The following is a 132,524-nucleotide window of genomic DNA, read 5'->3' as shown; positions in this document are numbered from 1 at the left end:
TTCTTGGCATAAGCAGACCATCAACACATCAGGAAATTTCTTGCAAACAGCATCCTTTGTGGGTGCGGAGGCCGCCTATGCTCAGACTGGTTCACTGGCTTTGGAGCCCTGACCAGTTGGCTGTTGATAGCTGCTGCCCCCTAGTGTAGAATTATTGGCTACTGCGGGCACTGCGTTTTTGTTTTTTTAACATTTTTTTAATTAATTTATTCATATTACATCTCGATTGTTAGCCCTTCCCCTGCTTCCTCCCATTCTTCCCTCCCTCCCACTTCCCCCCTTCTCCCCTCCCCTATGTCTGTGATTGAGGGAGACCTCCTCCCCCTATATATGCTCTTAACAGTATCGAGTCTCTTCTTGGTAACTAGCTATCCTTCCTCTGAGTGCCGCCAGGCTTCCCCATTCAGGGGACGTGGTCAGAAAAGGGGCACCAGAGTTCGTGTGAGAGTCAGATCTCACTCTCTACTCAACGGTGGAGAATATCATGTTCGTCGGCTAGGTCTTGGTAGGGGTTTGAAGTTTAATGCCTATATTCTCCTTGGCTGGTGCCTTAGTTTGAGGAGGACCCCAGGACCCAGATCTGCCTGTCATAAAGTTCTTCATGTATGTTTCCAGGACCCTGTGGGTCCTACTATTTCACTATTCTTCCATGCTACTCTCGCCTAAAGTCTCAATAGGATGTCCTCTCCTCTGACCCACTTTCTTGGAAAGTAAAGTTTTTCATGGTACGTATCCCTTGGACTAGTGTTTTGATATAAGTGAGTATATACCGTTTGTCTCTTTTTGCTTCTGGGTGAACTCACTCATTATGATAATTTCTAGATCAATCCATTTGTCAACAAATTTCGGGAATTCCTTGTTTTTAATAGCTGAGTAGTATTCCATAGTGTAAATGTACCACAGTTTCTTTATCCATTCTTCTACTGAGGGACACTTAGGCTGTTTCCATGTTCTGGCTATTATGTATGTCAACAATTAATAAATGGGACCCCATGAGGCTGAGAAACTTCTGTAAGGCAGGAGACACTGTCAGTAGAACTAAGCGACAGCCTACAGGCTGGGAAAAGATCTTCACCAACCCTTCATCTGACAAAGGTTTAATATCCAAAATATATAAAGAACTCAAGAAATTAAACACCACAAAACCAAACAACCCGATTGTGAAATGGGGCTTGGAACTTAACAGAATTCTCAACAGCGGAATATCAAATGGCTGAGAAACACTTAAAGAAATGCTTGTCTTCGTTAGTCATCAGAGAAATGCAAATCAAAACGACACTGAGATTCCATCTTACACCCATCAGAATGGCTAAGATCAAAAACTCAAATGACACCACATGTTGGCAAGGATGTGGAGAGAGAGGAACACTCTTTCATTGCTGGTGGAAATGCAAACTAGTACAACCACTTTGGAAAGCTATCTGGCGCTTTTTCAGAAAAATGGGAATAGGGCTTCCTCAAGACCCAGCTATCCCACTCCTTGGAACATACCCAGAAAATGCCCTACCATACAACAGGGACATATGCTCAACCATGTTCATAGCTGCTTTATACATAATAGCCAGGGTACTGCGTTCTTGAGCCGCCTAGGGAGCCTTACTGAGGAAAGAAAATAAGGAAAATAATAAAAATAATCGAGGCATTTGCAATGCATTAGTCTTTCTGAATGAGTGCTTAGATTTCCAGGAGGAATGGCTGTTAAGTGCTTTTCTATAATTTAAGTCTGCCTGTCTCTGTCTCATCCCAGCTTTTTTTTTTTTTTTTTTTTTGGTTTTGGTTTTTTGAGACAGGGTTTCTCTGTGTAGCCTTGGCCATCCTGGACTCACTTTGTAGACCAGGCTGGCCTCGAACTCACAGCGATCCGCCTGCCTCTGCCTCCCGAGTGCTGGGATTAAAGGCGTGCGCCACCACACCCGGCTCGTCCCAGCTTTTTGTTTTTGTTTTTGTTTTTAAGCTAAGCCAGCCGTGAATTTTGCAGAACCCAGTGCTGATGGAAGAGGAAATGGTGCCACTGACAGTGTAAAACACCCTGGCTTCTCTCTGCACTCTCGGCATAGTGTTTTTAAATTAGTGTTTTAAAATTCAAATGTGAATCTAGAAAAAATTTAAAATATTGAATCAATCTACTCACCTTACATAGTGCCAGTCCGTGTGAACAGAAGAGCAAGTGACCTCTCATGACGAGCGGGAAGGGCCATAGGAAGCCCTATCCACTTCTGCCATGAGAGTGAGGGGGCCGTGACAGGGCCCCTCATCTTTGTGTCTCTTGGGCTAGAGTGTTGTGTCATGTGCAAGTTCTGGTTCTACAGGAGCTGGTGGCTTTCCCACAGTGACCTCGTGCCTGAAGCCTACTGTCTGTGATACTGGGACATCAAGAATTCAATATGTTGACAAGAGGTAAGGGGTGGCAGATGCGTGGGTCACGTAGGTCACCTCTTGTTGGTGTCCCTCTGCCCCAAGAGGCTTCCCTTATACAGCACAGATGATGGTGACAGGCAAATGGCGAAGCAATCGCAGGGTCCTTCTGAGGGCCTTGGATGTGTGTAGAGGTTGTGTGGCTGCAAACCTGACCTCAGGTGACTGAGTCAGCTCCGTAAAATACAACCGGAATCTGACGTGAGTGCTGACTGTGGTTGGCTAGAACAATGCGGGGAGTGCTTTATTTCTGACCAGCTGGTGGTCACAGGCCTGGGCAGGGATGGGGACCCACTCCATGGCCAGAGCCACAGGATTGTGTCCTGACCTCCGTGACGCCCTGCCTGTGTTCGGGCTCAAGTACAGCACCCACCATTTTGAGGTGGGACTAGAGAAGGCAAAGTGGAGGAATAGCCCCACCAGCCGGGAGCCACTTACTCAAACACATGAGCCCGTGGGGGACATTTTACAGTCAAACTGCAACATGTACACAGACCATCATCCTCTGCAGGGGGTGTTGGGAGGGTAAGCTTTAAAGGAAATCAGGAATGAGGCAAAGAGGACAGAGAAGGAAACAGGGTTTTTAAAGTGTGATCGTAACACTGTCGTCTTTCACGGAGACCTGTGTGTACAGTAACCGACCTCCATGGAGATGTGGGGAGGAAGTTCATCACAGATGTGACCAGGAAGCTCAGCCAGTCCCACACCTTTAAAACAACAGCACATGTTAACAGGGACAGGTGCCTTGGGGTGAGGACAGGACTACTTTTCAGACCTGGGAGATTCTTAACTCGATGACTATGCCAAATCCGTCCCAGGTTCTGTCAGCAGCAGGTGTCATCCTAGACCTTGGTACTGTTCGTACCCCAGCTTTATTCATCTTATTTTCTTTTGCCATCTTCATGGGTAAGCATGTGTGTGTGGTGCACATGTGTGCATGTATATGTGTGTGAGCCCTTGTGTATGCTCATGTGTGTGTGGTGCACATGTGTGCATGTGTACCTGTGTGTGTGAGCACATGTTGTGTATGTGCATGTGTGTGAGCACTTGTGTATGTGCATGTGTGTGGTACACATGTTTGTGAGTATGTGTGTGTGTGTGTGTGTGTGTGTGTGTGTGAGAGAGAGAGAGAGAGAGAGAGAGAGAGAGAGAGTGTACATGTATGCACAGATATGTTCCTGTGGCAGTCCAGGTCCAATGATTCTGTCAAAAGTCTTAACTGAAAATGAAGACTTGCCGAGCGTGGTGGCGCACGCCTTTAATCCCAGCACTCGGGAGGCAGAGGCAGGCGGATTGCTGTGAGTTCAAGGCCAGCCTGGTCTACAAAGTGAGTCCAGGATGGCCAAGGCTACACAGAGAAACCCTGTCTCGAAAAAACCAAACCAAACCAAAACCAAAACCAAAACAAAAACAAAAACAAACAAACAAAAAAAAACAACAACAAAAAAAGAAGACTTGAGGTACCAATTCACAATAAAGAAAAAGGAAGAAGGCAACATGTTGGATACAGTGAAGGTTTTTAAAGATATATAAGTTAAAATCAGAATACTTACATTCATAGCATAACTTCTCCCAATATGATTCTTGATGTAAATTAAAAATAAGAAAGCTTTTAAGTGAATTTCAGAATCTGAAGACAAATCCTGCTCTTTAAGATAGTGGGAATCTGTGGGTGATTTGTGTCTCTGGACTCAGCAAGACAGCCTGAGCCCTGACAAGCCAGGTCAGCTATTGGTCCTGTGGCCACATTGGGAAGAGGCATCCGGTGGCTCCCACCCCAAGCCCATCTCCGGAGTCTTAATTTTAACGTTAGGTTTTGACTAGAGGAGCAGGCTTGCACACATATAGGCAGCCCTGGCCCAGGTGCGCGCTGCCTTTACTCTCTTCTCTGTAAGGCACTCTAAACAACCGTCACTCTTTTTTTCAGAAGAAAAGCTTACTGCTCCCAGCCCCTGCTGGCCCAGGCTCCAGGCTTTCTCTCCTTCCAGCCTGAGATTCCTAGGGGAGTTCTAATTTCTTGGGGTCCCCTGCTTCAATAGTCCCATAGCCAAAGCAAGGGGCACAAGTGTGTCTTTAGAACATTTCTACCGGGCCAGGAGGGTTGAGCCACAAGATAGAGCATTGGTCCCATGTAAAACCCAGGGGACTTCTAGGTCCAAACATAGTCAGTCTCCCTGCAGAGGGCACCAGATGACCAGACATCAGAACCTGCTGCCTTGCGGCGGGAAGTCCTGGGAGGGCGCCTCTGTGAACAGACTCCTGGAGGACAGTGGCAGCTGGGGATCTGGGGGACACTGACTCAGTGCCTGCCTTTCCCTGTGAGGTCCATGCAAAGTCCTAGCTCTCTCTGTACACAATCTCCATGCGTCAGCAACCGAGAGCTTCCAGATAGAGGGCTGATGACAGAGTTTGAGGAGAGTATCAGGAGCATGGGTGGCAGACAGAAAAGAAAGGCGTGACGACACTAAGCTACCACGGAAGAGGAACTTAGACATTTATTTGGACAAGCGTATCTATTCTTACTTTATGACACTGCCCTCAGGTTGCAGCTCCAAGTATCTGGGCCAAAGGCAGAAGCCCATATTAGGAATGAGAGCCGATCCTGAAGTGAGTCTACCGAGAAATGCAAACTCACCCATCTCCAACTTGAGCGTCTGCGCCTGAGAGTCACAGCAGACAAGTAGGTAAAAGCAGAGAGGACCGTCTTCGAGTACGCTGTGAGGCAAGGCCACAGCGTCATAGGCAGAGCAGGACCTTCTGTAGTCAGGCAGACTGCTTGCAAGTAGGTGGGGTGAGCACCAGAAAACATGTAACAGGAGTTAAAGGGCCCGGGCCTCAGTCGGCCATTGTCCTCTGTGTGCCTCGCCTCCTTGCGTCCTCCACCACCGGGCTATTGCCAGGACACTAAAGACGGGGGGTCGGGGGCCAGGTGGAGTGTGCCGTGGGACCAGTGAGAGCAAAAACCTGTTGTCTCATGTCAAGGGATGTGACGGGCGAGGACGCATTTCCTCATCTGCAGCCAACAGGACCCACTCATCCATGTTAGTTAGTACATTTACATCTTTTTAAGGCACATGTATACACCAGTGCCTGGGACAGGAATGAGGGAAATAGCCTGAAGTCCACCCTGGTGTTTCCCTGGCAACTCCCAACCAGCTGTAACTACAGTTCCAGGGTATCTAGCACCGTCTCTGGCCCCTTTGGGCACCAGGTACACACTTGGTGCATATACATATATGCAGGCACAACACTCATACACGTAATATTTTTTTTTAAGTTTTTTCTTTTCTTTTTTTTTTTTTTTAAAGGCTGTCTGATTTCACTTGGTACCAAGTGCCTTTACATGCAACCTCGCCAGCACTGACACAGGTTCTCAAGAGCTCGTGCTGAAGCCCTCACAGGGAGAGGCGCCCAGAGCCCTTGCTGAGGACGGCTGTCTGTCTGTTGCCTCCTGCTGACTCCATGTTTCCTGGTACTGAGTAGGCACGTGCTCTGTGCAGCCTTTTTAATGCACAAGCTCCTTAACTCATTCACCACTGGCTAGCTCTAGGCTCCTGACATGGCACCTTGTCACATGACTCTCCTGCGTCTCCACGCTGGCAGCCAGAAGTACCTTCCGTAGATATTAATCTGAGCATGCCATCTCTGTGCCTGACGTGTCCATGACAGTCAGGATATAGCCTGAAGGGTTTACTTGGGCCCAAGCTCACAGTGTGGGAGGGGCATCATGGTACGTGAGTGGCCCTACAGCAGTGGGAGCTGACTGCTCAAATCCCTGGGGACCAGGAAACAAAAACACATAGTGACAAGTGTGCTATACTGTACCTTGCAGGCCCAGCCCCCAGTGGCCATGCCTCCCAGCTAGGCCCCCATGTCCCTAAGTTCTACAGTCTTCTAAAACAAATGTTCACACATAAGAACCTGTGGGCACATTTTATATCCCAGCTCCTTATATGACAACCAAGGCCTTTGTGACCAGGTTGCCTGTCTACCCTGTCCCGTCCTGCCTATCACCATGTAGCCACAGCCGCTTGGTCCCTCAGAGTTCTATCCCACCCCCACACAGGCCCCACCCCACCCCACCCCACCCAGTTTCAGAGGCCTGCCTGGTTCCTATCACTGTCCCCAGCGTCCTCTTGGGCTGATGGGGCAGCTCTTCGGGCCGTGGCTCCATGGCACTCTAGCCTCACCCTTTGGAACTTAACGTGTGGTTCACCTTCCTCATGAGAGGGTAGACTCCTGGAGGTGGGTACGCCGTGCCAGGTGCAGTCCAGTCTGGCTGTAAGTGGGACTCACTACACCAACACTCCACGGCATCTCTAGGGCACCCTGCCTGAAGACTGTAAGCAGCCAGGGAGGAGCCGTGTGAACAGCGGCCACTCTTACACGTGTTCTAGAGGGGAACATGGGTCATCAAAAGTCTGAAGTCTCCCAACTGGGAGTCAGAGCTCCTCCAAGCTGTTCATTTCTCTTTGCTTTAATATCACGCTGTGACTCAGGCATATTTTCTTAGCCTAGGCGTAGCCTCCGCTGAACAAAGCATTCCTACGAAGACGGACACACTCGCACATCAGAGGTGGGCGACATACAGGTGCTGTTCCCTGAGAACCCCAGAGCTTCACCAGGGACACAGGGAAGCACTGTCTGGAAGATCTGAATCCCAAGGTGGCCAGCTCCTCATCCACTGTGGCTTCTATGTAGTTCTTGAGGTGACTTTACTCATGAGACACCCCTCTCCTCCCTCCCCCAGTAAGCACTGTAGGGCTCCTGTCTTAAAGCCTTCTCACATGGGCTGGAGAGATGGCTCAGAGGTTAAGAGCGCTGGCTGCTCTACCAAAGGTCCTGAGTTCAATTCCCAGCAACCACATGGTGGCTCATAACCATCTATAATGTGATCTGGTGCCCTCTTCTGGCCTGAAGGTATACATGCAGGCAGAACATTGTTTACATAATAAATAATTTTAAAAAAGCCTTCTCACAGCTAGGGATACAAACCAACAGAATTTTGTTTGCATGTTGGAGATAAGGGGTGGGGTATTAGTTTCTTGTAAGTTTAATGAAGCAGCTACATTTTTTTCTTACTTTTTGTGTGTATAGTGTGTACCCATGTGCACATCCATGTTTGGAGGCCAGAGGTCAATGCGGGGACCGTTCTCCATCACTCTCCATCTCCCACTGAACTTGGAACTTGTTTTGGCCCAGCTGGTTGCCCAGTAAGCCAAAGGGGTCCGCTTGTCTCTGACCTGAGGCCACTGGTGTGTGCGGTGTTTGTTTCACAGAGGCGCTGAGGACCTGACGCCAACTGCAGTATTTTACCCACCAAGCATTCCTGGGCCGACCTGCTATCTTCTGAGCAATAGATAATCCCTCAGGTTAATGCTTCATTTAGAGAAATGGCACTTTACAAAAAAATCACTGATATATAAACCTACTTCATTTGACATCTTCGAAAGGAAACAAAGTTATATCTGAAAGCATGAAGTATATAAGAAAGCAACAATTGCACTGCCCCAATGACTCTTGAAAATTTATTATTTGGGAGAATATCAGATATTGATCTTTTGCTTTATAACTCATAATAACCAGAAAATATACATTTTGAAACAAAGTCAAAAGAAAATAATTACATATAGTACATATTACAGATTTTTTATTTATACATCAGCAAAGCAGTACTAAAAGCATCTTTATGGCCCACAATCAGCAAATGTGGACATTTTTCTGTCTAAAGCTGAAGCAGCTCAAATCCTTCTAGGTCAGTGAGAAGACACTGAGCAACACCCTGAAGGGCTATCACCATGCCTGGCTGTAAACCTGCATTTTTCATTCTTTCCCCTCCCCCCTGATATATGCACATATTTATTGCCTTTAGAGCTCTGCTGGTTTAATAGTATACTAAATAGCCATCTGCAGCCATTTGGTTTCTAAAATATATATATATAAAACGCATGGGAAGGCACTCCCACAGCTGTGACGCAGCCACTGTCCTGGCATTGAAGGAGTGCTGGGGAAGGGTGGAGCAGCAACACTGAGTAAATACTGATGGCTGTGCTGTGCCTCGACACGGCTGACAGCCTCCTCCTGGGACTTAACACCATGGCAGACAGTACGAACATGAGACTTAAAAACACTGATTTGGTACAGAAGGAACACTCATGAGCTAGCTTCACCTCAGCATCCGCTAGTCAAGACAGGCTTGTGCCGGAGGAGGATATAAATTAAGGCCTAATCCGTCGAAGGCAATGTCCAGTGCTAACTGTGTTTCCCCGTGTGTCCCTGAAAACGGCCGTTGGTCATTTCCTCAATGACTAAGGTCCTAACTTGGAAGGGTGTTCTCAGACACCATCGTAAGTCTGAGCTGTGTTGTCACAGGACTGTGGAGCAGTGCTTGCCTGCTGTCTACGCTGCTACACCCCACATCTCATACCACGGGCGTTACCACGTTACCCTATGAACCATGCTGGGTGGGGCTCTTGCTTACGACTGACTCTGACTATAGGAGCTGCTGAGCTGCCCACCAATACCTGTGCATTCAGAGGGCAGCTTCTACCAACACCAGCTGAAGCCACATATATAAAAACGTCCCTGTTCACTGAGACAAAAGGGAACGTTAACATCCAAAATATAAAGGAAATGAAAAAACAAAACACACAAAAAACTGAGGTAACCCACTGTGGGTGATTCTCTGAGCGTGAAGAGGCTCCAGAGGTTAAATAGACCAATGATATTCAAATGATTCATTGGTAAGAAAAAAGCTTGTAATATATTTTATCTGTAGAAAAACCACATAATATAGTCTGCAGTACTAATTTAAAAGACATAAAAATTTGTCATCTAATTTATTATTTAGAACCTGGATATTTTACATTTGGTATTTATTTTTTAATACCATTGCCTGCACCCCTCTGAGATGTAACCAAAGATAGAGTTAGAAGCCAATTGATTTGTAGTCACAATAGGTAAAAATGGTCATAGTCGACTAAAATATTTTCAGATGTTCCTACAGAAATTAGTTGTTTTCTCTAGCTAAAAATAGACTTAGAAAACATTTGACAGTGGTGTGCTTGCAGAAGTCCTGTAACTGGTGACACGTCACAGCTGCTCAGCCTGTTTGTGAATTTGCACGGCTGCGCCCTGCCCTCCCGCCCAGCCTCTAGGGAGGCAGTGGTTCTGTGTATGAGCAGGCCTAGATAGCAGCCCGTAGCTTCAAAGTTCTGACGTTGTCAGAGAAGTTAACTGTGACGTGGTGGAAAGCCAGGACTGCTGGGAGGCAGTTCACAACCGAGCGAGCTGCGCACCGTGTGCTGGCAGAGCCTCACACTAGACCCATGCTATCCTGGAATTCCCCATGCAACTTAGGGTAGCATGGGTCTTGTGGCAAGTGTCCTGCCTCAGCCTCCTGAGGGATGAGCTACAGGCATGAGCCGCCATGTCCAGCTTCATCTTTCATTTCTCGTACAGCTGAACCCACCTACAGCTAACATTTTGGTTTACATGGAAGACAATCCATCGTGCATTGTTTATGGTTAAGGTCTCAAATTAGCTAAACAACAAAATGACTCGGTATAGGAAAGAGTCTTTGATAAGGCATGTATGGGCGCGTGGAGTCACCACAGTCACAAAGAGCTACAAGTTACTTTGACTTTGAATTGTTAGTTTTAAATATATAGATAGGTATGAAATACATGTTACAAATCTTGAGCAAATGTGTACAGGCGGCGGTTATTTCAGTAAGAATAATTTACTCCTTAAGTCATCTGCAGAGCAGTGAGGGCAAGATCGACTGGCTAAGTCTGAGGACCCAAGGGCAGCATTGCAGTTGAGGTGTGTTGTTTAGATGGGTGAGAAGGCAGCGCTGCATGGCTTTCGGCTCTTTAGAGGTGTCTGTTATGTCACAGCCATTCCTAAATCTTTTCCCTGGATGCCAGCTTCATCAAATATTCATTAAACCCAAAGTAAGTTGGACGTGTTCACACACCCAGAGCTATCTTTAGTGTTATCACGCGTTGCTATATTAACCTGCTTTTGTTTTATTGCATGTAAATACTACAGAGGGCGCTTTCTCTTTAGAATTAAAAGCTACTTTAAGTTTCAGATGAAGCCTTAGTTACATTGTACCAAATTTACTCAGAGAGAAGGGAAGGGCTGCAAGGCATCTGACAACCCCTGCCTAAATGTTATTGGTGAGTGTAGCTAGGTCACTGCTCAGGAGAAAAGTACGGACTCGTTTTTTTGGCTTTACGCACAAATGATACAAATATAAAGGGAGACTAATATCCTATAGAGTCAAATTTACAAATAAAAAAATACTCTGACTTTAGCTTTACCTTCTTGGTAAAAACTACCCGGCTGCAGTGTCCTCTGCCTTCGCCTCCGTGACCAGAGACAACACGCAGTCCATGTTTTGAATCAGGGCTAGAGGCAGTTACCCCAGCTGTGCGTGGCACGGGCTACACGGAGGAAGTGGGTTGTTCTGAAATGCATCACCTGGTGTGTGATCCCAAGTACACCAACCCAGTCCCCAGGGAACTCTCCTCCTCACACTATGTTGCTCATGAGGGAGGACCCGCGGGAGGAGCCGGCAAGGCAGGAGGACCTCACAGAGCACACCAGGAAACCCACGGGCAGCATCAACTCCACCGCTGACAGTCTCGGATCACAAACCTCATTACAGGTATTTCTGTGACACCACGCGGCAGTGTATGTTTGGAAATACTGTAAAGGAATGATTAACTTCCAGACTAGAAAGCAGGCTGACTTATCTATGTAAGCGAGGGCGAGGAGATGCTCCCGCCTGCAGCGGAGTCCGCTGAAGTCAGTCTGGATGGTGGAGGGCCCCATGAGGCTTGCGTAGCTGTCCATGAGCAAAGCTCGGATGGAGTCTGCCAACATGCACACAGCCAGAATCCCACACTACTGAACATAATTAAGTCACTGGGTAAATATTAACAAAATATTAAACAGTAACATTCATACTTTAATCAATTACATGGAATAAATTAAACTAAGCGGTCACATAACTACTCTTAATTCAGGGTTTATTCATGTATAAACATAGATTAATACTTTCTTAATGCTCTCAAAATGCTACAAATAAAAAACAAAGGCTTTGCATTCCAGCTGCTGGACGACATGTCAATACTGCAAAGTGTGAACAGGCTCCATGATCAGCATCAGTGCACAGGGCATGGCTCCGGGTGGTTTGGGACTGGGAGACAGGACACGCGGCTTGTGAACAGACCCTCTGTTCGGCTGGCACAAACTGAAGGATTTTCCCGTCCACAGTACCTTTGCGGATCCTTCCCCCAAGACAGAGTTATACATAGATGCCTTCAGGATTAAAGCCGGAGGAGACGGGGTTCTGCAGAATACGGAGATTACTGGGGAGCTGCCGTGATGAACCAGGTCGCTTCAGGGACCCAGACTGAAATGGCGCCTCTAAACAGGAAACAGACAGTCATCTGGTGAACTGGCTAACCAGAAAATGTGTCAGCTTCCTGCCCCAAAGAACTAGAGAGATCAGACTGCACTAGTAAGTGCAACTGGAGGCCCGCCTGGGAAGGAGACTGCAACCTCGGGGTGGGGGTGGGGTGGGGAGGGTGGGAGAGGTGGGGGGAGGTGGCGGGGTTCGGCTACAGAACAGATGAGAAAGGAGACTCGGAGAGGAGGGGAAATCAGGAGAAGGGAAGATGCAAACTAACATAGCCCACATTTATATATTCACGCTCATGCCTGGGTAAACAGGTCCATGAAGAAGCCGTTTAGAGTGAACAACGGGACCATGCGAGGGCGAACGAAGGCAGGCCTTACCTGGCTCTATGTCTGCCTGGGAGGCTTCTACTTCAGTGGGCTCGGCCGGCAGCACGGTGACCTTTGTCCCTGTCTGCTGGATGAACTGCTGGAGGTTGACTTGACGCAACTCTTTGGTCAACTGCTCCAATTCCTGTTCCTTGTCCTGGTTGGAAACAGCGGTTACCGTGTGTGTAACTGGGGCTGGGTAGGTAGGGCCGTCTCAGGGGAGGGAGATGACGGGGCCTGCTTCCAGGACTCGTTAGACACACCTGGCTTACATGGCTATAGTTGCCAAAGCCGGCACTGCGCCCTCCTCTGAGGCATGAGGCTTCCCTCTGATAGTGCCACAGACTCGTATATGTAAATGTATGTTCTTTTTGTTTGTTTGCTTATTTTGAGACAGGGTTTCTGTGTGTAGCCTTGGCTGTCCTGGACTCGCTTTGTAGTCCAGGGTGGCCTCAGATTCACAGGGATCCGCCTGCCTTTGCCTCCCGAGTGCTGGGATTAAAGGTGTGTGCCACCACCGCCCAGCTAAATGTAATCTGTCATAAAGAAATACCGGTTTCCCTGCACACTGCTGCTGCAACAATCTTGCTGATCTGGTCACATGTTTCCCTCTTAGACACTTTATAACTGACTGCAAATTAATAGCGACTTGGCTCACAAGAGTTAGAGTTCTTAAGTTTTGAGAAGATGTTGGAGTTTCGTCTACTACCATTTATTTTATAGCACGCGGGAAGCCAGACTCTCATGGACTTCTCAGCTGCCTAAGGTCCTTAAGCCTGTGACAGACAGGCCTGGGCCACAGAGCATCCCTGGGTCCTTTCCCGAAAGCTGCCTTTACACAGACGGTGCCCTTACCTGTAGCCGCCTGGTGGCCTGCCCCAGAGACCGCTCTACGGCTCGGATGCCGTTCTCCAGCCTCAGGCTCTGCTGCCCCTGAAGGTCCATCTCCCCCTTGACCTTGTCAATCTTCCCTTTCACCTCGTCCTCGCTGACCTGCGCCTCCTGCACTTGGCGCTGCAGCCTCTCCGCCTGGAGGCCGCCCTCCATGGCGCGGATCCGCAGCAGGTGCTCCTTCAGCTGCTGCTCGCAGTCTGCCACTTTCTGCCGCATCTCCTCAAGCTGGTCCTGCAGCTGCTTCTCGTTCTCCTGTTCGATCTGCAGCTCGTTCTCCCAAAACTCTTCCTCCTCGATCTCCACATCGTTTCTTTTGATCCTCTGCTCCAGGCGGACGATCTCCTCCTCCAGGCTGGAGCTGTACTTTTGCTCCCAGAACCGTATCTCTGCTTCGCTGGACTCGAGCTGCCTCTCGATGGCCTGCAGCTTCCCTGTCTGCAGCCGGACCAGCCTCTTGAGCTCCTCCGAGGACGTCCTGCAGCCTCCCAGCACCTTCTGCCTAACCTCAGTCTCTTTACCTTTCCCGAAAATGTCCACCAAGCCCTTGGCACCCCCCGTGAAGGTGAGGGACTTCCTTTTAGGCTCCCTCCGTTTGATTGACTTGTCCACCTGAGGCCGCAGCTTGGCTAACGGGGGCAGGCTTTGCCGGTACAACGTTCTTTCAGGAATCCGGGCCACACTGTCCGAGGTGGGTCTCTCACTGAGAGATGGCCCAGTCCGACGCAAGATGAGCTGTACATCGCTGGCGTACTGCCCCCACTTGTTTAAGGATATGATGGGGTTTTCCTGAGGTGCCAGGTGCCTTTCAGTATCTCTCCATTTTTCTATAAGGGTGTACCTTCCAGTTCGACCTAGACAGGAAATATGAGTGTACACTGTCACCGTGGAACATATAATGACATATAATGTAACAAGCGTAGGTCTGGCGGATGCTGTCAGTACCAGAAGGTCCAGTCCAGCCTGCCTGTGGCAGCTTTAGACAGCACCAAACCCCCCAAAGCTGTGGCAGCACACTTATAGATCTGAACCGTAAGCATCCTTCAGGCTTGCTCAGAAACTCTACTCTCTAGTTTCCTTGACTGCGATAACTTATATTCTGGTCAAGTGTCTAAGTGTTCAGAACTTCTGAGATATTGAACAAAGAAAACCATAGTGAAGGCTTTCTCTCACAGCAAAGATGGGCGGGTCCCAGGAGCTAACCAAAGCTTCTAAACTTGCAGATTTTCATTGTGTCAGCTTCCTCAAGAGAGAGCCAGAGTCAGGGGAGAACAGCTCCTGCTCCCTGCAGGGTCAGGCCTCAGTGCTCCTGGAGGGCTCTGCAGGCTTATAGCTTCACACTGCTGGGAGCTGCCCAGTGAAGCCGGCTCTTTGAAATAACTTTCTGTGAAAAGGGTCTGAAGACTGTTGGTAATAATAATTTTTAAAGTTCTTTTTTTTTTAAAAAGCAGATTTTTGTTTTGTTTTGTTTTGTTTTTCTAGATAGGGTTTCTCTGTGTGTAGTCCTGGCTGTTCTGGAACTCACTTTGCAGACCAGGCTGGCTTGAATTCAGAGATCCTGCCTGCCTCTGGCTCTCAAGAAGGCATGTGTCACCATGGCCTGGCTTAGATTTTATTATTAAAGACAAACCACAAAAATTATTTAAATAAAAATATGCTATACCTTCTAATTACAGAATTGAAATAAACTTTTCAAAGACAATATAGGGACAGTAAGATGGCTCAGTGGGTAAAGATGCTGGCCACCAAGCCTGGTGACCTCTGGGACCCACATGGTAGAAACAAAAAACTGATTCCTGCACAGTATTTCTCTAGCTTTGGCATATTTATTGCCCACATAAATAAATAAATAAACATATAAATAAATAAATGTAATGTAAAAAAAAAAAAAAGAAAAGAAAAAAGGCAATATAACATTATAGGCATGAACACATTTCCTAGGCATTTTAATTTAGGGTAGGTGCTATTTTGTTTGTTAGACGTGTGCATTAGGGGCTGAGGAGAGATGTGAGTTGGTGAAATAGCCGCCCATAAATGGAAGTGCGTGAGCTTGGGGCCCAGAACCGACAATGAAGTCAGGGACAACACAGGACGCCTGTGGTCCCTGTGGGATTTGGTGCAAACAGGTGGCAAGTGTGTGAGAAACGGCATGCGAGGCTGTCCTCTGACCTCTGTTTGTAGAGGTAATATGTGTGTGCACATTTGGATCATCCACTGCTCTTCTGCCTGGCCCTGCCATCAGCAACTAGAGCGGCACGCAGAGCAACATCGGCAGTGTTTTCTCCATCGCTGGCTGGAGTAGTGCTCGGGCATCTGAGGGTGTGGCGATCAGAGGCAGAACATGAAGACTGCAGAGGGCCTAAACTAACGTGGCTTCATGCCTCTCGGTCAGTGTCTACCCATCCAGTTATCTAGCTCAGAACAACCAGTTTGTGCTGGTTGTTAAACCAGTGTCATGTAAGTGATGGCAGATGAAGCACTGGTCATAGCTCTGAGTAGGGGGCGCTGCTAGAGCAGCCAGGAGGAGCGCAGCTGCAGGACAGCCACAGCTCGGACGCTTCTCAGATGAGCGCTGCATTCAATTAAGTATTTATGGTACAGAGTGACTTTTTAGGTCACACGTGACATCATACAACGTTTATATTCAAGTTTTCAGCTTTTCAAAGCAGGCCTTGAAATGAGTTACTGGGAAAGGAAAGACAAGCCGGGCGTGGTGGTGCACGCCTGTAATCCCAGCACTCGGGCGGCAGAGGCAGGTGGATCTCTGTGAGTTTGAGGCCAGCCTAGTCTACAAAGTGAGTTCCAGGACAGACAAGGCTACACACACACACACACACACACACACACACACACACACACACACAGAGAGACAGACAGATAGACAGACAGACAAACAGAGAGACAGAGACAGAGAGACAGACAGAGACAGAGACAGAGAGAGAATAGAGTGGTTGGTTCAGTTAAAACATGCATTCACAGGTTAAGTACATTCTTCATGGAAATGAAGAAATACACCTGGTGAATAGAACATGTTTTCTCCATGGAATTCCCTGAAGAAAACATGGTTACCATATGAGATGAGGCTGTCTGCAGTGCCTGCTCAGCAAGTCTGACCTATCACACACCTATCTTGGGTGACCAAGTCAGGAGGACTATCACCTGTCAAGGCCACCAACCTGGTTCATATAGTGAGACTTTGTCTTTAAAAACAACCCCCCCCCAAATCCATTAAAAGATAGAAGAAAGTAAATTACTTAAAAAATATTCAAGAGAAATTTTGAGTTAATCTCTTAATTTTCACTGAATCCTGGTTTGTTTCAATCCAACAGACAAGGGAGAATACTGAGTGTATTGGGAGAAAAGAAAATGCCTCAAGTTCCCCTTCCACAGTTAAGCTCAAGTCTACAATAACAGTCTTGAATGGAAGGTGTTTCATTGGACTGGGAGGCTTAGCATTTCCAGCATTGCTTTAATACAGTGCAGTGCTACAGGATCGATGGAAAAAAAAAAGATGTCAGTATGAAAACAAAGGACCCTGGTCAACATTTAGCAGCTCTGTCACAGTGCTGCAGTGTGCGGGCAACAAGGGACCTATTTCAATCTTGAGCTGACTTGACGTGCTTGCAGTATAAACCAGCAAGACATAAAGTAAACTAGTGACTAGGGGTCCAAGACAAAGAGGAGCGAACACCCAGGACGGAGCCGGCTGCAGGTATTTACTAAACAGATAACAGTTTACGATGCAGACCGAAACCCTGAACACATTGCATGGTTTCGTGGAGACAGAGGGTTTGCCCTTATGCTCCACTCTCTGATGGAGACAGCCTTAGCCAGGGCCTGGTAGCACAGGCCGATAATCCCAGTAACTCAGGAGGCTGAGGCAGGAGAACTGCAAGTTCACAACTCATCTGAGGTACAAAGTGAGTCCGCAGAGAGTCTGGGTAAGCTGGGGTCCCTGTCTCAGAACAGGAGTTACAAGCAGGTTGGGGACAGAGGGCACTCAGTGCTAAAACATTTGCTTGGCATCCCTGAGTCCTTAGGTTCAACCCCTACTACCACAGAAAAGCTTTTACATGGAGGTATGTATACATGCAAACACACAGATACTTTCAAAAAAAGCTTGAAATAAACTAGAAGGAAAGTTCAACAAAACAGGAGGGAAGGCAGACCCAGGAAATGCGGCTAGAAGCGTGGACTTGGCAGCTTCATTCTTCACTGTATTAAAACAATTTTTAAAAGTATACATTTCTGTTTAATGACGAACCATAGTATTTAATTTACTTTATTCTTTTTAAAAAAGATTTATTTATTTACTATTATGTATACAGTGCTCTGCCTGCATGTATACCCACAGGCCAGAATAGGGCACCAGGTATCATTATAGATGATTGTAAGCCACCATGTGAGTGCTGGGAATTGAACTCAGGACCTCTGGAAGAGCAATCAGTGCCCTTAACCTTTGAGCCATCTCTCCAGCCTCTAGTTTACTTTATTCTTCAACTTTAAATGTATTCAGAACTTGACAGTAAGAGTTTAACTTATGAGGGATTCTGGGAACTAGGAGTCTGCTCTGGCCTGAGCAAACATCTGGAATTAAACAAACAAGAATCATTATTCAGGATAAACATAAGGGGAAGACAGTGCAGACTGCAGGGTCAAGATCAGTAACCCAGGGTACAGCATGGTGTACCACAGGCACAGAGACAAACAAGAGTGCACTGAGAGCTATGGTGCCAGCCACTGGGAAGGAATGTCTGTGCCCACACACACTGGTTAAAGGTCCACCTGATGGACGAGGAAGACTGAGATGAGCAGAGCATGCTTCTGTGGAGTCCATGATGGTGATGGTATTTCTAGAGGTGATAATTAGGGCCCTGACCAAATAGAAGATTAACCCTGTGGAGGACTTATAATGTGACAGACAGGGAGGAGGCAGGAAGTGGAGCCTAATTGGAGGAAGTTGGTCTATAAGGTCATGTCCTTTGGGATGACTTCTTGCTCTGGTTTTTCCCTGTAAACCCTTTTCCCCTTTGTCCTTGAGATGGTTTCAATAAGAATGGCCCCATAGCCGGGCGTGGTGGTGCACGCCTGTAATCCAGCATTCAGGAGACAGAGGCAGGCAGATCGCTGTGAGTTTGAGGCCAGCCTGGTCTACAGAGTGAGTCCAGAACAGCCAAGGCTGCACAGAGGAACCCTGTCTTGGAAAGAAAAAAAAAGAAAAAAGAAAAGGGGATTGGCCCCATAGCCTCACATATTTGAATGCTTAGTGACCAGGGAGTGGCACTATTTAGGAAGGATTAGGAGGTGTGGCCTTGCTGGAGGAAGTGTGCCACTGGGCGTGTGCTCTGAGGTTTCCAAGACCCATGCCATGCCCAGTGTCTCTCTCTGCCTGTGGACCCTGATGTAGAACTCTTTAGCACCATGCCTGCCTGCATGCCACCATGCTCCCTGCCATGAGGACAATAGACTGAACTTCTGAAACTGTAAGCAGGCCCCAGTTGTTTATAAGAGTGTCTCTTAAAGCCAGGTGGTAATGGCACATGCCTGTAATCCCAGCACTCGGGAGGCAGAGGCAGGCGGATCGCTGTGAGTTCGAGGCCAGCCTGGTCTACAAAGTGAGTCCAGGATAGTCAAGGCTACACAGAGAAACCCTGTCTCAAAAAACCAAAAAAAAAAAAAAAAAAAAAATATATATATATATAAAAGACTCTCTCTTAGAAGAGTTGCCTTGCTTACAGTGTCTTCTCAGCAACAGAACAGTGACCAAGACAGCCACAAGAGCGAGCTCTGTCACCTCCTTCCCCACCACGACAGGCTGACACCTGGAACCCTCAGACAAATCAGTGTACTCACATGACGTTGTCTGTGTCAGGTGTGTGGCAACAACTAGGGAAAGGAAATTGACACAGAGAACTGGTGCCAATTTACCCAGATATCTTAGGCCAAGAAACCATAGCTGAACCCTCTGAAGCTATGAGCTAAAATATGCCTCCCCTTATGTCATCTTTCAGGCGCTTTCATCAGGACACTGGGAAAGTAGGAAAGCCGGCGCCGCCGTGCCAGAGAAGTATCAAGCGCTATTTTTTGTTTGCTTGTTTTTGTTTCTTTGGCTTGCCAATTTTTACTTACCTATAGCTTGGGCTAAGGCTATTACAACCTCCTGGCAAGTTGTGACTTCAGTGACACCACACACAATCCTCTGGACTCCGTCCACCCATACTTTAAGCTCCATGGTGCACTTGCCAGTCGCCCGGAGGCCCCGACAGCGGTCATCAGGGTTTCAGGTCATGACTTTGGCTTCGAAAACACAGCTAAAAAAGGTAAAACAGTGTTTTTTTTTAAAATAAAGTAAACTTTCCCCTATATCCTGTGAACTATAAAATGACACCAAATATCTCACTGTGGCTAAAGTCCACGCCTACTTTATGGAGCAGAACTCAGCAGGGTAGGTGGCTCCTACTACACACCCCAACCCTGACTTGCACTTTCTTACTCTCAGAATAATGTTTTTGTTTTGTTTTGTTGGTTTTCCAAGACAGGGTTTCTCTGTGTAGCCTTGGCTGTCCTGGATTCACTTTGTAGACCATGCTGGCCTTGAACTCACAGAGGTCTGCCTGTCTCTGTCTCCTGAGTGCTGGGATTAAAGGGATTAAAATCGCTCATAACAACTTTTTTTTTTTTAAAGATTTATTTGTTTTATTTATTGTATGTGAGTGCTTTATCTGCAGAAGAGGGCATCAGATGGTTGTGAGCCATCATATGGTTGCTGGGAATTGAACTCAGGACCTCTGGAAGAGCAAGTGGCACCCTTAGCCTCTGAGCCATCTCTCCAGCCCCCATAACAACTTTTAAATTGCATCCCAGGTTTAAAGATTCTTATCTACTTCTTCAACACACATGCTTACGTTCTGTCTCTTTCTCCTGATTGTTTTGTTTGTTTGTTTTTGAGTGCCTATCATTTCGGAAACCATAAACAATTGAACCCTTTTTAAAATTTAAATAATTTATTCAGATTACATCCCAATTGTTATCCCCTCACCTGTATCGTCCTGTTCCCTCTTTCACCCTATTCCCCTCCCCTGGACCAATTGAACCTTTTTTGCTTGTTTGTTTTGGTGTTTTGAGACAGGGTTTCCCTGTGTAGTCCTGGCTGTCCTGGACTCGCTTTGTAGACCAGGCTGGCCTCGAACTCACAGCGATCCACCTGTCTCTGCCTCCCGAGTGCTGGGATTAAAGGCGTGTGTCACCATCACCTGGCCCAATTTTTTAAAAAAACATACATGCTGTGCTATCCTGCTGACCACAGTCCATCCCTGTGTCACACCCATGCCCTCCCCAGGACCCCCGCTGACCAGGGCTATGAGAACCAGCTGAAGGATTCTATTCCCTCATGTCTTTCTGTCTTTTTCTCACTGCTGGTTTGCTGTCAAAAAAGTCACCCCAGCATATAAGATGCAGCCCTCAGCTGTTTGCTGCTTACCACTCCCTTAGAAATGATATTACGCACCAACCATAGGTCTTTACTTAGTTAATCCATCCAAACGCACTGCACTTTTCTATTATAGGCTGGGTGCCACCAGGTTGCTCAAAGTAAAAAACACAAAGGCCCTAGGAGGAGGCTTCTGCTAAAGTGTCTGCTAACAGCTGTGCGTGCCTCCGTGTTCACTTGCATGCAGTTAATGACTAAAAGGTCAAAGTGAGACAATTCTTACTCAGACAGGAAAATATGTGGTGGTGTACCAAAAAAGTCTGAGCTGCTGCCAGAGCTGGGAGCCACGCGCTCTCCTCAAGTCCCAGCTGGCAGTGAGGACCCTTCTCCCAGCACCTGCTGCACTGCTGGTCTGTGCCTTGTGGAGCTGCCCCAGGCACAGCAGTGACGGGCCGTCCAGTGTCCGCTGTGACTGAAAGATGCAGGGAATGGATAATGTTTCAACTACAGCATCTAAAACGAGCTACAAACTGTTGTGACAGAGGCTCACAGGACACTGAGCATAGAAGAGTGGTCACACGGACTTTACAGAGGGCAGGTGCTGCCAATAATGACAACTAGCTGTGCACTTACAAAGGCAGCATCTTTGTGAAGACTGTTGAGCAAATTTCACCTTGGGGCACAAGAAGCGAGCACACAAAGAGCTTGTGGCCAAGTGTGGGGTGTGATAAACGACAACAGAGAAACAGGGAGAACCTGTGTTGGGTGTAAATCAGCAATGTGGGGGGTTGGGGGGGGGGGGAGGGCTGAGGGATGGGAGGAGGGGAGGAAGAGAGTCTGTTACTACTGTTTCCACTCCCACCACAGAAGACCTGCAGCCAACATCTTAGGAGTTGAGAGATTCCTCTGGTTCAGTTTAAGTCCGTCATGGCAGCTCCACGGTAGCTCACAGTGAAGCAGCCTGCCCACATCTCTGTGGATCATGACCTTCACCACTGGGGCTGGCACACAATCCTTACACCCTGCCCCCAGGGCCCCACAGCCCCACAGCTGCCTGCCAGGCCTCATGTACCAGTGCTACCAGCTAAGGACCGAGTGTTCAGACACGGGCCTGTGGGCAACACAGCACATTGGACCTGCAGAAACGCCTCTGAACCACCCCGCTGAGACAAGGGCACAAGCAGCGGAGATGTGCAAGCGATGCCTGCATGTACAGTGGAAATGTGCATCGGCCCTGTGAGGCATGGAGGCCCTAGTGAGGGCGACAAACGCTCTACAGTTCTTCGTGGAAGGAGTCCAGCTTCCTCTGACTGACTTCACTGTCACAACCTGTCTTCTAAACACAGGCTTTAAGGTTCAGAATGACTTTGTATTGGCAAATATGACAAGCTCCAGTGATTTCTGAACTATGCGTTCAAGTTATTTCTATACATGGAAGTGAAAAGTCTTTCAAAAATTAGAAACTTCTGCTATATAGAAAGTCAATAGCAAAAAAAGGCCATTGAAATTAGGGAACATTCTAGGTTACTAGATCCTGTATCGAAAGACAGCAACAATCTTAAATTTTTTAAAGGATTCAAAATTAAAATTTCTATCACACTTAGTATAAAACATTCTGAGTCCAAATAAAGTTATTGGCATACTAATAGCAACCCTTCTATGAAGAAAGCCCCTTTTTCTTAAACTTTAACAAAGTTCCTATTACATTTAGTGTGTGTGTGTGTGTGTGTGTGTGTGTGTGTGTGTGTGTCTGTCTGTCTCTGTCTGTCTGTCTGCCTGCCTGAGCACTTATGTGTGGTCCTTTTTTACCACAAGTCCCAGACTCAGGGTGGAAGCTGCCAGCAAGCTCCTTTACAATGACTCCTTCCTTCAAGTTTTCTGACAAATGTAACTACAAACTTGTTTCTTACTTTAGCACTGCGAAGGTCATTCATGTCTCTTTTTTCCAAAGCTCATTCCAGATAGTGTACTTGACACGTCCATTTTCCTAAGCCGCACATGATGCTAACTTCACACCTACACTGAGATCAATTCCACACCTAGTGGTGTTAACAGCAGCCCCTCAACCAGCATCAGAAGTCTCTGGGAGCCCAGTGCATCAGCCTGTGTTCGGAGCCCAGTGCATCAGCCTGTGTTGGGAGCCCAGTGCATCAGCCTGTGTTGGGAGCCCAGTGCATCAGCTGTGTTGGGAGCCCAGTGTATCAGCCTGTGTTGAGAGCCCAGTGCATCAGCCTGTGTTGGGAGCCCAGTGCATCAGCCTGTGTTGGGAGCCCAGTGCATCAGCCTGTGTTGAGAGCCCAGTGCATCAGCCTGTGTTGGGAGCCCAGTGCATCAGCCTGTGTTGGGAGCCCAGTGCACCAGCCTGTGTTGGGAGCCCACTGCACCAGCCTGTGTTGGGAGCCCACTGCACCAGCCTGTGTTGGGAGCCCACTGCACCAGCCTGTGTTGGGAGCCCAATGCATCAGCCTGTGTTGGGAGCCCAGTGTATCAGCCTGTGTTGGGAGCCCAGTGCATCATCAGCCTGTGTTGGGAGCCCAGTGCATCATCAGCCTGTGTTGAGAGCCCAGTGCATCAGCCTGTGTTGGGAGCCCAGTGCATCAGCCTGTGTTGGGGAGCCACTGCACCAGCCTGTGTTGGGAGCCCACTGCAACCAGCCTGTGTTGGGAGCCCAATGCATCAGCCTGTGTTGGGAGCCCAGTGTATCAGCCTGTGTTGGGAGCCCAGTGCATCATCAGCCTGTGTTGGGAGCCCAGTGCATCATCAGCCTGTGTTGAGAGCCCAGTGCATCAGCCTGTGTTGGGAGCCCAGTGCATCAGCCTGTGTTGGGAGCCCACTGCACCAGCCTGTGTTGGGAGCCCACTGCACCAGCCTGTGTTGGGAGCCCAGTGCATCATCAGCCTGTGTTGGGAGCCCAGTGCATCATCAGCCTGTGTTGGGAGCCCAGTGCATCATCAGCCTGTGTTGGGAGCCCAGTGCACCAGCTGTGTTGGGAGCCCAGTGCATCATCAGCCTGTGTTGGGAGCCCAGTGCACCAGCCTGTGTTGGGAGCCCAGTGCATCATCAGCCTGTGTTGGGAGCCCAGTGCACCAGCTGTGTTGGGAGCCCAGTGCATCACCATCCTGTGTTGGGAGCCCAGTGCTCAGCCTGTGTTGGGAGCCCAGTGCACCAGCTGTGTTGGGAGCGCAGTGCATCAGCTGTGTTAGGAGCCCAGTGCATCACCATCCTGTGTTGGGCTGGAGACAGATGGCCCAGGGGTTACGCTGCTCCACCCTGAAGGCTGGAGTTTGGGTCCTTGCACCATGTCACACAGCTTGCAAACACCTGTAATCCAACGCCTTGGTCTGGCCCATGGGCAATCATATACATATGTGTGCATATATTCACTGTGACACACACACACACACACACACACACACACACACACACACGACAGACAGACACACACATTTTTTAAATGGGTAAGCTTTGCTTCTTGATTAGGGTCTAAGTACAAAGGATTTTCATGTAATAACTATAATTCAAGAATGAGAAAAATATATTTATCTATTTTTAGGAGACAGAAGATTCTAGTAACTGAAGCATGCCCCCAAGTACCTCTGCTTCAAAGTCGCTCTAGCTCCCAGCCTCTTTCTATATACAACTGACTTACATACTAAGTTCATTACTTCTAACTGGCCCAGGTTACTTTTTGGAAGTCGTTCTAATAACCTAAAGAAAGGCAAGAACCACCATCAGATTAGACTCTTGACTCGTGGCTGACAGAGAGCACCGTCAGAGCACCATCTTCTGGGGACCACGAGTCTGGCATCAAACCCTGAAGAAGGCAGCGGGAGAAGAGAGTAGCACAGTGGGTGCTGTGAGACAGGGCCATATCCCACCAAGCAATAAAAGCAGTGTAAGCCACGCTCAGAAACACACAATAGTCCCAGCCCACAGCCGGTTCTCGACGGTCCCCTTTCTCTAGGGGCCAGCGCTAACAGGAGAGCCACTGTTCCACAGAGTGCCACTGTTCTCAGCATCATCCCCCCTTTTCTCTCCACATCCCCCAACCCATGACATCACTATCTATCAATGACTACCCCAGTTGGCTCTAGCTAGTGAGGGCCTAGGCTTGGGGGAAGCTAGAGGTCGTCACAGGGTTTTTCCTCTAGGCACGTGGAGAATACTACACGGTAGCCTGATTTGTGATTCCGTGACACACCAGACACAGGCCAACCTCCTACGTAAAAGAAGTTTATTTAGTACAAGGTCTGCCCTCTGGGGTGGGGTGACTATGCAAGGTGCCACCTCGTGACAAGAGCCAAGCAGAAGGAAGTGATCACATGTCCAACCAGATGTGAAGCAAGGATTTGAGGGTGTTCTGGGCCCTGGTGAGAGTGCTTTAAACGATCCTTGTTCCAGAAATAACTAGGGTCCTTGGAGGAGGGTCTTGATTCCTTTGGAGGGCATCTCCCCTGGGCCCCACCTCTTAAAGGTGCATGGCCTCCCATCATGGCAACCCAGGAGACAGGCTGCCAACACACAAACCTTTGGGGAACACGCAAACCACATCCAAACCCATGGTGGCTTGGCGTTCACTGAGACCAAGCAGCTAAGAACCGCAGCAACACATGGCATCAAGCGGCAGCGCTCTGTACACTTACGGAACAGTGCCCAGCACAGAGATGTCAAGCGAGGCGTTTCTGTGAGGAGTCAGCGATGGAGAGTGAGTACGAGCAAGAGAGCGACACATGGCCGCTGCTCACGTCCCTGTTTGCTTTTATTGGCACAAAAACTCTTAAATAAAAACTAATGCGCTCTTGGGCCCTGTGTTCTGCGGCAGTATTACGGGAGGCCAGCTGTCGTGCGGGCATTCTGTCAGGGCCAGGACTCTCAGCCCTTGGAGACGGTGGAGCAGGCAGCCTCTCCCAGCACTGCTTCAGAAATGAGATCCCCCGTGAGAAACCCGGAACTCAAGCATCAGTTGACCAGGGTTAGCACTGCACGTGCCACTGCGGGCTCTCTTTTACTACTTACTGCGACCTGCCATGCGCAAATGTTATGACACACTTCTGTAAACTCTGCTGGGAAGGTGGCTACGGAATAAAGGTGGACTGAAGGACAAAGTGAACGCAGGACCGATCTGAACACTGCTGTCTTTGAGTGATGTCTAAAATCCCAATGCACTCAGGAAGTAGTTCTCACCAGTCTAGAGTTTTGAGGAAGGAACTCAGCTCATGGCAAAGAATGAACTTCCCAGACAGAGACTGAAAGACCCGGCTTCTGGCAGTGCCCGAGAGCATCTCCACCCTGCCTCGGTGATTTGCAAACTGGCCGGGGTAAGGGCAGCGGGGTAGCAGCGACTGTTTAGATGGGAGAAAGCTGGAAACAGTTTACTAACAGTATACACACAGTTGATAATACCGAATTAAAAAAAAAAACTACTTTATTGATGTATAACACAATAGAGAAACCCCAAGAATATTAAGCGTGAATTTTGGCCTGTGTGTCACCTCCAAGACCAGGAAGTGTCTTTCTTCTAGACCTGACTGTCTGTGAAGACGACTGCATGACCCCAGTGAGCACACAGTCTGTTGCTGAGCATAGCTCACTCTGGCTGCAGTAGGGCAGTGCACGGTAAATGGACCACAGTGTGCAGGCTTTTCTTGCCACCGATGTGCACTCGGGCTTCTAGAGCAACACTGCCACACACGTGCTGCTGTGGGTGCCCGCCGGCCCTGCTCTGCCCGCTCTGCTTCTACCGCTACAGGGAACCCTTTTTCAAATGCAAGGACATGTCAGGCCTGCTCAACTCGTGACTCTGCTGCGTCTCCAAACTGCATTTACTGTTTTCCTCCCCCAGGGTATGTTCCTGGCTCTTTGCCTCCTAATTTCACAATCTGAGTCCCTCACCACAGTGACTGACACAAGGTGCACACACCATGCACGTGTGTGGAACCTGGACACTAAGTGTAAGACATCGGGAGGAGGAGAACACACACTGAGAATTCAGTGTGAGCTCTGGGTAAAGCCAGCGCGCGGGCAGTTGGCATGTTTAGCACCAGAGTCCTTCCTTTGTCTCAAACCCCTGGAACGGATGTTAAGCCATGGATGTGAACAGAAAACACCGTGGTGTAAAACTCAGAGTTAGATCCAAGGCAGCATCTAAGGAGCACAGGTCCACCATAGCTTCCCCTGGAGCTTAAACAGAACAGTTCACTGACGCAGGCCACAGGCGCTGCTTTGCTTCTTAAATATTTAGGGAAACGTACAAGCAAATCATGTTTACGGAAGGAATTAAAAAACAATGACAGGATGGCCAAGGCTACACAGAGAAACCCGGTCTCGAAAAACCAAAAAAAACAAAAACAAAAACAAAAAACAATGACAAAAGCTATGTCTTTCACGTCACTTAGACGTGAAAACAAACATTAACCAGTATTGTAACTACGGAGCTTGTCCCGGCAGAGTGCTTCAGATTGTAAACACCAAGCTGCTTCTCCCCCAAGAGTCAGCGAGTCAGAGCTGACGTCAGCAGTGAAGGAGAGCAAGACACACTCGGCCTTAGGTACAGATGCTCCCCCGACCAGCGGAGTCCTCAGCCACATGAGTAACTCACCTGCCCGAGGCTCTGCCCTGCTGCTCCTGAGGGGACACAGACCTCACAAGCAAATCTCCTCTCAGTTTCCAGTTGACAAATGATTGTCTGGAATGTTCACATTATATGTGTACTGTGGTGTGTGTGTGTGTGTGTGCGCGCGCGCGCGCGCGTGCGTGTTTGCATGTGTGGCCACACCTTACACAGGCAGCTACCATGGTCATGGAGCACTCAGAGGACAATTGGCGGGAAGCAGTTTTCCCTGGACTGCGTGCGCTGTGGGAACTGACCTCAGGCTCTCAGTCTTGGTGGGAGGCGTGTTTACCTGCTAAGCTGTCATACCAGCCTTGACAGATTCTTACGTTTCCATCTGGCTCTTCTTTAACTAGAGAAAAGATGAATTAACATTCTTTGATTGATATTTATACTTTTCCAGAATAAAGGGAATACTCGCAGCATAGTCGCGGGGAAAGAAAACACATTCTTATATTTTGGATGATAAACACTGTACACAGTGAGGTGCAAATCGTGGCCCAGTAGGGGCTGAAATGGTCATGCTAGTTGCCATAAAATATTCATTGCTCAGAAAACAATACAAACTCACAGTGCATAAAAAAGCAGCCAGCATTGATTTTGTTTTTAAGATCAGTCACTAAAAATTTCAAAAGCTTTACAGTAGCCAGCAACTTACTTTCTCAGTAAGATTCTGCACTAAATAAAAATAGTAAATTAAATTTTGGACATTTTCAACTTCACAGGTATTTCTGTGGAGCCACGCAGCAAACTTAAGAAAGTACTTAAAGGAGAAAAACTGGACACCAAGCATCCAAGTTTCCCTGAGGAGGCAGGATGCTGTTAGACTTGCCATTTACCCTTGAAGACTGTACAGCAGCTGCCCCTCCATGCAGATTTGGCTGGACTCAGCTTAGCTCCTCACTGCACGCTGCCGTGTCACATGTGTATGCACACATGCTCCTTGCTTTCTTAGCTGCCACTTAAACTGGGTTTCCATTGTTCCACAGGGATGAGACGCTTGTCCACCAACACACACACGTGAACTGCCTCATCCAAATGAAATACTGCTCAAGTTTATAAGGTCATCCAATTTAAAAAGACACCACATTTCTGATTGCCTGGGTTTTCACATAATAATAATCCACCCAAGATCCCAGGGAAAAGCATAGGCCTCTAGAAAGCAAATCAAATGCAAAAAATGAAAGAAAGAAAGAAAACAAAACAAAAAACCTTAGACGCTGTACATTTGAAAACTGTGAGAAAGTCTCAAAAGAACATGGCTTGTGTTTCAGTGTAATTACATATTTTCCAGGGAAAAGACACACATGGAACAATAAATCTCAGACTGTGGGGGAGAAGTCCCATAGAGCACAATTTTGGAAACCGTGATCTGACAAAATGGACTCACGCATGCGTATCAGCCATGTACAAGTACATTTGCCACTCGACAGCAGCAAGGAGAGTCAGCAGTTCACTGACAGGAGGAGGGAAGGGAGGGTTTCACACTGCAGCACCCTCTCGAGGTGCTTTCCTACTCAGGAAGTCCTCTCCTGCCCTGACCCCTGAAGCACTAGCAGAAGCTGCAGGTCTTCTGTGCTGCTTCCCTAACCCCGCAGGCAGCACAAGGTCAGTAAATCCATTTCCTTCTGTCTGTTGCCCTTCCGGGACACCAAGATGAGTTTCTTCCTCCAGGTAAGAGGTCACCTTACCACACCCTCTGCCATCTCCTCAGCCAATAACCTCCACCACAGAGTGATTCTACCTGGTTACCTTGCAGTGAGTGGCACAGCACCTGAGAAAGTTAAGTTGGCTAAGTTTGGGCTCGAATGCAAAGAACCAGTTATTTGTGCTTAGCTTTTATTTGTTTGTTTGTTTGTTTGTTTGTTTGAGACAGGATTTCTCTGTCTCAACTTCCCTTAAACTGGGTTTCCACTGTTCCACAGGGATGAGACGCTTGTACACACAACACACACACGTGAAATACATCGTCCAAATGAAATACTGCTCAAGTTTATAAGGTCATCCAATTTAAAAAGACACTACGTTTCTGATCACCTGGGTTTTCATATATTCACAGTAATAATAATCCACCCAAGATCCCAGGGAAAAGCACAGGCCTCTAGAAAGCAAACTACTTGGCTGCCCTTGAACTCGCAGACATCTGCCTGCCTCTGCCTCCCGAGTGCTGGGATTAAAGGCCTGCGCCACCATGCCTGGCCTTTGTGCTTAGCTTTTCATCCAGAAATGTTACATTAAGGACGTGACAATTTTCTGATTTCTTTTTTAAACACCAAGACTCCTGCGGCTGGAGAATGGCTGGGTAGGTAAGAGCTCTTGATGTGCAAACATGACAACCTGGGTTCGAATCCCTGGTGCCTCACATAGAAGCTGGTCATGGCCACAGGCGCCTGTAACTCCGGTGTGGTACAAGGACGGGTGGGGATGGGGCTGCTGGGGCTTGCTTGTCACCAGCTTGCTTCAAGCTCAGTGACAGACTGTGTCCCGAAGAAGTAACACAGTGAGTGACAGAGCAGGACACACAGTTAGTGCACAACCACACACAGGTGCAACATACCACCACACGTGCAACATACCACACGCATGTACAACATACCACACGCATGTACAACATACCAAACACATGTGCAACATACCACACACATGAGCAACATACCAAATACACACAACAAACATGAAATCAAGACTAATTATATATTTACATTATGAAAACAACTGCTAGCTTCCCACTGTATTACGGAATACTGTTATAAAAAAAAAAAAAATGAAAACCCCAAACCATTCAATTTTACCAATAAAGACTCAGGAGCCAGATGCTGGGGTGAAAACGCACCCTCTGACCTTCCTCCTCAGCTCAGAGGAAAAGGCTCCAAGGGCTCACCAGCTCAGCTGACAGCTCAAAGCCCCCAAAGCCCTTTCTTCTAATCCATGCCACCCATCTTAAATGCCCTTAACTCAAAGCCCTGCCTACTTATTAACTCCAGTCAGCTGCTTTCTTGCTCTGCCTCTTGACCTAGGGTTAACTTTATTTAAAGTGTGTGCTAAGGCTGGCCTAACCACACCTTAACCACCTGTTTACAATAAACAGAAAGTCCTTGGATTAAAGGTGGGTATTAGAGGGCTGAACCAGGACAAACAAAAGGTTTGTTTTTCGAGACAGGATCTCTCTGTGTAGCCTTGGCTGTCCTGATCTTTGTAGACCAGGCTGGCCTGGAACTCACAGTGATCCCCCTGCGTCTGCTTCCCAAGTGCTGGGATTAAAGGCGTGCGCCACCACAACTGGCAAAAGGCAGGTTTTTACAGTTCACAATCTTGGGGTTCACGGTGGGATCAGCTATCCTGCTACAGAATTCTGAGATAATTAACACACACACACACACACACACACACACACACACACACACACACATATGGAGAGAGAGAGAGAGAGAGAGAGAGAGAGAGAGAGAGAGAGAGAGAGAGAGAGAGAGAGAGAGAGAGAGAGAGAGAGAGAGAGAGAGAGAGAGAGAGAGAGAGAGAGAGAGAGTGAGAGAAGGCTCATGACTCTGGCCATTCCAGACCCCAGGGAGGAAAACGGGGCCTCTGTACTGGGGATGCTGAACGCAAGGGTGGAAGTGGTGGAGCTCTCTGCTTACCTCGAGGCCCTCCCAGTAGCTCCCCCCGCCCCAGGATACTAGCACCACTCCGGGGATCAGCCTTTTTTAGTGGACTTTGGGGGTGCAGGCAGCAAACATCTACCCTATAGCAAGAATCAAAAAAGCCCAAAGATCAGAGCAACAACAAAGTAAAGCACAAAGACTGTCCTAAAGCCACACTCCTCTATCTGCAGGCCACGGGTGCTTCCTCCAGTGTAACAGGGCTAGGGTGTTGAATCACAATCTGTATTACTGAAAATGTCACACCAACCCCGGTAGTGTACTCACTTAGCACCAGCACTCAGGACGCAGAAGCGGATAGATCACTACAAGTTCCAGGCCAACCTGGTTTACACAGTGAGTTCTAGAACAAAGCCCTAGTACAGGGTCTCAGAACTACACAGTGAGACCTTGCATCAAAACAAACAAACAAACAAACAAACATGTCAGTAGATTACTTGGAAAGCATCAGCCACCAGTGCTGACTTAACACGCTGGGGCTGCTTAGCATGAGCATAGTTACACCTCCCGCATAAAGTCCTTCCAAACCCCCAGCTCCAAAACTTGGGGTGCACTGCCAAGAGCTTAGATAATTCATGTAACACCCCACCCACCCACATCCTCTTCAAACAAAAGCCTCCGAAGGACAAACCAAAGGTGCCTCACATGTTCTCGCTTACGCAATGGCCTGAACGCTAGGCCACAGCATTTGGATATGGACTCTGGCTCTAGTTAGCAACGCTCAGTTTGTTACAGAGCATTTGGGTCACAAGAATGAAGCCTGGCTGTATCTAGACACGTCTAGATTAGGAAAGCACACTCCTGAGTGTGTCTGTGAGGATGCAGAGATGACTGGACAGTGGACAGCAAGAAGGGGTCAGACCAGCCCTCAATGTGGACCGCATCAGCCAATGCGGGGACCTGGACAGGCCGGCTGGAAGCGGAGGAGCTCTGCCAACACAGGTGTACACACTGCTCCTCGGCTGCTTCAAGCTCCTGCCACCCACAGCCTTGAAGGCCACAGCAACGGGCCACCAGACCAAGGACGAAACCTCTGAAGCTCTCACCCTGACTAAAGATTTCTTCTGGGTATTTTGCCACAGAAACAAACAGCTGAGTAAGGCAGCATCTTTCCATTTCACCTTTGCAAAGTCACAGCTGGAGGACGGCTGGCACACTTCCTGCACTCGCATATGGCTGTAAAGCAAGGCCATGCACAAACAGTGCCCATGTGGTGCGGCTCGGCGGCCTTTTTTTTTTTTTTTTAATGTAATGCTTCGGCTTTGGTAGTGCAAGAATCCAGATGTTTGCTCCGACAGCCTCTGCAGACACACAGGATTAGTGTTAGACATGTAATCTCTGGTTTTGGAGTGTGGCCAAAAAGCGCTCATGTGCTGTTTAATTATGCTGGCACGCCAGGCACTTCAGACATTAACAGGATTTCTCAGCTGATATTCCCATGTGGAGCCTGCTTGCAACAAGCAGGGAGAGCTGAGGAAACTGGACGCTGATGAATTAATTTAGCTCTAGGTCTGAATTTTATGGGCTAGAAGTTCCTCCGGCTGAGGCTAGCAGGAAAAGAGTTCACCGAGAACTGCCGGGAAGCCAGTAGTGGTGGCGCTCGCTCTCAACCTCAGCACTTGGGAGTCAGGAGAAGGTGAATGCCCGAAATTCAAGGTTAGTTTGGTCTACACAGTGAGTTGTAGGTCAGCCAAGGCTACACAGAGAGACCTTGGCTCAACAAAACAAAACAAAAATAAAAAATAAAACCTGCTGGGAAAGAAAATGTCTGACTCTGCTGCTACACACAGTTGTAGAAATTTCCAATTAAAAAAAATTTTTTTTTTTCCTTTCTCAAAAAAATACGTGTCTGAGACCAGTTTGACAATCACAGAAGGCTCCCAAGAATTCCAGGCTCGGAGGCAGGCACTGTGTTTTGTATGAACACTTGGAGCCTCTTTGCCTGCAGGGTCATCGACAATCTCCTCCAGATGCAGGTGATACAGACTTAGAGTGCTCACGTGCACTAATTACCCCAATTTCTCTTACTTCCTTCTTTGAAAAAAAAAAAATTAGGTCTCTACATACACAATACCGAACTTGTTAAAAGACCTTTAGAAGTCAACACATGAAAACAAGCAAACCATCCCAAGGAAGGACGCCCGGGCTGATGAGGAGGCAGAGGCTGTGTCTGAAGAAGGGCTCCACAACGAAGCAGGCAAGAGAGAGAAGAGCGATTCCAGACACAAAGTCATCAAAACCCAGAACGCCCGCTGCTTCCTTCCCCAGGGAAGGCTCCACCACAAGTGTCCCGCGGCTGCTCACACCATAACACAGAAACGTGTCTCACTGAAGCCAACTTGCATGTGGTGCTGCACATGTGAGGTAGGTAGGGAGTGCTTGCAAGGAGAGCCTGTGTGTGGGCAGAGGGCCCAAAGCACTTCGCAGGAATGCAGAGACCTTTTGATCTTAGGCAGCTGCCTTATGCATGCGGTTGAGGCCTCCCAGCTCTATAAGCTTTTCCATCCCGAATCTGACCGCTCACCGCCATGAAGTAAGGGCCTGTGGACTGAGCCCGTTAGTTCACGGTGGCATCTCTGACTGCCAAGTGTTTGCCATCCTTCCTGCCAATAACAAAGGTTCCAATTTTCATTACCTGTATTTAACACTTGATAGCCGCGGATGCCTCGGCCACTCTCTCACGCTGGTGCTTTACAGATCATTTCTACAGCACTGAACTCTGTGCAAACGCTTGTAGGAGCTGGAGACACTGTACTTGGCTATTCTTCAGAGAATGCAAGTTGTTTCCCAGAACCCTCACTCCCTGACTCACAAGGGCCAGTACTCCCAGTACAGAGACTGGCGCCCTCTGCTGGCCTCCACCGGCAACTGCTGTCTCCCTCTGTGTTACCATGGTCACTGAAATACTGCATTTCCACAAAATAGTATTAACACACTGAAAGCACACTTGTGCAGTCAGTATGTCTTGGGTTGCCAGGAATGGCTAATGGTCCAATACCATGATGGTTAAGTGCTCTCTGGTTCTGGGTTTTTTGTTTGTTTGTTTTTGTGGTATTACACACAGGCTTCATGAGGAGGAAATGAACTCTTGAATCCTTCCAGGTACAATTCCAGAAATACTTAGTGATTAGAACCGAATTTTGGAGAAAAATAAAATTCAGAATCACCAATAGCATAAAAGAACATTTCTCACTCAAATGATAAGTGTTTCTATTGCTCTCGGGTACCGTGGGAGCCTCTGTTCCCTGAGAGCAGCCTGGACTCTTGCAGTGGGGCCAGCACAGCACGTGAGGCCGTACAATGCGGCACCCCTCCTGGATGAGAGCCCGTAAGAAGTCACTTCCCAATCCTGCTGGAACGTCCTTAAAGCAGATGCAAGCACTGGTCTGTTCATTTCAGGTTCCTACAACCCCCCACCCAGGACTGAGAAATAAAAACAAGGTGCATTTGTATTTCCACAGAAATGCCTTTGGACCCCAAAGCTCTCAATCCAGGATGTTTTTCTTATCTCCTGAATAAAACATTCTTTTAATCACAGGGAAAAGATAAGAATAAATTTATATTAGGTATATACCACTACAATTTTATCACCCATCCTATCCAACCTACATTATTACAAAAAGATAAGACATTTACAGCTGGGGGCTGCAGAGATGGCTCAGTGGCTACAAGTACTGTCTGCTCTTCCAGAGGTCCTGAGTGCAATTCCTGGCAACCACATGGTGGCTCACAACCACCTGTAATGAGATCTGGTGCTCTCTCCTGGTTTGCTGGCACACATGCAAGCACAATACTGTATACATAATAAATAAATCATTAAAAAAGGACATTTATAGTATAATCTATAACCCACCGGAAACATTACTCCTTTACTTCATTTCTATTTAAATTTATTTTCATCTTTGTTTTCAGAAGTATAGGCCTCACTGCACTTTACTTAACAGCCCCCCCCCTTTTTTTTACAAAGTGAGTCACAAGAAACCAAACTTTGGAAGACTGATATGAGACCAAAACTATCAGTCTGCATTACTGGCAGTCTAAACAAGCTGAGGCCACCACCTTGTAGGACGCAGCCACACGGCAGACACCTGGTGCAAACACAAGCAGCAGGCCAGGATACGAGTCAGACAATGTAGTTAGCTCTTTAACCAACAGGTAAAACTGAACCTCTGCTCAGAATGGCGAAACTTCAGCTGCAATGTTTAAAGCTTTATTATTAAACAAGAGTGGCAGAGAGACAGGCGGGAAGAAATCCTTGGGGTCTGGAATTCAGGCTAACTGTGAACGCAGGGCCCCGTGGGTAGTAATAAGATGCAGCCTGCAGACCCAATCCACAGTGAGGGGACAAGAACAGACCCCGTGTGATTTACACAGAGGTGAGAGGAACTTTCGAATTAGTCTGGGGCTTGTGGTTTTAGCCACCAGAGGTCACTCTTCCCTAGAAAGATGCAAGACAGCACTTCCAAAGAAAGCCCTTCCAGCCTGAGGGATGAAATAGAAGGTGTGAGCATGGATCTCCCCAGCCCTAGCACAGGCATCAGAGAACAGGCGAGCTGAACGCAGCTGCAGAGCAGGTTAAGCCCAAGCACTGAGGGCAGCGGCCAGCGTGTGCAGCACTTCCCTGGCAGCAGAGGTCTGTGGAGCAGCTGCCCAGCCAGTAAGGTAGAACCACTCACAGGCATTCTTCAGCTAAGGACTGCAGTAATAGTTTCTTCAAGACAGGGTTTCTCTGTGTAGCCTTGGCTGTCCTGGACTCACTTTGTAGACCAGGCTGGCCTCAAACTCACAGAGATCCGCCTGCCTCTGCCTCCCCAGTGCTGGGATTACAGGTGTGTGCCACCGCACCTGGCTAGTAATATTTTCTGTTGCTTCATGCAAGTGCCACTTAGCCAGGGCGGCTTCACAGCTCAGCGTGTGGATCTGGCCAAACAGAAGGATGAGCGGGTGGTGTGGGCCTCTAATTCTTAGCACAACTGTGGGGTGTGACCGAGGCAGCGAGTTCGCAGCTCTGAGAGCAGCCTGGGCTACTTATCAAAACCCTGTCTCAAAGCCAAGCCAAAGCCAAACAAAAGCTAACCATGAAAGCCCGAGTCTATCAGTGTGCCTCAGCCAAATGTCCCCACCCACCTCACAGACAAAGGTGAGAGTCACCTGTATTCCACTGTTTCAGGGAAGGTTTAATCTGGCCACAAGCAGGAAGTGCAAGGACTATGGCGCCTTTTCAGGACTTAATACACATAACAGCCAGAGAACAATTCAGCTAAGACCCTTTGGTTAGCAAAGGGTTAAACACCCCTTCTTCCTCACCCCCCCCCCCCCAGCACTTCCTTATTTCACCACAAAAAGCCACAAAGGAGCAGGTTCTCCCTGAAGCCCCTGTTTGGGGTGTGCTGCACCCAGCACATTGACAAAGCTTTTACACATCAATCCAACCTCGGCTACCTGGACCCACTTTCTCTTCTGCAAACAGGCTGCCCGCTATAGTATCCGGAGGATAAGAAAGGCTTTGGGAAACAAACGCACAGTAACTTTGCTGGGTCTGGGGAGATGAGCGAAGTGCATCCTGAAACACGTTAAAACACGCACCCCTGACACAGACAGCTTCAGCTGTATAATTCACCTCGTTACCCTCAGATAGCACACATAGCTCTGTCAGTATCTCAAGAATCTAATGCTGCAAGATGCGCCTCCAGCAATACCGGCTTCTCGTCACGTCCCCACAGCTCTGGCTCGCCCTTCGCCCTTCTGTCCTGACTGCCCTGGTCCTTCCCCAGCTACCACCACGTGAGGATGCTCCTTTTGGCTTGAGCATGATTAGTGAATGTCTACGCCCACCCTTCCCTGCCCTTCGCTCTGGTGGTGTCCACTACCGGGGTGTGGGCCACGTGCCCTATACACAGTAAGTCTCCAAGAGCGAGGTGGCTGAGGTCCCTAATAAATGTTAGATTTTTATTAATGACTTAATGATTAATGACTTGCAAATCTAATTTCCAGGAAGTTCTCCACTCCAAGGCCATCTGATCCACACAGCAGCCGCCTCTCTCTTATTTACGAACGGTCTGAGCTCCCAACTGGCAGATTAGCCATTAAAGTGGCCTTACTTGGTGAATTCTAGAAAACACAACTTGTATACACCTACACCAGACAGATGTTTGCTCATTTCCCAGGGTTCTTAGAGCCCATGCCTTCTCTTCAGGGGTCTACTGGCCCTTCTGTCCTTCTTGCTTAAAGCACAGCATGAGAAACTGCCTGCCCTATCCAGTTTGTTTGATTAACACATCTCCTGAGGTTCACTAGCAGTCCGTGTAAGGCACAGGGCTGGAGTCACTGCCATGGTCAAGTTGGGACTGCCCGCGCCCCAAGCCTCACACCCGTTAGTACTTGCTTGCTGCTTCCCATTAAAGCCCTAGCCCAAGGCTTATCTAAAACCCCCTGAATCTGGAGGTGGTGGGGCGAAGTAGGGATTAACACACACACAATATTTACACCAGGCATCAACTTCTTTACGTTGTAATTTATCTCCACTTTAGCAACAACAGCTCAAAGGGCTACAGAGCCTTCTGTTTCCTTCTTTTTGTTTGTTTATCGAGATAGGGTCTCTCTATGTATCCTTGGCTGTCGTTGACTCACTTTGTAGACCAGGCTGGCCTCTAACTCACAGCGATCCGCCTGTCTCTGCCTCCCGAGTGCTGGAATGAAAGGCGTGCACCACCAAGCCCGGTGGCACCTTCTGCTTCTTAAGGATCTGACAGAAATGACACCACCAGCCCGTGATTTCTGTGAGCAGCTTTTTTCACTTAGCACAGCATCGTCGGCGTTCATCTCACAGTGCTTTGCTGCCCCTTGTCACCAGCACTTCGCTTAGCCACTGTCTATTTGGCACTGAGTGGCTGTCAGGAGCATCTGTGTACAGCTTTACGTGGAAGTGTGCTAGCCGCACGTAGGCACATACTCAGTAAAATGCAGGAAGACTTGATTCCATATTGAGGAACCATCAGGCTGTTTTTCAAAGTGGCTGAGTCAATTTCACATTCCTAACGTGGTGTACAGTGGTTTTCATTTGTTCGTAGTTGTGCCATAGTGACTGTCTGTATTGTACAATGCGGGCAGCCCTACTCTGCCTTTCATTTTTATATTGGTTTGTTTGACACCAACTAGACTGTGAGAGTTCTTGCACTGTCTAGTAATAAGACAAATTATTGGCAAACATTTCCATTACAGAAGGTTCTAGTGACTTTTCTGATGGCACCATTTGAACCCAAGCTTTACTTCTGATCTAGTTTACTCCTCCTCCTGCTGCCATGGCATTTAGTGTCACATACAAGGAACTGCTGTCTGGTCCCCGAGGATTCACACTTTAGCTTAAGAGTTTTATTTTTCTTCTTTTCTTTAAATCTGTCATTACTTCTATTTGATGCATGAAGTGAGAATCAAACCACCTTCTTTCTTCTGCACACAAACACCTAGTGGGTCCACAACACGGACTGTCCTTATTAGGTCTTCTGCACACAAACACCTAGTGGGTCCACAACACGGACTGTCCTTATTAGGTCTTCTGCACACAAACACCTAGTGGGTCCACAACACAGACTGTCCTTATAAGGTCTTTAGTTTTTGTCAACAACGTTTAGTAGCATTTGGTGTCCAGCTTCTATAATTTTTGTGAAGATATGCCCCTAAGCACTTTATTCTTTCATAGTGCTATATAAATTTCATTTTGTGATGGTTCCTCACAGTGTACAGAAACACAGCTGACTCCATACCTGACACGTAACAACAGTCTTGCAGTGGATCACTTAGGATTTTCTACAGATTGCTCTCCACAGAGGCAGCTTGAGCCTTCCTCTTCCCTCCCTGCCTTTGCCTCACGCATGTGAGGCCTAAGTCTGCCAGGGTGCAGGGCAAGCCTGGGAAAAGAAAGGCTTCTGGGGAAACTGGGACATGACAAATCAAGTCACTCATGAAGTCATATTCTAAATGACTCAACTGACTGCAAAGAGGCCACCAGCTAACTGGGCTAGGTTAAGCTTGCTAGCACATTGGAAGAGCCTTCTGGTAGGCAGGTCACCACCTGGGTTTGGCTGTGTCCACCCAAGGTCTGGTTTCTTCAAAGAGTCCTGGAATACCGAAAGGGGCATCAATAGGCCACAGCCACTTCCTGTGATTCTAAGTGTCACTAAGAAATTAAAGTCACATTTTTGTTTGACTTCTAAGGCTAATAAATACGATATATATTTGATCTTATCAAAGTTTTAGTGTTACTATATTTTAGCACATAACTTTTAGGGTTTTTTTTCCTATTTTTGTTGTTTTGAGTTTTTTTTACTATGTGCATATGTGGTATATTGTGTACAGGTGAGTGCATGTGAGTGCAGGTGCCTTAGGAAGCCATAGGAATTGAGCCCCCTGGAGCCGCAGCTAATGGGGTGCTGGGAACTGAACCTGGGTCCTCTAGAAGAATCCATGCTTCAACAACTGTGCCATCTCTCCTGCTTGATATTTATTTCTTTTAATAAGAAATGCTCAGTACGATTCTTAAAATATCCATATACTTATGTAATTTAATTAGTTTTAAATGAAAAGATTCTTCTAAAGGTGACCAACCTCTAGAGCTGATTTCTATGTCCGCAAGAATGAAGGCCCACTGTGGCCACACCACTCCTGAGGCTTGAGTGATATTTACACTTATGTTCCAATGACTACAACAACGAATAGGATGAAGTAATGTAACGCCTTTAAAACACAAAGTTAAAACAATAAAGTTTTATTTAAAAAAAAAATAAAAAATTGAAAATAAGTGTCTTTTCTGTCAAATACTATAAACTTTTGTTTATGATAGGAATTCCAATCTTTTTATCTCTTCCACCTTGAAAGACTTTTTTCTTTTTACAACCAGATCTCATTATAGATGGTTATTAGCCACCATGTGGCTGCTGGGAACTGAACTCAGGACCTCTCCCACCACCACCTTGCAAACCCTTTATGCAAATATTTAAAGCACCCTGCCCCCAGGCTGATAAATGGTTCGCTTACAGAAAGACACTTGAGTGACTTACATGGCCGACCCCTTCTTCCTTCCCTTCCTATATATTAGCTAATTGCAGCCGGTCACAGTGGTGCAGTCTGTGATCCCAGCACTCTCAGAGACAGAGGCAGGCGAATCTTTGTGAGTTTGAGGCCAGCCTAAGTCTACAAAGCAAGTCCAGAACATCCAAGGCTACAGAACACAACACAACAAAACAAACAAAAAAACCTAGCTAACTGAAAGACTGTGAGGTTGGACCCCAGCCAATGGGGCAGGACAGTCACTACCTGTGTTAGGGTAAAACCCAGTGAACTTCCTGTCCTTGAGCCAGCTAGCAGCTTGGGTCTTAGTGGCTGTGCTCTTCTTGCTAAATAAAAGGAAACCACCTGGCTGAGCTACCTTGTCTTTGGACGCGTGTCTCTTTATGTGTTACCAAGAGCTGTTCCTTCCTAAGGCGGTGACTCTCCAGGTCTACAGACATACTCCAACTATGAAGCACTGGTAAGTTCCCTTAGAACCAGAATAAACTGCAGTGTCTAACAACTTGCAAACCACTTACAGACATTACAACAGAAATGAAACCACGGTGAACGTCTCCGCATTATGAAGGGTCTTTTAGGCATTAGACGTTGCTTTTCTGTGCTCCAACTTAACCCTCTTGCCTATTCTATAGAAATAGGTCTGGACTCCTAAGTTTTTTGTTTTTTTTTTGTGGATTGTCACACTGAGTGAAGTTTTGGCAAAGGAACAATGGTGAATGCAGGCCAGGTCCCTCCTTCTGCAGTGCTCACGGCTCAGGAGGCAGGGCACTATCCCAGGAGTGTAAGCCTTGCAGCATGGCTGGTTATCTGGCACCCAGCTCCTATCTGTGCATGGAATCTGCAGAAAGCACCTGGGGTGGTGTTCTCATGCGATGTCTCTGGCAGATTCTGGTAAATTCCATCCAGTGAGCCACAGCTGGGATTTTCCTCTGTGATAGAGTCTTGTCCCAAGAGGCCTCTTCCTCAGCAAGATGACCTTTGCCTCAGTAGCGGTAACTGCTGAGATCAGTCACAGTCTTGGGAGCTCTGGGACCTCTTACTGATTTCCAAGTTCGAATCCCAGGTGGTCAGTGGGTCACAGTCTCTTTCCAGTGGAGACTCAGGGAGATGTAACAGTCCTGCAAGTGAGTACATAACAGGAACCTCCAGCTCCTGACTCCTCCTCATGTGCAAAACTGTTAACATAACTATTTACAATTAGCAATAATGATATAAAAATAAAGCAGCTTTGTGCGTTTTTTTAAAAAACGTTTTCCCTCACTATCCAGATTTTGGTTCTCTTATGAAAATCAGAGGAAAAGCCGGTGGAATGTTGCCTCATTCGGTATTATTAAAGTACAGGGGGAAATGTTCCCACTGAAACAATAAAAATGAAGCAAATTCACTCATAAAGTACATGTCTAGGAAAAAAAAGAGAACTAGGTCGATTTTATAAACCATTAGAAATGAAGCTAGAAAAACAAAGGACTCAGCTAAGGAATGGACTTCAGACAGTAATGTCATTATGTCAGGACAATGATGCAAACGCGCGCATCAGTGTAACAGGGTGGACACTAAGGCAGAAGGAAGTGTCTTCACGCCATGTCATGTGGACGGACATGGCCAACTGCTATCAAACAACTTAACCCTCTAGCCGGAAGCGAGCGTTGGTGGTTGTTGGAGATGTTAAGCTTTTGAAGCCCAAGAACCTATGTGTTCACTCAGCATCAGCTGCACACAGCTTCCCGGTTTATGTGCTGTGGCTTTCCTAACGACAACCATTCCATCTAAAAAGATGGCCCTGCCATGCCCCAGGGCCCAAACCGGGACACTTAGGAACAGAAAGCAACAATAGTCAGATTAATTAAGATGGCACTGCAAGAAAACAATCTGGACATGAGGATTATAGTCCAGGATTACTGGGAGATCTCGGACCGAACAGGAACAAATCCTTAATCTACGGGGCCTTATCCTAGCACCTAAAGAGCAAAACAAAGCACCGGCTAGATTTTAGAATCAGAGGACTTAGTTAGGTAATCCAAAACAAAGTAAAAACCCAACTATACGACAACGAAACTGCTAAATCAGCCTGAGACACCTTCCAGGTTTCTAAAAGTTTGGGACAAGCAGTGAGTGAGCAGTCATTCCCCACGGTTCTCAGAGAAAGCATGATGCTCTTCAACTAAAAACGTGGAGTCCATCTTTGGAGAAGGGGCCGCCTGCCTGATGGGAACGCACATGAGTCGAAGGAGGATAATTAGTACTGAGCAAGAATTATAACGCCAGCTGGACACCAAGGCCTTGCAAATCCACATTAGGTTGAGCCGGCGGCATATGTCCCGGCCCCTGGTTTTGAAGCACTGACAGGAAAGTGCATATCAATAGAGGAAAAGCTGAAATATGTCTGGGAACAGGCAGAGGAAAACTGAAGAACACCACTAACAAGTTATTCCTCTTAATTTCACGTATTTTTACAAAGATATTCAAACAATAATTTCAATTATTTTACAGGTCATCATTTCTTTTAATTAAATTTATATTACATGCACATGTGTGTGTGTACACATGTGCACACACACATACACAAAGCAACATGAAGAAACTGTCCATGTCTTTGCAAACTGAGATGCGTAACAACACAGTGAGGGCACATCCGAAGGTGACAAGAGAGCCAGCTTCCAGGGTCTTGCACAGTTATTTGGGTTGCATTTCATTTCAGTGTCTTTGTGGCCAAGTGGCCTAACAATGCAAATGTGTTTTGATATCAATTATTTTCTATTTCTAAGTTTCTCTGTCCCTGACGTCAGAGGGTAAAATTGAAGAGTATCTTCTAAAAGTTTAAACACTGAGCAATGGACAGGAGCGAGACATTTTCCTGTCTCTGGCCCCCAACTCTGGCCTTGAGCCCTGCACTGAGGTGATTTTTCATGATCCCACAGGTGCGCAGGCCCTTAGATCAAGGGGTCAGAGGACTGGAGGTGGAGTCTTTCTGACTAAGCATGGAATTGTTTTTTCATTTAATTTTTGTTGTTGTTGTTTTTTGAGACAGGGTTTCTCTGTGTAGCCTTGACTGTCCTGGACTCACTCTGTAGACCAGGCTGGCCTCGAATTCACAGCGATCCACCTGCCTCTGCCTCTGCCTCCTGAGTGCTGGGATTAAAGGTGTGTGCCACCACACCCAGCAGGTGTTTTTTCATTTAAAATTTGAGAATGCTACCTGTAATGAGTAGAGCAACCAGAGCAGTGATATTAATCCTAACAAGATTTCTTTTTTTCTTTCTTTTTAAACAAGAAAACAGTTTTATTTCCATTCACACAGCCATACAATCATTTTGGAATTGCATGATCGTCTATGCTACCTAACTAAGAAGATTTTGTATCTTACTTTTATTATTTTTATTTTATCTTGCAGCCTTATAGCCAGTTACTACTGGTTATATAAAATCTATTTTAAATATCCACTTGAAAAATAAATTTCAAATACATATAAATATGATTTGAAGTAATTTAATTACATATTTATAGCCAAATAAAGTATTTTCCACACGGAAGTGACTTTTGAATGCTATTAAAATGGAAATAACTTATATTACTTCCAACTGTCCACCCAGTCAAGGTTTACACAGAAAATGATGTGTTCATTCTCCCTCTACGCCAGAGCAACGATTTGTCTCATTTATTATTTCCCAAACACATTGGCTCAATTTAATGCTCCAGGAGAATCCAAGAGAAAGTTAAATATAGACATATTTACAGCCAAGCATGTCACATGTTTTATATGGCCTACTAAGCCTGACTGTTGAGCTACATATGTCAAAATTGATGTAGAGAAGGCCCACCAGGCTCTGCATGAACATATAATGCCATCGATTAGTGCTGTCTGCAAGGGCAGAGCAAGTGCACCTGTGGAACGTTTTTACCATCCCCGGTGTACTTGACCCTGCTGCTCACTGGCTGGGTGGCTTCAGACTGTAGGACGGAAATAATAATCCTTAAATTTGTCAACAGCAAATAACAATAAGCATGCATGCTTAAAGCAGGGCTTCTCCTGTCACCTAAGGAGCAGCCCTTGTCACTGCCAGTTTCATTTCTCGGAGATGATTAGGGATCACTCACTGAGACGCCTTGGGACAGAGGGCTCTGCCGAGGCCTCACAGGAAGCCACAGGCAGCTACACAATAGCAGTGCAGTGCACTGCTGCCCTGCGCAGGGGCGTAACCGCACAGAGCCACAGGGCCGCAACTGCACAGAGCCACAGGGCCACAACCGCACAGAGCCACAGGGGCCACAACTGCACAGAGCCACAGGGCCCACACACAGCACTCACCCAGCCCTCGTCTGAGCCTCTTCAAGCAGCACAGAGCCATGCCATTTACCCTGAGAACCGATGGCTATAGAAACAGAACCACTGTGCTCGTCCTAGGGCTACTTACCTACCTACCAAGTACGGGATAATGATTGGCAATTACACTCCCTGAGAATTTCTGAGTGTCTCACTGTGGTTCTACTCAATGCCAGCTATGCTGACGACTTCCAACGCACGAAGCTTGCTTTAGCAACAAAGTGTGTGTCGGAAAACTCTTTAAAAACTGAGGTGTCTGGAAACGCAGTCACATGTCACAACCAGCAAGAATGAACATGGCTAAAGAGACACGTGCTTCTGTTATTAAAAGTAACAAGTGCTTCTGTTATCAAAAGTAACAAGTGTGTCTCCACAGACAGTGAGTACCACGGCTCCCCAAGCTGTCAGGAGACGTCGCTGTGTGATTACCGACTCTGCTTAACAGAGCAGCTTGCCGCTGCGTGCCCTTCTTCACTTTGATTCTCCTGAGCTGGGGGAATTGATGGGGGAAGCAGTGGGTTGGAAGGCGGGACTGACAGTCGGCAGACCTGGCTCACAGTGTACTCCAGTTGTGGGCTTGGAGTGACCTTGCACACTCACGTGGTGGCTCGCTGCTTCGTCTACAGGGCACCGACACCACTTAAAAGTCTCAGGAGCTCAAAACGCTGTTCCCCCAGGTGGCAGCGGTACAGACGGAACTAGGACCTGAGAACACGAGAGGGCTCGGGGCGCAGTCTCCAGGCACACCAAAGAACCCTGCGGAAAACATGCGTTGACCTTAGGGAAACCTTCACTTTTCAGTCTACACTCCTGGGTCTAGGAGCAGAGACGGGTCAGACTGCACAGCTCTTACACTCACGCGGAAAGAAACGCCACCAGCCCATGATGTCCAGGAGAAAGCAAAACAGGATGCTCATCACAGTCCATGGCTTTTTACATTTCAACTCACTAACACTGTCGTCTAAGCGTGAGCACCATTATGCCCAAGTGGCAGAAGCAGGAGGATGGAGACTGTTCTTCAGAGTTCTCAGACTCAGTGCTCAAACACTCACTGCACTCACGGCAGGGCCTGGAGCTTCTCAGTCTCCAGTACTGGGTGCCTGGCAGCTCTGTTAGAGTGCTCGCCGTGCCAGGCCCTGTCCCAAGTCTCCAAAGGTGCCGATTTACTTAACCCTCAAGAGCACCGCCACCTGTCTGAAGAGGCCTTCTCAAAGCAGATGCCTGCGGTCGCACTGCACTGCAAGAGAGCCAAGGCTCGAATGCAGACACTCCGGAGCCAGGCACTTAGCTAACGTGGCACCACATGACTTCAAAGAGCCCTTACTCAGTGAGATGGCTCGGTGACGCTGCACACGCCTGGCAGCCTGTGCACAATCCCCAGAACCTGTGTCAATTAGAGGAAAAGAATCAGTTCCACATGGCGGTCTCTGGACACGCCCTGCCCCCATCATGTGTGCACACACTGAGATAGTGAGTGAGTAAAATAGCAGCGTTTATGACGGCCTCCTGTGCACTGAGCCTATGAGAAGCTCTTTAAGGACACCGCACGGAGGTTGATATGTTGGTGCGTTGAGCTACATAACAAACCAACAACACAAGCGCAGTGAGCTCCGAAGGCTGGCAGTCCAGCCCAGGCACTGTCAGCTGTGCTGTATGTGGAGGGACCTGCCTCCCACTCACAGATGCTGGCAGAAGGGACATGTGACATTGTGTCCATTTCATAAGGGGACTAACTCCACCCATGACCTCTTAGTACCTGATCACTTCCCGAAGGCCCTGCCTCCTGAGACGATGGGAGCATGGGGAGTGGTGCAGAGGCCGACATGCCAGGCTGTCTAGATCGCCTGATTAGATTAGCAGTCTCTCAGGAGAGTGGGATAGAAGGCAGATAAGAAGGGAGGCCTGGCAGAACAGCCCACTGCTATCAGAAATAGGCCTGCTTATCAGGGAAGGGAAAGTTTTCTGGGAAGCAGTTGACTAAGCTCTCTGGAAATTTCCTCAAAGGGTCTGGGCACACACACAGGCCAGAGCCAACATTCACTCTTCTCTCCCCCCGCCCCAAGACAGGGTTTCTCTGTGTAGCCTTGGCATTGTAGACCAGGCTGGCCTCGAACTCACAGCAATCTGCCTGCCTCTGCCTCCCGAGTGCTGGGATTAAAGGTGTGCACCACCACCGCCCGGCTAACATTCACTCTTTTCAATGGGGGATCTCTTCCTATGAGCATACAGAAATAGCTAGACATAGCTAAACCAAAGCTTACAAAACAGTGGGCTATGACCCAATATTTCTAACTTAGTGCTGGTTAAATAAAGTCCATACAGTGCTGTGTACCTGAATGCAGGGTTCATGAAAAGCCTGACAGTAATAAAAGTCTGTGCGTGTGCTCCAAATCAGCTCCAAGTCTGCATGAGTGTGAGTTGTTCCTGAAAGTGCTCATTCACACAGTGTCACATGACTCTGCTACAGCTGAAGTTCTGGACATACACCATACACGGCTAGCAATGCACATGTCACCATGCAATGAACTGACCATGAACACTGCCAGACGCACCTAGGATGCTTCTACCACCCAGAAACACTTCTTCTCACGGAACATGATGGTTTAATCATAGAAAACAATGCTGCTCCTACCTCCATCCCTCATTCCTACCTCTCTTAAATTTCTAATTTTATTTTTGGCTCAAGCTCACGCCCTTGCTGCTGCCTGACCCAATCTTCCCCATGAAAGAACAAGCCCTTGAGAGTGAAAAATCTTCCAGCCTGAGAGCCCGAGAGTCACCGGTAAGATTCACCTTGCGAGGTCCTGGCATATGGGTGGCTGGAGAAGTAAAGCACAGGCTGGGAGCCAGGACAGCATGCCCACTGCGGGGTCAGCACTGTCTCCACCACTTTCCTTTCCTCCCTATGAGGTCAAAGGGCACATCTGCAGCTGGCTCGACCATCCTGGTAGGACAGCTTTCTCTTACTCCCACTCTGCGCATGAGCTTCTATTTCTTGTCCCTCTTTGTAGCAAAGCCCCTTGGGTTCTAAGTCAGCACCTGGCACTTTCTCTCAGGCTTGTTTCTGCCAAGCTTTTGCTTCTGATCCTCAATCGGAGTGACTTCCTGGAGCGCAGGTGGAGCTACGGTGGGTGGCTGGTAGCATCTTGACACAACTTGAGGCCTTGGCTGCTGCTATGCAGATCCATTCGCAGCACAGAAGAGACGAGGAAAGATAGCTACATGGGAGAACACTAGACTGAATGAAAGCCGATAGATCTGTAAGGGAAGAGACGATACCCACCCCACAGACCTTTACTTACTCCTCACAGGAGGGCAGACGGTTCTGATCCAGAAGCAAAGTCTAGAAGGAATTCTCCAGTCCCAAACCAGGCCAATCTCAGTCTCAAAACTATCCTCAAGCAAAGAAAGTTCAGCTCCTGTGTGGATGTGTCTCAGGGAGAAGACAGAAGGGCTGCTGTGGCAGAAGGCCCATCCTCTCTAAGACTGTGTGTGTGACAGTGCCGTATGAAATTCTACTTTCCTGGCTGTAGAAACCTCTGGAGATCATCCCAATGCTCTTTGGAGCAAAACAGAATAGAAGTAACAATAATTAATTATTGCCCCATTTGTCCTTAAGGTGATAATTATATTTTCTATAAAATTTCCATTGTAACAAGACAAATTTTCAAATGGTTTGAGTATGAAACCGCACAGTTGGACAGAATAACTCCTAGTGTGAAGTACCCACCTGCCATTTCAACGAAGAATAACTGAGTTAGCAAGATCCTTTGAGAACGAGAACGGCTAAATGTTTAATTTTAAGATTAAAAAAATCTCTCACACATACACACAGACAATATTAGTAAGCATAAAAAAGAAAAGTAAGATCTGGCATACATGTCATCAATTATAACTTTTCAAAGTTTAGGCAGCTTGTGTGCAAAACAAGAGTCCCTGAGTCACACGAAGTCTCTTGATTAAATGCATGTAAACTTCATCCTTAAATCTTACAAAATAATACTTGACCCACCGAGACAGCAATTTGTCCACAGCATAGGCAAGTATAAAAGAAAGCACACCCCAAAAGAGTGTTTAAGGGGAAATAGAAGAAGACCTCGGTTCGTGCCTTTTAGCGTTGAGAGTGCTGCAGTGAACACAGGGCTCTCCCGTGCTGCCGGTTACTGTGAGTGCTTGTCACACTTGCTGTCTGTCCTCAGAGCACACTCAGTGCTACACAGAGAACGCCTAAGGAGCACCATGCAATCGCAGCAGGATGAGCTGCACACAGCTCAGCCATCAGTGCAGCCAAGCGATCCGCAGAGGTGGAGGGGATTAGCAGGTGTCCACTTGGCAGAACTACACCATCCTGGAGATAAGTGCTATGAACCCCTATCACTGAGGCAGAATTAATGTGAAAAACGAAGGCTACAGTCTGATTCCTGCACAGCGCCCAACAGTCCCTGTTTTCCCAGCGTACTTTTGAGTCAGTCACTAGGGTTGTGCCAAGAGTAACTGAGAATCCTGGTTTGCCTGGAAGAGCAATGTTTATACTTCTTTCTTCCTACCTACCTAGTGCTTGGTCTGAACAACCGCCTCTAGGATAAGAGAATGAAAGTCTTCTAGCATAAAAATATGCGCAGACTATGTCTGGAACAAGGATATGATTTGGGGATAAAGGCCACAATATTTTAATAAAAATAATAACAGTTCTCATTCATTGAATTTTATAAACCAAGCCATATGTTGTACGCATGCATGCACACGCGTGCACACACATGCACGCACACACACATATATAATTTAATTTTCAATGAAACATATTCTTATATCCAATATGTTGAGTGAGAAGACTTAAGGTCTGACAAACAAAGGCCGCTCCATTCTTTAATGAGGAATACTGGGTAATAAGCAATGTGACTTCACCCAGGCCGATAATTCCATATGATATGACAGAATGGGCATTTCTTGAGACATCTTGAAGGCAAAGAATTTTTAAAAACGAGGAGGGGAGAAGGAGAGGGGCAGAGAGAGGGGGGGGGGCGCACATGGGCAAAGCACACATACACTGGGAAAACCGAAGAGCACACTGGTGACATCAAAGACAAAGAGGTTCTCACTTACGATGGAGAAGCCTGGACTTAGCAAGGTCATGGTGAACTGTCCAAGTGTTGAAATGAGAGGTTTGTTTTTTGTTGAGTTTTTTTTGTTTGGGGCTTTTATTTTGTTTTGTTTTGTGTTGTTTTGAGGGAGGGGGGTTCAAGACAGGGTCTGTCTATGTAGCCTGGTTGTCCTGGACCTGCTTTGTAGACCAGGCTGGCCTCAAACTCACAGCAATCCACCTGCCTCTGCCTACCTGAGTGCTAGGATTTAAGATGTGTGCCACCACACCCAACTAAATGAGAGGTTTAAAACAAGTTTCTGTAATCTTTCCAAGTAGCAAGCACAACCTACCTGGGCTCGGAAAGAGAGGGACAGAAAGAGGCCGTGGAGTGTGACTGCGCGCTATACAGTCACCCTGGCAGCTCATGTCTCCTACGTGTTGACAGCCATGGAAAATGGTTCTCTGTGGATAACTGAAGAACAGTAAGGCAAACATTTTTCACACTGTCCACTTTATATGCTCTGACCTGCTGTATTAGTTCACACTGTCCACTTTCTATAGGCTCTGACCTGCTGTATTAGTTCACACTGTCCACTTTCTATAGGCTCTGACCTGCTGTATTAGTTCACACTGTCCACTTTCTATAGGCTCTGACCTGCTGTATTAGGTCACACTGTCCACTTTCTATAGGCTCTGACCTGCTGCATTAGTTCACACTGTCCACTTTCTATAGGCTCTGACCTGCTGTATTAGTTCACACTGTCCACTTTCTATAGGCTCTGACCTGCTGTATTAGGTCACACTGTCCACTTTCTATAGGCTCTGACCTGCTGCATTAGTTCAAACTGTCCACTTTCTATAGGCTCTGACCTGCTGCATTAGTTCACACTGTCCACTTTCTATAGGCTCTGACCTGCTGTATTAGTTCACACTGTACACTTTCTATAGGCTCTGACCTGCTGTATTAGTTCACACTGTCCACTTTCTATAGGCTCTGACCTGCTGTATTAGTTCACACTGTCCACTTTCTATAGGCTCTGACCTGCTGTATTAGGTCACACTGTCCACTTTCTATAGGCTCTGACCTGCTGCATTAGTTCACACTGTCCACTTTCTAGGCTCTGACCTGCTGCATTAGTTCACACTGTCCACTTTCTATAGGCTCTGACCTGCTGTATTAGGTCACACTGTCCACTTTCTATAGGCTCTGACCTGCTGCATTAGTTCACACTGTCCACTTTCTATAGGCTCTGACCTGCTGTATTAGTTCACACTGTCCACTTTCTATAGGCTCTGACCTGCTGCATTAGTTCACACTGTCCACTTTCTATAGGCTCTGACCTGCTGTATTAGTTCACACTGTCCACTTTCTATAGGCTCTGACCTGCTGTATTAGGTCACACTGTCCACTTTCTATAGGCTCTGACCTGCTGCATTAGTTCAAACTGTCCACTTTCTATAGGCTCTGACCTGCTGCATTAGTTCACACTGTCCACTTTCTATAGGCTCTGACCTGCTGTATTAGTTCACACTGTACACTTTCTATAGGCTCTGACCTGCTGTATTAGTTCACACTGTCCACTTTCTATAGGCTCTGACCTGCTGTATTAGGTCACACTGTCCACTTTCTATAGGCTCTGACCTGCTGCATTAGTTCAAACTGTCCACTTTCTATAGGCTCTGACCTGCTGCATTAGTTCACACTGTCCACTTTCTATAGGCTCTGACCTGCTGCATTAGTTCACACTGTCCACTTTCTATAGGCTCTGACCTGCTGTATTAGGTCACACTGTCCACTTTCTATAGGCTCTGACCTGCTGCATTAGTTCACACTGTCCACTTTCTATAGGCTCTGACCTGCTGTATTAGTTCACACTGTCCACTTTCTATAGGCTCTGACCTGCTGTATTAGTTCACACTACACTTTCTATAGGCTCTGACCTGCTGTATTAGGTCACACTGTCCACTTTCTATAGGCTCTGACCTGCTGCATTAGTTCACACTGTCCACTTTCTATAGGCTCTGACCTGCTGCATTAGTTCACACTGTCCACTTTCTATAGGCTCTGACCTGCTGTATTAGGTCACACTGTCCACTTTCTATAGGCTCTGACCTGCTGCATTAGTTCACACTGTCCACTTTCTATAGGCTCTGACCTGCTGTATTAGTTCACACTGTCCACTTTCTATAGGCTCTGACCTGCTGCATTAGTTCACACTGTCCACTTTCTATAGGCTCTGACCTGCTGTATTAGTTCACACTGTCCAACTTTCTATAGGCTCTGACCTGCTGTATTAGGTCACACTGTCCACTTTCTATAGGCTCTGACCTGCTGCATTAGTTCAAACTGTCCACTTTCTATAGGCTCTGACCTGCTGCATTAGTTCACACTGTCCACTTTCTATAGGCTCTGACCTGCTGTATTAGTTCACACTGTACACTTTCTATAGGCTCTGACCTGCTGTATTAGTTCACACTGTACACTTTCTATAGGCTCTGACCTGCTGTATTAGTTCACACTGTCCACTTTCTATAGGCTCTGACCTGCTGTATTAGGTCACACTGTCCACTTTCTATAGGCTCTGACCTGCTGCATTAGTTCAAACTGTCCACTTTCTATAGGCTCTGACCTGCTGCATTAGTTCACACTGTCCACTTTCTATAGGCTCTGACCTGCTGCATTAGTTCACACTGTCCACTTTCTATAGGCTCTGACCTGCTGTATTAGGTCACACTGTCCACTTTCTATAGGCTCTGACCTGCTGCATTAGTTCACACTGTCCACTTTCTATAGGCTCTGACCTGCTGTATTAGTTCACACTGTCCACTTTCTATAGGCTCTGACCTGCTGTATTAGTTCACACTACACTTTCTATAGGCTCTGACCTGCTGTATTAGTTCACACTGTCCACTTTCTATATGCTCTGACCTGCTGTATTAGTTCACACTGTCCACTTTCTATAGGCTCTGACCTGCTGTATTAGTTCACACTGTCCACTTTCTATAGGCTCTGACCTGCTGTATTAGTTCACACTGTAACGTTTCCATATGCTTGGAGCTACTGGGTCCACACTTGAGACTTTGTAGACACTTGAAACTATTATATCAGGTCACTCTTTACACTTCTTTTATACTTTGAACTACAGATTTACTTTTTTAAATTAACAATTTTTTAAAATGTATGACTAATATTTGCCTTGGTGTGGGGGCTCGTTTTCCAGAGTTTAGGAAGAGTAAGAAGCAGCCAGTGTGTTGGGACAGCTTCTCTCTGCAGTGATCAATCTTTGCCTTTAGAGGATATAATAAGCAAAACTAAAAAACTGTTTTAAGTGATATAAAATCAAGTTTTACTTAACTTAAAAGTGGTTCATTTGTAACTAACTTCATCTTTTGAAAGAGCAGCCAGGAGCTCTTCCTCCTAGGAACTCAGCAGTTCCAAGGCTGTGTCCAAGATCAGGACAGATTCTGACACCCCATAAAGACCATGGCTAACCCCAGCTACAAAAGGATAAAGGTCTCTAATCCATTCATACACTTAGAAAACAGAGCAGCGTGACAGCCGTGTTCAGGAAGAGCACCACAGGTAAGGAACACTCACGCTTCAAAGGTTCAGAACACTTCCTGAGCCTCTCCTCCAGGGCAAGCCCAGGTGGGTGTGCTAATCCAGACAATGGAATCTGGGGTGGGGGAGGGGAGGACAAGGGACTAGTAAAGAGAGCTGTCACAATTCACACGCAATCCATGAAGACTATTTCATTCAGCCCAACGGCAATACCTGAGCACTTAAACACCGGTGACACTGGATACAGCAGGTACAGGGAGAGGGGCAGAGCGGGAGACAGATCTCTAGCATCTGAATGCCTGTCCCCTCCAAAATGCCTTCAGTTCAGTTCAATGCACTGAAACTAAAGTGCCCTTTAAACAGCACCCAGAGGTGGGGTCCTTAAGAGGTGATCAGGCCTAGAGCACTGCCCTCATGTGTGGATTCATCTCAGAAGTGGGGCCCCATACAAGGTCCCCCTTTCAGTTTTTCTGTCCTTCTGCCTTCTAGTTAGCATGTGCTTGTGCAGATAGAAGATGCCTACAGGGGCTAGCACCTTGAATTAGAATGCCAAGTCTTAAGTGCTACATTACAGAAACACAAGACAGACTATGCCAGGAGCACTGCTTGGGCACTGGGTCCCTGCTCCTCTCCCCTCACACACAGGCATGCATCACAATGTTAAGATGAACAACATGCAAATCCACATTAGTCTGCCCTCAGGAGCTCAGTCTGTTTGGTCCCATACAAAGTCTGATAGAGTCTCGGGTTCAGTTTTGGTAAGTAGCCCATCTCAATAAAATTTATCTCCTTGAAAAAAATGGTTCTTCAAAAAAAAATCATATAATAAAATTTGGGACATCTGGTCAACCTTACGCTTTGTGCCCTTTTTAAAATACCAGTGAACATACATAAGGAGTACAGTGTAGTGTTTCAACATAGGTTCTTCTTAAAAAATACTATTAACAGCTCTACATGGCCAGGTGATGAGTGAACTTTACTTCCCCAGCAATGGATTTCTATATACAATTTAAATGAATTCTCCTAGCCATGGATTCTTATTGTTTTAATTATGGGTACATCAGTTATACCAGTTACTAGGTTTTCCTGTGACATTTCAATGCATGCATGTAATGTTCGCTGAGCATGTTCACCCCTGTATACCCTTCTTTGACCTCTCTGTCCTTCCCTCCTCTCCACCCCCAGGGAAGAGTCCTTTTCCTGTCTCTCCTTCATGTCTTTCTTCCCCCAAATTCCACAGGAGAGAAAAATGTTAGAGTCTCTGTGAGTCTGGTTTATTTTACTTACCATGATGATCTTCACTTCTACATATTTTCCTGAAAATGACTTCATTTCGGTATAAAAAACTCCACTGGCACGTGTCCCGGCATGTGGGGTGTGTGTGTGTGTGTGTGTGTCATTTTCTTTATCTATCCATCCACTGATAGACTAATAGCCACCTAGACTGGTTTCTTAACTCTGATATTTGTGAACAGTAAGGCCATGGGCTCTTCCTCTCCACGCATTCTAAAATAAGTGAGCATGTGGCATGTGGGGTTCGCACACCTGCACACCCATAAGCTCAACGTTTCTTCTAAGGCATCTATGTGTTTACTCAAAATAATGTTGTTAATGATCATCATCTTGTAGGCTGCAGTACAGAAGAAAAGAGAAAGGAAAAAACCTCCTCTTCTGAAGCCATATCCTCCTTTACACAAACACCTGAAAATAGTGTCTGTCTTAATACAGGGCCAAATTATCCTTACTGTACAAGTAAGAACTCCATTCTCTCTGCTCCCATGCACCTGTCGCTAAGGAAGACTACAGCACAGCATGCCAGGAATGAAAAACACTAACAAGCTGACAGTAAGTAATTGTTTTTCCTAAACCAGTGGTCCATGAAAACCAAAGTCCAGTATTTTAATATTAGAAATGCACATTAACAAACTGATGACAAACCCTTCATTTCTCATCAAGTCTTGTTTCTTTCACATTTCATTAAGTAGCAGTTACACTGACATTTCCAAGTCTGAATTTGGTAACTTATCCTATCTTCTCAGCTTTACTCAATGAATGAAGTTTCAAAATGCTAAAACAGACAAACTGTTCTCAGATTTCTAAAACCAGCAATAAAACAATTAGGTCACAAAAGCTTGCTTCTTGGGAAAAGTAAAGATGATGAACGCAATTGAGATGTTTATTGTTGCTGAAATTCTCTAGGCCTGGACGCCAAGCCAAGCGTGTCTTGATGCAAGTTAGTGTGGCAACTTGACCTACAGAAAACACCCTGTTCCACCACGCTGTTTCCTGTGGAACGTCACCTCCAGCCTGTTGGTACAAACTGCAACAGCAAACATTTCTTTACAAACTTTATTCAGAAATACTTTCACCTAACCCTTTAAACCAAATACAAGAATATAAGATATTTTCCACTAAAGCAACATGGAACAGAAAGTGAAACTGAACGTGCATCTATGTGCATGTACACAGACACACATACAGACAGACACACAGACTATTCCAAACCATCTCTCACTGCCAGAGGCACATGACACCACCACCACACCCTTTACCCAGAGATGTCCTGCAGGACGGCTCTGAAGGTTGAGAGGTGACTCTGATACCTTTCTAACACTGTTTACAGGAAGGGGCCAGAGACGGGCCTGTTCGATTCAGAACAGAAAGGTAGATGGAGAATCTGTGAAATGTTCCCTGTTTTACCAGATCTGTCTCTTCACGGAAATGATCTGCTTTGGGGGCTGGAGATGGCCTGGCGGCCGAGTCCACACGGTTCTCACAGAGGAGCTGAGCTCAGTTCCCAGTACCCATGTCAGCAGCTTCCAACCACCTGCAGTTCTCGTTCCAGGAGATCCAACACCCTCTTCTGACCCCTACAGGCGCTGTATACATGTGGTACACATAGACAGACTCAGGCACACACAAATGCACTAAAATAAAAAGTATATGTCGCTCTTAAAAAAGAAAATATAGGAATTAAAGTTTGTTTTCACTATTTCAAATATATGAACCTGCAAGCTGACTTGTGACAAAGAGAAAATTATTCTCTATCACCACCCTGTAAACGAGAGATGACTTGAGAAATTATGTCTTCGTGGAGAAAATATGATTTAATAGGTATGCTGACTGCAAGACATTAACATTTTTTAAAAAGCCCCATGAAAACATAAACAGTGTTACTGCAAGTGTGACACTGCAGGGCTAGTCTGTTGTCCCTCAGGGTTAACAGTAAAACTGGATGCTTCCACACCCAGAAAGCACAGAGACTCCGTGCGCCGCACTACCATGCCAGCCACCAGACAGGCTGACAAGGTTTTCGTGTTTAGCTACACCCCAGCTCTGTAGAACCTTCATGAATTAACAGGCAATGCTGAATTTTATAAAGAAGCGGGGGGGGGGGGGGGGGAGAGGCAGAAGATAAAGGAATCTTTGTGTTTAATGAAAATTAAAGAAAACAACACATGGGAAAGGTCTTTAGCAGCTAATTCCAAGTCAACCATCTAACCCTCACCTGCGCAACCTGAGGTACCCAAAGAGACCCAAACCTAAACCGCTCGAGCCCCCCCCCCGTGCACACAGCTGGCCATAGTCTTCGGGGTAGAACCCATAGGCAAGTCCCTCCACACATAAAGCAGCTGCCATAGCAAAGGCCTCTGGTCTGATTACAGAGGCACTAGCTGGGCTGCAGAGCGCGCTGACCTCCGGTCCCTTTCCTTCCTACAACCCCCCCCCCCCCCCCGGGACACACAGCAGGACACACAGGCCTTTTGAGCTGGGCTCACCACAATCACTGTCCCCTCTCAATACTTGTCACCATGTAGGGTTTGCTCCAATGCTGTAGCAGGTTCTGAGGGGAACTGACCCAGTAAGGAGTGTAGACTCAGGAGTTCTACTAGAGGGTTCTGAGGCTGTGTCATTCTAGGGGAAGACTAATTTATGTGAGACCTCTGAGGGTCAGGCAATCGCATAATCTTTGCAAATGAAGGGCTAAGGAATTCATGCCATGGCACGCTGGTTGGTGTCCTTAGAGAGTTCACTCACCTGTAAAATGTGAACAGCTTGGTCCTCAGTGAGTGACTCACTTGCCACAAACAAGGTCAGGCTGCTCGCCCTCCTGAGACTGGTAAGTCACTTATAGGTTTGGGAGACTTAGATGAAGTGGCGGGGCGGGCACACAGAAAACAAGCTAATAACTTGTGCATAACTTGGTTGTGCACACTAAGGAGTGCTGTGCTCTTCAACTTAACAAAACTCACAGGACAGTTCAGTGTCACCAAGGATAGCACAGACAACTGTCGAGAAGGGCATGGCGTCTTCTGTGCTCTGCGGTGACTCCTCTGCTTTCAGAGGCCACAGCTGACAGTCAGGCACAGCCATGTTCAGAAGACCCAGAAGTGGCAGTGTCACTCACAAGAGCTAACTTGTTTAGAGACAGATTGGTCAACACAAGCTTGGCCTAGGCATTTTAACACAGTGTGTGGTACCAGCTCACACTGTAGCTCTCACGGTCAGCACATGGCAAAGGACGATCCCTGAGTCCCCAGTGAACCTAGCTATACATGTCTCCTCAGACCCTGAAAGATTTCTCAAAGTCACTGTCCTGGGTGCTAGGCTTCTAGGACGCACAGCAAGCACCAGCTTTGTGACTCACATGGGGCAGGGAACCTAAGCAGGGTCAACCGTGTGAGGTAGTGTGCAGGGCCAGCCAGTGTGAGGTAGTGTGCAGGGCCAGCCAGTGTGAGGCAGTGTGCAGGGCCAGCCAGTGTGAGGCAGTGTGCAGGGCCAGCCAGTGTGAGGCAGTGTGCAGGGCCAGCCAGTGTGAGGTAGTGTACAGGGCCAGCCAGTGTGAGGTAGTGTGCAGGGCCAGCCAGTGTGAGGCAGTGTGCAGGGCCAGCAGTGTGAGGTAGTGTGCAGGGCCAGCCAGTGTAAGGTAGTATGCAGAACCAGCCAGTGTGAGGTAGTGTGCAGGGCCAGCCAGTGTGAGGTAGTGTGCAGGGCCAGCCAGTGTGAGGTAGTGTGCAGGGCCAGCCAGTGTGAGGTAGTGTGCAGGGCCAGCCAGTGTGAGGTAGTGTGCAGGGACAGCAGAGTCACATTGCTATCCTGGGGGCGTTGACACAGGCACCTGAAGGTACACACTGTTCTTAAGAGTGGCAGCCAATTTCTCTCTTTAAAATAATAAATTCACCCATTTTAACTTACAGCCTAAAAAAGAAAGACGCACACGCTGTCTTCCCAAGATCACCCTTCAGTTAGCTACCTCTCACCCTCTTGGTTACCTGAGTGGGTTTGTGTGGTGTCCACCTAACACTCTGTGTCTTTGGGAAAGGGATTCAGCTGTTTCTTTAAAGACCACCTACTGGCCCAGAGCTCTCCAGGAAAGGCTTCTTGCCCTCTTTTTCTCAAGCCGAAAGCTCCTTGCAACAGCACAGACACAGCTTGCACAGTACAGAGATGGCTTGCACGGTTACCAGTTAGGCATTTAGAAAACTGCCTGAAGCAAGGCCTAAGAATATTGGAGGAGAGGCCTTGAGGGTTAGTTCTAGAAGACAGAAAGGAAACCATGCCATGCTTTCCCTTGGCAAGAATGAGGGGGCCGCCTGGCAGCACTCCCTCCGACCACTGCACTGCCTGGCAGCACTCCCTCTGACCACCGCATTGCCTGGCAGCACTCCCTCTGACCACTGCACTGCCTGGCAGCACTCCCTCTGACCACTGCACTGCCTGGCAGCACTCCCTCTGACCACTGCACTGCCTGGCAGCACTCTCTCCGACCATTCCACTGCCTAACACTTCAAGAATGTGAACCGTGAAGGAGTCTCAGCAATCTTGGCAAGAGGAGGGGAACTGACGTGATCTACCTCTGCCACATTCACAGATGTCTCTGCATCTATTTATAGAAAGTTAGAGAAAGGCCAGATACTGCCAGCCGTTTTTTTACCATTTCAAAATATACTCAGACATGAATTACTTTTCTTATGAATAAAGGACACCCCCCACCCCCCCCAAAAAAGCTAAGAAACAAACCAAAAAACAAAACTTTAGTTTTTAAAGTCTTAGTCACAAAATCACATGAAATAGTACATGAGGAAGAACTAGACCCCAGTACAAAACGTGTGTACGTGTGCATTCCAGCAGCGGGCGAGGAGACGTGAGTCCACGGGTGCCTTCCTGTGGCCTGCTCCAGCCACTAGGCTGCTGTCTCCTCAAACCAGTGCCTGACTAAAATTTCACAGCTGATTCACAAATGTCATTGATTGGCTGGTTTTTTAAAAAGGCAGTAATTACATTTACTTCTTCTTTACTCTGTGGGGGGGGGGCGGGGGGATGAGGCTGAGTGGAAGACACAGGACAACTAACAGGAGTTGGATCTCTCCATCTAAAACGTCGGCCTCAGGGTTGCCAGGCTTGGTGACAAGCACCTTTACGCACTGAGCCATCTCACTAGCCCCTGATTATCCTCTCAAACACTGTTATTATTGCAATACAAAGGTATGTTACTGTCTGCTTCCAGTTTTTAAAGAAAAATTGCAGGCTACGAAGCACCACAGAGTTCCTGCTTCATGGATGATGTCAGATGGCGTGCCTTTGGTGTCCACTAGCCCTACTTACACTTTCCTCCAGGGGACAGTGACACCTGGGATGAAGTGATTTCATGGGGTCAAAATGCAAAAAAAGGAGAGAAACCTGGGCAGCCAATTAGAATCAACTGGGAAGAGTCTAAGTACCCAAATTAATGCCCACCCTCAGTCCGACCAGGCTTGGAAGCTCCCTGGAACACAGCCCTGGAACACAGCCCTGGGACACAGCCCCAGGACACAGCTCCCTGGGACATGGCTTTCTGACCTAGAGCAAACATGTCCCACTCACCTCTGTATAAAGCTTCATCTCTTTGTGGCTTTGTTTGCAGGAGAACTTGCCCAGGTGGGAAGTAAGCAGTTGAGGAATTTCTAAAACTTAAGTCACATGCTCTTTGTTTACAAAGTCAGCTCATTACCAGAGCCAGGCATTTCAAATCCAAAGAGATCTCCCTCCTCACACATCACCCAAAGCACACTAATGCACACACAGGCTGAGATTGGCACTGCTCATTTTTAAACTTCTAGAGCTGTGAAACGCTGACCAAGTCCAGGCTGTTTGGGATGGAGCCGGTGCCGTGGGAACATGCTTAAGCAGAGCCCTGGGGCAGGCAGAGGATCTCAGAGTTCCTGGGGGCATCAGCCACCTCTCCTGTGGGCACCACAGCTGCCCTGCCTTCCTAGCCCACTTCCCAGACACGAACAGAAAGATCAAACCCTGTCGCTGCGCCGTTTTTCAATCTTTCTGCGGCATCCCTTGCAGAAGGCGTGGCAACTGTGAGACTGAACGGAGGCAGGAAGAAATAAGAAACGTAAGTAGGGATGCACAGCACACTGTGTGGTCCCCAAGTCCTTTGTGGTAGGACACGCGCTAAGCTCACCCCACCTCCTTTCCTGGAGCCATCACAGAGCATGCATCAGCCTCCCATTAGGAGAGGAAGGTGCCTGCCCGAGACACTGCCCCCGACCATCAGTACTGCAACAGGTGCTCACATGGGGGCTCTGGGGTACAAGCAAAGAGATAAGCATAAAGGCAGGAGACAGATAAAAGGTATCCCACTGGTGCACACAACATTACTTTAGGGTGCCGGCATGTTCCACCGGGTTCTAAACAATTAACTAGTTTCCTACACTGGCTGTGTGGCACATGCTAATCTTGAACCAATGCCTGATTTCTGATTGGGGGGCATGCTCAGTAAAGCAGCCAGCTTGAAGAGCAGAGTATCTTGAGGTTTAATGCCATTTAAGCCAACTATCTATATGTGGCTTGTCTCTGAAACCTTATCGACTGTCACAGCACCTGAAGGAGCAAAGGCCAGCTCATTAGGTCCTTTCTGGAATTACAACATGCAGCAATTTGGGGTTCTGTTTTGGGGGGTACTCTGTTTTAGCTCTGCTTGAAAGCATATGATGCTATCTGTAATGCTGGGGTGTCTCCAGGCTCAGAAGAAAGCTGCTATAGCTCTTTCTTTGCAGCAAGCGACAAAGTGATTCATCTACTGATGAACTTATCCTGTGACACAGGCTTCTCCTCACTTTCTGGTGAGAACAGGTGTGGAACGGTCACGTTCATAAGGAAGAGTTTCCCAGGGAGTAACAGCCTGTGTCTATGTAGCCAGCCATGTCCATGTCAGCTACACCCCTAACCACTCAACAACACAGCATCTAGCCAGGGTGCCACAGTCCAGCAAGGGAGCCAGAGGAAAACGTATTCTCCTGCCCTGTCTCTCCAGACTGTCAGAGGTGGGTGGCCATGGCCAAAGCTGCTATTTTAAATCTGGTTCTGGCCTAGTATAGTCTTTTTAACGTTTAGAACATTGTCTCGCGCTGCTTAGGAGTTCTTTATCTCTTGTTAACTATTACCCATATCTCCCATTGGGGATTGACTATTGAGTGGATTGACGATTTGCTCAGGTATTTGAACACATGGTCCCCAGCTGCTCTTTGAGGCGGTTGTGGGACTTCTACGGGCACAGCCCTGCTGGAGCGAGCACATCACTGAGGGCCAGTATGAGGGTCCACTTCCTGTTGTTTCTGCTCCCTCTGTACAGAGAACGTCTTCTCAGGCAGCTCTTGTCCTGCCTCCACGCCCTCCCCGCCAATGTGGACCCCATCCTTCGGGGCCCATAAGCCCAAATAAACCCTCTCTTCCTTCAGCTGCTTTTGGTTTTACAGCATTTTATCAGAGCCACAGAGAAGTAAGGACACTTTCACTGAAAACCCCTTCTCCTGCTCAACATGGAAAAGACCTGCTACACCCTATGATCCAGCTTGTCATTTCAGAAGACGGTCTTCCTCTCCAAAACAGTGGATACCTGTAAAAGTGGTACTTGCTACTTTCAATTTCATACAATAAAAGATATTTGCCAAGAAACATGTTTTTTTTTTTTAAACCAGTGTTATGCCAGGTGTTGTAGCACACACTTCTAATCCCAGCCCTAAGGAGGCAGAAGCAAGTGAGTCTCTGTGAGTTCAAAACCAACCTGGTCTACATAGTGAGTTCCAGGACAGCCACGGCTGCATAAAGAGACCCTGTCTCAAAAAAAGAAAAAGGAAAAAAAGTTATATTACCTTAACCTAGAGATTATTATGGATGCTTAAGAGATTTCTAGGGTATATCCTTGAAACTAGGATTGCTCTACTACCCACATACACCACAAATCAAATCCAGGAGACACAACCATAGGCTAAAGTTAACAGAAAGATGGCTTTGAAAATTACAGCTCCAATATAACCATGGCTCAAGCAGTTCAGGCAGCAACAGCAGAGATCACTCAGGGAAGGCCAGGGTGGTCCCAAGGGTCAGCCTCTGCTTCAGAGACTGATTTCCAAGAATCAGAGTCCTTCAGCCCACTCCCTCTCAATGAGACAGACACCTGCAACTCAAAGGTATAGAGAGAAGCCATGCAATTTATCACCCAGACAACAGGAGCACACCTGTGGACGGCTCTCTGCTTCTCTTCATAAGGCCAGATTGATTCCCTCACACCAGTTTTTCCCACCAGGTCCTTGTTTAGGATTGTGTAGCTTGCTGGGTGTGGTGGCACACGCCTATAATCCCAGCACTCGGAAGGCAGAGGCAGGTGGATCGCTGTGAGTTCAAGGCCAGCCTGGTCTATAAAGTGAATCCAGGACAGCCAAAGCTAACAGAGAGACCCTGTCTCGGGGAGAAAAAAAGAAAAAAAAAAAGAAAAGATTGTGTAGCTTAAAAAATGTCCCCAAGCCTGGGAAGCTTAGAGCTCTGACAGTCTAACAAAATGTGCCTGGCACAATCTGGCACATTTCACCTCCACTCAACTCAGGGTTCTATTATTTAAATCAACAAACCTAGGGGTCAACAGCATGACTAAAACAAACAAACTTTGCTTTGTGGAATTCATACTAAATTTTAAGCGTTGTCATGACTTGTTGGTCTCTGAAGACCAAGTGACAGATCTTCCACACAAAGAAGCAAGGCGGTTGGGAGAGGAGGTGCTCCGAAGGAGCCCCGTGCTCCCCAGCTCCTCTGCTGCCTCCACCTAACCAAGCTCAGAGGGATGATGAGGCAGGCTTCGCTGCCCACTCCAGTTAGTCACAACGCCCACTTTTTAAATGAAATGTTTCGTTAACCGAAGATGACAATCACGCTGCAGTCGGACCTTTTATTTAATGTTGCCTGTAAAGGTCTTGGTGTCCGGCTCTGAAGAGAACAGGAGTAACAGTATGATGGTCCAGCTAGCCAAGTGCGGCCACACTGTCATCTGCTCAAAAGCCCCTCTAAACAAACCCGCTGGGGACGTTCAAGGACACACTCTATAAGCTTCAGAAAATATGATGAAAATATAAGAACCTAAAGTTGAAATCGCAGATTTCACACCTAAATTTCAGAATGCATCAACCTGCTTTTCCCACGGTGAACCTTAGCCATGGGGTTACCTCTTCCAAGAGAATTTTCCTAATTCCTCTGTCTGCCTGTCTCCCACGCTGCCTATCTGTCCTCTCCGCGACCAGTTAGCCAAGGAGTCCCACCTGGGTGGCTGGCCCAGGCACGGTCTCTGCCCATCACTCACACGGTGCTCAGCCTCTGTGGCAGAGATGCTGCAGCAGGGAGCAGTGCTCACGACTAACGGTGATGATGAGCTAGCCTTGAGTTAGAACCGTGGTTCTGCCCCACCTCTGCCTATCACTATGGGCAAATTACTGTGTGTCTGGTTTTACAGAAGTTATTGTAACTTAATACATAAGATACTTAGCACCTGACACGCTGTAAGTATTCAGATGGCATTATAAATAAAATGGCCATTTATTGAAGAAAAGCATACCAGGGGCTAAAGAGATGGCTCGGTGGTTTTCTCTGGGAAGATGGGTGCTAATTTGCTCGTCACCGGAGCTCCGCACCTTTATCTTGGGTGCTCTCCTCTGGCTGCTAGGGCTGTATTTGTGCTCTTAAGACTCCTCTCACTGTTTCTAGGAGGCACCAATTCTCCTTCTGGTTTCTCTCCTAGCTGGGCCGAGTGCAAGAGCTCCCTGCTGTTGGAGTCTCCTCTCACCCACACGCTGCAGGACAATTCATTGGTCCTCATCCGCCACAGATGTGAGGTCAGCCAACAGATAACGCTGAGTAAATGCTTGGAAGCGCGGCTGAGCTGCGTCTGTGCTGCTGCTGCCCAAACCTGTCCTCCTTCCTTCTAACCACTTTCTAGGGAATCCCCATTAGGACTGAGATAGCACCTTCTCTCTTCTGTTCTCCCAAATGGGCTTTGGTTAAACAGCATGATACACTGACTGATTCTGTCTCTCCTCAGCCCTGGTGTCCCGATAGGTATAAAACCCTTCCTTGCACTGGCGTGGTGGCGCACACCTGTAATCTCAGCACTCAGTAGGCAGAGGCAGGCATATATCTCTGTGAGTTCGAGGCCAGCCTGGTCTACAGAGCTGGTCTACAAAGTTCCAAGACAGCCGAGGCTACACAGAGAAACTGTGTCTCAAAAACCAACCAACCAAACAAATCTCCTTCCTTACAGACCCTGAAACATACCCCCCATTTACGGCACCTGTGACTCTCAGGCCTCCCAGACCGAGGGGAGAGTTGGGACCTGTCAGCAAGGCCACCACAGTGTCAAGCCTGCATGGAGCTGGGCCCTTATTTCCTTTAAAGAACTTCTGGGCTTTAGCTGGTGACAACTTGTCATGACTCCCAGAGCCCACGGAGGCCAGTGGTCCTGACTGCAAAGCCAGCAACTTGCCCAGACAATCTGCGACGGGCCAGCTGTGTGACTTCTGAAAAGAGCAGGAAATGTTTGTAAAGCAAGAGTTTCTTTTTTTTTTTTTTTGGTCATACAAATATTTTCATTTGTGGACTTAAGTTGGCAAGTCCCACTGCCAAATTAAATTCACTAAGACAACACACCTGATTTGCCAGCTAGCATTCAGCAAAACACCACCCTGCAAGTTAAGAATGTCACTAATATGAACCGCAGTTGTACTGTCGTATTTCCCCAGGAAATAAAACCAAATGACCAGCTCAGCGACAGAGGCTGACTAGGAACTTAGGCTTCCCTAGCATAGAGGGAAGCTGAATCACAGCTGCTCCCTGTGCAGCAGGCGGCGTGGCCCTAACTGCAGCCCTTCCCAAACCCTCAAGTGACGTCCAGCGGGAATGAACTCATGGGGCAGTCTCACAGAGGCCCAGTACCAGGGCTGCTCTGCTTGCTCCCGGGTAGGGACTGAGAGTCACTGCCATGAAAGGCCCCAAGGAAAGAAAAGATCTCTCAGTCCTGTCTCCAACGCTGGTATGGAAGTGAGCACACTTCAGCTTTGAGCTATTTCTCTAACTATGAGCCGGCAGATCTCATGAAATGAAAGATAAGAGCCAGTGGGTAAAGAGCTAACACGCAGAAGAGCCCAAGTGAGGAAAGCCAGCTGGGGAGGAGTGCCAAGCAGGAAACCACCCAGCGGTCTGGAAATCAGCTCTCCTGGTCACCGCTGCAAAGCCAGGGCACTTCCAGGTGTGCACCACCGGAAGGAGGTACAGTGCATCCAGCCTGTGCCACCCACAATGGAGGATTGCATTAGAATTAACGTGGAGGGCGGGTAATGGAGACCGCCTGGGCCGAGGAGGAAACCGGTGGAACAAAGCCCACACTCCTCAGGAGAACGTACAAGACCCTCCACACCTGGCCTGGTCACACCAGCACCCCAAACCCTGAGTGTACGATGCTAGCTCCTGAAGCTCCTCCACATGTGCAGTCTTGCATCTGTGTCTTTGCTGATCCCTAACTGCCCTGGCCAATCAACAGACTTGGCCTGTACAGTTAGGGAAATAAGTTCAGAAAGCGGAAGTGACAGGTCAAGACTATGATCTCCAGGGATGCGCACTGGAGATGAGATTAGAGACAGGTCACAGCCAGGATCGGCCTGTTCCATCTCCTCGAGGATGAGACTGGAGGCAGGTCCTCGGGCTGGGGGGGGGGGGGGGGCGGGGGGTCTTTCCCCAGCATTCTGCGCATCCACCTTAACACCACGCCCTGGCATTGCCACTCCTCTTGTGCCTTTGGCCTCCCACATGTGCTGACTTCTAAGGCACTTCTCTACTCCTTAAGTTTGTAAGTAACACTTAAGTATTTCCTTTACTTTACGGAACTGAACCAGAGCTTTGCACATGCCACCTGAGCGAGTGTTCTACCACTGAGCTGTGCACCCAGCCCAAGCCTCCTGTTTTGGGAAGGGTCTTATTTGGTAGCCGAGGCTGGACACGAACACACTATGTAGTCCAGGTTGGCAAGCTCAGAGAAGCACTAACCTCCACCACAGGCTCAGCCTCCGGAGTGATGGAATTACTGGTGAACAGCACCCAGCTCGGCTGAGGGCTTTTTGTATAAGGTGCAGCGGCCTTTGCTAAGTGGTATGCTTTCTAAGATGCCAAGGTCCTTCTCTTTGTCAAAACAACTAAGTACAAAAATAGCTTCCTTACCAGAGCACGTGTGCCATAAATGTGCATTGAGTAAGCACAACCAAGCTGAGCTCGATACACTGGAGTGACCCACTGAGCAGTGCTCGATACACTGTAGTGACCCACTGAGCAGTGCTCGATACACTGTAGTGACCCACTGAGCAGTGCTCCAATGCCAAGTTAATTCTAATTCAATCTCAACACTACTCAGGGTACAACTTAAATCAGTAGAAATTTAGCTTTAAACAATGCCAGGAAAAACAACAACCACCCGTGGTCTTCATAAATAAGCTTGCTAGTAAACAACATTTAGAAGCTTGTCCTTTGCCTCGGGGCTGGACTATGCCTCACCCTGCTGTGCCTGCCACTTTCCCAGGTCCCCAGGCACATGGAACCAGACCACACAGCCGCCTGTAGTTTTCCACAGACCCAGTGCCTCCACCCTGATGCTCTACCTGATGAGAGCCCTCCCGGAAATGTCTTTTCTCCCATCAGGCCTAGCTTGAGTGGCCTTTCCTTTTAAACTTAAGAGGGAACTCTCAAATTTCCCCAGGCTGACTTATCTTTCTAAAGCATTTAGTTCCAGCTCCATGAGCCCAGAATCGCTCAGTGGTCTGGCCCCTCCCCCTGGCAGAGCTCCTGGGAGATAAGACGGGTTTTCATGATGAGCTAGGGCACTGCCTGGTGCACCATCAACAGCACACTGTACTGTGAGGCAGAGGCAACCAAGCCCAGGGTACACAGCTGGCCCAGCCAAGTAGCTAGTGCTGTCCATGACTTCCACATGTGTGGACTTTACAAGAGGGAAGGGACGACTGCTTTAGAATTAGCGTGGGCGCCAAGAATTGTCTCGTGCCTTCTGGTACAGTGCATCCTTAGAAAGCACAATTGGTAGAAGTGTGGGTGGGAGCAGCTTCCTGTCTTTTAGACTACGGACTACATTTAAACTCTAGGCCCCTCTTGTAGGGAAAAGGCTTCAGAGAAAATACCCCATGTTACTACAGCACACCATCTCAAGCAGCTCAAATAAGGCAGAGAGTCCGGGGGAGCACAGGGCACACGGATACTCAGCAGGTGTGCTTGCCTTCATGCTCCCTGCCCCACAAGCGTGCTGACCGCTCGGAGGCTGTTTGCCACAAATGTATTCAAACGCAGACCTTGCCATGATCACATGGCTTCACTTTCAGAAGACACAGCTCCTCACCCTCATATGCAGAAGCTGAGCAAATGGATGGCTGGGCCTGCTTCAGCCCCTTAGTGCTCCTGTGGTGGGTGGGGGGTGGGGGGTGGTGGGGTGGGTGGTGGTGGGTGGTGGGTGGTGGGTGGTGGGGTGGGTGGGGGGTGGTGGGTGGGGGGTGGGGTGGGTGGTGGGGGGTGGTGGGTGGTGGGGTGGGGGGGGGGGGGGGGGGGGTGGGCACTGTAAGCTGCTGGCTTGTGAGCAACAGAAAGTTATGTTTTTGTGGTTTTACTACTTTCTGGCTCACACCATTCAAGTCCTAAGAGGCCACGTCCCCTCCAGCAGCCGCACTGTGGAACAGAGTGAAGTTCAGGCCTCGCCGAGGGCAGGTCATCTCTCAGACTCATTACCTGAAGTCGATCCTCAGTCAGTTTACTTGGAAGATAGCATTGTACTTAGCTGACCCTGGAATATGTGAATCTGGGGATCAAAGGGACAGTCCCAGGACAGAGTAAGCCAATGAGGCTCATTTCATCCTCTGGCCCCAGCAGACACGGTCCACGGGCTGGGTTTGGCACAGCCCCATCTGTTTTCCAATTCCCTTTCCGCATGTCACATGGCCTAGTCTCATTGGCAACTGCCTCTCCAAGCATGTCTAAACTGGCCTCTGTCTCTTGAGGAACAATGCTGGGCCGGGGACATAATCGGGTGGTAGAGCGAGCACAAGTGGTCATCAGTCGTGAGGCCCTAGGTTCAGTTCCCAGCACATAAAAATAAACACAATCAACCAACCAATAAAACAATGCCACAAGTAGCATCTTTCTTCAATTATAAAATATACATTTATTACAGAAAAAAATGAAAAAAAAAAAGAATAAAAGAATAGGATTAAAAGTCACCAATAACATGAATGTGCAATCTATAATCACACCTGAGTAAGTCGCGTGACCCTGAGTATGCGAGATCAGGCACTAAGGAGTGCAGTAAGATTTTTTTGTTTTTCATTTTGTTTTTCAGAACAGGGTTTCTCTGTGTGTAGCCCTGGCCGTCCTGGACTTACTTCGTAAACCTGGCTGGCCTTGAACTCACAATGATTTGCCTGCCTCTGCCTCCTAATGCTGGGGTTAAAGACCTGTGCCTAGCCAGCTACAGTAAGATTGTTTAAGAATTTTTAGGTCTACATCGATGTTTTAAGTTGATAAAGATGAGATATAATAGAAATTGATTTACATTCAGAATCAAGATAGAAAAGATGTTTTCTTCAAGATTGCCAAAACACTATGAATGTACCATTTATATAATTCCTGATTGTTTTGTGGTTCTTCATGCTGTTGGCAGTTTACTCTATTTGTGTGTGATAATATAAATATATATGTAAAAAAATAAAAATAAAATAAAATGGCAAACAAACAAACAAACAACCATACTCCTGTGAGAACTAAACAGCTGCAGGCCACGGATGTGTGTTCCGGGCAGACACGCAGCATGGTGGGACGCTGCTTTCTCGAAGGCGCGTAACCTGCTAGCAGGGAAAACGATGTCACGCACACAGACCTGGAAGCCTCAATCCTGAGCTCTCACATCTCCACTGCAGACAGAACGGATGCCACTCTGAGAACACGGAGAGCTCCCTGGGTGAGCGTCCATGCCCACTAGTCTACGGACAAGAGTCGGCTGTATTTAAAGCATCGTTTTGACTGGTTTTCCAACCACTGTTGACCCATCATCTCTAGCCACAATAAACTCAGTGCTAAAACAGACACAACATTACAGAAACAAAAGAACTGATAGAAACAGCTGAGTAGTGAAATGTGGTTTTGTCCTTTTTCTCCCCTCAGTCTCCCTCCTCTCATTGGAAGGAAGGACCAGGTGACCCTTCTAGGGCCATGGATGAACTCCACACAGTAGTGATGAACTAGGGCACAAAAGGACAGACAAAGAAACTCTTTCACTTGGGACGTGTGGGACGATGATCATCGCCAAACGTGGAATCGTGGCTCATGTGAGTTCTGGGGACCAGGAAACTAACTGCCCAAGAACAGAAAGACTGGCCACAGATGAACACAGCAAAGCCCTTGACGCGCAGCAGGCCAGGAGCAGACCTGGAATCAAGACCACTTAGGGGCTCTGCAAGGCCATGAAAAACAAAACAAAACAAACATGAAGAAGTCTCTGGCCTCAAGAGACGTCCGTGCAGACAAAGCTGCTCCACTTTAGGAAAAGGCGCCCTGCAGAGCACACACTGCTAGGGCATCGCCGGCTACAAAGCCTCACAGAGCCTACTTACACTCCTTGAACTGCAACAGGGGACTGCGAGCTTACAGCCCGCTTAGTCACTTTGAACTCATGAACAAATGAGCCAAGAGCCCCTCAGAAGTTCACCTGTTTGAAGTGGAGCGCCTCCAAAATTACCGCACAAAGAATATGAGACATGTTGGCATACGTGTGACGTAGAAAAAAGACTGGCTCCCAGGGAACCGGGCACTCCTGCAAGGGCAAAGCACGGTCAGGCTGGTTTAAGGCCACTGAGCAGGAGAGGCAGAACCTTTTATTTGTATGAACAAACAGCACCGTCTTATTAGCGAAAGACACCTTAATTTGGTCCTGCTCCAACTATTAGGCACACAGGATGGATGATGAGGGGCGAGAAGACAGGAAGGTGGGGCACCTGTTCACGCTGGGGCAGACCACGGCCAGCCATAACCGGTCCCATCGGTGAAGTATAGACACGGTGCCTGTAGGTTCTGACTGGGGCCAGCTGGTGAGGAGCTGCCCGCGTCAGTGCCCGGGTGTCCCTTGTTTTCCTTACCAGTCAGGCTCCAAGCACTGTCATTCTCAACTGAAGGACACTGTCTAACAGGAAGGGGACGGTGGTGTACATCACCGGGCGCCAGCCATGTGGGGCTGGGCTCTCTATATTGTGCATTTACGGAGTACACAGTGTTACTGTTGGAGTGCTGACATTAAATATGCTGGCTTAAAAGTAGAGGAAGGGGAAGAGGGGGAAGGAAGAGGAAGAGAGAAGGGGAGGGGGGGGCGGAAGAAGAGGAGCAGGAGAAGGAAGAGGAGGAAGAGGGGGAGAAGAAGGAGAGGGGGATGAGGAAGAGGGGAGGGGAAGGAGGAGGAGGGGGAGGAGGAGGGGAAGGAGGAGGAGGGGAAGGAGGAGGAGGGGAAGGAGGAGGAGGGGGAGGAGGAGGAAAAGGGGAGGGTGAGAAACAGGGGAGGGGAAGAGGAAGAGGAGGGGGAGGGGAGGTCCTGTGTATGGTCCAGAGTTCGAAGGGGCCCTGCAGACACTGGCAGTGCTGTTTTCACAGGCCCATAAGGCAGGATGAGTGTCAGGTGAGGAGAGTGGGTACGAGATGATAAATTAGGGTGATGGGGGAAGAAAGTTCCTCTGCTGTTCAGGAGGACTGGACGGCTTAGGGTGAGGCTGCAGAGACAAGGAAGCATGCACAGGATGCACCACGCGCTGTGGTGGACGCAGGTAGGAAGGAAGAAGTGCCCCAGGCTGACCCTGAAGAGCTGCCATGAGGATGGGCAGGCTAGGCTGGGATCTGCTTGCAGAGCACTGGAGAACAGACCAGAGAAAATGGAATGCAGGGTGTGAACCTTCCAGAATCTGATGAATTCTGTACCTCTCAGGACAAAGCAAAGAGTAAAGGCTTGTGGAGAGGCAGGCTCCTGATAGAGGAGACCGGAGCCCATGGACCATCATCTCGTGGGCTTACTGGCTGTCTGCAGTCCTAGGCCTCATCCTGGAAGCTTCTAGCCTCCATACAGTCTAATCTAGGCCTAGAATGTTTTAGCCTCTGAGACTTACTGCTGAATAAGCTCACCCTTACTTGTTCTTCCTGAGCTCTGGGCTGGCTCGTTTACTTCAGCTGTTCTGACTCAAACTCTTCTCCCAGCTGATTTATTTAATCTGGATTCTCTCTCAGCCTCTGAATTGCTCTGCTCAGCCTCAAACTAACTCAACCTCAAACTAACTCAGCCATCTGCTCTAATCTCCTGGTTCTGGCTCATTTGATCTTCATCTGAGTTCTCTCTCTGCAACCAGTCTCTCTATTACTGTCCCAGTAAAACTCATTCTCTCCCCTCCCCTCTCCCCTCCTCTCTGCCTTCCTCCTCCTCCTCTTCCTCTCTTCCCCTCCCCTTCTCTGTATTGCCCTGTTGGGCTTATCCTACTCTGTCAAATCTTTCTCTGATTTGCCACTTTTTCTGCCACTCAACTAAACATCATTTTCAAACATGGGTGCTTCCTTCTAAAAACCAATTTTACCTTCATTGTCTGGGATTAAAGGCGTGTACCACCATGCCTTTAAGCTTTTCTTTACCTGAAACTTGCTCTATATCAGGCTGGCCTTGAACTCAGATCTGCTTGCCTCTGTCTCCTGGGTTAAAGGTGTGTTTGTAGCCAGGCTCAGTGGCGCACACTTGCAATCCAAGCACTCAGGAGGCAGAGGCAGGTGGATCTCTGTGAGTTCGAGGCCAGCCTGGTCTACAAAGTGAGTCCAGGACAGTCAAGGCTACACAGAGAAACCCTGTCTCAAAAAAAAGATGTTTGTATTCCATCCAGTTCATACAGACCTAGGTGGACTTTGAATGTGATCTCTTGCCACAGCAGCCATGTTCTGAATTGAAATTCCTCTACAGAAATATGTAAAGGTCTCCCTTTCCTACCACTGCCCTCTAGCAGTCTGCGCCAACAGGAGCTCTCCGCATTTCTACATCCCCACTTCGGAAGGGTGTGGGGTTCAGTTCTGACAAATGAACAAATGAAGAAAGGGTAGCACCTAGAAAGAACTTTTTGATGCTTGTTTGTTGAGACACGGTCTCACTGTGTATGTAGCCCTGGCTGGTCTGAAACTTGCTAGATACAATGGGCTGGCTTCCAACTCCCAGAGATCCACCTGCCTCTGCCTCTGACTACAGGCGGGCAGAACAGCACCAGCTAGGAAGAGGTACTTTAAGACAGAAGAGAGGTCAGACTGAAGGTTGCCAACAGCTGGCCGCACGTGGGCTGATGGAGCCTTCACAGATCCTGGAGCCCAGGCAGTACGTGATTCTCCATGAGAGTGCAGAGACTCTTCACAGCTGAGCCCTCTCTCTAGCACTGTCCTGGGCTTCCAACCCAAGTGGACACTTTCTCTAGCACCTGCCTTGAACTATCATGCAGTAAACTACAACAGAGGAAAGATAAAACTAAAAAAAAAAAAAAGAAAAAGAAAAGAAAATGAAGGCAACAAGGATGGGCAAACTGAGAACCGGTGCACAGCTCTCCCTGACAAGCAGTAGCAAGTGTGTGACTGGTGTGACCGTCCTTGCTCTCACCGACAAGAAGCAGCAAGCGTGAGGACTGGTGTGACCGTCCTTGTGGACTGGTGTGACCGTCCTTGTGGACTGGTGTGACCATCCTTGTGGACTGGTGTGACCGTCCTTGCTCTCATTGACAAGAAGCAGCAAGCGTGTGGACTGGCGTGACCATCCTTGCAACAACAGAGCTTCCCATTCAACAACAATTTTAAAAATAAAATAAAATAAAGGAAGCTTTGAGAAGGGAGGGTTTCCATAAGGTCACAGTGTTATTAAACATGCCTTAAAAACATTATCAAGAACTAGATTCAGCTGGTTTCATTCAGCTATGAACAGCCACTGACTAGCAGACAACTGATTGCAGAGGTGGGGCAAGGGAAACTTATCAGACAAGAAACATACTAGTAAGCAGCGTTAGAACAACTGAGTTTCTGTATGTAGAAAATGAACCTAGACCCCAATGTACACCACATAAAAATTAGCTCAAAATAGACCTATGGCAGTCTAAATCTAAAACCCTGGTGCCTTAAAACTTGGAAGAAAACATGGTTGTTACTTTCCATTAACAAGGATGTCTTGAGCTCTACATTATAGAAGCACACTCAGTAAAAGAAAAAATTCACAGGTTAGATTTCACTGAAACATAGAGCTCTCGCTCTTCAGAAGTCCCCGTGCACAGAGTAAAAGGCAGGCTACTCAATGAAAAACTGGACCTAAATACTCGAAACTTCTCAAAATCCAATCTCAGAACCCAGTAAGACCGTGAACAGGGCTGGGGAGATGGCTCAGCACTGACGAATACTTCCTACTTTCACAGAGAACCTGGGTTCAGTTCCCAGCACCCGCATGGTGTCTCAGAACCAAGTGTCACTCCAGTGTCAGGGGATACAACACCCTTCTGACCTCAGAGGGCACCAGGCATGCACGGAGTGCAGACTTACATGCAAGGAGAACACCCATATGTATAAAATAAAATAAAAATACACTTAGAGGTGTTCAAGTCACTCATTAGACAACTGTCAATGAAAACCACCAACGAATACCCCCAAATACCTAATGAAAAAGCCTAGTTATACCAAGTGCAACAAGACATGTGCGCGCTCACACTGCTAAGAAGGTAAAATGGTGGTGTGCACCTGCTTATAAGCACCGGCTCAACTCTAAGGTGGGAGGGTCAGTTCAAGGCCAGCCAAACACTGCAAAGCAGAAGCAAAACAGATGTGAAAAGGTAGAATCTCCTTGGAAAATATTTTGACAGTTTCTTAAGAAGCTAAGCTCACTGGGAGTGGTGGCGCACACCTTTAATCCCAGCACTCAGGAGGTAGAAGCAAGTGGATCGCTGTGAGTTTGAGGCCAGCCTAGTCTACAAAGTGAGCGCAAGATAGCCAAGGCTGCACAGAGAGACCCTGTATGGGGGTGGGGTGGGGCGAGCTAAGCTCATATAAGCAGAGGCAATGGCCCAGACGTCTATCAAGAGACGAACAGATAAGCAAACCGCAATACAGTTGAACAGCTGGTATGTACCGGCATGTATGTACGTTGTTTGTTTGGGGGCCTGAACTCACTAAGTAACCGAGCATGGCCTTGAGTTTCTAATCTTGCAGCTTACACAGAGCTGGAGACGGAGCCAGGGTTGTGCATGCTAAGCCAGCCCTCCAACAGCTGAGCTCCACTCCAGCCCTCCTGCTACGCTCACCAACAGGAGCAAACCACCGGACAGTTACTCAGAGGGAGAGGACACAGTCATGGTTCCCATCATCCCAAGTTCCAGAAAGGACAGCTTCTGTAGTGACAGGAAGCAGAGGAGGCTGGGAAAGGGATGCATTGCGGGAGAGACACCAGGGAGGACGGTGGACAAGCCCTGCTGCACGTGATAGCGAGGACTTCATACACTGCATCAGAGCCTGGAAAACTGCAGTCAGGCACATACAGGCTGGTTCATGACAACTTTACCCAAGTAAAATGTTGTCTAAAAAATAAATATAAGGCTGGCGAGATGGCTCAGTGAGTACAGCTGCTTGCACCAAGTCTGATGACCGGGGTTCAATGCGTGGGACTCACATGGTAGAAGAACAAGGACTCTCACAAGTTGTCCTCTGATGGCCACATGTGAGGCTGCCTTGGCCACTCCAAGCAAGCAAGCAAGCAAGCACGCATGCAAGTGAACAAAGTGGCAACATAGTTAAAATAAGTAAATAAATGTAACAGAAGTGACTGTGTACTTAAAAATAAGGAAAGTAAAATACAAATAAGCTACTTTGTTTCCTGACAGATTTTAATGCATCTAGTAGTGCAGAAATGGCTAAATTTTGACTAAGAATTAGGCAATAAGCCTTATTCCCCAAAGGCATGTCTATTGCAGAGATGCGTATAATAGAAATCTATTCAACTCTCTTAAACAAATATAAAAAATAAATTCTTGCTTTTCTGACTGATGTCTATCCAATAAAAGAAATCTATTTTTTCGGAATATATATTTTATTTGAAAGTATCATTCTATTTTAACTGGTTTTCCAATAATAAAATTACTTCAGTTAAGGATAAATTTAATTTAGCACCTTGGAGCCAATAAGAAAGACAATGTATATATCCACATGTATAAAATATGGAAAATTTTGACTACAACTTCTCTCTTGTTAATATATATATATATATATATTCCCCCCAAAAAACAGAGAGTAAAAACTGAATGCTACTGAGTAAAAGTAAGCTATAATGCATAAAACTTGGGTAGCTATGAAGTTAATTATGTTGAGCTTGGTGGTAATATCTGAATGTATAAAACAACTTAAAAAAATCAATCTACATCTGACATTGGATCTGGGAAATAAATGGTAATAAATAGGATGGTGCCAAGACACTCCAGGTGCTTGTCCAAGTTCCTCTAGGTCGTCAGTGGGGATACACACTCAAGACACCCAAAACCAACAAGGGCACCCAACCACAACAATGGTGATGTAAGTGCATGTGCCGGCGATGTCACTGGTGATGCAAAGGTCCTGCGCAACAGAGGTCCTGCACCAAGCAAGCTACATGCCAGACCCCCTGCCCAAACCATCCCTGGTTTTCTTACCCTGCAGGTTGGTCTGGCTCTTGATGAGCACTAAGGCAAAGCTGCACAAGGCCCTTCAGAAGGCAGAGCTCACCTTTAGTGGGAAGAGAGAACAAAAGGACTAGTTTCTCTCGGTAAAGCGAAATATGAAAACCTAAGTGTCCTTTTCCTGGCCACGCCCTCCTCTTGAGCCAGCAAGGGGCTGCCATGCCGCAGGAGCTCAAAGGTGTCAGTAACTGTCCTCCATCTCCATCCCAAGGGCGCCCAGAGGAGGCTGTGTGCGGAGTCACTTCCAAAGTCCTCGGTGCACGCCCTGACCAACAAGACAGAAGCTGGGTCACAGCTGCTCCAAGGGCTGAGGAGTGACTCTGAAGGGGAAACACAGACCTTAAGAAGAAGTCGAGAGGCCGTGCAGAAAGGGTCTGTGAGAAGAACGTAGCACCAGCACACGCGGCACAGGCATCTCGGGGCCACAGACCGACTCAGGGTTCTCTCTGACTCGGGATTGGAGCAGCAATCCCAACAACACTTTAAGCTTCCTTGGCCATGGAAGGCCAAGGCCGGGCCTACTTTGGCTAAAAAAGGATTTAGTGACAAAGGAAAACAGAAGAACTTCCCCACCTCCAGGTGGCTCCTGCCGCTCCTCTGCAGGGCATGCTGGGACCCTGCTGGGCACCCTTAGGCCCCTCCCTCCTTTTCCTACAGCAGTTTCCCCAGCCTCCTTGGACACCTGGCAGTGACCCGTCAGTCACCCCATCTGTCTGGCACACAACCACGTGGCGCTGTGTAAAACACCAGGCATCGTCGAGTTCTTATTTCCATCCCGTAAGCCTGCGCTCATAAAACATTCTTGTTTTAACGCTGTAGTTAGAGAAGCAGACTGCACACCACAGAGCACCGCAAGAGAAACACCAATTAAACGGTGTCTCAATTCTATTACTTTGCATTTTCCACAAGCCTCAAACGCATTGTTTTTACCTCACACCTAGAGACTGTTTCAGATCATTCACAAAACTGGAACGCAGTAGGGCTGGCTTCACTTTTCTGTCACGAAACACAAATATGGTGGAAACAAAGGCTATTAAGACGTAAACGTGCTGGGTGTGGTGGCCGCGCCCAAGTGCTTTAGTCCCAGCACTCAGCAGGCAGAGCTCTGTGAGTTCGAGGCCAGCCTAGTCTTCATAGAGAGTCGCAGGCCAGTCATGACTACAGAGCGAGACACTGTTTCAAAGATGTACATGGGAAGTGGACACTGCACCAGCAGATAGCTACTGAGCACCTCTGTGAACACTAGGGACTGGAAAGCAAAACAGGCGCCACTGCCCTCAAGGCAGGGGCATCAAACAATAGAGTACTGCATGGTTATAAACTGTAGTAAATTAAGAAGGGTGGCTGTCTGTGTGGAAGGAAACGAGTTGGGTCTATCAGACATGATAATGGTGGCCTTCTTCAGAGAAGACTTCCACTAGCTCTCAATGATGAGGTTATTCAAGGAGATGGCAGCTAGGATAACAGCCCCGAGGCCACTCTGCTGGGTAATGGCCGGACGCTGGGAGATATGGGTGAGCAGTGGGATCTTAAGAAACAGGGCGGGAAGGTGGGCTCGGGACTTTATCTCTTACTCCAGGGATTCTTGGGAATCTTGAAGGCCACAAAAAAGTGACTTTTTCCTGGTTATTGGTAGAAAACAAGCAGGAGGAAGCGGAGTAGAGCAAGAAAGGCAAGAATGGCTTGAAGCAAACAAGACGCTAGAGACTGGAAATCAGACAGGTTTGAAAGAGACGTTGCAGGAAAACTCGACAATACTTTGTGGTCAACTGTTCTGGAGGGCTGACGTACAGAAGAGCACAGTACACAAGACTCCGTGCTTGGACGGATGAGTGCAGAAGTGGCTGCAAGCCTGGACGGCCACCGACTAAGTTCTAGAGAAATGGTAAGTGCGACCGTTGTTGACTGAGATGTGCTAGGCACTCCTGAGGTGCTTGTTCACCATAGCTTTCCTGTTAACAGTAGATTCCCCATTTTAAAGGCCGTGAACTTGGATCACAGAGCAGGAGGAGCAGGGCACCATCCCTGACTTTAATTCCCTGGGTGGCTGCTACAAGGCCTTGCTCCCAAGTCTACAGAACACTAGGGACTGTTTCCATACTCTGAATTCCGAAACCAATTTAGGATTGGAACAAAGTAACAGCCAGGGAGAGTAAGTAGTTGGTACCTTTTTTTTTTTTTTTCTTTTTTGGCTTTTCGAGCCAGGGTTTCTGTGTAACAGCTGTCCTGGAACTCTCTCTGTAGACCAGGCTGGCCTCAAACTCACAGAGATCCTCCTGCCTCTGCCTCCCAAGTGCTGGGATTAAAGGCGTGCGCCACTACCACCGGGCTTTTTTTTTTTTTTTTTTTTTTTTTGGTTTTTCAAGACAGGGTTTCTATGTAACCCTGGCTAGCCTGGAGTAGCCTGGAATTCACAGAGATTTGAGCGCCTCTACTTCCCAGACTGCTGGGATTAAAGGTATGCACCACCAACGCCTGGCTAAAAGTCACAAGCTTTAAAAAATGTGAAAACAAAGATGAAAAGAAAAATGACACAACCATCCAGAATGATTTTAATTCTGCAATTTCCAAATAAGTTTTTAAAAATGCAGAATTCAGGAACTGTGATTCCTGAAATGACTTGGACGCCTCTGTAACTGCTTTTCTCTCCAGGTCATGGACACTAATGGGAAAAAGCCTTTCCTGTCTGCACCATCCCATGCCTTGACTTGGCTCTCTACTGTTTTCCCCACGTCCCCCTCCAGCCCCCCCCCCCAAGCTCTTGTGGCCCCGGAAACAGGACTTGATTGCCTACAGCGATCCTGGTCCACTATGGCCAATCAAATCTAGAACAGGAAGCACCATCTTGACACTCCTGACGGGAGGGCTAAATGACTGAAAAATTTCGGAAAAGACTTCATTACCTACATTGCAAATTATTGAATGTGCTTCTTCAGTAGAAGAATCATCAAACTGTGTCTAGGCTTAAATGAGGTATTGGTCACGTGTAATTTTGCGTTTTAGGGAAAGTTCCCTGTAGAAATATATAAGATCACAAGAATCATATGACCACTAAAAGATAAGGCACAAACCACTTCCCAAACTGATAGTGCAGCTGCCAGGATCCTGGATACCAGCACCTTCCCTTGCAGACATTCGGGACTGCCTCAAGCAAAGAACAGTGTGTGTGTTTGTTTGTTTGTTTGACGAAAAAAAAAAACACCAGGAAAGCTACCGGGTTTTCCTGCTTCCATAGCACCATAGTATGATCACAACCCCTAGCAACCACAGATGAAAAAGACTTCTAAAAGAGAAAGAAAAACTACCTAACGCCCTCCCCCCAACACACACACACACACACACACACACACACACACACACAGCCAACATGCACCCCAAAACTGGGCAGAAAAGCAGAGATTGTTACATATTTCGGATACTTCCCCAGGACAAAACAGATGTCAAGAAATTTGCTGAGCCCCAACCAACCCTAAGTCTCTAAGTATTCTGTCCCCGCTATAGGCGGGTTAAAGGGATTTTATTTTTTTTTTTAACGCAAGGCTTTGATGTGTTGGCAGGGCTGACCTGACAAGCTGGAGTCAGGTAGGAAACGTGCCCTGCATATTTCCTTCTACGCCTCCAAAGATTAGGACCAGTACCGACCTGCGACAACACCCTACGATCGAAGGGCTCAAGATGCCATCCGATGCTGGCAAAGTAATGGTCCGGCCACCCCGGGCGGCTCGGCGATGCTAGGACAACGCAACTAGCCACAAGCCGGTCTCCGCCGCCCACCGCCGGGCCGCAGCGGCCTCGCACGCCAAGCCCACCACCCTTAAAGTTGAACCTCCCTGCGACTCGCCCTCCGCAAGTTTCCAGGGTGCAGAACGCAGCCGACTCTGCAAGCCCCCTCTCTTGGCCGCTCGGTTCCCCGGAGGGGCTGGCCACCCGGGAGGCTGAGCGTGGAGGCAAGGCGGCCACGGTTCAAACAAAATGCAAAGCCCTACCAACGGCCACTTTTCCTTTTCCAGAGGAAAAGCTCTCCCTCCAGGCGAGCATCCGATTTCCATCTGGAGAGGGGGCCGGCCAAGGGCCGGCCGTGCATTTCCCCTCCCTACAAAAGTGGCCTCTAAACTCGCTCGCCAAGGACACCGGGAGGAAGGCGACCCCGGGCAGCACCAACTTTCGGGCGGCGGGGCGAGGGCGCGGGGTGACAGCGGGGCCGCGGTGGGCGCGGGCCGGGAAAGTTCTACTTACTGCGCGTCGCAGCCCGTCCTCGGCGTCCCGGTGCGCGGCCCGCGGCGGAGGCCCGGCCCTGGCAGAGCGGCGGTGGCGGCGGCTGGGGCGGCCGCGCGGCGACCCTGCAGCGGAGGGAGAGCGAGCGGCGGGGCCGGGGCTGAGGAGGCCGGGCCGCAGGGCGGCGCGCGGAGGGCGAGCCGGCGGAGGAGACGCGCGCAGGGAGGGCGCACGCCGGCCTGGCCGGGGCAGGGAGGGCGGTGCACAGCGGCGCAGAGGAGGAAGGGCGGAGGGAGGGCGGGACCAAGAAGGCCGCACGGAGCCCTGCAGAGGGGCGGGAGGAGGGCCGCCAGCTCGAGCCGGGGAGGCCGCGCTGGTACCGGGAGAACCAGGCCTGGGAGGCGGGGCAGAGGGCCAAGGAGGCGGGGTGGAGGGCCAGGGAGGGCGGGCCGAGGGCCAAGGAGGCGGGGTGGAGGACCGAGGAGGCGGGGCAGAGGACCGAGGAGGCTGGGCATAGGGCCTTGGACGCAGGGCCGGGCTGAGGGCAGGGCTAAGAAGGCAGGTTGAAGAGCCCGGGAGAGTGCTATAGCATGCGGGCTAGGGGCCAGCAAGCGGGCCCAGAGAGCCGAGGAGGTGGGCCTATGGCCAGAGAGGGCGGGCCGAGGGCCGGGAAAGGCGGGGCGGAGGGGTGAGGAGGGCGGGGACGAGGGCGGAGCACACCAGGTGTGGGTGGTCTGTAGGCGGGCCCAGGGCGGAGGAAGCGGGCTGGGAGTGCAGCGTGGAGAGCCGGGAAAGTGGGATGGTGTGCTGGACAGGGCTGGGAAGGAGAGCCTAGGGGTGGGGAGGGTGGGCCAAGGGCCTGGAAGGAGGGCCTGAGGGCCGGGGAGGCGGGACGAGGGCCAGTGGCTCTGCCCTCTATGGCTCACATGCTGAGGGTTGTGGAGTGGTTTTTATCCCAGCTTGGATTTCAGATGCGGTTAAAGGCAGAGCTAGGTTGTGGGTGGCGCTGGGGCCTGTGTGCCCTAGCCTGGCTAAGATAGCCTTGCCTCCCATCTCACTGGCATAGGGGTCTCCGGGCTTGAGACCCTGCAGCTGCCTCCTCTGCATCCAGGCCTTTTCAGAGGACTGGTTTGAATAGCTTTTCTTGTGGAGTACCTGTGGCTAGATGTCCGCCATAGCAGACTGCGATGACTGTCGCAAGTGAGGAGAAATAAAGATGAGGCGAAGGAATCAGATGTAATAAAGGCTTTGTTTTGTTTTGTTTAAAGCTGGACTCACTGGAAAGGCTGAGGCAGGAGGATTGTCACAAGTTTGCGGCCAGTGTTAGGCTACGTGTCCATCCTTAGTGACAGGTAATATCAGACTCCAAAGAGTGAATCAGATGCTGAGAGAACTGGGCAGGAATTGGAGGGAGTAGGACGGGAATATTGCCAGAAGTTCAAGGCCAGCCTGGGCCACATACTTTGGTTCCCGGACAGCCTAGGTTACAGAATGACACAGAAGGAGCTCTTGCATTCTCCAAGGATTGTTTGAATTGCTGTTCCTCTGAGTGTATGACTCACACCAGCACCCCATGCCCCCCTTAGCAGCAGGCAATGAAACAGGCAACACACAAGAAAAAGAGAGGGGGGTGGGGAACGGCCAATGAATCAGAGGTGAGTAACGAAAGTTTAGAAAGAGCTGGGCTCACATTCAAACTATGCACCCACACACCTTTAAAAATAGCCTTTAATCGGCGAAGGCCATCAGGACATTGACCTGGAAATGCAGATTCGGGTGTTGTTTTCACCAATTTTGGGCCCTGCAGTGACTGAAATGGACAAAATTCAGCCTTTTGGCTAGGGTGATGCTCGCTCATGCCTGCTGAAGATCAGCAGTAGTTATTAATTTGGAAGGTTATTAAACTGGAAAGGGGTTGCATACAGTGGGTGCGATGCAGGAATGCATCACGGTTGTAAAATGTCCCCTTTAGTGCCCTGGCACTCCTGTCTTATCATCAAATCGGCACGGCGACTGGTTTCTCGCGGTTCGGGGGAACCACCATTTTCTTAAACATTTGTTTCCTCTTGGGCTTTGAGCTGTAGTTATTCCCCACCTGGTTTGTTCCTCCATCGCCCGTGTAGAATCAAGTGCTAGCTAAGTCTTAAATGGAAGGAGGCATCATTGGAAGATGCTGGTGAGACGCTTTCTCTGGGAGTCAAATGCAAAATACGAGGAGATAGGATTTAGTGACCCTGTGGGACTGGGGTATCCCCTTGACCCTGCTAGAATCTTTTCACAGGAGTTTCCTGGCCTTAAGGTAAACAGACCCTACCATCTCTTTCTCTTGTCAGCCATCCCCTCACGGGACAGTCCCAGCTGCCTGGCTGATCGCCAAAGCTGAAGGAAAACTCTGACGCCAATCCCTGCCCGCTGCAGCATTTGCCGGGCTTAACCTCTTCTCCTTTGACTGATAACTCTCTCATGGAGGTCTGAAAATGAGTGGGTGAAAATGACCTCAGTTTTACCTTGAGTCCAGAGGTGAACAAGTTAACTTACCTGTGACAACTCACGGGCGGGACCAGAACTGAATAGAATTAAATGTAAGATGGGTAACAAGCCCACCACCTTTCCTAAGACCCAGGCACCCAGTGAGGCATCTCATCCCCAAACTGGAACACAGATTTATTGACAGCTGCAAAGTCAGTGAGTTTTTCCCAATGTGGATAAACCATCTAGTCGATGCATCCGCCCCCCCCCCCCCGCCCCATGTATGATCCAAATTGTTTTAAGCTTTCTTAGCCCTCGTGTACCTGCCAGGCCTTCCTGAGCTGATGTCAGATGCCTTTGGTAGGGTTGATAAACAGTTCATACTTCCTGTTTCTGATTCTATTCCTGGAAAAGCACCCAGCTAGACAGAGAACACTTGACACTCTTGTGATGCAATCAGATTGTAGAAAACAACTTGAGGGGAAGGCTTCAGAAGAGAGGCAACTCCAAAGGGAGCTGTGGGAAGGAGAGAGGCGCGTTACCAGGTAGTCAGTCATTCTGAAGCAAGAGAACAAGAAAAGGTATGGGACAGGGGAGCGGAGGAGCCCTACACTCCGGTGTCTGTAAGGCCTCTCAACGGCTGAGAATTGAGAATTCGGGCACAACAGGTATTTTCCCTGAGTGTTGCTGACATAGGGCCTATATTTCTTCTACATAAAAGTACAAATAAAAATATTAAAATACCAATAAATCAGGCGGCAGGCTTGGATCATGTCTTGTGACCTTGGACAGTACTTCACTTTTCTCCTGGATATTTTCTGGGACTCTGAGAACAAAACTGCTAACTTTAGTTCACCGTGAAGATTGACATCCAGCATGTGGCTAAGTGTCAGCCTGCCAGGGTCACCTTAGGAACCACACTGTGATCTACCTAACCTTGTTAGCATCCCTTTGCTGACGGAGACCTCAGAGTTCACAAAGCTCCATATTCAATTGCGCAGACAAGGGATTACAGCTCTCCTTTGATAGGTCCACGCCCATGCAGTCAGTCCCATGTGGGCCTTAACTTTTTTTTCTGGATGCTTCTCTGTTAACCATCCCCCTTCGTGTCTGAAACCTATGTTAAAATGTGTTCTAATAAACACTCCATCTCTGCTTTGTATTAGCGTGTCCTGATGTTCTTTCTTGCATCAAGGTCAAGGTTATGGCGTTACCTGAGTGGAGTCCCCAATCCCTCCAGCTGTTGCTGGTTGGTAGCCAGGAAACAATAGCCCTGCCTTCACCACTGCAGACAGTTTCCTATTGCTACTACAGGAAACAGTCACAAACTTGATGTCTTAAAACAAGAATTTAGCCAGGTGGTGGTGGCGCATGCCTGTAATCCCAGCACTCAGGGTGGCAGAGGCAGGGGGATCTCTGGGAGTTCGAGGCCAGCCTAGTCTACAAAGTGAATCCAGGATAGCCAGGGCTACACAGAGAAACCCTGTCTCAGGAGTGGATGGAGAATGTCAGACCTTACAGTCCTAAAGCCTAGAAGTCTAGAGCCAGGGATGGTCCCTGTGTCCCTTCTAAGGTTGGAGAGGGGGACTTGTACACACATGTCAGAGAACACACCTCTCTAGAGATCCCTGGCAACTCTTGTGTGTCCAGCAGAGTCATTTTGCCAAGTTTACATAGTATGTGCCTAACCCAGCATTTCCCAAACTAGCCCACCAGAGACCATCAACCTGTAAGACAGCGTTCTGGGGAGTCACTCGGCCATGCTTGGTGTCCCAGATACTCCTCTGTTGCTAGGATGAAATACTCTAACCAAAAGGAACCAAGAGGAGAAACAGGCTTATCTGACTCACACTTGCAAGTCTATCATTGAGGGAAGTCAAGGCAGGAACTAACACATGAACTTGAAAGTAGGCACACTTACAGGCTGAAGTGTGTTTGGCTTTCTTTCTTTCTTTCTTTTTTGTGGTTGTTGTTTGTTTTCTCGAGACAGGGTTTCTCTGTGTAGCTTTGGCTGGCCTGGACTCCATTTGTAGACCAGTAGACCAGGCTGTCCTTAAATGCACAGAGATTTGCCTGCCTCTGCCTCCTGAGTACTGGGATCACAGATAAAGCTGGCTTTATCATCTGGCTTTCTTATACAGCTCAGGACCACCCCAGGGGATGGTGCCACACACAGTAGGCTGAGCCCTCCTGTATCAGTTAACTCATGCACACAGACTTATCTGCTCTAGGCAATTCCTCATTCCCCCCCACACACACCCTCTACCTCCACCCCAGCTCCACCCTCCACCAGATAACTCCAGCCTATGTCAAACTGGCAAAGCTAAGCAAGACACCCAGTGAGGTGACACAGTTGTGAACCATTCTAAACCGGCAGATGCACTCAGACCCAGAAACAGGGCCAGCCAGTGGGCCAGAATCCACTAGGAGCAAAGTCCTAGGAGCCTGCTTAGTGAAGAAGTCTGGGAAGCAACCCTACAAATGAAAATTGTATCGGCCCGTCAGGAATTAGTTACGTGACTGACTGTAAGTAACAGGGTTCTTCCCTCCTTTCCCTCAACTTTTACTCCCCTCTGTTTCACCTACGATAAACTTCCAACTTCCCAATCACAGGTGATGGTTCGGTCATGTCCCTGAAATTGTTTGCCTGAAGAGTCCCAGTGTCCCCCCGGCACCCCGAGTCTGGAGTCTGGCCCTTCTTAGAGCCAGGCTCCTGCTGTGTTCTTCCCTTGTACCTGCTACCCCAGCTACTAACAAATGAGTGGGTGGTGATGTAATCTGAATAACAGTTACCGTCTCCTCCTTTTGCTCCTTTCTTTGTTCTTCCTCCTAATGTGTGAGGTATACATTCTTTCAATTAATGAATAAATCACAGTACTGGGATTATAAAATGAACACGATATAGTGTCAAGCTTTCATGAGTCCATAGTCCACCAAAGGAAACATGATTTTTAAAAGAGGGATTTAGGAGCCGAAGAGATGGCTCAGCAGTTAAGAGGATATATATTGCTCTTTCAGAGAGCCCAAGTTCTGTTCCCAGCTCCAACACACTTGGCTCACAAGTGCCGTTAACTACAGATCCTAGGGACCTTCTGCCCCCTGCTGGTCTCCACGGGCACTGCGCCCATGTGCTCAGACCCACACATAATTAAAAATAAAATCTTTAAAATATATATTTTAGCTGGGCGTTGGTGGCACACACCTTTAATCCCAGCACTCAGGAGGCAGAGGCAGGCGGACCACTGTGACTTCGAGGCCAGCTTGGTCTACAAAGCAAGTCCAGGACTTGTAAGCAAGGTTATACACAGAGAAACCCTGTCTCAAAACAAAACAAAACAAAACAAAAACAAAAAACAAAACAAAAACAAAAACAAAAACAAAACAAAACAAAACAAAATAAAACCCCTAAAAATATTTTTTAAGGAAAATGAGGCAACTGATGGTGGCTGCCCATCCCACTCTGCTTTTCACCTTCTTTCTTGATAACAGAAACCTGGTTTTGTACTCAGCGGAAATGTTTCATTTTTATACCCTTCTTTACAGACCTGCATTGCTAGTTAGGCCTAAGATGTGTAGACAAAAGTTGTGTAGGAGGATAACCCCTTTGTTTGCTGGTGGTGACCTTCTGGCTGCATCGAGCCTTATTGCCCCCTAAAGCACGTGTGTGATAGTGAGGCTTCCCAACAGTATTGTGGCATCACAGGGGCTCAAAGCCGTGCTAAAGAAAATAACAGGTCGAAAAGAAGAGCCGATCTAATAACCCCAAATGACTTATCTTCGGATTTCTTTTATGTAAGAGAGATGTAGCAGGTCTCTCATTATCAGCCAAAGATGTGTACGAACTAGAGAGTTTCAGAAGGATGGGCTGTTCCCTGGAGAAGGGGTGCTGGGAAGGGCTTCCCGGAGAACATAACTCAACGTCTGAGTGACGCTCCAGAGGCTGGGAAAGGCGAGCTTTAGAGCTGATGTTCTGAGAATGCCTGAGGTGCAGCTGAGGAGTCTGGGAAGACAGGTAGCGACTTAAAGAGTTCCTGGCTTTGATTTAGAAGGGTATTTTGATATTAAGGAAATTATGGAAGCCTTAGAAATCTGAAGAACTGCTAAAAATCCTCTTTCAGGGTTTCATGTAGCCTCAGCTGTGTTGCTAAGGGTGACCCTTCAGGCCCTACCTCCCAAGTACAGGATACAGATATGCGTCATATGCCATGCTTTTATGTGCAGCTCAGCCTCAAGCCCAGGGTCTCACGCATGTTAGGGCCACACTCTACCCAGGGAGCCAGGAGTTATAAATTTTTGCCTTCACATGCGCTCTTCCTGCTTTGAAAAGAAAACAATAGCCTTTCCTGTATTAATTTTATTAGTTCAAATGTTCAGTCAAAATCAGCAAGAAGAAACCTTAAGAGAGTGATGCCCTACTTTCCTTAAGAGGGGTTGTGTAGGTTTTTTGGTTGATTTCTTGGGCTATAGATGTTTATTTTCATTGGGAATTGGTTATAAGTTACTACTGGTCTTATTCAGAGAGAAAACAAGGTTGGACTCAGGGATGTCTCTCTTTTCCTTTATCTTTCATTCTTAGGTTTGGAGATAGAGGTTAAAAGGAAAGAAGGGGGGATATAGAAATATATAGGGATGATAGAACAAAAAGTAGATTATTGAATCTGCTTCTCAACTTAATGCTTTAATTGCTACCCACAAAGTTATTTTTAATTTATTGGTATAGAATTTGGTATATTGATGCAAAATAATTTTAATTTTGATATATTGGTACAGAATTCAAATTTAAGATTATTTTCACACACATTATATGTGTTACATATATAATGTGAAAAATAATATATATATATATATATATATATATATATATATATATATATATATACATATATATGTTTCTACTCTAATATGAGGTACTATACCCATACAACTCAATTATAATACAAGGTTTACTTCCGACGCTTTGAAAGTGCTATTTCAGGCTGCTTAGGATAATTAAATAATACAAGTTAATTGTTAGTTGATCAAGTCATGGTTATGTCAATTACCAGTCTATTTTTAATCACATGAATACACACCCTAGATTTAACAGATGGATAGGACTCTATAGAAAGATAAGGTAAAATAGTTAGGTAATGTCTTCAAAACCTCAGGGATTTAAAGATGTTTTTATTACTTTAAAGATTCTTTGACAACAAGACAGGGTAACTCCTGGCCACACCCAGCTGACCTCGAAGAAGTTGATCAGCATCAAAGAACCTCCTTATGGAGATGGCTTCACATGTGGCAAACCAGCCACTGGCAAAATGTCCTCATTTTGGCCACTGACAGAATTCTGCCTAAAAATGGGCAAGCTTAGATGCAGGCAGAGTTAACAGTCAAACTCTGCCAAGACAGGGTAAGCAAGTCCTCAATAGATTCTGCCTCACAAATATGTCTGTCAGATATACTGGGCCAGAAGGCTGAAGATGATGATACCACAACATTATAGAGAGTGTTGGGTGACTGCTCAGGCAGGAAACTGTTCTCTGTCATCATCTCATTTTGGAAGCTGCTAACCTACACTCCATGTATACTCAGGTAATTAATTTTATTCCTTCTCAAATCTCTCATAGTGTTGAAGACCAGATAGTTTAGTTTTACAATTAAGCTTAGTTGTTTAGAGGTTAAAATGCTTTTAGGTCTAGACAGATGTTTTACGTTGATAATGATGAGATATGATAGATATTGATTTACATTCAGAATTTTAGATGCACCAAGATTGAAAAGATGTTTTCCTCAAGGTTGCCAAATACAAATAGCCAAAACACTAAGAATATAATATTTATAAAATTCCTGATTGTTTCATTGTTCTTCTTGCTATAGGTAGTTTATTGTATATATTTTTAATAATGTAAATGTATATGTAAAAAAGAAAAATAATAAAAGATAAAATACAAAAAAAAAAGTTCAGTCATTTCGTTCAGAGTGAGTAAACAGAGACATTCAGAGATCCTTGGTCCTCAGCCAGCGTTGTCATGCCTTCCACTGTAACCGTAGTTGTAAGTGAGAAGGAAAAGAAATCATATCTCCTACCCTTGTCACTGTGCATGTTAAACAAGTAAGCACGGCAGGTCCCAGTCCTTGGGACAGCCCTCCTGACCCACCGAAGGCTGGGACAACCTCTGGATGTTGAGGTGTACATAACCAACATAAAGTCTGTGGAGAAAAACCAATTATCTCTTATCTCTAGGACTTTAACATTGACAAATAGTTTCTTCTTAAAAATCAAAGTTCATTGCGGGGCATGATGCAAACACCATTGATCCCAGCACTCAGGAGGCTGAGGCAGGCAGAGCTCTAAGAGTTTAAGGCCAGTCTGGTCTATATAGTGAGTTCTAGACCAGGAAGTGATACATAGTAAGACTCCGCCTCAGAAGAATTTTTGTCATAGTCCAGGTCCTTGCTTTCTGTCTGTACATGAGGCCATGAGTTCACATGGAACCGGCTCCAGCAGCTCAGGTGCCTCCGTGTCAGTCCTCACGCGGTGAGCTGCTCTGGGTGGCGCAGGCTGGCGCTTCAGCTGAACCCAGGTGCCCTTCTCCTTGGCTTCCTTCGTCTTCTGGCCGTTTCCCTCACCCGCCTCAGGAAGCCATCGCTGCTCTTAGCGAGCTTGATTCTCTTGGCAAGAATCCTGCTCTTAACACACTTGCTCACAATGATGCCCACAGCATGCTGGGTGACGCTGTAGACTCTTCCGGTTTTGCTGTGGTAACCCTTATGGAGCATTCCTTTATGAACAGTGCCCATTCCCTTGATGCCTACAATATCACCCTTTTTGCAGATTCACATGTATGAGGCCAAAGGAACAACTCCATGTTTCCTAAAAGGCTTAGAGAAAAGGTAGCAAGTACCCCTCCTCTTCCCCTTTGTGTTTGTCATTTTGGCGAGTTACAGGTAGATGGCTGCCCTGGCCAAAAGAAAAGGAAAAAATTTTAAATTACTAACAACAGCTTTTGTAGTGGAAGTTTTAGTGGCATTAAAAACTCAGCCGGGGCGTGGTGGTGCACGCCTGTAATCCCAGCACTCAGGAGGCTGAGGCAGGCAGACCGCTGTGAGTCCGAGGCCAGCCTGGTCTACAAAGTGAGTCCAGGACAGCCAGGGCTACACAGAGAAACCCTGTCTTGAAAAACAACAAAAAAATTCAGTTATGCTATGTAAACATGTCTTTGTTTTAATCCCAGGTGTGGGATATGGGGCCCAAGATTCAGACTGTCCACAGCAGGCGAGTATTTGTCTCCTGCCAGCTCAAGAGGGGCTCTCTGTCAGCTGCAAATAGTTTAACTCTGAGAGGGAATAAATGCTGGAGCTCAGAGCATGTGTGTATGTGTGTGTGTGTGTGTATGTGTGTGTGTGTGTATGTGTGTGTATGTGTGTGTGTGTGTGTGTGTGTGTGTGTGTGTGTATGTGTCTCTGAGGAAGGATGCTGGTGCTCCCCACTGCTGCTCCTGCTGAGAAGCTGGAAATCTCCTGAGCAGAAGCTTGCACTTGTCCCAAGGAACCCAAGGACCCTAGCCAGCAGGAAGTAGTTAAGGAGAGCTCCAACCCCTCTCCCCTTTAAGCTTCTTTCTCATCTTCCTGGTGTTGGGGTATTGGAAGGGGTTGGGGTAGAAAAGGGGGAAAGAGACATAAGAAACAGCAATAGATTAAAATCGAGTTAAAGAAATAGCGCCAACGGGCTCTAACCATCCCCCAGGAATAATAGGTTGGGAAGACAAAAGTCGATGTGTGTTTGTCAAGCCGTGAAGTACACGTGGAAAAATAAAATAAAACATAAGCTACAAATAGAAACTGTAACAGCTTAAACCATAAGGAACCTGTCCAAATGTATTTTTAAAAAATGGGATTTAAAAACACAGGGCCCTTCGTTAGGTGGAAGTTACTTAAGACAATAATCCCACGGAAATGAAAGGGCCTTGGGTCTTTCATTATGAGCTGGGGACAGATTTGGGATTAAGATGGGGCCTTCCGCAAGAACCTATTTTAGGATCTGAATACCGTGGGGAGACGTAACGAGGGACCAGATGTCTCTGAAGATGCACCCTGGTAAACACACACAGTCCAGTCAGCTTCGCAGCACCCTTTCCAGCCTGATGCCGCTCTCTAATCTCCCTACACCACCTCTGCAATACTGGAGCTGAGTTTCGTAATCATGACCCTGGTGTGACTTCTGAGTCACGGCAGGAAGACTGAATTACGTCCTGCTTTGCCTTCGTGTATTTAATTATAGTTTTATTAGTTGCAAGCTAGGAAATCCATCTGTCTGACAGCACTGCTGGACTGACCAGCGCCTTCTCATCAGAAGCCCAGCTGTCACTGACAGCCAAGTTTACAGGTCATGGAGGGAAAGCCTGAAAAGCCAGGACAGCACAACAGATTTTAAAATGGGGGCTGGAGGGGTGGATGGCTATCAGGACACGAGTCATTATCGGGGCATAGTGTAATCATCTCGTCATGTTTTTAAAGAACTGTCACAGATGTGCTTGTTACTAATAGACGGCGGATAGCTGATTCCTTTAATAACTATCACACCTCGTGTGTTGTCATGAGAAACAACAGGAACGTGTTTAAAAACACTCTTAAGGGCACGTTTCACATGCACTCACACAGACATAGGCACGTACCTTAATAAAGGGAGAGAGAGAGAGAGAGAGAGAGAGAGAGAGAGAGAGAGAGAGAGAGAGAGGCGCGTGGGGGGGGGAGTAGAACAGTCGACTGGGAAGGTGAGCTGCAGTGGCATGTGGAAAGCAGTGCCTGGTGCGTGTGCTTTCTGGCCCTGCGAATCACTACTCTGAGGATGCTCTCACGTTGAGGGAGAGTTGTCATCAGAGAAAGTGACTGAAGTTTCTATTCTGGTATACTCTGTGCTTGGCAGCTTCCTAATGCTCGCAGGCCCTGATAACAAAGCTTTGGCCTGAGCTGGGGCCGGGGAGGGGGGACTTTTCGGCGATGCAGCGGCTTTCATGTCATCCCTGCTCCTGTAAGTAACCCCACACAAATGCAGTGGTTTGTCATGTTGGACTGTGGTGCAGTCATTACTTTGGTCAGCCCCAGGTTCCCTTTCTGGGGTGAGTAGAGCTGTGTGCTGTGTCTCCCCAGAAGTCTCTCACGGTCACAGAGAGAAATTCACCGGAACACATGGTAGAATTTAGGTAAGGCTTTAGGACAGCCCTGCCCTAGGCACATAATATTAGTAGTTTCTGATTCATTAACTTCCTGAACAGAGTGGGTGAGTTTCCTGTGTTTCCTATTTCACTTTTGGGGAAATCTGTAATACTTGCATACATATAATGATGTATTTCTGGGTGGGGCCACGTATTAACATGAAGCTCGCTGGCCTCATATACAGTGTCTACACAGAATCTGGAGATGACCAAAGACAGTACTGTGAACAGCTTCAACCAGGAGACAGCCTGCATAACTGACGGATCAGACAACACCAGTTGTGAAACCTCACTGACGACCGCGAGAAGCTCTGGACTCGGGCTCTTCTTGGATCGGAGGTTCTTGGGTTCGGTATGGTCAATCTGTGTTAACTCCCAAGTGTTGTTTTCCAACGACATCATTATCTTGTGTGTTCTGTCGGCCACTGGAGCTTTACGGCAAATGCATGGACAGAGCTGAAAGCCCAAGACGAGATAGCCTTATGTTGCTGGTTGCCTTGCAGTAAAAATAGGAAACTGGGGCTGGAGAGGCGGCTCAGACCGGAAGAGAACCTGTTGCTCTTGCAGAGGTCCTGACTTTGATCCTCAGCACCAGCAAGACAGCTCAGATCAGTCTGTAACTCTAGTTCCAGGGGATTTGACACCCTCTTCTTCGCTGCCTCGAGCAACGCACACATCCGGCATATATACACACATTCAGGTGAATATTCAAACACATAAAATAAAAATAAACACTCTTTTTAAAAGACTGGGACATTCACACAGGTCACGGGCCTATGAAGTCGAGGAAGAACAGAGCACCACTTGCTGCTTGGCTCTCCATGGGAAGCAAGTCATTTCTGCCCAGCGGGATTTCAGGAAGGAAGCCAAGCAAAGGAAACACTTTTCTTCTCAAGGCAAAGAAAAATGTTTTTCATTTTTGCCTTTAAAATTGTTGCCATTTGATAGTCTCTGGGGATGTCTTAGTTCAAACAAACCCACTTTTTATTAGGATGCAAGTGTCCAAAATCAAAGACAGAGTAAGATGGATGCCACCTCTCCTCATTTGTAATGAGAGAGCACTAGTGACTGGGCTGTGGAGATCTCTACAAGTGAGATCAAATCCTGACCAACTGGCCACACTATGCAGATGCACATAATAGGATAAGAAGTAGCTTTTAGAAAAATGTTGTAAGTTCAAAACAAAACAAAACAAAACAAAACAAAACAAAACAAAACAAAAAACAGCCTGGTCTACAAAGTGAGTCTAGGACAGCCAAGGCTACACAGAGAAACCCTGTTGGGGGAGGGGGGAGGGGGGAAGGGGTGAACCAAACCAAACCAAACCAAACCAAACCAAAACATAAAATCCAGCACCAGAGCTGAAATTTCAGGCTTGAATACTGGCAGTCAACACTGGAGCCTGGAACTGCACAGGGGAAAACCTGGGAGGCCAATGGTGGTACTGGTCAAGGCGGCGGCGGGCGGGGGGTGTTTAATTGAGGTGTTTCTGGGACACTGGAATTGGAAAAAGGAAAGGTTTTTTTTTTTTTTCTTCACATAGGCATTCTATTACATGAACTCATGAATGCATTTAGAATGTATTTTAGACATACTGTATGATTAATATGGATGAATAAAACATAAACCTCTGGCCGTGAGGGAAAACAGATTGCATTTGATCCCCTAACTTGCTAGCACAAGCAGTTATGAAGATAGGGAGGGAATGTGAGGAGGGCACACGGGCTCCGAAGAGGTGGAAGGCCGTGGGTGCCGGACTGACGTCCGTCTGCAGCACGGACACCCCACTGGTCTTTTCTGTTATTCCAACCTACTTTCCAGTAGCCAGAGTATGAGCGGCGCCTGAGTAAGATTTTTTAGCTAAATAGATAAAAAGCAAATTCATGAATATTTCAGAGCTCTCTCCAGAAACCGGGGCCTGAGTGAGATGAACATTGGGAGGGCAGAACATCTGAGGATGAAGACTTGCTTTTTTTTTTTTTTTTTTTTTTTTTTTAAGGATTTATTTATTATGTATACAGTGTTTTGCCTGCATGTGCGCCTGCATGCCAGAAGGGGGCACCAGAGCACATTATGAATGACTGCTGGGAATTGAACTCAAGACCTCCGGAAGAGCAGTCAGAGCTCTTAACTTCTGAGCCATCTCTCCAGCCCCTTCACCCCTCCCAGCTACCCAAAGTACGTCCTTGAAGGAGGAAGGGAAAATGGCAGGCTGGAAAGTGCGTGCTTATCCTGGAAAGCCTGGTGCCGACTTTGAGCAATTTGATCTGTTTGGGCCTCCTCGGCCTCTGCAACTGTAACAGCAGGATGGAAGTGAGACAGGGTGGTCGAGGGTGAGCTGCTTCACAGGGTGTGTGCTCTCTAGGCATGCGCATCACTCGCTTCTCATTCCCGAAACCAAATGCCTGACACTGAGCAATCTTCGAAGGGATGGTCCACTTTGTCTCCGAGTGTGAGCAGATGAGTCCACCATGGAAAGGAAGCGTGGGGGTGGGGGACGTGCAAGGCAGCTAGCTGCTCAGGGTTAGGCTCTGAAGTCAGGGAGAGAGCACCGACTGCTCATGCTCCGTCCGCCCACAAAGATGAACATGCCAGCGTGCCAGCCTCGGGCTACTTACTGCAGCCAGTGACGTCTGGTTGGAACCAGCACTTTTGTTAAGGTACTGTCCCTTACTCAGCGATGGGACCTCTTAGGACCAGGGAAAGAACAGGCTTCTGATTCACAGGGGCCCAGGAGCAGCAGATGTCCGCCAGGTCCCAGCCTCCGCCCCACCCTCCCTCAGTCAGGCTGTGTCAATGAGACTGAACTATTTCTTCCGTCTGTATGTGTTTGGGGTTCTTTTTCTTTTTTGTTCGTTTCAATGAGAAGTGAAAGACCAGCGACCCAGCTCTGCAGCACGCTATCATCATTCTTGCCAAAAGGAACACTTTAGGAAGAGTCTGAGCACAGATGTGTCCCCACTGTGCGGAGCGAGAGCTCTGTGTGGTGGGACAGCTGCTGGACAAGGATGATGATGACGACGGCGACGACGAGGATGATGATGTGTGTGTGTGTGTGGAGGGGGTGTTCCTCTGTTAACTGAGAAGGCCCGTTTCTCCCTATGCCGGGTTGGCTAAGGGTGTCAGACCATATGGGAAAACTTTGAAAGTCATACTGAAGATTTTTGAAAAATTATTTACAGCTGGTATGTGTGTGTGCAAGGGAGCACAGTAAAGAAACTGCTGATGTGGTTGCTCCATTGTTGGGGGAAAGGTTTTTATTGTTAATAAGAAAGAGAAAATATTCAGGGCCATCTGGAAGAGTCCGGAGCAGGGAGAAAGGGAAATGATCTGGACATGGCCGGGGGTCTCTGCAAGAGGGCATCGTGGGGGAGGAGAGCAGAGACAGTGAGGTAGAGAGCAGAGGAGGGAGATGTCAGGGAGAAGCAAGAATAGCAAGAGGGTTATGGGAGGCTGAGCAGCTGGGGGAGGGGAGGGCCAGATTTTGAAATCTATAACATATAAACAGGTACTTGTGAGTAGGGACAGAAGGAGCCTAGGGGCCAGCACGGGCCTTGATATGTTGACAGGGCCCACAAGTAGCCCCGTGTCCCTTCTCCAGAGGTAAGAGGAACCGCCCCTTTGGCAGATGGGAAATGGTTTCACAGGCCCTAAGAAATGCTGGCTTTTATACCCTACCGTCAGCCCTTCCCTAGTCCAGCTGGCTCACTCCCCGATACATGGACACCTTGAAGCCTGGCTGTGTGGAATGTCGAAGGCTGACCCAGCTAGCCATGCCCGTGAAGTGCAGCAGCTATGTGAGGGAGCAGCACAGTACCACACAGACATGGCCCGTGGGCCCTGCTCCTGAGGAACCAGAGGCCACCAATGAAGCTCCTGTCGCAGTACACCTAAGTTGGAAAACTCAGAATCAAACACTATTGTCCCGGGGAGACATTCGGAGGCCGTGGTGTCTGCGCCTTCACTCTCTAGGGAAGAGAGCGCTCCACAGATAAACGTTCTCACTCATGTCTTTCCAGCAAATGTCAGTAGCCTGCTCAACATAATCTGAATTTCCCTCAAATAGAATGGAAATAAACACAAAACAGTCTGGAGCTGGAAAGACAGCTCAGCAACGAAAGAGTACTGGCTGCTCTTGCAGAGGACCCAGATTCTGTTCCCAGCACTGCCATGTGGCTCACACCTTCCAAAACTTCAGTTCCAGGGAATCTGACACTGTCTTCTAAACTCCTCAGGCACCAGGCATGTACCTGGTGTACACACACACACACACACACACACACACACACACACACACACACACACACACACACCACTCATACACAAAATTTTTAAAATTTAAAATCCCTTCTTTACTCGTGTTTTCTCTCTCTATGTGTCTCTCACTGACTTAATTCACACCACTTTATGCCCTGTCTTACTAACTTTTATTTATTTATTTATTTATTTATTTATTTTGTAAAATAATATTACAATGGCTCAAATGAGAGGACTTGCTGGGAGAATCTGGGCTTGTCTTAGCGCTCTCTGTAGTCACAGAGGGCAAGAGCGTAAGATTATATAGTTTGCAGGCAGCCAACGGGAGAGTCCCTGTTTATTTTCACAAGTAAAGGGGTCTTTGTTCCGTGCTCCTGCTTCAGAGGCGGCCTGCTGCTGACCTTGAGGACACGTTATGGGTTTCCACGCACAGTTAGATCGAGCTCAGCTTTGACAGCAACTGGAGGCCATTTCTGAGGAGCTGCCGGAGTCTCTGACTATAGAGGCTCAATTGTCAGGAGAGAAGGCAGAGTCTTTGCGGCCAGACACAGAGGGCACTCCTCCACAGCGCATGAACAGGCATCTTCAGAAGCCGTGTTGAGAGCAGTACGGGGTTTACCCTGTGAGCTGAGGCAAAACCACAAGAAAAAAGGGTAGGAACGTAAGTAAAAGACACAAAGACATTTGGTCCATTTCCTTGGGCCTCTGGAAGTGCAGCTTTGTTTTCCTGGAGCTTTGTTTTAAACTACTACAGTGAGACCCCTTTGAGTTCTAGTGTTGAGCTATTTCCCTTTCCCTACTGTTAGTTTACGACTGTTCTGGGAGCTAATAGAAAAACGAAAGCTGTCCTCTCTCTGAACTGCTTTTGCTGGTGGCCACCCCCTCTCCACACCCCTTGCATGCTGCCTCTTTAATCTGACCCAGGCAGTGTAGGCAGTAATCAGATTCCCCTGTGGTCCCAGACCAGGAGCGCTCAACTCAACTTTCTGCTCTCTGTGAGGGACCGACACGGGACTTCACAGACAGGGCTCGCGTGTTCAGCCCCATAGCTCTCATCTTTTCCTGTCCAGTCCTGGCTCCCTGGCTCTGCTCTCAACTCTGTCCTTCTTTCTTCTCAGAGACGCGTAGAAGAGGCTGACGGGCAGACAGGAGGCTTTCCAGTCTTCTCCTGCATTCGCTTCCTCAACTCTACTTGTTGCACACGGTTCTCAGAAGCAATCACATTAAACAAACAACAAACAAACAAACAAAACCAAAACAGCCTTTGGCAATTTCATACACAGTACACGTTCAGATCAGATCTACCCAAACATCTTTCTCCCTTCAACTCCACTGCACCTGGTCCAACTCCCAACTTCATCCCCCACCCCCTTTGAAGCCAATTAGCGCTGCCTAGCTCAGGACCCTCCTTTGGAGCCTGGGGAGCCTAGGAGGGGGCCACACCATTGAAGAAAACTGCCAATGGCCGCTCAGCTAGGGCGGGGCCTCCGGAGCCTGTTTCTGCTCCCCTACCTGGCCTGATGGCAAATGTGCCTGTCCTTATCAACAAGCACAGCTTCTGTGCATCCACGGGTGCGATGGGCCTGTCTAGACAACACCTCACAACAATGGTCCCCCACCTCTGCCTCTCACATTCTTCTAGCCCACTCTCTTCTAGAATGTTCCCTGAGCCCTGTGGGAGGGGTTGGGCTGACATAGATGCCACGTTAGGGCAGAGCTCTCCATGGTGGCTTACGCTGTGAGCCTCAGCACTAAGCACTACCGTCCCATGAAGGAGCCCCTCTGATGAGGGGTGAAGGGTCCCCGCTCTGTGGTTGGGTACAGGATAAACATCTAGGAGGGGGCCTGATATAGACACAACCACACTTGACTTGTGATAAACCTTGAAGGAGGGAGCCGTATGTTCTGGTGCTTTTGAACTAAAGAGCTCTGCCTAAGCTCTCTGAAAATTCACTCTTGTTCGTTGTTTATTTCCTCCCCGAAGCCCTCTGTACCTTCCCTAATTGTCACCTATTAAGAAATTCAGTACAAATGATTTCTACTTAACTGCTTTTCCATTTGGGGCACTAATGTACAACACTGTCTTTTGCATTGAGGATGAACCGCATGAAGAAAAGGAGCCTGTTGGAAACAAGTTTGGTACGCAGCCAGCTTTCTATGACAAGATGAATTCCCAGCTTTTAGAACGTGGTTCATTTTAGCATGGCTATGTCCTCTGAGCTTTTGGTAACTAAAATCTTTTGATGTAGTGACATTAAGTCAGAGACGACTGCCTTGGGAGTAGACTGGCTTGTTTCTCGTATCTCACTATGTGGACACGGCTTCTCAGATACTTGGCCATATGCAAGGCTGGTTATTGATAGTTTCTTGCAGCCAAGCAGCACACAAGCACCTCAACTTTCCACTCTGTCTGTCCTCTCTTGTGTAAGCATAGAGAGCGACCTTCTGGATTCTCTCTTGAGGCCTGGCGTGGTCACGTGAGTGAATATTGGTCATTAGATTTGAGGAGCTGGTGGATTTTGTGCCTCATCTTTGTGCGAGGTGAGCTCGGGCCAGGAGCTCATGTGTACCAGTCAGCCCTCATGATGACTGGCCAACAAAGCCAAGTCAGCTACGGTAAGGCAGAGGAGCCGCCAGCCTGGGCCTCTGCTTGACTGAAGCTGCCACAGACCTATCTGAGGCTGTTACCAAGGAGACAAATAAACTTCATTGTTCAGATAATGTTCTATTTTTAATCTATATGTAATAATTACCCACACTCCTGGGTACGGTGTGGCATTTTAATGCCTGTATAAAATATGCAGTGGTCAAATTGTCATAATACCATATGTGATGCCTCGAACACGCACCAGTTCTCTGTGGTGAGATGTTCTGTCACCTCTGTCTAGCTGTTGTGAGATGCACAGTGAATTACTACTGGCCTGAGTCAGATGCCAGACCCCATCTCCCTCTCTCTGGATGAACCAGTGTCCCTTGGCCCCTCCCCACTATGTTCCCCCTCTCTGCTGAGACCTATTTTACTCTCTAGTTTGATGACATCACTATTTTCGTGCCCACATGTGATACTTGTTTGACTTTGTGAGTTTTTTGGACCAGTAGCTTTTGGGATACTCTTACAGAACCTTGGCCTAGTGCACTACTATGAAAATAGTTAATGAAATATCCTGTTGTGTTCTATCTCAGTAAGAATGGCCAGTGAGCTCAGGGGTCAAACTGTGTAAGCAAAAGTCAATTTCCAGAAAACAGGACTCCCTAGGGGACTGGAGAGAGGCCCTGGAGCACCACAAGGAGACCAACAGAGCCAACTAACCAGGGCTCAGAGGGGCCTAATGAGATTGAAGCATCTCCCAAGCACCATGCATGGGCTGGACCTAGGACCCCCCCCAGATGTAGTGATGGGCAGCTCAGGCTTCATGTGGTCCTCTAGTAAGCAGAGCGGGGTGTCTCTGACAGGGACTCCATTGCCGGCTTTTTTATCTCACTACCCCATGGTGCGACTGCTTTGCCAGGCCACAGGGGAAGAGGACACACACAGTCCTCATGTGACTTGGTGATCTGGGGTAGGCTGGAAGTGGGGCTCCCCTTTTCTGAGGAATAAGGGAGAGTGGTGGGGAAGTGAGGGAGGGGAGGGCTGGGAGGTGAGGAGGGATGGAGCTATGGCCAGGGTGTATGTAAAGTGAATAAATAAATTAATTAAATTAAAAAAAAAAAAGAGTTCTTATCACTCTTTCAGAGGACTTGATTCAGTCAAGTGGCTACAGCTGCCTGTAACTCCCACTCCAGGTGACCTAACACCCTGTTCTGGCCACCTCAGGCACTGGCACACACATGCCATGGCACACATGCACCAATGCACATGTATATGCACGTGAGCACACACAGTGACAGTCTAAAAAAAGTCTTCAAATTAAAAATCTCACAGGGACTAGTTTTAGAATTAAGTTGGAAGGAAGGTAAACTTGTGATTTTGTTCACACTCAGTCTTGGTCCTAGCTCATGGTACAGCTTAGAAACCGTGGAATATTTTGCTTGTATAATTATTGGTTTGCTTTGTTTTTCTCACACATCAAAGTAACATAAGTGATGACTTCCTGTGAAGTTTTTAAAAATTAAGATAGACGAGAACAAAACAACATAACAAACAAGGAAGAGAAAAAGCTGCAAAGGAGGTCAAAGTGCCCTTCCTGTGAGGAATACAAAAGTTAGAAAGCAGTGCAAATGCCACCTAGTCATTAAATACCTGACAAGAAGGAGCTTAAGGGTTAACTTGGGCTCTCAGGTTTTTGGAATATAGTCCATTGAGGTGGAAAAGCTATGGCAGCCAAAGACCTGTGCTGGGTAGAGCACAGATGGAGCTCCTTACCACTCCTCAGATCAGGAAACTGAGGAGGATGAAAGCTTGTGCTCTGCTGGGGTTTTTTCTTTGCTCCTTTAATCCAGTCCAAAATTCTAACCACTTCAGTTCACCCTCTTTGGAAATGATCTCTCTGAGGTTTGCCTCACTACTGTCCTAGGTGCTTGTTAATCCTGTCAATTGGCGTTCAGACTTAAGCATCGCAGAACTAGAGACCAGGGCACCTGTCATCACCCACAATCAAGATCAAAGTGCTAGAACATTAGTACAGCAAGGGACCAGTCAGTCTTCAGGGCAGGTACCACGGAGGCAGTGAGAGAACAGAGGAGCTGTGTCCGACTGTGGTCGCTGGGGACAGACCACAAAGGGGAAGCCTCCCCCGATGGGCAGAGCTGAAACCGAGCAAACCTAAACAGTGACTCATCTCACTGGCTTTAGCTCACGGGTCCCTGTCCCTCCCTCTTAGAGAAACAGACTGAATGCATAATAGCTCTGAAACACTCCCTTGAGAACTCGCCTCCCACTAACTCATAAAAACTAAGAGCTTTTCATTACAACTTGAGGGAGTGACTTGCTCTGCCGCCCTCCTCCTGTAGTGCTCACCCTGAGTGGCAAAGGGTGACACTGCCCCACACTTCACCCGTTTGATATTAGGTCATAGTTGACCCAGGAATGTCTACACATTTTTCTGGTTTAAAGATTAATTTTTAGTGTTTCGAGAACAACGGAAGGTGTCTAATAAACACCCGAACTATTTCATTATCAGAGATATCTAGGCATTAGATAAACATTACTTAAGTATGAACAGATGGGAAAATACGTTGAGTAAGTTAAACACAAAAGCTTGTATTATTGGATTTATTTCACATGATTAAAAAAAATCTTTGTTTTCACAGATTCCATCCCATCTTGCCTCCTGCCTCTCACCCCCCGCGGCCCCCTCACTGTTACCGCCCCTAAACATTTGTTTCAGATATTAGGCAAAAAATAGGAAGGAAAATCCACATATTCCAGAAAGTAACTAATTCCCTGATCTTCATGACAAGAATGCTCACTCTGCTACTGAGAAATAAGTTGGGTGACAATTTTAGGGTAATTGAGTCAGTAGATACTTTTCAAGTTGAAAACCATTTTTTTAAAAAATGAATGTGACCTATAGTGTCTTGTGATGAAATGTCGTCTACTTATTCATTAAGAACAAAGCACTGAGACTTACAGAACCATGAGTGGCTTGTGTTGTACAAGAGCTGCTAGGGCTGTAACAACAACAAAAAATACCTGATAAACTAAATTAAAACAAAGTCACAAAGGTGCCGAATTACCATTCAACCACACCATAATTAGGGAGTACTAAAGACATACAAAAGAGAAACATAGAGTTTCATTTTAAGTCCTTTAAGGGTCTAAGCATTACTCTTTTGGCTGGCCAGGGAGGCATAGGACCTGGGGGCATTAGGCAACTGAGGATGCCTTTAGTAATAGGCTGGTCCTCACAGAAGAGGGTGAGCATCAGTGCAGCCAGGAGCCGGGGAGCTGGATGAGTCAGGCTACAGTTATACAAGTTGCCCGTGCATCCGAGTACCCCGAGGGCTCGGAACCTCAGATTCCTGCCTTCAGCCTCCAGAGTTCCTGACTCAGTGGGTCTTCTGTGTGTCTATCGCTTGCCCAGAAGTCACTGACGCTATTGACGCCGTGAGCACCTGAGGAGTCACTCGTTTGGGGCAATTTCTGGAGCCGGAAGTGTGAGTAAGAGACGAAGCTGATGAAGCTAGGTGGAGGACGCCGCTGCTGCCATCGTGTCACTCCTGTTGCTCTGATGAAGTGCCCGGACACGAGGAGAAAGGTCACAGCTCCAGGTCCCGGTCTGTCACCGTGGGGAAGTCAAGGCAGTGGCAGGAGCGGGGGGAGGGGGGGGGAACAGCTGGTTGCATCGCGTGCACCGTCAAGGCCAGAGAGAGAAGAGATGTGCACATACCAGGTTCAGAAAGCAGCGACGCCAGGAAGAGAGACATGACAACGCTGAGAAAAGTGCCAGATGGGAGTAGAAGCGAGGTCTGCAGTGAAGTAACAGGCCAGGAAAGAGTCCCTGAGCTGTAAGCTGCTTATGGGAGACAAGCAGCCAGACAGCTGGAGAGGGAGTCGCCGCCGCGCTTGTGGTTGATTGTGGCTGAGGGGATAACGTGGCTTAGGACACAGCGGCTGTGAGCTTCTTAGCAGTGCCTCTCAGAAGGAGGCACAGTCCTCCCTTGGTCCTGGCCAGGTGGACACAGGCCTCTTGCCTCAGCGGCCTGCTTACCCCACGTGTAAGACAACACGAATATGTGCTCTCCTGTCAGGCACGAAAGGTCGTGCTCCACAGACTCTGCAAAGGGGCGAAGAGTCCAAGAGCGTTGCACTGAAGCATCCAGAGAAAGGAGACACACGCAGGACCAGGAACGAGAGTCCTCTCCTCATAGACGGTTAAAAGCAGATTGTCCCATTCTAAAGTCTGCCGTCTTTGACTGATTCTAGAAAGAAAGGCCGCCGCAGACCGAGGAGTAGGAGATGATGTGTGCTGGCGTAGTATGCGTGCGATCTAGGCACTCAGGAAGCTGAGGCAGGAGGATTGCTCTCTCTCCAGGCCCAAAGCAGACGAAGACAGCACGCGCCAAGCCCCTCTGAAGGAAGATGCCGATGAAGAACCTTCCTGTGTGTGAGCATGGTGGCTTGAGGAACAGGTGTCTGCTGCCTCAGAGACCTCAGCAGCGGCCTAGCAGGTGGTTGGGGCACTATCCCAAGGAGAGGTTTCTTGGTGTAAAATTCATCCACGTTTCCCTGGTAATTTTACTTTAATTATAAACATATGGTAGCAGAGTGCATAATGACAAATTCTTTCCTCTGTGTGCATTTGTGAGAATGTGTGTGTGTGTGTGTGTGTGTGTGTGTGTGTGTGCGCGCGCGCGCAGACATGAGTATATGGAGGCAGAATCAACAGAGAGCATCATTCCTCAGAAGGGATCCAACTTGCCTTTTTGTCAGGCAGGGTCTCTGGCTGGGCCCCGGGGCCCACCTCCCTGGGCTACGCTGGACTGGCTTGCTGGTGAGCTTCAGGGAACCCTCAGTCTCTGGCTCCCTAGTGCTGGGACTGAACTCAGGTTGTCACGCTTCCAGGACAAGCATTTTATGTACTGAGCCAACTTCCCAGCACAGTCATTTTAATTTTCATATACCCATGTCTATTATTTAGCCTTTAGAAAATGGTTCAGGTTGAAATTCAGACGCACTCTGAAGGAAAAACAATAAACTAACAAACAAAATCATTGTATTAAAATAGAACATGTGGCCAGACATGAACTTCTAACAGTTGCTCACATGAGGTCCTTAAAGGTTTGGATTCCAGTCCCCAAGTGGTCAGAGCCACTCAAAAGTCCATGGAGGTACAGCTGTTTTCTGAGGAGTGCCAGGGCCTGGTAGCTCCCCCTCATCACTTGTTACCTGGAGAAACAGCCTCCACACAGCGTGAGATCACCCCCACGCACAGTGTGAGATCACCCCCATGCACAGTGTGAGATCACCCCCACGCACAGTGTGAGATCACCCCCACGCACAGTGTGAGATCACCCCCACGTACAGTGTGAGATCACCCCCACGCACAGTGTGAGATCACCCCCACGCACAGTGTGAGATCACCCCCATGCACAGTGTGAGATCACCCACACATACAGTGTAAGATCACCCCCACGCACAGTGTGAGATCACCCACACACACAGTGAGATCACCCATACACACAGCGTGAGATCACCCACACACACAGTGAGATCACCCACACACAGTGTGAGATCACCCACACACACAGCGTGAGATCACCCACACACACAGTGTGAGATCACCTACACACACACAGTGTGAGGTCACACACATGCACAGTGTGAAATCACCTACATGCACAGTGTGAGATCACCCACACACACAGCGTGAGATCACCTCCACACACAGTGTGAGATTACCCCCACGCACAGTGTGAGATCACCCACACACACAGTGTGAGATCACCCACACACACAGTGTGAGATCACCCACACACACAGTGTGAGATCACCTACACACACACAGTGTGAGATCACCCACACACACAGTGTGAGATCACCTACACACACACAGTGTGAGATCACCCCCACACACAGTGTGAGATCACCCCCACGCACAGTGTGAGATCACCCCCACGCAGTGTGAGATCACCTACACACATACAGTGTGAGATCACCCCCACGCACAGTGTGAGATCACCCCCACGCACAGTGTGAGATCACCCCCACGCAGTGTGAGATCACCTACACACATACAGTGTGAGATCACCCCCACACACAGTGTGAGATCACCCACACACAGTGTGAGATCACCTACACACACACAGTGTGAGATCACCCCCACACACACAGTGTGAGATCACCCAATGCACAGTGTGAGATCACCTACACACACACAGTGTGAGATCACCCCCACACACAGTGTGAGATCACCCCCACACAATGTGAGATCACCTCCACACACAATGTGAGATCACCCCCACGCAGTGTGAGATCACCTACACACATACAGTGTGAGATCACCCCCACACACAGTGTGAGATCACCCCCACACAATGTGAGATCACCTCCACACACAATGTGAGATCACCCCCACGCACAGTGTGAGATCACCCCCACGCACAGTGTGAGATCACCCACACACACAGTGTGAGATCACCCAATGCACAGTGTGAGATCACCCCCACACACAGTGTGAGATCACCCCCACACACAGTGTGAGATCACCACACACACAGCGTGAGATCACCCCCACACACAGTGTGAGGTCACCCACACACACAGTGAGATCACCCACACACACAGTGTGAGGTCACACATATGCACAGTGTGAAATCACCTACACGCACAGCGTGAGATCACCTCCACACACAATGTGAGATCACCTACACACACAGTGTGAGATCACCTACACACACACACACAGTGTGAGATCACCTACACACACACAGTGTGAGATCACCCACACACACACAGTGTGAGATCACCCACACACACAGCGTGAGATCACCTATACACACAGTGTGAGATCACCCCCACGCACAGTGTGAGATCACCCACACGTACACAGTGAGATCACCCACACACACAGTGTAGGTCACACACATGCACAGTGTGAAATCACCTACATGCACAGTGTGAGATCACCCACACACACAGCGTGAGATCACCTCCACACACAATGTGAGATCACCCCCACACACAGTGTGAGATCACCCCCACACAATGTGAGATCACCCACACACACAGTGTGAGATCACCCACACACACAGTGTGAGATCACCCCCACGCACAGTGTGAGATCACCCACACACACAGTGTGAGATCACCCACACACAATGTGAGATCACCTCCACACACAATGTGAGATCACCCCCACGCACAGTGTGAGATCACCCACACACAGTGAATGAATGGCCTTTAAGTTGGTCGTTGTGGAATCCCCCTGGAAGCACACATGAAGCTGGTGTTTAGCCTGCGCTGTTAGCTGTTAGCACTTCCAGACACTGACTCCGAGTGCTTTGTGCTAAAGTCCAGGCCCCAGACTTCACCCCAGTGGGTGGAGTTTTATATTCCTGCCAGACTCTGTGAGTTTGATATCATTTAAAGCAAAATGTTTGAAGTCTGGCCACCCCTGCCAGGAGCTCGGAAGGGAAACAAAGCTTCCCAGGAGTTCAATATGTGGAAGTGGACGAAGAGCACTATCTTCCTTACCATCGCCGCTGCTGAGAAGAAATCCTCTGACAAGAGCCGTGTCAGCAGAGAGAGAGGACTGGCTTTGGCTTTCAGGGCCAGGCAGTGTGTGGTGGCAAGGAGGTCACAGAGCTGGAGGCCACTGCTCACGCAGAAGTCACGGAAACGGGGAGGGCTCCCTCTGCTCAGCTGGCTCTGTCTCGCACACAGGGGACGGCTCCACCCGTGTTCACTGCGGGCCTCCTGTTTCAGTGAACTTCATGACGACACGGGTGCATGGGAGCAGCCAGGACTTGTATCCTGTTTGACTGAGGCCTGATCCCAGTGGCCTGTCTGCCCCCCCGGGACCCACCTGTTAAAGGCTCCGTGACCTTCTCCCAGCACGAAACTGAGGACCAAACCTCACATATAGGCCACTTCCGGGGACCGGATCTAACCAGGGCGTCACCGTGTTTGCCAGACATTGTTAGGACCATGTGCTGCACCCCTGACCTTGCGAGGGTGAGATGTTGCTTCACCTTCCTCACAGTGTGGTTTGGAAAACATATTAGTTTAGTTTATGTGTGTGGGTGGTGTGTTTGTGTGCATCGGTTTACACCGCGTTGAGGCCAGAAGAGGTCGTCGAACCCCTAAAATTGGAGTTAGGGACACTAGTTAGTGCCTGCATGGGTGCTGGGAGCTGAACTCATATCACCAGGAAGAGCGGCAAGTGCCCCTAACCACTGAGCAATCGCCTCAGTTTCAAGGATACTTGAAAAAACTTAAAAAACATATAGTATGTATGTATGCATGTTTCTATGTGTGTGTGCTATGTGTGCATGTACTATGTGTGTGTGTGTGCTATGTGTGCATGTACTATGTGTGTGTGTGTGCTATGTGTGAGTGTATGCTATGTGTGTATGTATGCTACGTGTGTATGTTTTGTGTGTGTATGCTACGTATGTGGTGTGTATGTACGCTATGTGTGAGTGTATGCTATGTGTGCATGTATATTATGTGTGTGGTGTGTGTACGCCATGTGTGTGTATGCTATGTGTGAGTGTATGCTGTGTGTGTGTGTATACTATATGTGAGTGTGTGCTATGTGTGTGCTATGTGTGTATGCTGTGTGTGTGTATGCTGTGTGTATGTTGTGTGTGTGTATGCTGTGTGTATGTTGTGTGTGTGTATGCTGTGTGTATGTTGTGTGTGTGTATGCTGTGTGTATGTTGTGTGTGTGTATGCTGTGTGTATGTTGTGTGTGTGTATGCTGTGTGTATGCTGTGTGTGTGTATGCTGTGTGTATGTTGTGTGTGTGTATGCTATGTGTATGCTGTGTGTGTGTATGCTGTGTGTATGCTGTGTGTGTGTATGCTGTGTGTATGTTGTGTGTGTGTATGCTATGTGCGTGTGTACTTATGTGCGTGTGTATGCTATGTGCGTGTGTATGCTATCTATGTGTGTGTGTGTGTGTGTGCTATGTGTGTGTATGCTGTGTGTATGCTATGTGTGTGTGTGTATGCTATGTGTGAGTGTATGCTATCTGTGTCTGTGTGTGTATACTATATGTGAGTGTGTGCTATGTGTGTGTATGCTATGTGTGTGTGTATGCTGTGTGTGTGTATGCTATGTGCGTGTGTACTTATGTGCGTGTGTATGCTATCTATGTGTGTGTGTATGCTATCTATGTGTGTGTGTGTGCTATCTATGTGTGTGTGTGTGTGTGTGCTATGTGTGTGTATGCTGTGTGTATGCTATGTGTGTGTGTATGCTATGTGCGTGTGTATGCTATCTATGTGTGTGTGTGTGCTATCTATGTGTGTGTGTGTGTGTGCTATGTGTGTGTATGCTGTGTGTATGCTATGTGTGTGTGTATGCTATGTGCGTGTGTATGCTATCTATGTGTGTGTGTGTGCTATCTATGTGTGTGTGTGTGTGTGCTATGTGTGTGTATGCTGTGTGTATGCTATGTGCGTGTGTATGCTATGTGCGTGTGTACTTATGTGCGTGTGTATGCTATGTGCGTGTGTATGCTATCTATGTGTGTGTGTGTGTGTGTATGGCCCAAGGCCAGAAGACAGCATTTGATCCTTTGGATCCCCCGGGACTGGAATTTCAGGCCATTCTGAGTGCTGGGCTGGAAGCTGGACCAGTGCTCGTAAGTTGCTGAGCTGCCTCTCCATCCCCAGGAGGTTCCTTCTGACTCTTTTTCAAAACTCTAGGAGAGCAGCTGGCTGCGTCCTCACATCCCAGCCCATCATGAGTCCAGTGGCAGTCTCTGCGGTAACCTGGGCTGTGTGCCCTGTTGTAAGCAACTCAAGCCCTTTGAAAAAGACTTATCATGACAAACAATAATATGTCGATACGCTAACTGGTTCTGTTGCTTTTAATTACAGAGCTATTGGTACAGGACTGACTTGCAATGCTGTGAGCCGAGTACCCAACTCCTGCCTTGTGTGATGTGACTTTAACTGCCCTGCCTTAAGTGCGGGTGAAATCTTCCTGTGCTTCTTTTTCATATAGGGCTATGGTAGCACAACAGTAAGTTCAACCTTCCATAAGCTGAATCTAAGGACATCTACGTTTACAGATATATTGCTGTGATAAAGCAGGGTGATAGGGGTAGAAGGGTTAATTTATTGGGGCTTATGGTCCCAGAGGGACAGGAGTCTATGATCCTTGTGACGGGGACGCTTGGTAGGCACAGCAGCAGGAGCACAGCCGGGAGCTCATACCGCAAACACACAGGAAGTACACACTAGAAATGGTGAAGAGGTTTGAAAGTTTAAACCCTTCCCAGGGATGCTCTCCCTCCAGCAAGGCCTCCTGTGCCTCTTGGAGCAAGGCCAGCGACCGGGCACCAAGGGGTCAACTGTCTGAGACTACGGGGGCAGCTCACTCTAACTGCCACAGTAATTTTCTTTAGCTGCCCTATCCCTATGCAATTGTTGTTACCTTTGTCTATGTGCTGTGTTTTTATTTAAGTTGTGTGTGTGTGTGTTATGTGGTGAGTATGTGTGTGATGTATATGTGTGTGAGTGTGTGCCCCTATGTGTGGGCACAAGAAGCCCAGAGCAGGATACAGAGCTATCCACATTACCAACCCGAGATGGGCCCTCCCTGACTCACCAGTTCGTGCACGCTGAATGGTGAGCTCTGAGGCCTGCTCCTTTCCTCCCCCAGTGCTGGGTTTCCAGGCGCGGTCAGCTGTGCTCACCTTGGGCTGTAGTCCTGGAGATTAGAACTCAGGTCCTGAGACCTGCAGAATAACTGACCTCATGCACTGAGCATCCCTTCACCCTGTATTATAGGCCGGGTTTTCTTTTAATTCCATGAAATATTTTTTAACATTGTCAGTGCAAGGCTTACAAGAGACTGCTTGACATTACTTAAAAATTTAATATTTCTAGCCATGTACAATTACACACACCTGTAATCCCAGTACTCTGGGAGGCAGAGGCAGGCGGATCTCTGTGAGTTCAAGGCCAGCCTGGTCTACAAAATGAATCCAGGACAGGCAAGGCTACACAGAGAAACCCTGTCTCAAGAAAAAGAAAGAAAGAAAGAAAGAAAACAGATAAACAAAAAGTTCAATATTTCCAAACAGGTCAGTGGCAAGCATGCCTGAGACATGAGGCCATTATGCCCTCCACTTGCCTTGCTTGCTGCCTGATAAGTCTGTGGGTTAGTTTTATGACTGATATTTTTAAATATCGCTGCCAATTTCCTTGTGATATCTTAACTTTTTGTCTCTTAATATCTTCTAGAGATTTTACAAAAATTATCCACATGATTCTAATGGTTGTTTTATTTTTATTATTTATTTATTTTTGTTTTCTTCAAGACAGGGCATCTCTGTGTATCCTTGCCTGTCCTGAACTCACTTTGTAGACCAGGCTAGTTTCAAACTCACAGTGATCCACCTGCTTCTGCAGGGATTAAAGGCATGTGCCACCATGCCTGGCACTAATGGTTGTTTTTTAAAACAAACTTTAGATAGGTTCATTTTTTTTCCATCAACTGAGTTGTCTCTTCTTGGTGATATGAAGACACAAGGCCAGGAAAATATCATAACTAGTTTTGAGTATATCTTGATTTTATTCTAACTGCACACTTTTAAATTTATATTTCTAAAGGAAAAAACTGCTTTTTATAACTAGATGCTTTAAGAATAAGTAAATAATCTTGTTTTCCATAAAATTTTTACCCATAAAGTTTTATCCATTGGTAGTTTTCCTTTTTTCCCCTATTTTCTAAAACGTTTATTTATTGGGGCTAGAGAGATGTCCCGGTGGTTAAGAGCACTTGCAGCTCTTGCAAAGAACGAAGTTCAATCCCACAATTCAATTGTGGAGTCTCACAACCATCAGCAGCTCCAGCCGCAGGGATCCCTGTGCCCTCCTCGGTGTCTGTGGTGTCAGGCATGCAAGTAGTGCACACACACACACACGAGGCAAAATACACATATAAAAATAATAACAACACTTTACTTTTTAATTTGTGTGATTTATGTGCACGGGTGTGCCTGTGTGAGTTATGTGCTACAAGTTTCTGACTCAGGTATGTGCTGGTATGATTATAGGCAAGAACATTCTTTTTCATTACACGAAGATTGAAGTTTGCTGATAAAATGTTCAGATTACCCTGGCCCCGCCCCCTTGGAAACGATCCATTTGTGTCCTGCTCATCCTCATCCTTTGCTTGGGCAGGTTCTTCGTTGTGAGATAGGATGCCTCACTCTGTGCACATTCCTAACCCATTTCTTCAGGCACCTACATTTCCTGTTATTGTGTTTTATAACTCTCCCATTTTTGTGTATGGGTGTGTTACACATGCATGTGTACATATGAGTGGGCACACGTGCCTGTGGAGCACATGCATGGGTGTGCTCACGCATGTGGAGGACCATTGCTGATTTCAGGGATTGTCCATCCCCCAAGGTCTCTCAGTCAACCCCAGAGGCCTCTGACATGGCTTAGTCTTCCTGACCACCAGACCCTGGGGAGTCCCTGTCTCTGCCTTTGGGGCTTTAATTGCAGTCAGGCCACCAAGCCTACCTGGTGTTTATGTGTGTCCTCACACTTGTGAGGTAAGTCCTTTAACTACTGAGCTCTCTCCCCAGTCCCATATCAATTCTCTTATTGTAGAATGTCGCCAATGGTGTGACCAGTGAGCGTGCCTAGAGCTGCCTTTGTGAAAGTATTTCTAGATCTTTCCAGAATAGATAGATGAGTTGGTGTATGGACAGACAGACAGATTATGGACCGACCAGTGGCATATCAGGCCCCCATTTCTAGACTATTACTAAGGACACAAGATGATCAGGCCTAGCCGGGCATGGTGGTGCACGCCTTTAATCCCAGCACTTGGGAGGCAGAGGCAGGCGGATCGCTGTGAGTTCGAGGCCAGACTGGTCTACAAAGTGAGTCCAGGATAGCCAAGGCTACACAGAGAAACCCTGTCTCGAAAAACCAAAAAAAAAAACCAAAAAAAAAAAAAAAGATGATCAGGCCTTTCCAGTGAATAAACATGAGCCACACACCTACACTCATTTCCACATTTAAAAAAGGAAAGCACTTGAAGTATTCTTATCACATATCCACATTATTTCAGCACGTAGCCCACGTAAAGAGTCACGAGATGTATTGCTGTGGTGGATCGCTGTGAGTTCGAGGCCAGCCTGGTCTACAAAGTGAGTCCAGGACAGCCAAGGCTACACAGAGAAACCCTGTCTCAAAAAACAAACAAAAAAAGAGTCACGAGACGTTATACCTCCCTCTACATGTCACACTAAACAGCATATGCTTGGTTTGGTGCAGTCACATGGTGAGTTTTGAGCAGCTTTGCATAGCTCATGGCCCCCACATTGGACAGCACGGTCCTGTCTTCATGGTTTTTGAATATTTCCCTTCTTTCCTCAAAAGCAAACAACTTGGGATGAGTTTTCTGCCCGCCCAAAATACACAGGCCATGGCCTCAGCATGGCTGGTCCGTATAACTGAAAAGTAAACCTGTGGTTTAATGTCTACCATGGAGTTTTACCATTTTAGACCAGAAACACGCTGTGACTGCCACAAGTCTTGAGCACACAGCTCAGTGAGCTTTAATGCTGCACACACCTACAGCCTACATCTCTTTCCCTTCCCTCATCCGGGCCACCTACACGGTCCTCTTCCAGGCCCGCTCTGGGTTACTGTTAAATCATCAACTTACCTTCTCTTTGTCTCAGTGCAGAGGGTGTTTTTCCTCAAGCCTCACATAAAAGTAACCACACTTCCCTTCTTTGTAGGCGTATCAATTTGCTTTTAAGTTGTATTTGGTTTTGATTATTTTTGTATTCATGTGTGTGCATGTGAGTGCAGTGCCCATGGAGGCAGGAGGAGGGGGTAGGATTCCCCTGGAGCTGGGGTCACAGGTGGTTTGTGAGCTACCTGATGTGGGTGCTGGGAGCCAAACTTGGGGTTTCTGCAAGATCTGCCTTTAACCACGAGGCACCTCTCCAGTCCCTAGCTCCTTTCTCTCAGTGGCAGGCTGTGAGATTTGTCCATATTGCATGGACTGATAACGTATTCCTCTTCCATTGGGAGGAAATGGGCATAAACACACGCAGTTTGCTTACCCACATCCCTGTGAATAACGCTGAGTTCCATGCAGTTGGATTACCATGCCTATCCCTCTAACAGCAGTCAGGATTTGCTTGTGAAACAACCCCCACTGGCTCATGAGTTTGAACACTTGGTCCCCAGCTGGCGTGCTGCTGTTTGGGGGAAGATGTAGAGCTAGGAGAAATAGGTCACTGGACCTTGAAGGTAACAGCACAGGCCTGCTTCTGGCTTCAGTCTTTCAAGGTCTGCCAAGATGTGAGCAGGCAGGTGCCACAGGCTCCCAGCTGCACACAGCTGTCCACTACCTGCTTCCCACCACATGGTGGAATAGCACCTCTCAAACTGTGAGCTGACAGAAATCCTGAGAGTCATGTACCTGTCAGGAATGTGTGCACAGAGACAAGAAAAGCCATGTAGACAGGCACCTTTACCGTAGACTTTGCATGGGTACATGTATGTTTGCATTTATTTGGGGCAAATTCCTGGAAAAACAATTAGTCCTAGGCTAGATACAACAATTTTAATATATTTGACTAAACTTTATTGATCTTTAAATGTTTGCAGCAATGTTTTATCTGCAGTGTAACTAGTAGAACATCTAAATATTATTTGTTTTATTATTGAAAAGCTGGCGGAAGGAAAGACACACAACAGACTAGGTTTAATCTGAACGAATCTGCTGAAGGTCATTTTCTAGGCTGGGAAACCAGAGTGTTTAGTGTTGCTCACAGACCACAGATTATTATGGGGCAGAGGAAATGGGGGCGGGGAGGACAGGAGGTCAAAAGTTTTCATTTTGGCCCACGATTGGCCATTGCTAGGAGTGTCCAAAGAGCGTTTTGGAGTGATGAACGCCGGATGACTGGCAAGCATCGTGGGGGCCCCCCGAGGGGAGGAATGGAGGAAAGCAACTTCTGGGATGCTAATTACTGTGGTTTGGGGGAAATTGTCACTATTTAATTAAAATGGAGAATTCTTCAAAATGCTGTGGCCCTGGCCAAAATCTTATGATAGTTCTGTGGGCAAAGTGCCTCCTTCCATGTCCATAGCCATGTTCCCCACGTCTCTCCCTCTCTGTGCTCAGCTTGGTTGCATCCTTCTGCTGTGTCACTGCCCAGCGCTGTGACCCAGGGCCCAGCGCTGTGACCCAGCTTCTCACTCTCTTATGTACCTGCTTGTCAGCGATGACAGATGTGGGCAAGTTTGGTTGAATGGATAATGGTTGGCAACATGTGCAAGGTCCACAGGGAGTTAAACTAAGGAGTCCAGTTAAGTCTTATATTTAAATTCACCCGAACTGATTTTCTGGGGCAAACGCTTTGCTTAAGCTAAAAACAAAAGTCACATTCAGTCTGGATAAAGAGAGAAATTAATTAGGCCTTAGGAGTCAGAGTGAGTATGGTTGATATGAGCAGTGGGAGTCTGGGGGGAGGGAGTCCCCAGGATCTACAGCGGATGAACAGTGGAGTCTGTGGGGGATCCCCAGGATCTACAGTGGATGGACAGTGGAGTCTGTGGGGGATCCCCAGGATCTACAGTGGATGGACAGTGGAGTCTGTGGGGGATCCCCAGGATCTACAGTGGATGGACAGTGGAGTCTGTGGGGGAGTCCCCGGGATCTACAGTGGATGGACAGTGGAGTCTGTGGGGGGATCCCCGGGGTCTACAGTGGAGTCTGTGGGGGGATCCCTGAGGTCTACAGTGGATGGACAGTGAAGTCTGTGGGGGATCCCCAGGATCTACAGTGGATGGACAGTGGAGTCTGTGGGGGGATCCCCAGGATCTACAGTGGATGGACAGTGGAGTCTGTGGGGGATCCCCAGGATCTACAGTGGATGGACAGTGGAGTCTGTGGGGGATCCCCAGGATCTACAGTGGATGGACAGTGGAGTCTGTGGGGGATCCCCAGGATCTACAGTGGATGGACAGTGGAGTCTGTGGGGAATCCCTGAGGTCTACAGTGGAGGGACAGTGGATTCTGTGGGGGATCCCTAGGGTCTAAAGTGGAGGGACAGTGGAGTCTGTGGGGGTATTCCCGAGGTCTACAGTGGATGGACAGTGAAGTCTGTGGGGGATCCCTGAGGTCTACAGTGGATGGACAGTGGAGTCTGTGGGGGTATCCCCGGGATCTACAGTGGAGGGACAGTGGAGTCTGTGAGGGATCCCCGGGATCTACAGTGGATGGACAGTGGAGTCTGTGGGGGTATCCCCAGGATCTACAGTGGATAGACAGTGGAGTCTGTGGGGGTATGCCCGGGGTCTACAGTGGATGGACAGTGGAGTCTGTGGGGGATCCCCAGGATCTACAGTGGATGGACAGTGGAGTCTGTGGGGGATCCCCAGGATCTACAGTGGATGGACAGTGGAGTCTCTGGGGGATCCCCAGGATTTACAGTATATGGACAGTGGAGTCTGTGGGGGATCCCCAGGATCTACAGTGGATGGACAGTGGAGTCTGTGGGGGAGTCCCCGAGGTCTACAGTGGATGGACAGTGGAGTCTGTGGGGGATCCCTGAGGTCTACAGTGGAGGGACAGTGGATTCTGTGGGGGATCCCCAGGGTCTAAAGTGGAGGGACAGTGGAGTCTGTGGGGGTATTCCCGAGGTCTACAGTGGAGTCTGTGGGGGGATCCCTGAGGTCTACAGTGGATGGACAGTGAAGTCTGTGGGGGATCCCCAGGATCTACAGTGGATGGACAGTGGAGTCTGTGGGGGGATCCCTAGGATCTACAGTGGATGGACAGTGGAGTCTGTGGGGGATCCCCAGGATCTACAGTGGATGGACAGTGGAGTCTGTGGGGGATCCCCAGGATCTACAGTGGATGGACAGTGGAGTCTGTGGGGGATCCCCAGGATCTACAGTGGATGGACAGTGGAGTCTGTGGGGGAGTCCCCGGGATCTACAGTGGATGGACAGTGGAGTCTGTGGGGGGATCCCCAGGATCTACAGTGGATGGACAGTGGAGTCTGTGGGGGATCCCTGAGGTCTACAGTGGAGGGACAGTGGATTCTGTGGGGGATCCCCAGGGTCTAAAGTGGAGGGACAGTGGAGTCTGTGGGGGTATTCCCGAGGTCTACAGTGGATGGACAGTGAAGTCTGTGGGGGATCCCTGAGGTCTACAGTGGATGGACAGTGGAGTCTGTGGGGGTATCCCCGGGATCTACAGTGGAGGGACAGTGGAGTCTGTGAGGGATCCCCGGGATCTACAGTGGATGGACAGTGGAGTCTGTGGGGGTATCCCCAGGATCTACAGTGGATAGACAGTGGAGTCTGTGGGGGTATGCCTGGGGTCTACAGTGGATGGACAGTGGAGTCTGTGGGGGATCCCTGAGGTCTACAGTAGATGGACAGTGGAGTCTGTGGGGGTATTCCCGGGGTCTACAGTGGATGAACAGTGGAGTCTCTGGGGGATCCCAAGGATCTACAGTATATGGACAGTGGAGTCTGTGGGGGGATCCCTGAGGCCTACAGTGGATGGACAGTGGAGTCTGTGGGGGATCCCCGGGGTCTACAGTGGATGGACAGTGGAGTCTGTGGGGGATCCCTGAGGTCTACAGTGGAGGGACAGTGGAGTCTGTGGGGGATCTCCGGGGTCTACAGTGGAGGGACAGTGGAGTCTGTGGTGGATCCCCGGGGTGTACAGTGGAGGGACAGTGGAGTCTGTGGGGGGTATCCCCGGGGTCTACAGTGGATGGACAGTGAAGTCTGTGGGGTGTCCCTGGGATCTACAGTGGATGGACAGTGGAGTCTGTGGGGGTATCCCCGGGATCTACAGTGGATGGACAGTGGAGTCTGTGGGGGATCCCTGAGGTCTACAGTGGATGGACATTGGAGTCTGTGGGGGATCCCTGAGGTCTATAGTGGATGGACAGTGGAATCTGTGGGGGTATCCCCGGGGTCTACAGTGGAGGGACAGTGGAGTCTGTGGGGGGATTCCCGGGGTCTACAGTGGATGGACAGTAGAGTCTGTGGGGGATCCCCAGGATCTACAGTGGAGGGACAGTGGAGCCTGTGGGGGGGATCTCTGGGGTCTACAATAGATGGACAGTGGAGTCTGTGGGGGGATCCCTGAGGTCTACAGTGGATGGACAGTGGAGTCTATGGGGGGGATCCCCAGGATCTACAGTGGATGGACAGTAGAGTCTGTGGGGGACCCCCAGGATCTACAGTGGATGGACAGTGGAGTCTCTGGGGGATCCCCGGGGTGTACAGTGGAGGGACAGTGGAGTCTGTGGGGGGTATCCCCGGGGTCTACAGTGGATGGACAGTGGAGTCTGTGGGGGATCCCTGAGGTCTACAGTGGATGGACAGTGGAGTCTGTGGGGGATCCCTGAGGTCTATAGTGGATGGACAGTGGAGTCTGTGGGGGTATCCCTGGGGTCTACAGTGGAGGGACAGTGGAGTCTGTGGGGGGATTCCCGGGGTCTACAGTGGATGGACAGTGGAGTTTGTGGGCGATCCCCGGGGTCTACAGTGGATAGACAGTGGAGTCTGTGGGGGTATCCCCGGGGTCTACAGTGGAGGGACAGTGGAGTCTGTGGGGGTATCCCCAGGATCTACAGCGGAGGGACAGTGGAGTCTGTGGGGGATCCCTGAGGTCTACAGTGGATGGACAGTGGAGTCTATGGGGGGATCCCCGGGGTCTACAGTGGATGGACAGTGGAGTCTGTGGGAGTCCCCGGGGTCTACAGTGGATGGACAGTGGGGTCTGTGGGGGTATCCCCGGGGTCTACAGTGGATGGACAGTGGAGTCTATGGGGGGGGATCCCTGAGGTCTACAGTGGAGGCACAGTGAAGTCTGTGGGGAGATCCCTGGGGTCTACAGTGGAGGGACAGTGGAGTCTGTGGGGGTATCCCCGGGATCTACAGTGGATGGACAGTGGAGTCTGTGGTTTCAGAACCCAAACACAGTGCTCAGGCACATAAATGAAAGAACTGGACCAGTGGACAAGGGGACAGGGGTCAGCAGGTGCTGTGCCCCTTCCCAGGGGTGTCTCTACCCAAGGAGAAGGCCAGAGTACTAGGTCAGATGCAGCCATGATTTAGACATAAATTTTAGCTGTTTGGCCATGTTTTTAAGTATCCATGGTAACCTGCTGATCTCTTCCATGTCTGGGTTAGACTTAAGGGAAAGGGCTGCTAAACGCACAGCAGGTCTACAGGCTTGCACACAGGAATAAGAGCGCATGGCAGCGTTGTCAGGCAAGACAGCTTTATTGCCTGTGTTCCCAGCCGCTGCCCTAAAACGTGTCTTAAGCCCTCACTTGCAGGGCTGAGACGCTGTTGAGCTCAGTCTTCACCTGTTCTCGTGGGATTGTAATTGCTAGGACATAGGAGACAGAACGCAACACAATTACCACAGCCAAGATGCTGCACAGGCCTGCTGGAGGCTCAGGATGAGTCGTGCTGTCTGGCCGGGTGTGCCTCACTCCTGTCACCTCAGACAGTGCATTCCTGAAGTGTCATAAGCAGCAAACACCACATTCCCACGACAACTCTGGGACAGACCTTCGTCTGGAGCATCACAAGACAGGAAGGGCAGGTGCCAGCAAGGCAAAGTTGTAGGTTTTTGTTTTTTCCCAAATTCATTCCTGCTGTCTTTTTGATTATAAACAATCTTGAGTTTTGAGTCTAGGACATTTTATTCCTCATAAAAGCCTGTCCCCTCTGCTGGTCTCCATCCCCCCTTTTCCTTCTCTGGCCTAGACACATTTCTAAGTCAATCTGATTATGAACCAGCAGTTTTTAATATCAAGAATAATATAGTTTAGGATGAAGAAAGCATATAAAAACCCCAAAAGACCAAAACACAAAACCTGAATGTCCATACACTCATTATGAATCAATGTTCTTCCAATTAATGGCATGCGGTAGCCTCAACAGCATTAACCCATAAATGCAAATCATATTTTAATTATTAAAAAGAAAGCTATTTTTGAGCTGTAATAAGGACAAGTAATTTAAGCCGAAGTAAAGCTGATGCGTCACCTTCAGGGAGCACGAACTCTTCTACTGATCTGGAAAACCTGTGAGGACAAGCGCAGCAGTGCAAACACCTGTGCTTTGTGTCGCCGTCACCAAGCTGTGCCAATATGAACTGTCCTGGTCACCAAGCCAGCCGTGTGCACGTGGTGCTTTGTTCATATTAATATAGTCATGGAATTAGACACGTTGACATTAATCTTAGAAATGAGGAAGGCCCTGTTCCTTCCAACCCAGACGTCTGCTTCTCAGTTTGCATATTCATACACAGCCCGTGATTGCCCTGCCCAGCTGGTGGTCTGCCTTTCCTTCTCTGTGGGGGGGGGGTGGTGGTGGAGGAGGAGGGGGCAGAAGAGGTACAGGTGGTGGTGGTGGAGGAGGAGGAGGAGGAAGAGGAGGAGAGGAGGAGGTGGTAGGAGCCGGGGAGTACTGAGTATTTAATGTCTTGAGCACTGGGCAAGTGCTTTCCACTAAAGTAACTCCTCGGCTCCACCTTTGACTTCTAAGTGACCCCTGTGAGCAGCACCTTGGGCTCCTGGTGGCCAGCGCTAGGCACTGACCAAGAAAATACACTTACTGGACTTCCATGGAGGTCATACACGAGGAAGTCCTGTGAACTGGTCAGTCTATGCATCAGGAAATGACTTAGCTAAAGCCTCCGTCTAGGGCCGGATGTGGTTTAGTGGGCAAAGCGCTCATCCAGCATGCACAGGGCCCAGGCTCCATCCCCAGCACTGCATATGTGGGGTGAGTGGGAAAGCCTGTAGTCCCCGATCATGAGTTCAAGTCACCCCCACCTATGCAACACGTTTGAGGCCAGCGTAGACTGCATGAGTCCCTCTCTCAAAACGACAAACAACACAAAGAGACACGGATACGAAGGCCGGCGCTCTGAGCTCTCTGGCGTTCTTCAGTTCGCTCGACATTAATCGAAAGGTTTATTTATTTGTTTGTTGATGACGTCTGTCCGAATAAAGTGTATTGTCGCCATGGGCACAGCCTTGTTAAGACCCCAGTGCCTCTCACACATGGGAGTGGCAAAGTCTTCCGCGAGTGAGGCCCAGTGACTGCGACATCTTCTCCCTTTCCAGGTATGAGTGCTTGTTAGTGACTGACCAGTGCTGCAGCTTTCTCCTCCTGCGGGCTGCAAGCCAGACGGATCACCCACAGAGAGTAGACCCCTCCTGTGCTGCTCATCACAAACCAGCTGAGTTTCCAGGTGGTCATAGGAGCCCTTCCTCAGGGAGCGCAGCTTTTCTGTCCGTGTGTCTGTCATTTCTTCATCACTGGGTTACCTCAGCCAGGCTTCCAGGACCAAGCTGTGCAGGATGCATATATTCTTATCAATAAAGAAGTAACTAAAATTTTAAATTTTTATATGAATATCATTTCATCCATAGGTATTTTGGCACATGTCTACAAAATTTTAAAACTTTCTTTTATTTTAACTCTCACATTTAAGTCACTAGTGGTGTGTCTTTAAGCTCTGAACCCCAGACAAGAGGTTGGGCTATATTAAATGTTAAACAGTGTTATTTGGATTCTGGGAGCTGCCATGTCCATGACTGTGAGCATTGTTGAGGACAGAGCCAGGCTTCTGTGTAACACTCTGGTGACTCCGCTGTCAGATCAACTATCGACTCACGTAGCCCTTTTGCTGCCTGCCCTGGGAGGCAGGTGGGAAGACCCCTGCCCCAGGTCCACTCAGTGTATTATGCCAAGGTCTGAGATGCTTGCCGGCTATGGTCTTGGCTCCCCACATTGAAGGGTCATTTTAGCAGTTTGGGGTTGTGTCAAAGAAGAGATTAACAAACAACCTAGAGTTCTTCCATGCCATGTTTCTGCCGACCCTGTTAATTCTTAAATTGGACTAAAACCCTATTATGTATTTTCAGTGCCTTATTCCTGAGCTAGGGATTTCAGCTGTGTGCATGATTTGACTGAACTCTGCTAAATCCATACTTGATCGTCGTTAGTCTTTTAATCTCACAATCGAAAGTCCATTTGACTTCCTGTCAAGGTCACCATGGTCTGTGCTTCCTCTGTCAGATCAGGTAAAATATCCACGGAAAGGTGAGAGGTTGGGCGGTGAGGAAAGGGGGCACACAGCGAGGAAGCACATTTCAGGACTAGTCACCAGCATGGCTGGCAAATCGAGATCATAGCCATGGCTTCAAACTCAGAATCAGCCAGACAGCGGGGACCGAGCGCATGTGTAGCCACTGGGGAAATCCTGCATGCTTGGTGTTTAGCACAGACCAGATGATCCATGTGTCAAAGAAGAAACTGTGGGGAAATCAGCAAGTACTTTGTGTGAGAACCTAACTCATGGATGCACACAGGCCCACAAATAAAAAAATAGAACTTAAAAAAGAAAAATTCTGAGAAATAATGAGGCAGCGGAGATGGACCGGTTGGTAAGGTGCTTGCCTTGCAAACAAGAAGACCTGAGTTTGGTCCCCAGAACCCAGGAAAAGTGGGAAAAGTGAGGTGCTGCAGTGCACACTGCGCTCCTGGGAAGGAGACCGGAGCATCTGCAGCACACTGGTCAGCCTAGCACCTGGTCATCAAACTCCAGGTGGTCAGGGTCTGAGGACGAGGGTAGTGGATGTAAACATGTGTTTGTTTTGATCCCAAATGTGGGATGTGAAACAGACTTGTGTGAGGGTTTGCGGTGTTTGTCTGCTGGAAACAGACGTGTGAGGGAACACGTGGTGTTTGTCTGCTAGAAGGAAGAACCGTCTCTTGTGGGGGCGTGGTCTTTGCCAACTGATAAACATCCCAGTATAGACTCTGAGAGCATATGTGGGGTGTGTGTGTGTGTGTGTGTGTGTGTGTGTGTGTGTGTGCGTGTGCGTGTGCGCGTGTGTGTGGTGTGTGTGTGGTGTATGTGTGCGTGTGCGTGTGCGTGTGAGTGTGTATGAGCCCAAAACAAGAGGCTGGGCTTTTGGTCTTGGCATCGTTTCCTGTATCTTGACTGTTCATCACTCCACTTCAAGATGCTCCTAGAGAGAAATGCTCCAGAGAATACTTTGAGGTCCTGGATTCCAGCTGCTGCGGTTGCTGTCACCCTTGCTGAACTTCTGGTTTGCTGTTTAACGGGTCTGCTGATATCCTGACTATGAAGACAGAAATCGCTCCAAGGAACTGAGTCTAAAAGGTCTCTTCTGTTTCCATTAACTTCTTTTCTCTCCTATCTATGGTAGGTGGGATGGAAGGGAGGTGTAAGCATTAACGAACCCCAAATAAAGTAGGTTTGAAAAGGCTCGAGGCCTACAGGAGAATACCTGGCTGTCATATAATGTGCGTCCACCAATCAGGCTTAAAACATGTACACCCACACACATCATGAGAAGTAATAATTAGCTGAGCTGAATTATATGGAACATCCTTAAACCAATGGAAGAGTCCAGAGAAAGCAGCTAAAATAAGTGAACCCTCTTTGAGAGGGTTATAAACCTGATACAGTAGTTTAGAGGGTGCGGTGGCCACCAGTGTCAAGACGGAAAAAGGACACACCTTGTGGGCAAGATACAGGAAGCCTGAAGGATCCGAGTTCAATCTCTGGAATCCACATAAAGATAGAAGAAGAGAACTGGTCCCACAACCATGTCCTCTGACCTCCACATGTGTTTCTTAGTCACCCAGTGTGTCTCTGTGCTCTTCACTTTGATTTCCGTTGGTACCACCAGAATGTCAAAGGTCATAACATACATGAAATCGACAAACTCCTGTGAACATGAACCACTAATGCTCCCTCAGGAAAAAAATCGAGGCCCGGTGTGGTGGCGCACACCTTTAATCCCAGCACTTGACAGGCACACAGCTAGGCAGATCTCTGAGTTTCAGGCCAGCCTGGGTCTCCACTTCCTCTCCACACAGTGCTGTGGAGGAGGTGGGGGAGGAAAAGGGAATTAATGTTTCTCAGCACTGCACTGTGTTAGAACCCTCCTGGCACATTTTCGGAGGGCCCTCCATGCACTGGGATGGATGTAGCAGGCACTGTTGGTGTTACGTTAAGGTGCACGCAGAGAGCGATGGAAGAGGTAACACAGACAGGCCCACACAGGCCCACACCGAATGTCAAGAAAGGGAATTCATACAGGACAGGGTGAGTATAGTTTCCTGTCCTCTAACAGACACATAGGCATTCAATCAGTGAAAACGGTAGGAGGGTTTTTGTTTGTTTGTCTGTTTGTTTGTGTGGGGCACGGGCTTTCGCTGTAGCCCAGCAAGCCCAGAACTCACAGAAAGCCACCTGCTCTTCCCTGGAGTGCTGGGACTAAAGCTGCGCATCGCCACTCTTGGACTCACAGCAGCCGTGCTCTCCTCCAGTCCTCTACAAAGTCAAGCCAATCAATGTGCTGGCTGGAAGGGGGAGGGGCCCACAAGTTAGGCAGCCTTGGCTGTGAAGGGCTGGCAGCCAGTGGCTGTTGCGGTGGGTAGAGTCAGGTTTCTTTAGGGGTGTAGTCCCCTGGTAGGTCAACCAAGCTGCAGTGTTGACCTGCATAGAGAAGAGTAAGAACAGCACAAGAGCCCCGGGTGGTGGCGCACGCCTTTAATCCCAGCACTCGGGAGGCAGAGGCAGGCGGATCGCTGTGAGTTTGAGGCCAGCCTGGTCTACAAAGCGAGTCCAGGACAGCCAAGGCTACACAGAGGAACCCTGTCTCGAAAAAACCAAACCCAAACAAACAAAAAGAGCAGCACAAACTGCACTAAGGGGGTTAACAAACAAACAAACAAACACCTCCCCCGCAGATTTAAAGGGATGGTGTAGGAGAGTTGGGGGTGGGTCTTGGAGGAGCTAGGGGACAGAGTGGGGGGACAAACATGCTCAAAATGCTTTGTGCACATGTATGAAATTCCCAAAGAATAATATAAAAATGCAGGAGTTAGCGCAGATGATTCCATCTCTCTTTTAAAAGGGAAATGAAATGAATAAAATGTGAGAAAAAAAAAGATTTGTGCACGTGTGCACATCCATGTGTGCGTGCACATGCACTTTCTTGCAAGTTCCCATGATAAAATTTTAATCTCATTGGAAGATTTCCTCAGGCCCCAAGCAATGTCACCAGTCTTCATAAAAACAAAAACAAAAACAAAAGTAAAAAACCCAAAACAAAAACCAAGCGCACAGTGCTACATTTTACCCGCAATCCTGTTAATTTATACCAGGAAGGAGTCATTCTTTTAAGCACCCAGCAAAGGGTATCTTTCGGGATGGCAGTGACGAGGCACGGGCTGTAATTTGCCAGCACATCTGTGAGGACAGCCATGCCTTACTTCTTGATTTCAGCATGAAGTAATTATGTGTTCTAAAACAAAATGCACTCACAGTTCTCTTTAGAAACTCTATGCAGAGTTTCTTCTTTCTGAGCAGAACTGGCCCCTAATGTTACATCTGCCCCGTGCGCTTCATAACGGCCTCCCTAGAGACTCAAATAACTGAGAAGCAGAACCACTTACAGGTCCCTCTCTGGCTGTGACGGCGCAAATGTGAGGCCCACACAGCAGCAGCTAAATGACAGCGTGAGCTCTGGAGGTGCCCCACAAGCTCAGCTTTGGTTCTCCTTGTGGGTCCTAATAATACAGAGATAAAAAGTAAACATGGAGCCTGGCGTGGTGGCGCGTGCCTTTAATCCCAGCATTCGGAGGCAGAGGCAGGTGGATCACTGTGAGTTTGAGGCCAGCCTGGTCTACGAAGCGAGTCCAGGACAGCCAAGGCTACACAGAGAAACCCTGTCTCGAAAAATGAAACAAAACAAAAAAGTGAACATGGCAGTGAGGCATGGTTATAATCCTGGCACTCTGGGGGGGTGGAGGCCGGAGAATTGCTGTGAGTTTGAGGCCAGCTTGGGCTACATAGATCCAGGCCAGTCTAGTTCACACAAAGAGATCCTAACTCAAAAATAAACAACCCAGTCATGGTGGTTCACTCCGTTAATCCCAGCACCTGGGAGACAGAGGCAGGCAGATCTCTATGTGTTTGAGGGTAGCCTGGTCTACATAGTAAATTCCAGGTCAGCCTGGGCTACATAGCGAGACACCGCCTCAACAATCAGAATAAAGCAAAGTAAACAAACACTAACCAAACAAAGCCCAGGTAAGAATAACAGCAAAGAGAAAACAATGGATTCCAGTGTTAACTGTGAAGAAGTAGACAGTCAGACAGAGGGAGAATTACAAGGAACACTTCCCCTAGCGAGTACAGGAGCAGTAAGTAAATTGCCCCTGACTTCCGTCGCCACAATAGTCCTTTCGAAGCTGACCTAGTTTTCTCCAGTAGTCTATACACCGTGTGAGTGTGAAAACCTGCGATGTTATGGCAGCCACAAGCACCCCCTTCAGATAGGACAACGGGGAGGACTGGGTGCAAGGAGGTGGCCCGAGAGCCGCACAGGGATGCCAGCTGTCCTGGTTCCTTACAGAGTTCTCAGAGACCTCCGCTCACTGCTCTGCACTTGCTACCGATTTCATCACCTTCAGGTGCTGGAGGTCTGCAGCCCTCCTGCCTCGGCAAAGTTCTTGAGGAGATACTCCGGAAAAAACTGCCAAGTTCGTTAAGCATGCAAGCACAGTCTTCCTGGAGGTTCACTGCAGACTAGAAGCTTCAAGACCTTTGGAGTCTCCAGAGAGCCAGTGGGTAAGGGTGCTTGCCCAGAGTTCAGTCCCCACACCCCACGTGGTGGAAGGAGAGAGGCGGCTTCTGCAGGCTGTCCTGTGACCTCCACATCTACCCTGTGGCACACGCATGCATGAGCCTCCTTCCCCACAAGAAACAAAGTAAGTGTAAGGATCTCTGATGCTGGGCGAGCGTCTGTGTTCCGAGCAGAGCAGCGATCCCTCTGTATGGCAGGAGTGACTCACGCTTCTGCGTCCGACCTTTAGCTTCTGTTCATCCTTGCTTGTGTGAGGTAGCTCAGCAGACACTGTGGCCCTGAGTGGTTTTGAGTAGAGAAATGGGCCCAGCGCATAGGCGGGAAGAAATTCATAGGGCGGGAAGAAGGCAGAACCTCATAGGGCTGGAGGATGGCTCAGCTCCTGAAGTGCTTGTTCTGAAGGACCTGAGTTCACATCCCCAGCACCCTGCACAGGTCAGCAGTTCAAATCACAGAGCTGGAAGGTGGAGACCGCCTGGTCCCAGGGCTCACCTGACTAAAGGGGACTGCTCCAGGGTCAGTGACACAGCCTGTCCCAGAACACACAAACAAAATGGAGATAGGCTGTCAAATCTGGCTTCTGTCCTTGCATGCACACACACACACACACACACACACACACACACACACACACACACACACACACTACTTCCTGGCTCAGGCACGTGACCTGAGAGCACTGGAGATAGAAGCAGTAGCAACAGTCAGCCTCCTCAGCTGGAAGGTTTCCAACGTAAAGTGAGAAGGGCAGAGATTGAAGGGAGCTAAGTGGCATGGAGCCTGCTGCCATCCTTACTGACCCATCCTTTGGACTGGGTAGCCTGCATGTGCCATCTTTATTCTTTGGGTGGTTCTCCAGCGACCCCACCCTACAGATGGCTTCTGCTTTGTTTGAAGAAGACAATGGCTGGCCTTTTCTCCGCTCTGCTTTCCACGCACAAACAGTCTAGAAATGTGGGGTGCAAAGTGCACGGCGCCTGTCCAGTCATCGTTGCAAGAACTTTGGGCACTATCTCTGTTGCAGATTGCAGAGTCATGTGAGCTCAGATCCCTTTTTAAGAGAATATGTCCTCACATGTCCTTCAAGGGCTTCTCCAACTTTAAATTTGTTTGACACCGTATTAGCTCCCAGATGGTGAAAAAAATTCAAAATTCAATATATAATTGAGATTATTTTTTAAACAGACATTTTGTAGACACTGAACTTGAAGTCAAGTACTTTATTCAAACTTAACATTAAAGGACGGATAAGTGTTCACACTCGGCAGGCACAACCGTCTCTGTCTCAATTCTTTCGTGAACTGAACTTGTCAGACTTACTGCCCTAGAGAGACAAAAGCGTGTTTCTTTTTCATTTTCTCTAGAAAAAAGATATCTAGAAGGCTAGAGGGGCATGGGTGGGTAGGTCACTGGAGAGCTGAACAGGACTCAACTTTCCCTCTCTAGCTCTGTGCCGGGGTCACTATCTGATTCTGTCTCTGGGGTGTCCTGACACAAACGGTTTCCAATGTAACTGTTTGTGGAGGCAAGACGCATGACTGACTGATACTTGGACACTGTGTTCTTCCGCAGCTGCCTGGTGTGGTTTAATTATAGCCACTGTTGTGTTTCACCCCGACCCAGTGTTTTAGGGTGGGAGCTTGGGGCAGGAAAGGAAGGGTTTATATTAGGTAGTCCAGCACTTAAGGAGGGCAGGGCACAAGCCCAAATAATGAAACAAACAAAACCCAAACCCAGGCAATGAAACAAAGCTGCTTTCTGACTCACTGACAGGATCACATTTGTCCAGCTTTCTTATACAACCCAGGACCACCTGCCCAGGGAATGGTGATGCCCATGGTGGGCTGCCCCACGGACACACACCCACAGGTCAATCTCATAAGGACAATTACTCTTTGAGACTTTCTTGTCAGGGCTTCTAGGCCCTGTCAAGTTGACAGTTAACGCTAACCAGGGTGTCCCCTGAGGTCCATGTGTTACAGGGTTGCCCTCTGGGAAGTGGTAGAGGTGCTGTGAACCTTTAAGAGGTAAGGCCTTGGGAGGCTCTTAGGTCACTGGGGACAGTGGGCTGGCCATGTTGGAAAGGTGGCATTCTCCGGTGTCTTCTCAGCCATGATACAGCAACCATGCTTTGTTCTCCCTACAGGCCATGCCAATGAAGACACTGAGCAACTTGAAAGCTTCAGTACCACGAGCTAAATAAACTCTTTTTCGGTGTGAGTTGTCTCCTTTGGGAGTGTTGTTACAGAATCAAAAGAGCCTGACTGAACACACAGACCGGATCACCCAAGTTGTCATCACTTAAGTGTTATCTTAGGAGTTAAAACTGAGCTGAGTGTACTAAACACGTCAAGTCAGTTTATTATCCAAACACATTTATGTGACAGATTCTCCTCAATGTGTGGAGGAAGATAAGTCACACAGAAATTGAGAGACTTGCCCTGGGTCAGACAGGCAGCAAATAGCAGAGGGGCAGGGTTCCTCAGAGGCCATCAGCTGGAGTCCAGGAGCTTTGCATCTCCACCAGGATGTTCCTGCGGCAAACTCGGGTTTTCAACCAACCTCTGAGGAGCAGGCACTCCCGCCCACCCTCTCTGAGGTTCCTGCTCAGTTCTCCTGGCAGATGTGCACACAGTTCATGGGCCGTGCAAGCTCCTTCAGTCTCCTTGTCCTCCCAGAATTTTCCATTTTTGTTCAAGGTCTTATCTCAGGAACCCGTAAGGTAACCAGGACTGGGAAAATGCCAGAGTCTGGAGTGGAGGCCCGAACAGATTCCAGGAGGCTTCTCCAGGCAGAAGGATCCTTTCTGAATAGAGGGAGAGGTGCAGAGCCATTTTCCCCATCTCCAATACTGAGTACTGGATGCCCTAGGACACAGAGCCAGCTCCCTCTTACTGCGGGGAAAGACTGAGGAATGCGCCAGCTGTGAGCCAGCAGACAGCTCTTCCGGCCAAAGTGGGAGGAAGCCAGGCAGTGCTCCATACGCTCACACCATGTCCCGCGGCAGATCCCAAGAGACGTTGGCACAGGAGCTTCAGACTGTTTTAAGAAAGGGTCAGAAAAGCTGCTGTTGGGGCCAAGGTGTATAAGCAGGAATGAGGGAGCAACACTTGCCTGCTATGCATCCCAAGAAAATGACTTGTCCATTGTTTGAGAAATTAAAGTCATAAGTCCCTCTGAGTGGCAGCTGATGCTGGGTGAGTTCAGTGTTATAGACTATAGTATTTCCTGTAACAAGGAGATGACATGGCGTTGAAAACAGGCTTCTGTGGACTTCCTCTAACAACGAAACGATGCAACTTCTCCATCCTTCTCTCCCTCTTGCGCCCCTCTTTCCTCTCCACCTTCTCCCTGCTGTGTGTGTATATGTGTGTGTACATATATATGTATACGTGTGTACATATGTGCATATGCGTGTATGCTTTGTGTGTGTGCACATGGGATACAATGTGTATGGACATGCATGTATGCATAGATTAGTGTGCATGTGTATACATTTGTATGTGTACATGTGTGTACATATGGTATATGTATTTGTATGTGTGGTGTATATGTGCATATACATGTATATATGCCTGTATATATTTGTGTGTATGCATATATATATGTATATTTGTTCAAGTGTGTAGAATCACAGTGATTTCTTACATTTATAGCAAGATTGATAACATAGCAACAGCCTCCCAGACGCCAGATGCTTGTAGGAATTCTTGCTAGCGGTCACGAGACCCCTGCACGGTTGGCTCTGCCCTCCCTGTTTCACAGATGAAGGCTGTTGCTCGCTCACAGTGCTGCTTTGAATCCCTGAGACCTACAACTAGCAAGAGCCAAACTACTGTCCACATCCCAAACCCACACAACTTCCCATAATGCTTTTCTAAGAGAGTTTGGAGCTGCCCAGTCTCATGTGGAGCATCTTGGGGCAGATGTTAGGCTTGAGCGGAGAGAACTTGAGTCTGGGCCTGGCTGCACGGGGCTTTGCCTGGGAGCCTGCCCACACTCCTCCTGCGGGCCCTCTGCGGCCCGGTGAGTGGTGGCACTAATTGCTTATACGTCCACAACAACACATGGAGTCTTTGTTTAGCTAGAAAACTTTAATGACTGGGTTTTGTCTTCTGAGGAACACCCTCTAATCTTCGCAGTGGAAAGTGGTTAATTTTCCCTTCACAGCTGGTAGGAACTTCAATTACAGCAGAGTGGGTAACTTTTTATTTGATGTAAGATCCTGACTATGCAGCATACAGCCGTGTACGGAACCTCATAATCCAAATTCAAGGGGCCTTGCCTTTACACTTCCTGTGGCTCTTTAGTCCGCCTGAAGTTGGGGTCCAAAGACTCAAGGCCCTTCCATACTGCAGAGTTTGTAAATTTTTAAAATTGATATATAAAATGGTACAAAGTAATGGTATATATATATCTCTTAATGTTTAATTCATGAGAATAAACATCTATCTTCTCAAATTTTAATCATTTAACAGTGAAAACATTTTTTAAAAACCCTTTTTCTAGCATTTTGAAATATACAACGGTATCGCTTGCCTTCATTTTGTTTTAAGACGGGATCTCCTGTATCCTTGGCTAGCCTCAAACTCGCTACGTAGCTGAGCATGCCCTTGAACCTGACCTTCCAGACCCCACTTCCCGAGTGCTGAGATCACAGGTGCGCATCACCAGGCTTATTCCACACTAGAGATCAAATCCCACAGCTTCCTACAGCGAGGGAAGCACTCTACCACCCGGGCTACTTCCTCGGTTCCCCGTTACTGCGATCCACAGTGTTTGTATTGTGCGGTAGCACCCCAGAAATGCTTCCTCCCAAGTGTAACAACCCCCGCCGACAAACCTTCCCCACCTGTCCCTCCTCTGTACCTCGCAGCCTCTGGGAATCAGAGCCCCGCCCTCAACTTCTGCAAGGCCTACCTTCCTTGTTTTCCACACAGTTTCTTTCTCTGTACCTGGACTTTTCATCATGTTCTTCCAAAAGGCAGAATCTCATTCCTTATATGTCTGAACACTATTCCAGAAAACAGACCACATTTTCCTTAGCAGTCGATGGAGTCAAGTTGTGTCTAGTTCTTGGCTATTGTGAATAATGTCAGAAAGGTCATGTGGGGCAGGTGTTTCACCAGCACACTGATTTTTCTCCCTTGGATGCACACACAAGTGTGGAGACATTGGTTCACATAGTAATTCTGTCTTTTAATTGTCGAGGGTCCTCTCTACCATTGCTATACTGTCCTATTAATGTACATTCCCACCAATGTGTGCAAAGATTTCATTTCTCTACACTCTGGCCAGCATCTATTGTTTTTAATCCTTCTGATAATGGTACTTTGCTTTTGCTTTTGTTCGTTTTTATCAGAGTGAGCTATTGTCTCGTGCTTTTAATCTCCATTTCTTCTACGGCTATTGATAGCGAGCATTCTTTCATGTTGTGCTTTTTGGCCATTTGTTTGTCTGCTTTTGAGAAATCTCTAAGACTGTTGCCCATGTTTAAACTACACTCTCTGTTTGCGACTGAGGTTTGGGGGTTCTGGCTCGGAGCCTCTTTTCGGATGTACGGTGTACACATAGTTTCCTCATTTTAAGTGGTGTCTGTCCATTGCTTCCTGTGCTGCTTAGGAGCCTTGGCTTTTGGTCAACTATGTTATTTGCTTGCTTTGTTTTGACGTGTGATCTTAGGTGTCCCAGGCTGGCCTCAGCTCACAGGGTGGTTCGTCTCCTGCTCCGTTGGCTGGTTATGCTGTGCGTGCTGGCTTTTCAATGGGCTCCATTACTTATTCAGTCCTTCACAGCCAAAAGGCTTAGCTTCAGGTGTCTTCAAGGTAGACAAGGACCCAGTCTTTGTCCTGGCTGCCAGGCTGGGGCAAGAAAAAATAGACACAAGCTTCTCTCGGAGCGCGATGGGTGGGATCTTGTCTGTCTGTGGGTGCATGCCGAGGAGTGGGGATCTTGGCTCCCCCATTCTACCCACCTCTGCTCTTTGCCCTTAAACAGTTCAAGGGTTTTGACTAGGTAAGTTAAGCTGTCGGAATCAAAACAGGCCAAGTGCTTGTGCAGGTTGAGGCCTTTCCTCAAGGAATCATGTTACTGAGAGATTAGCTTTATGCCGAAGTTCTAAATGGCTGTAGAAGAAACGTGAGTAAACAATCTAATGCTATTCAGGGCCCGGCCAGGAACTGAGTCGTGGGAACAGAGGTCTTGAGAAGGACCAGTTAGCTGAAGGCTTTGAGGCAAGTCAGGATCTGTGCTGCTGACAAAGAGGAGAAAGAAGAAAAGCATTCATTTTTATTGCAGCCACTGTTTTTTTTTTTTTTTTCACCAGCCACATACAGATGACTAAATACTGCCCGTGGGTGACAAGTGACTGAACAGCCAGTGTGGTTTTTGGAGCTGGGGCCATGGGAAGATCAGTGTGTCCCACTTATGACGTTATTTAATTAAACATCACAATAGAACCTTCTGTGATGAGTTGACAGCAAAGCAGGACAAAGCACGGTGGTGAGGCGGTCACGAGGCAGAGGCAGACTCGGGTGCTTTGCCACCAGGCTCAGGGAAACCCGATGTCATACATCAGGAAGAGTGACTCCACATGCTCTCATGTCGCAAATGCCTCCAGGCAGCATGGGGTGGGCGTGAGGACAGAGGCCTGTGAGATGTGCCTCCCTCAGAGAGTGCTTCAGCACCCTTACAAAGGAGGGCTAATGCATAGCAAAAAGAAAACCCCAGTCTGACTGATGCTGTGTATGGAATTCAGCTGATCTTGAAACCTGGCCTGAACACACGGGGTGTTTTTCAGAGGACAGTCTTCAAAACAGGGGCCTGACTGTCCTCCATCACAGTGACGTCAGCCAGCCTGAGGTCTGTAGTGCCCCACTCCCATGCAGTTGTGTTATTTATTTTCTTCTCTGACCCCTCCCAGCAGGAGTCCCACCAAACTGCTCTTGTTTGCCGGTCCTACTCAATCCTTGTCTTGTCTTCATTGGGTACCTCATCCAACCTTTCATCCCTGGCAGCTTTGATGGCCACTGTGAATAATGCTGCCTACAGTTTATAGTGTAACTGAAACAGCAGTCAGGGACCTCTGCAAAGGCCACCATCGAGTTTGACTGACGAGGTGGGG

The 132,524-nt window shown here is 48.1% G+C and overlaps 1 protein-coding gene across 2 annotated transcripts; it reads right to left on the bottom strand.

Annotated features, from left to right (window-relative positions):
- Positions 1-11,704: 11,704 nt before the first annotated feature.
- Positions 11,705-80,233, bottom strand: Rassf8 (Ras association domain family member 8). Of its 2 annotated transcripts, none has more exons than XM_051155593.1 (5): positions 80,161-80,233; positions 19,234-19,415; positions 13,069-13,958; positions 12,226-12,370; positions 11,705-11,853 (listed from the first exon to the last, which is right to left on the bottom strand). In XM_051155593.1, exons 2-5 carry the CDS (start codon positions 19,334-19,336, stop codon positions 11,732-11,734), a joined length of 1,260 nt encoding a protein of 419 aa, XP_051011550.1. In that variant the 5' UTR covers positions 19,337-19,415; positions 80,161-80,233; the 3' UTR covers positions 11,705-11,731. The 2 variants fall into 2 exon arrangements, with proteins under 2 accessions (XP_051011550.1, XP_051011551.1); XM_051155594.1 differs by lacking the exon at positions 80,161-80,233 and adding an exon at positions 20,612-20,630.
- Positions 80,234-132,524: the final 52,291 nt, after the last annotated feature.

Source organism: Acomys russatus, chromosome 13, assembly GCF_903995435.1.
Source record: "Acomys russatus chromosome 13, mAcoRus1.1, whole genome shotgun sequence".
Classification (NCBI taxonomy): domain Eukaryota; kingdom Metazoa; phylum Chordata; class Mammalia; order Rodentia; family Muridae; genus Acomys; species Acomys russatus.
This window is presented reverse-complemented; position numbering and strand designations above follow the sequence as displayed.

Excerpts from the sequence above, each read along its gene's own strand:
- Rassf8 (XM_051155593.1), bottom strand. The coding sequence starts at position 19,336 with ATGGAGCTTAAAGTATGGGTGGACGGAGTCCAGAGGATTGTGTGTGGT. Across the intron at positions 12,371-13,068 it reads AGGCCACCAGGCGGCTACAG|GACAAGGAACAGGAATTGGA; the intron begins GTAAGGGCACCG and ends GTTTCCAACCAG. Across the intron at positions 11,854-12,225 it reads CCAGGCAGACATAGAGCCAG|AGGCGCCATTTCAGTCTGGG; the intron begins GTAAGGCCTGCC and ends TTTCCTGTTTAG.